At 42.3% G+C, this 144,179-nt stretch overlaps 2 protein-coding genes across 2 annotated transcripts; both read right to left on the reverse strand.

Moving 5' to 3' along the window:
* Positions 1 to 12,317: 12,317 nt before the first annotated feature.
* Positions 12,318 to 75,784, reverse strand: Prelid2 (PRELI domain containing 2). Its single transcript, XM_051201177.1, has 7 exons — positions 75,499 to 75,784; positions 64,033 to 64,090; positions 62,686 to 62,759; positions 59,986 to 60,146; positions 43,031 to 43,136; positions 18,339 to 18,408; positions 12,318 to 12,572 (listed from the first exon to the last, which is right to left on the reverse strand). Exons 1-6 carry the CDS (start codon positions 75,571 to 75,573, stop codon positions 18,349 to 18,351), a joined length of 534 nt encoding a protein of 177 aa, XP_051057134.1. The 5' UTR covers positions 75,574 to 75,784; the 3' UTR covers positions 12,318 to 12,572; positions 18,339 to 18,348.
* Positions 75,785 to 99,744: 23,960 nt separating this feature from the next.
* On the reverse strand, positions 99,745 to 111,829 carry Grxcr2 (glutaredoxin and cysteine rich domain containing 2). The gene is made up of 3 exons (XM_051201178.1): positions 111,343 to 111,829; positions 105,425 to 105,652; positions 99,745 to 100,024 (listed from the first exon to the last, which is right to left on the reverse strand). Exons 1-3 carry the CDS (start codon positions 111,676 to 111,678, stop codon positions 99,842 to 99,844), a joined length of 747 nt encoding a protein of 248 aa, XP_051057135.1. The 5' UTR covers positions 111,679 to 111,829; the 3' UTR covers positions 99,745 to 99,841.
* Between the last annotated feature and the right edge of the window lie 32,350 nt (positions 111,830 to 144,179).

Raw genomic sequence — 144,179 nt, forward strand, 5'->3', positions numbered from 1 at the left:
GACTGTTGTGAGGTGTCATGTGAGTGCTGGGAATTGAACCTGGGTCCTCTGGAAGATAAGTCAGTGCCCTTATCCACTGAGCCACCTTTCTAGCCGGACATTCATCTTTTCTATAGCAGGAATTTACTATACATTTACTTTTGATGTTTGATAGAAGTATGGCCATGCAGGCACTTAATAACCTCATTCTTGGATAAGGACATCTCTACTGTGAGTCTTCAGCTCCTGGTCTTTAAAACCCCTGCTACCATCTTCACAAAGTTCCCCCCAGGGACTAAAGAAAATGATACATACATATATATAATACTTAATAAATTCAAAGGCCCTGTCCAGATAAGTGACATTACCATCAGGAATGAAGCAAGCAAAACTCTGATTAGCACCCCCAGTGGCACTGTGAGAATAACCCTTCTCTTGAGTCCATCCAAAGTGAAGCTTGAGCTCATCAGAGAGTGCTAGGCTTTGTTGAAAGCCTTACTGGCTTCACAGGATTGTCACTCGTGACCTCTCATCGCTGCCTCTGAAGTCTGGGAAATGCAAGGCAAGCATCATTTTAAAGAAAACAAAATGACAACTTGACGTCCAGGAAGGTTCCTTTGCAATTGTAGCCTAACACACCAACTGGCTCCCTCTGAAATGGTTTCATTCAACCATGAAGGCACTCTTACAGTGCTTGATTCTGAATGTTCAGTGGCACTATACATTTATTATCAAATAATAAGTCAAAAATCATAGGTACTTTTATTTTTCTGTTGTTTGTTCATTCATTTTTGAGATTGTATTTTAATTACATTTCTTCTCTTTTTCCCCCTCCAAAATTCCCCCATTTAGCCTCCCCATTGTCCTTCAAATTTCAGCATTTTTCCCACAATTATTATTGTATGCATATATGTATAAACATATGTATTCCCAAATATAACCTGTCAAGTCCATATAATGATACTAGGTGACACAACTTCACAGCAAAGTTTCTGATCCTTTGACGTTTTCCATCTTTCCACCCTCCTTTCACAATGTTTCCTGAGGCTTGGGTGGAGGAGTGTTTTGTAGACATATCCACTGGGACTGGTCTCTATTGCAGAGAGAAATTTCCTTGATGACGGATGAAGACAGCACTTACACTTTTGTTTTTTTAGAAAAATTAAAATGTGTCTTTGCTGTTTAAAGTTGTCTGGTGTGGGATATGTGTACACTGTGAAAATGTATTGTTGTGATTGGTGTAATAACAAGCTGAATGGCCAATAGCTAGGCAGAAGGCATAGGCAGGACGTCAGAGCAGAGAACTCTGGGAATAAGAAAGCAGATTCACTAGCTGAACACAGAGAAGCAGGACTTGCAGGGGGAGAGGTAAAGGCCACAAGCCATGTGGCAGTGCATAGACTAATAAAAATGGGTTAATTTAAATTATAAGATCTAGTTAGAAAATAAAATAAAAAGATCTAGTTATAAACAAGGCTAAACTAAGGATAAGCTTTCATAACTAATAAGTCTCTCTGTGTTATTATTTGGGAGCTAGTTGGCAGGACAGAGAAAGACTCATTACAGTTGTCTACTTTATTTCAAGATAGTAAATCCAGTATTTATAATGGATAAGTGACTTAGCCAAGAATAAATATACCACTCAATTAAATGAAGTAAGCACTGGCCTCACATATCTGCTACTACTACTATTACTACATAGACACACACGCGCGCGCGCGCACACACACACACACACACACACACGTTAAGATTTATAAAATAAGTGAAAGTGATCCAGACCCATCTTCTTAGGAAGATATTTCCATTTGAGTAGATTAAGTGGTGAGGCAAAACACATGCTAAGTGAATAATGGAAAGGATTATCTTAATTTTACATCTTCTTATAAATCTCTTAGGTGGGTAGGGGAAATGAAAATAAAATGGGAAAAAAAAAAAGGAAAAGAGAAGCAAAGAAGAGAGAAAAAGGAAACAAAAGACAGCATAGAAGGACAGACTAAATTCACCAACTCTGACTCTTTCATTTACAACTGGGATGGCCACTTGCTTGAGATGGGATTAGTCTCACATTCAGAGAACTTGCCATCAAGTTCAGAGACTGACAAAGGTGAACTTGGAACCCAGTCCCTTACAAAGGCTTAGAGTGTCCCAGAGGAAGCAGCTCCATACCAAGACCTTGAAAGGTGGAATTTAACCAGAGGAAGAGGCTGGAGGATGCTGAATTAGAAAAAGTCACTGGCAGAGCTGATGAAATGGTCCAGTGGGGAAAGTGCTTGCTGTACATGAGTGAGAGCCTAAGTTTGGATCCCTAGCATCCACATACAAGTCAGGCATGGTAGCATGTGTCTGCAAATATGACATGGCAGGAAGACGGATGGAAGTAGAGCTAGGCTCTCTGGAACACTCTACCTAGACAATCTTATTAAAAGGAGAACTCTACTAAAAAATAAAGAATGATGAAGGAAGACATTAGACATTGACCTCTGGACTCTACACACCTGTGGGTAAATACACACACACACACACACACACACACACACACACACACACACCAGTGGTGTAACAACTGCAACCCATGAACAGTATTTATAAAACAAACATGAAGTCGACAAAAAAAGGCAATAGGAAAAAATGAGGCAGACCTGGTGCCATGGAAAATCAATGAAAAATGAAATTAAGCATATCTACCAAGACACACACTAGGAATAAAGGGGACTATGGCTAAGGACCAACAAAGCATCAGACCAGCACCCCAGGAAATATCAAGAAAATGCAGATGACGTGGGCCCATCCATCTTGAAAATGGCCACAACTCACTCGAAGTTCAATAAAACCCTGGAATTGCCCTGAAGCCATGAAGGAAATGAAACTGATAATTTAAAATCTTCTCAAACAGAAATACCCAAGTCTAAATGACTTCTATGGCCCAATCTGCTTTCTGTTTAAATCAGGTACATCAGCTACCCACAATAGCTTTTAGAGATTGCTGCATGTTGAATGGGATCCAAGCAGGCATTTCTGTTTCTGCAATTATGTCTTAATTCACGTAATCCTCTCAACAGCCCAACAAAGCAAACCTACCAGCATGCCTTGTTCTCCAAGGAGATGAGCCCCCAAGAACGCCAACAACACAGCCAACACATGGCACTTCCAGGATTCTAGTGTAGCTCCCAGTCCTGGGCCTTCAGTTCCATCCACAGCGTGCAGAGTTAACTGCAGAATTTGCTCCATAGCCACTTCTTAAGGGATATTTGAATTCAACCAGATGCAAAGATTCCTAATCTGTTACAAAATTTACTTCCAAATGACTTTTAAAAATGGAAATTCAAAACTCAACAGGAGACAGTGTTCCAACAAAGAGGCTTGGGCACTACTTGAGTTTTCATCCTTCCCAGAAATGTATGCGATGTTCAAATAAACAGGGAGGTTGGTTATTCCTGCTAGCAACTTCCATGTGGTTCACTCAGAAGACAGGTAAAATGAACTTGGGAGAACACAACAGAAGGAAGGTTTGTTACCTGCAAAGTTAAAAGCTTCACAGAGGCAGAACCAGCCCCATCACTGTAATTACAAGAGCCAGGAATCAAAACACTGTCTCATTACATTTCCCTTTTCTCTGATTTTTTTTATACCTTTGAGACTAATTACATCCTGTGGTGGTTTGAATGAGAATGATCCTCAGATGTTTGAATGCCTGGTCCCCAGTTGAGGGAATAAATTGGGAGGGCTTAGGAAGTGTGACCTCATTGGAGGATGTGTCACTGGGGGTGGGGTGGGGGTGGGTTTATCATTCCCAGTTAACTCTCTCTTCTTTGGGATTGTGACTCAGATGTAAGATCTCACTATTGCTCTAGCACCACACCTACCTGCCTGCTGTCATGGTCCCTACCATGATGGTTGTGGACTCCAACCCTCTGTAGTCATGAGCCATCAAATTAAATGTGTTCTTTCATAAGTTGCCTTGGTCATGGTGTTTTACCATAGCAATAGAAAGGTAACTAAGATATACCACTTTCCATTGATTTTAAGTACATCAGATTTAACACTGTAGTGTAGATCAGTTGTTAGAGATTGTTGTGGGACACAGATGTAACTGATTGCCTCCATTTGGAAACACCAGTATGCAGTAAAGGGGGAGTAGCTATGCCAGCATACATGCACATGCATACATACCACAAAGAAAACAAAGATACAATACAGTGTTCAATGCTTGCATGCTTTCTTCTTAACTAAGAGCTTTGGCAAATAAGTATTCAAAATAATCCATGATGGCAAGATCTGGATGAGTTTATTTTTTTCAATTTCTTTTAGAAGATATTGTTGGCAAAAGGTATGCTTCTGGGATGTAAGGCTCACACTGAAAAACTGGTTATTTTCATGATTGGCAATGGCTTTAATTAATAATTCTCCAGGGTATCCAGAGAAAGACATCAGATCCCACCAACAGACCCGAGCCCAGCTGTGTTCTGGGAAGTGACTAACTCCATCACCTCTACTGTCCTAAACCATAGTTAATTGCCAGTATTTGTCTTTCCCATTATATGCAATCTCCCTTCACACTTGCTCCAGGGTGGAAAACATCATATACATATCAAATGCCCTAAACAAAACTTTCTTCAAATTCTGGGGATGGGGTGGGGGTGTCTGTTTGCTTTCTTTTAAAATCTGTAATTTGTTTCAGCTTCATGTTCTACAAAGTGAGGGCTTTGCTTTAATATTGTCATTTTGAGAAAAGCAGATGCCTCAAAGGGCTTCTCCATATACATCTCAGAAATGGTGCTAGCTCTCCACAGGAACAGGTGCCCTATTCTGAGAATCACAGGCCATGGGCCAAAGAGTTATCAGAGGTAAATCAGAAGAAAAGAGTAACAGTCCACCTGCCTCTGCTTTCCCCTAATTTGTCTCCACAGACCCTGTCCCTTGACTAAGGCCTAAAAACATTGTTAGCATTCATTTCTCCCAGGAAGTCATTCTTATACCCTTTGACAGAACAATTAACACCGTAGAAAATGGGCTGCGGTGCTAGTTTCTGATTTCACACATAAAGACTATTATCTATGCTACGCTGGCTCCAGTTGTACTCTAACCATGTTTAATCTAATTTAAAGCTGTAATTAAAAATTGTAGTAAGATGGCACCTATCACGTGACCACAAGTTTTCCAGAGCCAGATAGCCAGTCTGCAAAAACCAGGGAGGAAACTGACTTGAACTCTTTTCTGCTATGTCTAAGGATATGTTGCATGGGAGGGGGAGTGGAGGTGAACCAAAAGGAAAGACATGATTGAACATTCTAAACCTTCCCACCAGAGCCTGAGCCTCTGAAATGCTATTTGCAAAGGAAAACAACAGACAATAGGGTTCCCTCATAGCAGGCCAAATCTAATCTGCCTCGGGTATGGCCTCTGTGGGACATCCCTCACTATTTCCAACATCTTATTTCCATTGTAATAAACTGTACTCTGGGGTCATTCATTCACCAAATTCTTCTCTTTCTAGCATTAGAGTGGCTTTTAATCTTGAAAAACTACCCATTTACAACCACATATTAAGAATAGTTTCAGTTTCTCTTATAGCTTCTATAAGACTCACACCTGTGTGTTTTATATCTTGAATTTCTAGCTACCCCCCCCCCAACACACACACAAAAAGCTCCTACCTTAAAGACCAGGAAGATTTCCTTCTTTGGCTGGCTGATAAGGGCAACTTTAGTTTCAAAAGATCAGACTAATAATCATATCCTTAAACAAACACAAATAACAGTGGGGGCTTCCATACAATAAGTAATTGCCCCTAGACCTCTAAGAAACAAACAAACAAAAAAAACAGCAATGTGTCATTTTGAAGGTCTGAACAACTGATCAACTTTCAAATTCAAGGAGACACTTAAACTCCAAACAGGAAAACAAAAACATGCAAGCAAATAGCATTTTCTCCTCTGTCATCGGATCTAAAAGTTCATCTTGGCACCAACACAAAGAAGTAATGATTCCATCAGCAGCTACCAGATGGCAGGCACGAAATGGCTGTAACCTTCTCAGAGAATGGCTCCGTGGAGTTTAATTTCATGGTGGCTGCCATTTTCTCCCTGTACTTCTTGCACAGCATGTCTGTCCATAGTTGATAGGTCTGGCTATGCAGTGACTGAGGGCAACACTATGAGATGCACAAGAAGACTCCAGAGTCATTTGAGACCTTTATTTTATTTATTTATTTATTTATTTATTCATTTATTTATTTATTTTCCTTTACGTAGGCCCTGTTTTCTGAAAACTAAGTAGAATTTCTGCTCATTTGGGTTAGTTATTCTTGGAACGTCCTTTTCCCACTCTCTCTCCAAGGCTTTGTTAAAGCCCTGAGGTTTGGAGATCAGCCTGCAATAATTAACATGTCACCCTTTCCCCTCACCCCGAAAGCATCAAGGAGTCACTGTACTGGCACTGCAGCTCTGACCTAGAAGGCATGAGACCAGGCTGCTACTAAGAGGCTGAAGGTAAAAGAGGCTAATGCCTGAGTGCCCCCCCCCCCTTTAATCCCTGTGCACTGCAAAGCTCCTGGCTATCTTAAGATGGTTGTGAGGGCTGCTCCACCCTTCTCTGTGGTTGGACCTTTCTATGAGGTTGGACCTATAAGAAGTTATTCTAAGATGCCACATGACCCTCCCTAACTCAGGCACTATTTGCAACTGTGCATCTAATGTTAAGCTTTGGAACTACCAACCTATATGTCTCTGTGATGATCTCTGTATGGTACATCTTACACTGACATTTCTTTTCTGTATCCCTTAAATTAATAATCATAATTTGCTTTACCTAAAAAGTACTGACATTAGGTCTATTGTCAGTTGATCTCTAAAACTGCCATGTCAATATAAAAGTGGTTCAAGCCTTCTAGTAACCTATTAGCTCAAGTCAAAAGAGGTGATAACCCCAGTCTTTATCTTACACACAGCAAGTGCTGGATAAATGCTGGATGAACCAGAGTCTACTCCTAAAAGCAAGGTCATCACCTAAACCTGGCTCTAGCAAAGGAAAACATCAATAGTGTCTAAATGGGAACTTTAGTAACAAGGCACTACTCAAATACATCCAAATGAAAACACACACACAGGGAGAGAGAGAGAGAGAGAGAGAGAGAGAGAGAGAGAGAGAGAGAGAGAGAGAGAAGGAAGTCTCAGAAGCAATGTGTAGGAGGCCAAGCAGAAGCAGCTCTGCCCCGCCCCCTTCCTCATTTATGCCACCCAGCCCCCCCCCCATGGTCAGTGTGCTTCCTTTCTTCTCCCTAAAGACTCGCCCCAGTCCTTTGCACTTGACCCAATTGGGTCAACCAATAATAGTGGCCTCTCTTTATACACCAGAGAAATTGTACTTGCTCCCCTTGAGGGAGACAGGAATGAACATCCTGCCACCTTCATCTGAAGCACAAGGCAAAACCAGAATTGCTACCACAACCACTAAACACGGATTGTGCTGGGAGATGTGACATCCCCATGAAAGTAGTGAGTTGTGGGATATTTTGATGGCAGCCCCACACTCCCGAGACTGCCCATAAAGTTAAATCTTGAATCTGGAGGCAGAGCCAGTGACTAGCTGATGGGAATCAACCATAGAGAAGCCAGGAATGTTGGTAAAGATGTACAGGAAGAAAGGGCAGGGCTACAGTTTGGCACAGTTTTTTGGTTTTCAGGGTGTCTCCAGCCAAAATTAAGGTCAGCTGGTTGCTTCTTGGTTTCTCTGATCTAGCAAGGTTTCACCCTCACATCTGACTTCTGAGTCTTTGTTGGGAAATAGAACACTAGAGGCTTAGTTTAAACCTACTTACTGCACCGAAGGCAGAGTCAAAGTTCGGGACAGGAAGGCCTTCTAAGCACAGCTGTGGGGCTGTACGGCTATGAGACCTCAGATTGTAATTAAAATATTGGTAGATTCATTTGCAGCTGCTAAGCTGACAGAAAAACTACAGTAGTGTTTACCCATAAATACCCACTGGGGGGAAAAATGACTTTATTTCTACAGGATAGTATTTCATAGCCCTAATTCACAGTAGCACTGACTTTAAAACTCTTTATCCTGTACAAAATCCTAGTTGGAGACATTTCCATTTGGATTTAAATCCAAGTTGTCTCCCATTATAGAGCAGAGCACATACGGAAATACAAACACAGCTAGGGAAACATGGGTTTTTACAGCAAGAGAAATGAGTTTGAGCCACATCTCGCCTGTCTTGAGGTCACAGTCTGACAACTATGGCTGCAGGCAGGAAAACCACTGACATAATGTCCCGAACCATGGCAGCCATGTTCATTCATTTTAATATGAGCAAGGCAGCTTTCAGAGCCTCGTCAGATACTGTTCGCTGCTACTCGACACAAACTGTGTTGTCACATGAGTTCCCAAACCCCTGGAAAATGAGAGGAAGGCTGCTACAGGCCAACATAGAAACCGTGACAGGGAATGGTGAGGGAAAGGAAAACTCACAAGGCACCCTAAAATCCAAAGAGCAAATACTCATCAGACAGGGGCTTTCACAAACTTGAGTGGAACCCAAAAGAGTTAAAAAGAAAATAAAGGAGTCTTCCTCGACAAATTTCATTTACAAAAGCAAGAAATATGTCCAGAACTGGAGAGGGGGGCGATGTAAATGATCTTTGAGAAAGATGTGGAGTTTACAAGAATGGCCTCCAGTTGTGTATACTATATGCCCCCCACAATGTCTGGGAAATATGATATTCATTCATACATGGGCACTGCCTATAAAATGGGCAAAGTAATTCATATGAAAAGAACACAATGTCTTTCCCAGTAACTGAAAACTTAAGAGCCCTCCTGGTGAAAGCTACTCAAGCTAGCTTCCTTCTTTATAGAAACACTGCATTCCGAGTGGTCGGTCATATGCACTGATCAGTGGACCCAGATGATGCAAACCCTTCTCAAATAGCGGGAGACATGAAGACCAAAACACTCCCCATCCTGCATACACACCTGTTTTTTTCAAAGTGTGGACTGTGCTACAGGACCACAAATGTCACAGAGAATTTGCTGCAAAATGTAAATCCAGAATCCCAACTGAATGTTACCAGAATCAGAGTCTGTGGGAGAGGGGGTGAGCCTGCACTGTACTGTGACAGCTCTGGGGGTGTCTGACACAGTACAATGTCACCCTGAAGGGCAGGCTCAGTGATGCAGGCAGGAAGCTAGCCAGGTCTGTGAATGAACCTTCCCCATTCTTGTGCCCAATGTGTCCAACGAGGCCATACTACTGACTGACTTTGACATGTCTCATCCAACTCAGTAGATGACCAAGTACATACACACTTTGATAATACATACGTAAATTTTAAAAAGGTAAAAAGAAATCCTAATTCTAAAGAGATAATGACTTTTAAGGATTTGTTTTTATTATTTTTCCTTTGTGTATATATGTGTTTGTGTGAGTGGATGTCATATGTATGTTGGTAACTCTCAGAGTCCAGAAAAGAGCATCAGATCCCTTGAAGCTGGAATTGCAGCAGGTTGGGAGCCTCCTGATGTAGTTGCTAGGAACTGAACTTGGGTTCTCTAGAACAGCAGAAAGAACTCTTAACCACTAAGCCATCTCTCCAGCCCCAGCTCTGTAATATTATTATTATTATTATTATTATTATTATTATTATTATTATTATAAATATTTTATTTTTAGTTAAGTTTTTTTTTTTCAACTCTGTGTTGAAGAGGTATGCACATGGGTGCCAAGTGCCCTCAGAGTCCACAAAGGAGCACCGGACCACCTAGAATTGGAGTTAGACATGGTTGTGAGCCACCCCAAGTAGTTGCTAGAGTGGTTCTCAACCTGTGAGTTGAGACCTCCAAGACCATCAGAAAACATAGATACTTACATTACTATTCGTAACAGTAGCAAAATGACAAGTTATGAAGTAACAAGGAAAATAATTGTAAGGTTGGGGGTCACCACAACATAAGGAAACTTATTAAAGGGTGGCAGCATTAGGAAGGTTGAGAACCACTGATCTAGAGGCGTGGGCTCAAGAGTACTGGCTGGCAAGCATGCATGGCAAACAAAAGAGTCTGAGAAGTTCGGGATTTGTTGTTGACACATAAAAGTTAAAAGGTTTCTCCTCCTCCCCATCCTCGTCCTCCTCTGTCCTTTCCTGGAAAGGCGAACATTGCCAAGAACTACACAAAGCAGCCATGTGGCCAGCCACAGTAGCTGGGGCTTAGCGGCAGCCCTCCCTGACCTCAAGTCAGGCATGCGCAGTGGCCTCAGCCTGTTGCACTCACCACAACAGTTGTCAGGACCCGCACATTTTTGCACCAGCCATCCCAGCTTCAAGGAATCTGGCACAAATTCAGCCTCACTCTCTTAGTGAAAATTCCTGTCACAAAGACTCTTTCCTGCCTAGTACGGTTAGGAAGAAATCAAGAACTGGCTGAGACAGGACAACGGCTACAAGCTGGAGGTCAGCCTGGTGTACACAGAAAGTATTGGATCAGTCTGGGGTGCGATGGTGAGATCCTAGCTAAAATAAATGAGTAAGAAATAAATAAGAAGGAAGAAATCAGATAATGTATGCAAATGGCTCAGATGTTGGGCACGCCTCAGGAACTTTACAGGTAGTGCTAGGATTCCACAGTGAGAGACTCAGACTTCTTGGACACCTTGCACCCTACACTGTGAGGTGGAATGCAGTCTCCCAAGCAACCCTAACCGGTAGTTAAGGACAAGAACTATGGCTCTGTGAGCTTTGCAGTGCAGACAGCTGTTTTTACTCCAACGTCAACCTTCCCCAAGTAAAAATTTCTTGCTGCCCTCATCCATAATAATGCACTTACTTTTGGAAAAGGAAAATTGTTCCAGTGCCATTTACTAACTGGAAAACAAGGTCAAAATACACTCTGACTTCTACCATTCAGCTTCCCTCCAACACAGCGGAAGAGTAAAATGCTAAGGAAATGAAGGGAAATTATCCCAAGAGACAAAACTCAAACAGCACAAATAGCTTCAACACAATAAGAGGAGGCTCACGGTGGCAGGCTTGTATGAAAAAATACAATTGCTTTGAAATTCATCAATGTACTAAGCAGAAAAAAATTTTTCAAATAGTAGAAGAGGAAAAAAAAAAGAACAATTGCCTTAAGTCTTTTCAATAATGGCCTAATTTTTATCTTAAGATGCATTTCAAATTATTACTTCCTTTCAAGCTCTCTGTTAAATGGCATGCATTTACGGTTTGGCTTTCTCATCACGGAAAATGCAAAGTAATGTCATCTAAGTTTCTAACACTAATCCCATCTACATCACAGCTGAAGAGCAGATGCTAAGGCTGGGTGTTGAGCTCCATCGGTACAGTGTTTGTAGCATGCACAGACCTTGAGTTCAACTCTCAGAACCCACCTGTCACCCCAGCACTCTGGAGACAGAGGCAGAAGGATCAGGAGTTCAAGATCAGTTTGGGAGACATAGAATTTGAGATTGGAGGCAAGCCTACGCTACACCAAATCCTGTCTCAAAAAAAAAAAAAAAAAAGTTGGAGGGGGGGATATAAAAAGAAAGAATACAGAAGAAAAGCATATGCTCAAAAATCATCACACATAATAATGGATCCTATGTAATAGTTTTATAAACCATCTTAGGTCAGTCCAATAGCATCATTTAGAGCCATTACCTCATTGCACATGTTTTTATTTAAATTAGCTTTGGAAATGCTAAAAATGGTATGAACACCCACTAAATAATCGTTGGCAGAAACTGGATTTAATCCACACCAATCTGACTGGCCCTAAATCTGTGCTCTTCAAGCTAAACTGACAGACAGAAAGAACCATGCCTGATTACTTCCACTTTACTAGTCAAAAACAGATTTGTATAGTTTGTGCCACATTACAGAACATGTTATTGGGAGCCACAGCCAGACCCTGCCTTATATTCTTCACTCCATGTTCTTGCAGAGAAACAAGCCAGAGTTGACAGGTTACCTCCTAAAAGTTGTAGTCACTTCTGAGAATCTCAAACATTCATACACGTGGCTTAGCTGACCATGTAACCATCCATGTGGCTTAGCTGACCACGTATCTATTTGGTGTGCTGACCATGGTATACATGTGGCTTATCTTCACCACAGTTCTGGCACATTGCCTTTCTATTCCATCTCTCTGGAAATAGGTACCAGGATGGACCTCTTTATGTGTTCCAGAATCCTCTCCTAGATCCCATGAACACTGATGCTGACAGCCAATGAGCAAAAGATGCCCCCACCCCCCAGGCCTTCATTCTGCCCTTGGCTGCCCTGGCACCATCACAGAAAATCAGCAAAACACCTTGAGGAAGCATAGATATTGTCTGCTATATCCTTTCCCTTTATTCATAAGACTGTAAAGAGATCATGTCATAAAATTCCAGCTGAAAAGATCTCATCTCCTTGAGTCCCATGATTTCAAGCAGGCTCCAAAGTGGGTGTCAATGCTGTGCACCAAGCAGGAAGGGCTCCTCTTCTCTAACCCACCGATTCTGTCACCTGAAATTTGGATCCAGTAATTGTGCCTATGATGCCGTGGTCAAGAAGTGATTCTCAAAAAGAGTAGACACAGCAGCAGCTTCCCTGCAAGAGAAAGAAATAGGTTTTATCACCTAATAAACACGTCTCACCAATCAATACGTATTTGCCTGCTTTTCTGAAGCAGCTCCCAAGAGTCACTTGGATTCTCTCACTATGGATAATTCTTGAAGAAATTGCATTCCTACCTCCTAATGATCTTTGAACGAAGCAAGCACCTCATTTTATTAAGTCCAGCTACCTAGAGGAGCTGGTTCAGAGTGGAGCTAAACATAGAGTTACAAGTGAGCTCTTAATCATTCCGACGAGATAGACTCTACTATGTTATCCAACCTCACCGGGCCAGTCTCCCCAATGCCAGTGGCAAGAACAAACAGATGTCAGGGCTATTTGTTTTGTTCAAAAGTGACAGGAAATCAAAAATCCATCAAATAGATGTGTCAGCAGCAACGCCACAAGCATACTGGTTAGTGAGATTTATGTTCCTCCATTTTGATCCATGAGAAAATTACCTTCTAAGGTTTCTCCATTTTCAAATGCCCACTTGGACACATAGGTCAGGGAGTTCACAGATGTTTCTTTGATGCTAGGTACCATGGAAAAATGTAGGCAGATGTTACATGAATTTAAATCTTTTTTTTTTTTGTTGTTGTTTTGTTTTGTTTTGTGGGTTTGGGGGGGAAGAGTTAGCCCTGACTGGCCTGGAACTCACAGAAATCTGTACCTTAAATTCTGCGACTAAAGGCATGTGACAATCATGAGGTCCTGCGTCCAAATATCCAGAAACCACATGAAGTTAAACACAATAGCACGTGCATCTATTATTCCAGCACTCACACCTCATACAAGATTGGAAAGGGACACAAGAAACTCCCCAGATGCTCCCAGGCCTGGCATACACAGCAGAAATAAAGCAAGAGACCCTGTCTTGAATAAGGTACAAGAATCAATACTTCATTATCACCCCTCCCTCCCTCCCTTTCATCTCTCTCTTACACACACATACCTGCAGTTATGCATATAAATGCATACATACATATATGCACACATGCAAAACACAAAAGAAAATGGCAAGTTGCAAAATTCCAAAGTTGGTATATCAATTAAATTATAAACAGTGCCCATACTATTACCATGATACAGTGACATTGTCCATGTTAACAGAATGCCTGTATTTCTCTTATATGGACACTGGATCTATCTGGTGACATCAGTGACCACTGTTGATGGTACTATTAATTTCAACATTTAATTGTCAGCATTTAAATGTCTCCTCATGCCTTAAGATAGCATCATTCAAGTCTTCAAAAGAAGGTTGTAGCACAAATGCAGAGGAGATAAACTGTCAAATAAGACAGAGCAGAGGCATGATGTGACCCATGTCACAGTTTTAATAGGCCACACAATCACCACCACAATCCTTGATGTTAATTTATGAAACTAACTCAGGAGACAATAAACTTTGCCCTTCTTGTTTCCAACAAACAACAAAAAGAGAATAAAGTAAATAATTTAAGCTCTAAAGGCTACAAGATTTCTGTCAAAGATATTTGAGTCTGCTGTTGCAGCTTTGAATATAGCCAAGAGCACAGCAGTGTTCCAATAAATCTTTATTTATATAAAAAGCAGAGGCATGGATGCAGCTTATGGCCAGAGATTTCCGAACCCTATTCTCTGTGTGGTCCCTCTGACCCATTATTATTATATTTTTATTTATTTTTTATTTTATTTGCCTGTGTGTGTATGTGTGTGTGTGTGTGTGTGTGTGTGTATGTCTGTGTGTGTATGTGTGTGTATGTCTGTGTGTGTATGTGTGTGTGTGTGTGTCTGCATGTCTGTGTGTGTCTGTGTGTATAAACAACACATGTGTGGAGGTCATAGGAGTTAGTATCTTCCTTCTACTACCTGAGTCCACAAGACTAAATTCATTCTACCAGGCTTGAGAGAAAGCACCTTCTCCCAATAAGCCATCTTTTAAGACGCTATTTTTTGTTTTGAAACAAGTCTCACTCCATAGCCCAGGCTGCTGCTAAACTCTCAGCAATCCTGCCCCAGCCTTCCTAATGCTGGCCCCTTTCCATTTAAATTTATCATCTTACTATTCAAGAACAGTATAGTCCCCACCTACAACTTATTTTTCATAAAGCTATTTTTGAGAAAGGAAAAAGGTTCCATCAAGACAGAAGCACTTCAAACCACAAAAACTTCATAAAAATTGTCAAGAAGATGGGAAAGGTAGAGAATAAGATTGTAGCTGGGCTACAACATCAAAGCCTCAAATTTTTTTCGATTCTGATTTGTAGTGATGACTACAGAACTATTTATTTATACTCCACAAAATCATATACTACAAAATCAACAAGACTAATCAGAAATTTAGTTGCATATAAATAATAACTCAATGGGGTTGATTGGAACAGCTTAAATAGTAGTCTTTAATTTATAGTAATAGTAATTGTAGATGCATATGAAGACTATATATCCTTTCCTTTTACATTTACTCCATTGAGAAAATGGGTTATGAATTATGACAGCTTGCTCTATGCATAGAACACAGGAATTCTGTGGCACCGAATGCTACTGTTTTACTCTGAAGGTCTGGCACTATGCAGACCTCCACCACTTAACCACTTGAGATGGAGTAAGCTGCTTTTCATACACCGGAAAAGCCCAAGTCATAGGTTAGTGTCACATGGTAAAAAGAAACAGGCATCCAAGTGTCCCACCTCTTGATACTGCAAAAACATTTTCATCTACAAAATTCATACTGGAGAACTGTGTGATCAACATATACTCAGGCCAAAATAATAATAATAATAATAATAATAATAATAATAATAGTAACAACAACAACAACAACAATAATCTCCAAAGTACTTTAAATCAGTTTATTATTTTGTGCTGATCTGTACTCATAGCTATTCTGGGCCACATGGGCCACACCTGAACATGGATGAAAGACAACAGGCCACACCGTAAACTTTTTAAATTTACTCATCTTTACTAACAATACTTTAAACCCAAACTGTCTTTATCCCTGTTTTCAGTTGAGTTTGCTCTAACCTGGAGCTTAGATACATTCAGATGATACTGGGTGGGTGGATGGATGGATGGATGGATGGATGGATGGATGGATGGATAGATAGATAGATAGATAGATAGATAGATAGATAGATAGATAGATAATGCAAGAAGAGGCTTTGGTGAACAATTCTGTGGAAAATATAGATGAAACCATTCTGATAACTGATATACAGATAGACATATACACAAAAAATGCTGAGAGCCCAGCTATCTGCCTTCTTGATGTCCTAGCACTGACCACCTCCATCATCTCTACCCAAAGATGAGCTCAGGAGACTCCCCACACCCCCAAGACTTAGTCAACCAGAACTCCAGGAGTAGGCCCAATAATCTACACTTTAAATCCTCTAGATGTTCTGATGTTCATTCACTAAAATTTCAAGACCACATATGGAAACTAGCAGCAGGCATATGCCTTTCCTCATATAACTTAGAGCTGCCTTCAGATCTCATTCCCTGGGTGAGTCGGGATCAGTGCCCAAGTGCACAAGCACATTAGTACTTAGTCAGAGTGTGCTCTATTAAGATTGAAGCAGCCAAATAGAAGCCATTAGAGATGCCTCTACCTGGGACTACAGCAAAGCAAAGCCATTATTGAATCCCTGGAGAGATTGTGAAGATGAGAGCCACCATCAAGGCCACAGGGGTGGTGGCTCCAACCATATCTCCATTTCAGTCTATTAGGCCTGTGCAGAAAATAGGTGGGTACTGGAGAATTATTGTGACCAACTGGGGACTCTAATCATACCTGTTGTACAAGCTGCCGTTGCCTTGCTTGAATAGATGGATACATTTCTTGGTATCTACTATGTGGTTATTATTTTCCTTGTTATCTGTCAATAAGACCCATCAGGAGCTACTTTTTCTTTTGGTTAGCATCTTTTATTACATTATGAGATGTGTTTAGAAGATATTATTATTATTATTATTATTATTATTATTATTATTATTATGAGATGGCCATGAGGTCTTCAGGACAAAGGGTAGAATGTTCAAGGTGTCTGGGTGTCAGGTTGACAGAGGATAGATGTCTTCATTTTCAACTGACTGTATTCAGAGGGGATTGGAGGGATATAATTCTAGGTGAATCTGTGAGAATATTTCCAGAGAAATGTATCCAAGAAGGGAAGACATGTTCAGCATGTCATGGGTTGGGATTCTGAATTCAACATAAATGGAAAAAGAAGAAAACTGAACGAGCACCAACATTCACATCTCTCTGCTCCCCATTGTGAAGGCAATATGGCTAGGCACCTTACAATCCTGCCGCCGCCATACTGTATTCCATCCCTTCCTAAAACTAAACCAGTCTTCCTTAAAGTTGCTTCTTTCTTTGAGGTATTTTATCACATAGTGAGCAGAGTAACTAATAGAGTGAACCTCACAAATATGCCAGCCTAGAAAAATAGGGGGATGTAGCCAGGTTCCTTATAATTTGTTTAAGGAACAGGGTGGCTAAAGGAGCAAACCATCTTTATATTCAATTCTAGCATTTATGAGCACCTACCATGTGCCATGCCTGTTCTAAATGAAATTATCTTGTTTAGCCCTCCAGGAACATTGAAATTTACTATATGTCAAGTGTATACAGCTAAGTACTCAAAATGGAGGGAGTTCAACTTGCAAATAAACAGAAATGCAACTCTCCAACTAGTGTACATTCAGAGGCATGGCTGGCATGCTTTGAAACTCAAGGTACTTGTATGTGAATGGTCCTATCATTTCTTCTTTGGTTAACTGCTCTCACAGTTCATTGTATACCACAATTAAAACATCAGATTGTTTATAGAAAACCATGTGTAGAGTGTCCTTTTAAGCTGGCCATAAGTAATTTTGAATTGCTAGTCTGTGCCCATGATGAACACTCCTAATTGCTTAAGGCACTCAAGCCAGAGCTCAGGAATTATTACAAAAACTGGGATTCTTTCAGAACAGCATTTCAGGAGGTGTAAAGTGTACGTTTTTTGCATATCTCTTATCCAAACTGCCTGGATAAGAAGTATTTTGGATTAGGAAATTTCTCATATTTTTGCAATATTTGCACATACATGATGAGATTTCCTGGGATATCAGAGCCCAAGTGTAAACACTAAATTCATTTCCTTTTCATATATGCTGTATACTCATAATCTGAAGTTAATCTACATAAAATACTTTCAGTTAACCTTGTTTGGACTGCCACCCAACACATAAGGTCAGGCATAAAGTTTGTCACACATCACTTCAGGTCAGCATTCAGGAAGTTGCATACTTGGGAGAATTTCCTATTTTGGTCTTGGGGATTAGTTTCTAGACTAGTAAGACGTATTTGTTTTAATGACCAATCCAACACATTCCTTTCTCGTGATCCTTCCTGCCCCAATTACAGCTTTAAGTCTCCCTTCTTACTGTTCTGAGAACAATAACTAAGCTTCAGTTAATCCTGAGAACAGCCTTTACAAATCTGCCACCTCAAGGGCCTCAATCAGTGTAGATTATACTGAACAGTTTTAGCAATTTGAAAGCAGTTGTAACTCAGCGCACAGTACAAAACTGCTTTGAAAATCAGAGAGCTAAGCAAATAAAGCTGCTGAGCAGATAACAAAATGCCTGTGAAATAGTATTCTATGGGTATCACTGGGAAACGTACAGCATGAATAGCCCAGGGAGGTTGATTCATAATGTCAGGTTTATAAGCATGAAAACATGGCTCGAGCAAATAATTCTGATTTTGCTTTTGATACTCACTGATGATTCTTTATTCCACTAAGGGGGAACCACACTGTTCCTTTAGCAGCATCTCCATTATTCTAATTCCCTATGGAGAAAAGAAAGAAAAATCAAAATGCCATCTTTCATAGACAAGCACCATTACATTTATCATAACCTTTTTCCCTACAGGAAATCGGGTCCCAACCATATATTCATTCAAGAAAAGTGGGCTCAGTCATCCCTGACATTTTTGTAATATTTCACTCCCTCCTTCTGCTTTCTCCACATGTTCTCAAAGCTGTTTCAGAGGTAGGCAGAGCAGAGTTTGGAATCTGCTTGCAACATGAGAAAGCAGTCCAAGCCAAGGTAAGCAATGTCTCACAAGTGGCAAAGCTTGCCAGAGTTGGGATAATGGTAACTGTAAATGTTTGCTGAATGCTGACTATGGTGCTGGTTTCACTGCCAAGGTTCATGCATGCTCGTGCAGGCAGCAGGTGCTGCCTTCCCCCATTGAGATGCTCTCCAAGAGGAAGGCACTCTTCCCCCATCCACAAGAACCTATTATGGACTGCTGCACACACAAGGCCATCTCAGCCAAGGCAGATCCTCACCTGAGGTCATGCCCTCTCTCAGGTGCTAGGGCTTATCCTGTCATTGGTGGGTGTAAAGATAGAAAGACTCTGTTCCCTCACTTGCCCACATGGGATAACTGAGACCTCTGCTGCAGCTGTATCTCAGCCAGCTTCCCCTGCTTCCTCCTCTTCACTGAGAAGCTCCCCAGAGTCCTCTCCAATACATTCCATATGCAAATCTCCACCTCTGACACCTTGTTTGATAACACACAACACTGCTTTCCTAGTTACAACACAGATGCTCAAAGAGGTTTAAGTACGTGCCCCAAACTCTAATGCCCTGATGCCAGGGAGAGCACACAGGCACTCCACCCTGCTTTCAGCCCCACACATCAGTATTCTGCACCACTTACTGCCTGACTTCCCATATCACCCTGCGTACCACCTGCTCTTGGAGGAAAGAAGATGGCAGATACTCCTCTCCAACTTTGGAGTTTTGCAGGCTAGAGAATAGCTTGCAGGTAGAAAGATGGGGTTGAGGTATAATTATGAGGTCTTAAAGACCGCAAAGGTAGATCCAGAAGGAAAGGGGACCGCTGTTCACAGAGACTGGAAATGTTGAGAATAACAACAACAAAAAGAACTTTAAAACGGTTCCCCAGGCCACTCCCAGAAACACGGATTTAATGGGACTCTGGTGGGGCTGCTGAGTTCTGCATCTTTGAGAGCCTTTCATGTGATTCCCTTAAGACCAAGCAGGGATGGGCAATGCTGAGTGGACCTACAAAAGAAGGACTTGTGTGATTGTGTGCTTGTGTGACCCAGGAGATGGGGATTGGAAGGGATCAAAGGCATCACTCATGAACACAGTAAAATAGGGGCTGGGGAAGTGGCCGAATGGGTAACGTGCTTGACGTGCAAAGATGGGGACCTGAGTTCAATACCCAACACATCTCTTAAAAAGTCAACCACACATCTGCATTTCCAGCACTGAGAGGCAAGAGAGCAGAGACAGGTAGATGGATATATGGAATTTGTCATCTAGCCATTCTAGCCAAATCCATCGGCTCCAGGTTAAATGAGAGACCCATCTCAAAAGATATGGTGGTAAACAATCAAGGAAGATGCCTAATAGCAACCTCTGGCCCCTACAAGCATGCATACACATGTGAACCTTGTGTGCCCATATGATACCCACATGAACACACCACACACACACACACACACACACACACACACACACACACACATCTTTCGCACCACAGCAAAACAAATGAGATATGAATCTGAAGGTCCTTCTAGTTCTGCCAGGGTCCTCACCCCAATAATGCTGCAGTATTAAGGGATCGTGACAGAAGATAAAAAGCATGGCTTGTCAGATCAACTGAGAGAGCAAACCACAGGACCAGCAACATAGTCATCTGAGCCTGGAGACTTGGACCCTATTTATAGCTCACAGCCTTTCCAAAGCTGGGTTCCTTAGGATGGTCACTTTTATCAAGAAGTGAGTCCAACTATTTCCAGCACACCAAACAAACTAAGACAATCCACAAGAGATTAAAGACTCTTCAGCCCCAACAGTGACTTCCATGAAAAATTACAGTGCCAAGACCTGAAACTTTGCATTGATAATACACTTCATGAGATTTTGAAGTGCAATGTACAAGGATTTGTAAATAGTAGCTTTGTAACATTTCTAAAGATCCCCCCACCCACCCAGCTTTGCCCGTCTGGGCATGATGAAGCAAGCTCTCCATGATCATACCTGGAGATGTTCTCTCAAACTGTACTTTTAAAAATAGTCTCATGTTGGAGGGGACCTGGGTTCAATGCCCAGCACTCACATCAAGCAGCTCACAACCTCCTGCAACTCTGGCTCCAAGGGATCTTACACGCTGTTCTGGCCTCCTCAGACACCTGCACTCACACGCATATACACTCACATACACATATAATTAAAAATAAATCTTAAAAAAAAACTAGTCTCCTAAAACACTGGGGAAGAAGTGGGAACCAGGGATACAACAGTGTATCTGACTAATATTTCACATGCCTACTATGAGCACTGGATATTAAATAATGAACAGTTAAGGAAATGTCCCTGACCTGTGAGAATTTACAAGGAATTTTTTTTTTCTTGTTTCAATTTTCTCTTCTTCCAACACCCCCCCCCCATAATTAAATATCCTCCTGTTTCCAGGAAGAACAAAATCTGCCACATAAATCCTTTTCTCTTTTTTCAAACTTTTATTTTTTTCAGAGTAGCTGCCCACATCCAGACAGTATGTCTTTAAAACAAGGAAAGCATATTCTTCCTTGGGAAGAGAGAACTAACCAGTAATCTGTCTCATCCATCTAAATTGAGACCTCCACCAGGTATCAGGCCACTAATTGACGTAAATAAAGATTCCAAGGCTTGCCCTGGGAATTGTTATTTATTGGATCAATTACGTTCACAATGTGACAGTTGGTTTTTTTCCCCCTTTCCTCCTCTCATACCACTTTACTCTTAAGGAGAATGGTTAGCTATAGAGAGGGGAGGGTGAGGGCAGGAAAATGGCTTATAAAGTAAATTAAGAAAAAGAAAATCTGAACAGTGAGCCAGCCATCATTTGGCACCTCTCTTGGTAAGGAGGGGCCAAATCAAAGCCCAGTTGAAAGTGCTTTCAAATAAAGTTCATTCCAACACTCAAATCTCGCCCCCTAGAGAAGAGACTTAAAGAGGCTAAATTTATACCCCTTATCACACAATGAGGCCTGCATGCAGAGTAAACATTAAGTGCATCCACCTTTTAGACATGCTTTAAAAGCTTTTTGGACTGACAACCCATAAACCAGCTTGATTTTATTATCTCTCTGCTCTCAGAATGTTTTTTCCTCTATTACTAGGCCATCTTTCCCCATTTTCAATGCACAGGCAAGTGAGTCACCTAAGGCCTCATGTTCCTAATGTCAGGACAGCAATACCTAAAGGCCTTCCCATTCAGGTTTGATGTCCTTCACAAAGGCCCTTTTCTGCTTCTGAGAAATCACTGATTATGACTGCAAGACCAGAGTGTGTCTTCAGAAGAGGTAAATCAAAGATGGCTAGGTCCAGACAGTATGTTTATTTTATAATTAAGTTGACGCTCCCCTAAGAAACACCTGAGTTACCTGGCCAGGGGGTGGGGGGGTGGGGGGGTGCTTCAAAGGAAACCTTATAAAAAATTATAGACATTTGAGCAGTTCCCCAAAGGCATACCCATGCAGAGCTCTTAATAAGAGAGCAGCTCACTTAATTACCACAGCAATAAAAAAATAAAAAATAAAAAATGGTGTCGAAGACCCCCACTAGAAAGAACTCCCTTCTTGTGGTTCATGGCTTTCGAGCAAATACTGCCTGTACTAGCAGATCTTTTGTCAACTAGATGCAAGCCAGAGTCATCTGAGAAGAGGGAGCCTCTCTTGAGAAAATGCTTCAATAAGACTGGCTTATAGGCAAATCTATGGGGCATTTTCTTGACTGATAACTGATTGGTGGCAAAGGGTCCAGCCCATTGTGGGTGGTGCTATTCCTGGACGGGTAGTATGGAGATGTACAAAAATAAACATAACAAGCCAAATGGAGCAAGCCAGTCAGCAGCATTCTTCCAGTCTTTGTTTCTGTTCCTGCCTTGAGTTCCTGCCCTGATTTCCTTCCATGAAGGACTGTGGCGTGAAAGTGGAAGCAAAATATAGCCTTCCCTCCCTCCCCAAGTTGCTCCAAGTATTTTATCACAATAGAAAACCTAATGAAGACACTGTCCATGGTACCAGCTGCCACTTTGTGTATGAGACTTCAGCCAGCATCACAGCGATCCAACAGGACACGATGTCCCCACTCAGAGGTCATGGTCTCATGGAAGAATGAAAAGCAACTGAAAGGCAAGACAATCTCTGAAAAGGGTTGTAGCCTATAGAAGAAAGAACAGCATGAAAGAAAAAGGGAAGGAAAAAAAGGAAAAAGAAAAAGAGAAGGAGAGGTCAGTCACTGAAGAAGAGACAAGTGGGAAGAATAACCAGTGGGGGAGAGATGTGAGGAAATTACAATGTCACTTTGGAGTCACAGACACCAGAGAAGGTAAAGAGGGAACCCAAGAAGATTAGCGAAAGGCACTGGAGCAGGGAGCTGCTTGCAGCACTCTCGCTGCTAAGCAATTACCACGGGAAACTGGACAGAATAGAGAAGGAAACGAGATGATTATAGATCCCTTCTTTCAAGCTCCTGGTTCCCCACCCACACCCACACACTCTCTCCTCCTTAGCTCCAGAAGGGACAATAGCACATAAAACCTCCTATGTAGCCACAAACAACACTGTAATTGGCTAATGACTCCATTGGAAATATCTGGGTCATATCCAAGCTTGCTGTGAAGCTTTGTGCAAAATTTAAAATTCTTTGTACCTCAACTGCCTCCTCTTTGAATAGAGATAGCTGCACTGGCTTGTTCTAAAATTTGGGTAAAACCCTATCTAACCTGATTATCATAATTCCCAGTGTTAAAATGCTAGTTTATGGCACACACTCTGCAATTAAATAGCTGTGCTTTCCCTAAATCCTCCTGTAATCCTGTGAGGCTGGAGACACCGCTTCAATGGTTCCCAGCATGCAAAAACCCCATCCCTAGCACTGCTTAAACCAAGTGTGGGGCCATATGCCTGTAATCCCAGCATTCAGGAGGCAGCAGTAGGGGAGATCAGAAATTCAGAGTCATCTTTGGCTACATAGCAAGTTCGAGATCAGCCTGAGATACAAGGGACCCTGTTTGTGGGGGGAGGGGCATGGCTGAGGAAGTGGATTAGCAGGTAAAAGCACTTGCCATGAAGTCTTGACCACCCTAGTTTGAGCACTAGAACAAAGGTAAAAGGTGAAGGAACTACTTCACAAAATTGTCCTGACCCCCACATACACAGCATGGCATGTGATTCCCCAACTCCTGCCAACTTCCACTCCAAAAGACACAGAATAAAAATAAACAGGCAAAAAGGGAAAAAGAAAGGAAGAAAAAAGAGAGAATGGCATAGAAATAGCCAGGAGCACACACTAGGTCTGGAGAAATCTGTATCAGTACTTTCCAATGAGGAAGTTTGCATTGTAAAATCACTGGCCACTTAACAAAAAGATTTGCATCAAATTTATTTCAAAAACTTTATTACCCTTCAACTCCTATTTTCCATTAAGATGACTTCTATAGAACTTGTTGTTTAGCAGCTGGACAAAGCAGCCTTACAGACTACAGCCAGGATTTCTGCATCTTCTTAGAATCCCCCATGACAGCGCCCCTTACCAGCAGGAAGTAGTTTGGAAAGAACGACGCCCAAATTCCCAAATATTGTCTATAAATGTTTGTTTTCATTTAAATGGACTTGGTTATATAGAAGAAAGAAAGAAAGAAAGAAAGAAAGGAAGGAAGGAAGGAAGAAAGAAAGAAAGAAAGAAAGAAAGAAAGAAAGAAAGAAAGAACTTGTTTAGAATCATCTTGTTAACTAACAAGGCAGAATTCTGAAGACATGAGTAAGATAAAGTAATAACACTTGGCTGCCTCAACTCCCAACATGTCCTGTGGCCCCAGTCATACTCATCAGGCTCTGTCTGGTGTTTCCTTCCTAATCTTCCAGCCACTGCCCTCTGCATTCTCTTCTGACCATGTACATGACTCGCATGCCTGCTTCCTACTCAGAAACACATCTGTGCCTTCTTCCTCACCTGCTGTTCTCTCTGAGCAACATCCCCGGGTCCGCATATGGCAGCCCTCCTCACTCTCTGCAGCATCCACAGCTCAATTGGTCTAGGCCGTCCTCAGAGAACTACTACTCCTGTGGCCACCCCTGTTCATACAGCCTAGCCACACCCCACTGTCTTTATAGCATCCAAATAGCAAATCTCAAGCTCCTAAAATCTGTCACCCCCATGAAAAGATATATTCTGTAAGATCAAAGAAAGATCCCATGAGTGTCCAGTGCTGAATCCCACCTGCTCTAGATCTCAATAGGAGAGTCATCATTTGTGAAGGAAAGGGGGGGGGGAGAAATGGAGGAAGGGAGGGATGAAAAAGAGGAAGCTAACTGCATCCAGTGTTCTCAAAGCTTTCCAGAAAGAGATATTTTATCACAATAAAGCACCTTTTAATCTGATGGCCAATTCTTTTCATTTTAGAGCTACCTTCATCTACAAAACTGAAATAGCATCAAATAACAATAATAAAAATTTATTAGCGCATGCAGTGTGCCAAACACCGTATGAGAACCTTCCCAGAGCGAAGCTCCTCTATGTTCCATCTGCACTAAAGGATTGTTATTTGTGTTTGGGGATAACACGGAGACACAGAGACATCACACATCCTATCCGAAACCACACGGTAACTAAGAAACAGAGCCTCCATTTGACTCACGGCAATCAAGCAGAAGAGCCTAGAACTCAGCTAGACTGGAAGTTCTAATGAGAGTGTGAAACCCCCATTACAATGCTGAATGAGTACCAACAGATTTTTCTCCCTTCCCTGTTGACTATGGCTCAAAAATTCTGATAAACAAATCAGATATTTTAGTCCTGTTCCCAAAGAAAATGTCATGAATTTTAATATATGACTCAATATCTAATCACATCTACAAATTACCTCAAATTATTCAAGTAGGAATACTCAGATACAATATACCACTTTAATACAATTTTCCCAATAGCAGTAGTTGATCCATCCTTAAGATTCATTTTGATTTTCATTAATCACCCCAAATCTTTAGGTGTAACTGCATAACATTAACTGCTACAATGATTCGGATAACTCGGCTTCACATTATTAATATCTCCCCTCCTCCCTCTCTCCCCCCCCAAAGGAGAATATTTAATTCTCACAACTTGTAACAGGAAATAATATGTCCCCAAATTAAAAAAAAAAAATATCTAAAACTCGGGAAAGACCTTATATTTCTAAACCAGAAAGAAAATCTGCAACAGGTTAAAAGTGACCCATTTGATTTAGAGAAATCTACAGCCAATCTGACAAGCATTAAGTCTCTGGTATGCCTTTTGTATTAGGTTCTTCCTCCATCGTCCAGCATGACGCAATCTGTCTTAATTATGACTGTCTAGAAATGTGACCTGTACCCAGTTTTATTTCTCCTGACTTGAATCTCATGTGAAATACCGCTTCCTTTGCCCATTAATCAAGGGCAGCCTCTCACACAGAACCAACCCCGCCTGAGACCATCCCGCTACTGAACACTCCGTATCTGCTTAGAAGTCTCCATCCAAGGGACACATTCACTACCCCCCATGCCATCTGTGTCAGTCCTAATGACAAGGCACCAGTGGGCTGCAGTACCTACTCTTGTTGTGAGAAACTAAAAAAGAAAAGACTTTTATCAATTCTGTTTTAGCAGAGGCCTTTTTATTCCTGTTCATTAAACTTAAGTATAACTTCTGAATTTTCCTTCCCTACTCTGAGATAAAATGGAGAGCCAAAGCATCTGTACATTTTATCAATGAGTTGTCTCTAACAGAATATATAACAATCTAACTTTTGCCCAGGAAATAAACAAATCGAACAGATTCCTAGATAATTCTCCTTTTGTTTATTTCCACCCCTCCCCATAGTCATGTTTCTGTGTAAGTCAATAATATCTGCATACATGTCTTCAAATCCGGTGTTTCCTTTGAACCAAGAATCATTTCCTAAACCCACACATCACTAAAAAACCCATCTCATGAAATCAGCATCCACATTACTGCTGATGTGTTATAGGCTGACTACAAGCCTCTGTCTCACCCACCCATTTTTAAGGTTCTCAACAGTCTTTCCTACTTTCACTCACATCATTTCCAAGGAAGGAAAGTCTCAGAAGAGTGAGAATGCAAAGCCACATGGGTATGGAGTGGCAGGCTTAGAATTTCAACTTGGATTTCTCCAGCTCTTTGCACAATGAGCATTTAACCTCAATGACTTTGTTTGCTTGCCTGGATAGAGAGAACAGAGGAAGCATTTTGCTTTGCAATGTTGCCTTTATGAATTAAGTGAGACAGGGCTGAAGAGATGGCTCGGCAGTTAAGAGCACTGTTTCTCTTCTAGAGGACATGGGTTCAATTCTCAGCACCTACATGGCAGCTCACTACTGTATGTAACTCCAGTTCCCAGGGGATCTGACACCTTCACACCAATGCACATAAAATAAATTTAAATAAATTATTTTTAAAAAAGAATTTAAGGACATCTAAAGCCACTTGCAAAGAGCATGCCTGTGTTAACAATGCTTAACCTCCCAATCTCCCTGTGGCCTAAAGACAAGCACTGACTCTGACCTCTGCAGACAGGGGTGGAGGGTGGGGGTGGAGGGTGTCTCTCACTCTTCCGTCAGTGGCCCACAAGAAATGTCCCCAGAGACCCACCTCGAGCATCTTCACATTCACAAAGTGTATTTCCTTGCTCATTACATCACCTCAGAGACACTGGTTGCTGACACACCAGATGCAGAACCCGCCTTCCACAGGTCACAACCCTGGTCAACAACAGGAACACAGATGCAATCTGGGTCCAAGGGAGAACAGGTCCCCAGCAGACAGGCAAAGCCTTCTTGCTGTGTCATGCCTGCTGAGTACACAGTACTCCTGGACTCATCAAATCTTCAGGCCCAGTCTGAGCTAGTTATACTGGAAAGTTAGTCAGTGGTGTACCTGGCTACAAAGTAGCAGAGTGACTCTCTTAGTATCCTGAGGCCTTTAATAATAAGTGTATTCATGGCCTAGCGTGGTGGTACACTGCTATAATCCCAGCATTTGGGAATTAGAGGTTGTGAGATTAGTAGTTCAAGTCCAGCCTCCACTTTACACCAAGCAAGTTCAAGACCATCTTGGGTTCCCTAAGATGCTATGGAAGGGAAATGGGATGGTACAGGGAAGGAAGACATATTTGAAGCTTTCACATTACATCATGTCACTTATGTCCTATGTGTATGTGGTCCTGATTTTTCTAAATTTAAGAGAAGCAGAACAAAACAAACCACACACAGTGTTTGCAATATCCTCAGAGCAAAACATCTCACCACACCTCCAACAACTTTTCTGTCAGAGTCTCACTTCTGGGCTCTAGAGAAGCCAGGCATACCCACAGGAAGTTATTTCTGCTCCAATAAGTTATCAATGTATATAACATCTTGGGTCAGCTGTCCAACCAACATTTTATTTCACACTTGCATCAGTGACATTTTGTTGCTGTGACAAAACACCATAACCAAAAGCAACTTAAGGAAGAACAATGGCTGACAGTTTTGAGAAGTCACTCCACCAAGTCAGCTAATTAAGCAGGCAATATTTTAACTGGTTAATTCATAGGGTCATGTCCTCTGCTTAGTCTCAGATATTATCTCCATGGATTAATAACTCCCATGTGGATGAAGCTCTAAACCTGTCTTTGATGTAGAAAATATTATGAAATTCTTTTCTTTGATAATAAGTGTTTAAAATTCTTTCTTTTGATAAAAGGGTATTTAAAGGAATTACCTTTAAAACCAAGTACTGAAAGCAACCCCAGCTCTTGTGGAGAAACTCATGTGAAATCCTCAAGGATAACCCTTCTGTTTTTCTTTTGATGCAACTAATGCCTATAAAACACAAACACGAGACTCAGTGCCCACGTGGAGTTTATTGAGAGAGGGGAGAGAAAGAGGGGGTAGCTGGTGGCCAACCGAAAGCAGGACAGAGAGAGAGAGGGAAGGAGGGAGGGAGGGAGGGAGGGAGGGAGGGAGGGAGGGAGGGAGGGAACAGAGAGGGACCAGAGAGAGAGCAGAGAGAGCAGAGAGGTGTGGGGCACTTGCTTTTAAAAGAGGCTTTCGCATGTAACTGAGTCCTCTGGCCGCCAGGTAAAGCTGATGTAGGGATGACATGGCCATGAGCATCCCGCCCATCGTCGGGGCGGGGGGGGGGGGGTCAACTGGCTGCTAGTTCCTAACACCTTCCATCCATTTGCCTCATTTGGCATTCAACAGGCCAATTCAGGTTCTCTGGGAAGTATCTGTTAGTGGCAGACACAAAGGTATGGGCTGCTGGGAGAGCAAAATGGGGAAATGGGGTGGCTCTCTTCTTAAAGCCACTTAGTCTAGGGCTGGGCGTATAGCTCAGTGTCAGAGGCTTGCCTGGCAGGAGGCCCTGGGATTAATCTCCAGCACTGTGATGACCAAGACCATAAGTTTTTAATCACAGAATCACAGTAATAATGAGTTTTTCCTATTTAAAATCAGACATGTATGTAGCCTGCTCTTCAGTGCTAGGACAGAAATCTAACCTAACTAAAAGTCTATTGATAATAATAATGGTAAGAAGTAAAAATATTGGGGTAAAATGTATTACCTGTGACATCCCATTGTTTCTGTATTTGTAAAGAAATTACTTTGCTTTAATATTAACTCAAAATAAAATAGAATCATAAAATTATCATCATTTGTATGTTTGCTTTTTTTGTTTTGTTTTTGTTTGTTTTGTGTTTCTGTAAGCCACAGTGTTGCTATACAGTACAGACATGATTTTCCTGCCTCAGCACCCTGAGTGCTAGGATTACAAGCATACACCACCAAGCCTGATTCCCCATTATGCTTTAACACAAAGATGACAATGATCCTTTATGGTGTGTTTCCTGTATCCCAAGGTATTTTACATGCTTCACTACACTTGCCTGTAATTCTCATGCTCACAAGGCAAACAACAGCATTATTCAAATGTCACCCAGAGAAAGGTTGAGCTACAAGATAAGGAAGGACTCAGATTTAAATCCAGGTCAGGCTGACTTAAAAGGCAAGCTCATTATAACTACTAAACATTGTCTGCAATGCTATAATGAGGAAAATAAGTTTTTGCTTTTAACTTCCTTGCACTTTGCTTTTTAAATAATGACAACACAACAACCAATCATTTGCTTTGTGCCAAGTCCTGACCTGTGTAGTTTTACATAACTCATTTACTCCTTCCAAGGACTCCATGAAATAGGAACCAATACTGTCCTCATTCTACAGATGAGGGAAATGAGACGCATGGATTTTAATGGCTTGTCCAAGGCCACACAGCAATTCTGGGCAGGGTATTATTACAAATAGCTCTACAAACAATCCAAGTTAAAAGATGTACTAGTTATTCAGTTAATATTCCAGCTAATCATAAACATAAAACAAGCCTCAAAATTATGTAAAAGATTTTAAAAGTCTTTCAGAGGAGACTGTCATAATTTCTTTGTATTTTTAGCCATTTCAGATATATCTAGAAAACTAGAGACTAGTTTAAAAAAAAAAAGTCAAGTTTTTTTTTTTTGTTGTTTTTGGGTTTTTTTTTTGTTTTTGTTTTTGTTTTTTTGTTGTTGTTGTTGCTTTTGCTTTTTGAGGCAGGATTTCTCTGTGTAGTACTGATCACTCTGTAGATCAGACTGGCCTCAAACTCACCTCCCTCTGCCTCCAGAGTGCTGGAATTAAAGTCATCCACCACCACTGGCAATAGTCAAGTTTTTAACAAATGTAAGTATATTTTAAAAAGAAATAAAACTATACCCACTAAAGGTCACTGATCAAGAAAAAATTTAATTATAGCCTTTAAATTCTACTTAACGCAGGAATCAATATGAAAGAAGTTAATTGACTACAAAAGATACCATATTCTTTTGCTCAGGAAATTTGGAAAAAAAAACAGCTGAGGACCAGGTGTGATGGCTCATGCCTGTAATCCTAGCATCTGGGAAGCTGAGGTGGGAGACTCAATGTGAGTTTAAGGCCATCCTAAATTCCATGCCAGCCTAGGGTACACAGTCACTGTCTCAACAAAGCAACAATAACAACAAAATGCTAGAAAGAGCAGGGGAGAGAAACAAAGACTAAGAGGAAGCGAGGATACTAGGCAGAAAGGGAGGGAAGGAATAAAAAAAGTTATCACCAAAGAAAAAAGACAGCTAAGGACTATGGTGCATCAAATAACAAATCTCAGACAGCAAGTAGAACTAAAACCAAACAACTTGAAAGTCAAAAAGACATCACTCCAACAAACTCAGGGTCTCTAAATACAATGCTCCTTTTCCCCTTAACAGGAAGACACCAAAGCCTCTTCAGTCACCATCACTGAGGTCCTCCTAGGGGAAGCACAACAGGATTCCAGTAGAAGATTAACTCCTACCACAGAGTCTAGATAAGAACTCACCCCTCAAAAGAGGCACTGAACCCAAAAGGAACAACTCCCCACATCAGGGAGCTTTTCATTAGCATGTCACAGGGCGCAGGCGCATAATTGCAGGTGGACTACTAGACCTACCAGTAAGAAGTGAAGTCACCTTTCCAACCCAAGTAGCCATTCTAATAACTCCCAAGCTGAGAGGACTGATGGGACTTTCTGGTCTTTGGGTCAAACTGGGAGCCTTAATTTAGTACAAAGAGCCCAGGTGAGTGGTCCTTTTGACCCTCAGCAAATCTGCACCACAAAAGCTCTCAGTCCACACAACATGCATGCACAAACCCTCTTCTCTTTCATTCCTCCTCTTGTTTCTAAATTTATTTATTTGTTATTGTTGTTGTTGCCTCTTGGTGCAGCCTGTTTCAGCTTTAAGTTCTACACCTGCCTCGGGTTTATATCAAGTCAGTAAGGATTTATGATGGCCACAAATTCCTGCTTCCATTTCCTTTATATATTTGGATCTTCTAGTACAAAGATGAGAGAACAAAATCAGAAAACTAACATATTGGTAGGAGATTGGATCCAGGAAAAAATGGCAAGAACTCAGCTCCCAAATGTCCCAGTGCCCCATTGAGTGGAACAAAGGAGCACTAGGGAAAAAAAAAGAAGTGTCACAGTAAGAGCTGAGAAGGCAAGGACACTTCCTCTACTGCTGCCCAAATGTCTACTTCATAGGTACACCTGATGCTGCTGGACTTGGGCCAGCCTTGTCTTATCTCCTCACCTAGACTTCTGTCTTCACACTGGCAGCTAAGAGAGTGGACTCCCAAATCACACAGCCTGGATTCAAGTTCCTGTATTGTATGCAGCCATGTCCACGTCTGTAAGAGGGGAAGGTAGAAGTAACTGCAGCCCCTTTTACAGGATACTGGGAGGACGAATGTTTGAGAAACTACGAAGTGTTTGGATCACAGTGTGCTGATTACAGCTACTATCATTATTTTATCTGATCTCCCCTAAAGCTTCTAAACTGTATTTATGGGAGATGTAGATCAAAATAAGTCATCTTGCTCTATTACTGGGACCAGCATTTCAAAGGCCTACAAATATTTATAATATGCAGTTTGACTCATATGAACAGGATTGTGATACAAAAATATAGAAACCCTACTTCATGCTCATTGCCTCTTCTGCTAACCAGTGTTTTATCAGCATGTTTCTTATTTATTAATTTTATTGTCTCTGCTACACTTAACCATACCTACTTTTTAAATGAATTACTACCTGTTTTTTAATCCCTGCATAGCTAAAACTATTTAATTCTTATGCATGTGTAATGACTAGCAGACAGAAAATGTTGTTTAGAGATAAGGGGAACTATGAAAGAATGAAAAGTGAATATAATTTTAGAATTTAAAATGACTTAATTAATTCAATATGATTTTATAGGAAATGATAATTCAGATCAGGGTTAGTCAGATCAGAATGAACAATGTGGCTGGGCTGAGTATGACCCTGGGCTTCCTTCCTAACTCACAGCCAGATCAGCAGCTCATTGTCATACCATGCAGACATGGTTTCTTCTGTCATCGCACAAACAATGACCCCACACACACCTGAAACTCAGAATACCACTTCCTAGCCTTTCAGACAAGACTTGAAGCCCCAGATTTCACCTTATTTCAGAGAAAATATATCCTGAATTTCATCTGACCAACATAAGAGATTCCCAAAAGTTACCACAATGAGCAAAGTCTATTACAAACAGAGGAATTCAATGAGCCATCCAGGAATTTGGGATTCCTAGGCTCCACAGTCAAGAACAAACAAACAATTATGACTCACAGATCTCTGACTCTAAGATGTTCTCCCCAGGAAGACTATGTCTCAGTAGACTAAGACTCTAGTGACAACAGAATGAGTGGAAGGGATAGGGAGAGATCATTCAAGAAGACAGACCTATCTGAAAGTAAGCTGTTAAGAAGTAGCATCCTTGGTATTCTCATGGCATCAAATGACTGAACTATGACCTGAATTGATCTAGATGAGCACTCAAGAGTGGGATTCAAAAGCATTGTCACTGGACATAAATAAGAGCTGGGAAGGGGACTTCTGGAACTGAAGAGAGCATATTTCATCTGGTCTTTCAAGTAACATAAAGAATCTTAAAAGAACGAATATGAACAAGCAGAAAATGGAAGTCCTCAGTCCTTAGTCTACAGGCTAGCACACAGATGTCTTCCTGTTTGCCCATAACTTTAACTTAGGCTGTTGAAGGACAGACACCATTTCTTGCTCTGTTCCTCTCTTTTGGGATTACTAATTTTAAAACATCCACATCTACTTTTTTAGAGTTGTGGATACCTATGCAAGTGTATACATGGGACACACAGTTCTTAGTTAAGGAACTCAGCATTCACACAACACCCACACCAATGTCACACAACATAAAATCGGGAGGGGGGGGTCACTGAGGACAAACGATGTGACAATGGCAGAATCAGTAACTGGTATCATTTCCAGAGTAGATAATCAGAGGGTTGGAACTGGCAATTTTGCTTCTGCTTCACAATTCTACAAGCTAAAAATAATCAACCCGACAGTTCTAAGACAGCAAATCATTCAGCCAAGCCCAGTACTGAACTGGTAGAAGAAGTTATAAGCTGGCAGAATTGTTCTGGAAAGGAACTTGTAATACACACAAAAGATCTTAATCCAAGAAGCAATCAGAAATGTACAGAAGTATTTATACTCAGGGATTTGACTCAACACTATTTCCAATAGTCAAACTTTCAAGGAATATGTACTGTCTCGATGTAGCTATGCACACCTGTAATCCAATGCTTGGAGGCAATGGCAGGGGACCTAATGTTCAACTCCAGCATGAATTATGTAAAGTTTGAGGCAGTTGGGCTATTTTCAATAAGTATCTTTAAAAAATTAAAGAACAAAAAGTACAGAAATATGTAATGACAAAGAAAAATGTTGACAGTATATCCATAAATGAAAACATTGGGCTGAATAATTATAACTTTTTTAAAAAATGAAAACCATTCATTTATACGTATGTAAATAAATAGAGACACATGGAGTTATATCAACACGCTAAAGGGGAATACATTATCAGAATTATAGTTTATATTTCACTGTACTTTAATAAGATATTTGAGATTTAAGAAGATAATTAAAATGTTTTGAGACAATACTAACTTTTCCTTTACTATTGTGGATCTCAAATCTTATTTGAGGCTAAGACCATAGCTCATTGAAAGAATGTTTAACTGAGCATGTATGAGGCCAAAAGTTTGATCTCTAAGAGTGTGCATGTGTGCACATGCACGTGTGTACACACACACAAAGAGAGAGAGAGAGAGAGAGAGAGAGAGGGAGAGGGAGGGAGAGGGAGAGAGAGAGAGAAGAAAGGACATAGGGAGTCTGAGTAACAAGCAGTGTTTGACATGGGCACAGCCATAACAAAGATTACAGTGCTTCAGACCAAAGGGAATGGCAAAGCCTTCCCTGGGTGATGCTCAGAGATGGCAAAGCCTTCCTTTCCTCAGAAAACGCTGAGAATGCGTGCAAAAAATGTCCACCATAGTATTCTCCTGAATGTTTAAGGCCTGAAGACTGTTCCCCTACAGAAACTGCTCCTATGAGATTAACTAGTTCTGCTGAGTATAATAAACCTTGTCTCCTTGTTTACCAGTATGTAATAGCCCTGCCTTCCTGTTCAATTGTGCTGTGGCCTCTTCATTAGAGAGCACAGACCACCTGACCCCAGCTTTTCCACATCCATTTGTTAGTGATTTCTTCATTCCCTCATTGCTCTTAGTCAGGATCCTGGGACTCTAGCCAAAAATTAAGCAAAAGGAGGAAACAATAATACCTATAGCCAAGCTCAGTTAACTGAGCTTTCCATAGGCAGCTAAAATCTCGTCTAGTGGACGGTGGTGACCCACACCTGTAACCTGCACTTGGAAGCTAAGGCAAGAAGATTGTGAATGCTACATTGCACTTTCCAGTCAGCCAATGATACTACATTAGAGAGATTCTTGTCAAAACAAAAATAACAACCAAAATCTTACTCAAGTAAGTACTTAAAAGGCTATTTACAGGGCTGGAGAGTTAATTCAGCTGGTAAAGTACTTGTCTTGCCAGCACAAGGACCAGAGTTCAATCTCAGAACAAAAGTACAAAGCCAGGCATGGTGGTATGCACTGGTAATTCCAGTGCTGGGGAGGCAAAGACAATTGGTTAGCCCTGCCAATCACTGGCTTAACAGCCTAATCTGGCCAGCGAGCCCCACATCCCAGTGACAGACAGCAAGCAAGGTGAATGGCATCTGAGGTGTAACAACACCAGAGGTTGTCCTCCACATTCATGCATATACATGTTGTGAGATATTTGTACACTGTGTGAAGGTGTAATAAAAAGTTGAACAGCCAATTCCAAGGCAGGAGGTGGAGATGGAATTTTTGGGAAGAGAGAGGAAGTAGGAGGAGGAATCAAGGTCCACAGGGGAGCTACTAGGAGAGACAGAGAGGAAACAGGAGGTACATTCGCATACACACACACACACACACACACACACACACACACACACACACACACACACACACACAGTTATTTACCTGTAACTACACTTCTTGTCAGGAAACATCTTTTAATACCAGTAACCACTGGAGTTTATACATGCCAAGCATGCTCAAAGGCTTACTAAATCCTTTCAAATCCCTGTGTAATAAAACTGATCACCCCATTTTTAGAAGAGAAGCTAGGGGTGTGGGTTGTGAGGCTTAACAGCTAGAATATCAGACCAGTGGCCAATGAGCCTTTCTGCAAATCTTCACATCCACTGGCTACATTGATCACAGGCCCAGAACCCCAGTTCATACTAGTCTTTGATAAACATAGAACACTCCTTTAGCTCAGGAGCTGATGCTTGTATACGGTTACTAAGGTGTCTGCAAAGCACTTCAGCATGCATGCACAAGGTAGTACGGTGTCATGTATCTGTTACACTCTGTCCTAAGCTAAGGACAGCCAGTGCCCTCGTGTGGGCTTCACACTCCAGTAGTTGTCGTGACTATTTTAAATCAGCAATCTCACTCTAGAAATTTCAATTATCTTTATCACCGAAAGGAAATTAGCACAAGGAATATTAAAACTGAGTTTTCACTGGTGAAATTGGTGTCTTATTAACTACCATAATGCACATTAGAAATAGACCCTCATTAATGCAATGAATGGGACTTAAGATACAGGAGTCAGTTCAAAATTCTGGAGATTTTCCCATCCATGCTTGACTATGGAGGCTATATATCTCCATTAAGACCACTAGGGGCCAGCTAGTCCTACGGCAGACCACTGGTTCAGAAGACACTGGCTGCTTAACTCTACCTCCTAACTGCTCTCCTTATTACAAAAGGGATGCGACAAACTGAGGATCTGTGTGCTACTCTATTATGACTCTAATTTACATACAGAGAATGCATTTCAGCTTCCAGGCCCCACTTTTTCCTTTTGTTGACACCACTCCATTGAGAAAGGGCACCTTATACCACCGTGAACACGATCCTGAGGGGCTTTGCCTCCGACTTTGCAAAGTGACCGCCAATTCCCACACCCCACCCCTACCACCAAAACAGCACACAGTAAAAAGGCAAACCCAAGTCACAACTACGGGTAAGCTGCTCCCACTTGGTTTCTGTTGAGGCCAGAACCCACTTTTCACTGCTCCTCCCAGGCTTGGAAGATAATATGGGTGATAACAATCTTGCCACGCAGAGTTCTTTTTTTAGCCAGTTTGTCTCTGTGGTTAAGGATGAGTGCAAATGCTGAGGAATGCAGAGTTCTCATTATACAATCACACAGACGTGCTCTTTCTTTAAGTTTGGGAAATACATTTTCAATGTGTGATAAAACGATTTGTTAGCCCAACCACTCTTGTAGAAGGTCCCGTTATTAGTGCCATCGCTATTCTCATCACGCCGATCGCCAGCCTGAAGCCGAGGTGGAATTCAACAGCGTGTGAAATATTTGTCACAGAGACAACTGTGGGCAAGTCAAACCACTTGAACATGACTTTAAAGGTCTGGCTTGGGCAGGCTATATCTAAAAAGTCTGAACACGTCAGTTTAAGATGTGGGGTTGTTCCTTTGGATTTTTTTTTAAATCCAGTTTTACAATGGATAATAATTCCCTTATCAAAGAAAATGTGGTGTAATACATGTGATCCTAAAGGACATATGAAAAGCCCCAGCTAGGCTGGGTGTGGTGCTGTACACCTTTAATCCCAGCACTCAGGAGGCAGAGACAGGTGGATCTCTTTAAGTTTGAGCTCAGCCTGGTGTGCAGAGTGAATTCCAAGACAGCCAGGGCTATGTAGGAAAGAAAAAAAAAGCCTGGCTATATATGGCTGCATGTTTTTTGTTTTTTTTTTTTTTCCAAACCCACTTTACTGGTTATTTATTGTTGTGTAACAAATTACCCCAACTTCGCAGATTAAAACAACATGTGCCTATCTTTCTGGTTCTGTGTGCCAATGGGCTGCACTCAGATCCCATTACACATCTATGTGATGCCTCTCAATGAAGAAAATGCCACATGACACACTCTGTAGTACTGAGAACTTAGTGTATCTGGACTCCCCCTTCAGCACAAGCCAGAAAAAGACACCCAGTAGTGGACAATGTACAGCTCTTATGCATAAAGTTGTGTAAGAAAAAATGGACTATCCTCACCACTTCATTTAACATATTACCAACATCGAGCAATTAGACAAAGAGGAAGCAATAATGGTCATTCAAATAGGAAAGGAAGGAAAGAAGTGTGTGTTTGTTGACCACATGATCTTACCATAAAAAATAACAAATTCAATGAAGTTTCAGGATACAAAGTTAATATACAAAATGATTTTATATATATATATAATTTACAATAAGTACAAAGAGTCACAAAACAAATCTAACCAAAAAGCTCAAAGATCATGTGTGTGTCTGCCTGCCTGCCTGCTTATGTGTATGTATATTTGTCTATTTGTCTGTAACCTGTGTGTGTATTTCTATGTGTGTGTAGGTATGTGTCCGAATGTGTAAGTTTGTGTTTGTATATATCCGTGTGTGTGTGTGTGTCTGTCTGTCTGTCTGTCTGTCTGTTCATATGTGTCTATGTGGGTAGGATGTTTGTACAAGTGTGTGTGCAGGTGGAATAAGAAGTAAACTCCCAGTGTTGTTCCTCAAGAGCTCTCCATCTTACTTCATGAGATGAAGTCTCTCACTGGACTGAAGCTTACTGGGTAAGCTGGGCTGGCTGGCCCTCGAGTTCCAAGGACTGACCTTTTACTGCCTCCTCAGCACTGGGAATTAAAGCCCAGCTTTTTTTTTTTTTTTTTTTTTTTTAATGAGTTCTAGGGGTTGAAGTCCTGTCCTCACACTTTTTTGGCAAGCCCTTCATTGACTGAACAAAGACTACCTGCTCCTAAAACTGTAAAAATGATCACCCCCGTCCTTCTGCTCTGTTCCGTGTTCTTCCATCATCTAGGGGAACCCTCTTTTTGCATTCTTTTATCCTCACTGTACACATATGACTTTGGGTTTCATTGTCCTAAGCACACACACCTACCCCTCAACTTGTACACAGTTTAAGTGCAGAGAATATAGATGGGACCATAAAAGTTAGAAACCAAGAGCACACTCTGGGGTCAGACAAGCTTTGGGTCACATTCCAGTTGTCCCACTTTCTAAATTAGTAACCTTGAGAAAACTGTTCTGTCACTTGGGACCTTGGCTTCCTTGTGCAAATAAAAGGACAGCAATTCCCATATCACAGAGTTGCTCAGAGAAGCAGACAAGGCAAGATGCGAGGCACAGGCTTGTCATCTTCAACTGTCATACTCACCAGCTGCCTTGTTAATACCTTCCCCAGACTCAGAGTCCAAGCACCGAGCCAGGCTTCATCCATTCCCAGCATCAGCAAATGTTCCATCACTGCCTAGCGTGCTTTCCACCCTCAGCAACAAGCCCCCAAATTAAAGCTGCACAAGGTATGCTCCATCCTAGGAATTATGTATTATTTATTTTCTTATAGTTAATAGAAAATTTATTATGCAAATAAGTTCAATGCACTAGGAAGCTGTTTTGAGAATAAGTCCAAGAAAGAACAATGAGTTACATGGTCTCTGAAGCCTTTTCCCCACTAGAAAACCACAAGTGCTTTGACTGTGTAACTACCTAATAATTTCTTATATTCTTTTTGGAACATCTGATAAGTATGTTTTAAAATTTATATTATTCAACAATTGTATCTTTAAAATAGTTATAGTTATAGAACTGTATAAAACATACACATATAATTTAAGAGCTGCTTTTTAATCACACAAAAGAAAGATAATTTATGTCTCATTTCTGCCTCCAGCACTCTACCCAGTGCCCAGCACACAGTTAATGAGAAGATGCTGATGGAGTTGAATAAAGTTTAAAATGTAGTTATGTGCTCCTACCCATGTTCACATGCTTGGGGGGGGAGGAGTAACGATAAGAAAGCCTGACAGAGAAGCATGGGATTGTGGTGTTTTTAACTCTTAAAAAAGCAAAGAGAGCCTGTATTTACATGTGACCTGAGTGTTGCAACTTTAAAACCCTCATAGTTTTCTTTCTCTAGGACTGCATAAAAATCCCTCTTTGATGAAGGAGCAAACTTGCTGCCAAGTCACAAAAGTGATGGAAGGGTACACAGCGGCCCACCCATGTACAACCTGTCCCACTACAGGGCCATGCCTGGAGCCATGCCAGGGGAAACAAACCAGCGGATGAAAATCCAAGAGGAGGGCAGCCTCTGACTGGTGCGTGAAAGCCAGCACACGTGTCAAAAAGGGCTTCAATTGCACCCTGCACTGAAATAGCAAAGGGAAAAGGAAAAATGCAATTGAACAAGCAACCTCACCTACAGCCCTGCATCGACAGCCTGGCTTCAATTTACAAACATAGATAGAAAGTTTGAGTGTCTAGTTTTGCTTTTACTAGGGGAAAAAAAAATAGCTATCAGATCCTACCTTTGACACCACTAAACAGCCTCAAGGATGAAGTCCAAAAGTGAAAATATAGCCATCTAAATCCCCAGCATGAGCACTTGGGCAGAAGTGTGAGGTCTAGCAGGCAGGCAGGCTGGCCCTACAAAAATGGCATCACGTGTGGGTAAGAGGTGAAAGGCACTTAAGCATGGATGCCTTCTAAAACAGGAAGGCTAATTAAACTTAGCCTTTTCAGAAAGCAATGTTAGAAAAGCTAGCAGGAAAAATGCATTCTCTTCCTTCCAAACATAATCAAAAAGAATAAAGGGTTCGTCAGGTTAAAACATTAGTCACCTGGTTTTGTTGGCTTTGTTACCATGAATATTCATAAGCCAACAACACACCCCTCTGCATTCTACCTACTGCTATTCATTTCCACATACACATACGAGGCACTGCAGAGTATCACAGCTTAGGGAGGAATTAGGACCAAGACTAAGAAAGCTGGGGCTCAATGGCTCAATGAGTACTCGTGCAAGCATGAGAACCAGAGTTCAGATTCCGGCATCCACATAAAAAGCTGGCCACGCACTCATGTGCTCGCATGCACACGCACACACACACACACCTGTGACCTAAAGTTGGTAACTTGGTAGCAGGGTGGAAGGCAGCAGGATAGCTAGGTCTTGCTGATCAGCAGTCTAGCTTCAGGTTCAGAGAGAGACAGACTAAGATACCTAACATCCTCTTCTGGCACAGTGTACAGCAGGGGGTGAGGGAAAAGAAGGAAAGAGAGAGAGAAAGGGAGGCGAGGACAGAGTGTGCTCTCTCTCTCTCTCCTCTCTCTCTCTCTCATCAGGGTACAGAGTCTACTGTGAGAACATGGTAGAAACAAAAATGGCTTGGGAATACCCCACATACACAGGCCCTTTCTCTAAGGAGTGACCTCAGCCCTGATCCCCGTGGTCATGACAGAAAAGGTGGGCATGTTTGTACAGCTGCCATTCAACCCCCCCCCCAGCCTTGTTTGACCTGTTTGCGAACAAGGGCCTCTTCTTCTAGAAACATTAGGAAAAAAAAAAGAAGAAGAAATAGTCATTTTGCTGTCAGAAAGAGAGAGAGATGCAGTCAGTCTTTTCATTGGCTAGAATTCTATTCGCCACCCACACAGAGAGAACCAGACTGAAGGAAAGAGAACCATGAAGCACACAGGTCTCCACAGAGCAGGTGTGCCGGACTGGAGAATGGAGCCTGCACAGGTGCTCCGAAGCTCCCACCTCAGTGCAGCTCTTCCTGAAGCCAGCAGCCAGCCTCTGCACCCTGGCACCATTCCAATGACCAACCTAAAGTGCTTTTTGTCACTGGCACCCAAAGAATCCTAATATATACACGGAGTATATGGTATAACACAAGTCTGTCCCAGCACAGCCATTTGTGTGAAGGTCACTGTGTTGAGAAGGCAAGGGCTTTACCACATCTACTTGGGGCCTTGAAGGAAGAGTGAATAGTTGCCAATGGAAGATGGATGTGAGTCTAGAGCCTACATGTCACTATTTCTATGTTCATGTAAGTACATTTGGCCCCCTGTCTTAGATAGGGTTTTTATTGCTATGAAGAACACTATGACTGCAGCAATTATTATAAAGGAAGACATTTAACTGTGGCTGGCTTATAGCTTCAGAGATATAGTCCATTATCACCATGGTGGGAAGCAAGGCAGCAGGCAGATAGACATGGTGCAAGGGAAGGAGATAAAGAGTTCTACATCTGCATGTAATAGGAAATGAACTCAGTCCCACACTGGGCATAGCTTGAGCATATGAGACCTCAAAGCCTGCCCCCACCACTGTGCCCCCACAGTGACACACTTCCTCCAACAAAGTCACACCTACTCCAACAAGGCCACGTTCCTAAAAATGTCACTCCCTATAAGCCAAGCATTCAAACACACACGTCTGTGGGGGCATACCTATTTCAAACCTCCACACCCGCATTAACACAGTGCCTAGCACAAGGCAGGTACTTTCCTGTAAGAAGATAGGCAAGATGATAAGCGTATGCTAGGTATACATACTTAATCATCTTTCAACAATAAAATGGGAATGCAAACCACTTCATATATTTTACAGGATCAAGATCAATTATTAAAAGGTTCAGATTGATGACAGCTAAAATACAAAGTCACTTGTGTGAATGGACAACATGTATTTATCTAAAGTGAGGCAAGCCATAACCTCCAGGGTTAATACAGCTTGCTATCTGTTTTTATAGGGACCACGGGATACAGTTTTATTTTATTTTACAAATGAGTATGTGTAGCCAACTTAATAGTAAGAAATCTCAACTTCTAAATATTATCTCTCCCAAAAGGGTTTCCATCCTTTTGATGAATAGGCTTGTGTGCAAAACAATTATACTTAATTATTATTATTACAGCTTTTCTAATATGGGATTTAATAGATGAACAAGGAGTCAACTCAGTCAGAGACACAGTGATAAAATTAATTTTCTCACCAGGGGTATTACTTTGAGATTGCAATTTTGCAGATAGGAGTATGGTGGTGGTATTTTTCATTTTGGTTTTTTTTTTTTTTTTTCTTAAAAAAAAATGTACATATTGTAGCCTAGCAGAAAACAAGCACAATAATGTTTCAGTGAGTAAAAGCAATATTAGACCTTCTAGGAATTCAACAACTCCCTTCCAGCCTGGGATAAACCAATCTGGACACATGACAGAAATCCCCTCAACTAGGCCAAAAACACATCATTAATCACAACAACTCAGTTCATGGCTCATTAGAACGTATTCAGACTGGTTTATCTTGGTCATAACAATTATTAAGAGAAATTTTGAGGCTATGTTTATTCATTAACTCCCTTTTTAAAAAAATAATATATCTGTTCATGACGTTCTTCTATGTCATATTCAACAACCCAACTGATTCCTCCATATTTTCTTAAAATTACTGTTAGTTCAAAGTACAAGCAAGCTTACCTTCTGGGCTCCCTGTCTTAAGAATGCACTAGCAAAAGTTTCCAAAATACAGTTGAGAAATCCAGCCCCTGTGATTGAGATTCTGCCTCTTTGAATGAACTCTGTCCTGAAAAAAAAAAAAAAAAATCTATATACACAATACACAAAATTCATCCCCCTGGCTATCTGCATAAAATTAAATAAAGCAAGCCATGAGGGTAGGAGGACACTGATTGGGAAGAAGATCCCACTAGCGTGAGAGAGGGAAAAGGAAGGGTATTGGGGCATCAATACGACCACAATACATCTTTTACATGCAACTGTCAAAAACTCTCATCTTTTGTGTCACTTTGCACTTTGATATATAACATTATAGACACTTTCAGCAGCATAATTACCTTTTATAATTAACACTTAATAATATCTATAATAACTGAGTAATTACCTATTAAAACAAAAGATTCCATTTAAGGTTGTCCTAACTATGTACAGTTTAAGGAATATTCATTTCGCAATGCAAAAGGCCTCTTCAAGAAGCTACCACCTCCATTCTGCCAAATCTTATGTCTTTAGGTTAGCGCAGCTCTCAGCCCTCAGTTTTTGCAGCAGATGGAAGCTATTGCAAAGAACCACACCTGGGCAAGGTTTGGAGAACCAGAGACTGTGGAGTCCCCATCCATACATGGAACATCTGTAACACAAGTCCTGACCCACGGTTTGAGAAACATCTAAGAACAGGGGCAGAAAGACTATAAGAGTCCGAGCACAGGAAAGATGGCTGTCCTCAGGAGATGGCAAAGATGTTTCACCTGTGAACCCTCAACAGCTATGGCTGCCTACACAAAACCTACATCAGACCACACCAGTCAACATTCAAGCATGGGCGGGGAAAGGGCTCACGAGGTTCCACCCCTAGTAGACAAGCTGGTGACAAACCACACCTTCTGACAGAGTCGGTGTTCTTCAGAGACAAGCCCCCTGATAAGTTTTCCATGCCTAAGTGGTCAGCCATACACCCATGTGCATATGGCCAACACTAAATGGATTCAGTAGGGTGTGTGTGTGTGTGTGTGTGTACACAATTATAGATGAGAATGTGATGTCAAAAGGGAAGGAGGGACATGTCAGGAGTTGGGAGCAATGTAGATAAAAGTGCACTGTATTTGTATATAAAATTCAAAGATTAAAACAATTATAAAGAAATTATCACTCTGGAGGATGGATGCTGTTTCTCTCACAACAGAGTAGCACTATGTAGCTCTGGCTATCCTGGAATTCTGTAGTCTAGGCTGCCCTTTAAAGAGATCCACCTGCCTCTACCTCCCAAATGCTGGTACTAAAGCCGTGCACCACCATGCCCAGCTAGAAACTATCACTCATAATTTGCAATTGAGGAGACTACAGTTAACACCTAAACACATTTACTTTCGTGGCAATCAGGACCAAGAGCCCCTTTCACTATGTGACCCTGAACTTTCTCCATGACAATAAGTGCAGTTAGTTCCTCTGCTTAAAAGTGAAATGTCTCTTAAAAATTGAATCTGAAATCAGTTTAAGCTTCCTGACCTTAAATAAGTTGTTTACCTTCTATTAGCAATTTTCTCATATGTAAATGTGATCACAGTATCACCTATTTACAACTGCTATAATAAAGGAGCTTATACATATAACAAGGATGTGAAGAATGACTGGTACATGCTCAGCATTTGCTAAAATGCTAGCAACGGTTGCTAAAGAGAGGCAGGCAATCACAGAGACTGCAAAGCCAGAAGTCTGAAGTAGGTACTGAATCCCTGACAGGGGCCAGAGGTGACAGGGAGCAGGTGTGTTGCCACTTTTATCATTTTAACTACCAAAGGCCTACTAATATTAATTATCCCCATCTCATAAAACAGAGATTCCGGTTACCCTTGAAAACGATGTAAGATGGCTGAACAGGAAGTCTTTGGCTCTCACCTCCCCCCATAAAGACAATGATTTAACAAAAATATACAAACAAAAGTGCCTTTGTGAGGCCTCCTGAAACCAGTTAAGAGGTGGAGTACACCCAGGTGAGGGAAGAGCCACCTCAAAGCAAGTGCAGTGTGCTGCTTTCCCTGGCTGTAGGAGTGAAACTTTTCTGATGCTGCAACACAATTCTTGCCACAAGTCACTGAAGGAAGGTTCCTACTGCAAATTTGTGTTGGTGTTTGTTGTGACACTGGGTGTCATGTAACCCATTCTGACCTCAAACTCTGTGTGGTAGGAACTGGCCTTGAGGTTCTGATATGCAGTTTCCAGCTCTCAAGTGCTGAGGTATAGGCACACACCACTGTGCCTCACTGCAAGACAAGCGTGCTTTAGGTCCTGGTTCGTGTCATGCTAGGAAAGGTCTGGCTGCATGGCCAGCTCGGGTCAGTGCCATCGGGAGGCTACTTGTTCACTTCTCAGTGGATTCACAAACCGAGAGAGGAAAATTCAATCATTCAGCTAGCTTTCTTCTTTTCCTCCCTTTTCTCCAGTCCAGGACCTTAACTCAGGGGGTACTGCCACCCACATTCAGTACAGATTTCCTCCAGATTAGCTTAATACAGTCTGGAAAATCTCTTACAGACACACTCAAACCTGTACCTACTATTGCCCTAAGTGTTCCTTAATCCATCTAAATCAGCCGTCACACTCCAGATAGCTCCCTCCCAGCTAGTACAGTTAGGTAGAATGGGGCACAGAAGAGAAAGAAAGGAGACAAATGTACATTGATACTGTGGCTTTAGCAGGCCTTGCCTGAAGACATGACTCTGGGAAGGGAAACCGTATACTTGGATGCTTGCTAGTCACTGAGAAGGAAGGTTGACATAGCCCTAAGAATCCGCAGGACCACAAACAAATCACCAGCCAAAACGAGAGACAATGGCCTCAGTTCGATGACAAAGCATCTGGGAAATCACACACATGGTCCTAGAGAGACTCAAAGATTGAGAGGCCTGCACACTCTCAGGCTGGGAGCTGCCTAGCAGAAGTGGGCATTGTTTCGTGGAGCTGAGGGGGGGGGGAGGAAGAGGGAGGGGGAGGAGGAGGGGAGGAGGAGGAGGAGGAGGAGGAGGAGGAGGAGGAAGAAGAAGAAGAAGAAGAAGAAGAAGAAGAAGAAGAAGAAGAAGAAAACAGCCAATCATAGAACAAAATAAATTTCTAGAAACTCACACTAAAGAAACAGGTATATGAATTACCTGACAATGAATTGGAAATAATTATTTTTTAAATGTCCAACTAACAACAACAAAACAACTAAAAGAATTCAGGAAACTGAAGTGTGAACAAGGCAAAGACAAACTACTACTCAACAGCAGAAAGCAACAGTAGCAAGGAACCGGAGGGCAAATGAACGAGGGAAGTGGTGCGAGCTCTGGAGACACGCGGAGTTGTCAGGTAGCCCCTCTCACCCACTGCGCAGGAACCAACGAGAATGGAGGAGGGGTTATCTAAAGCAACAGCCGCCCAAACTTCCTAACCCTAAAAGAAAAGGAAATGTGCACACAAATTCAAAATCTCAACAAACTCCAACCAGGAGATACCTAAAGAGATCTACACCAGACACATTATACAGTATCAAACCCACAGGGGCAATACTGAAAGCACCAAGAGAAAAGTAACCTGATACATCCAAGAGGCTTCTGGGATGTCTGCAGTGGGTTTTGGTTTTTTAATCAGAAACTTTACAGGCCAGGGGGAATGGGGTTAATATATTCAGCACACCAAAAGAAACAAAAAAAAAAAAAAAAAAAAAATTAAACCAACGACTCAGCAAAACTGCCTTCCAGGAATGAAAAGGTAATTAAGATTTCTAGCTATATAAAAGCTGGATGTATGCATCTGTACTAGAGACTTGGGCTATAGTTAACACAGCCTAATTCATTTGTTGAAACCACTGACAGTGTGGTTGGTATGTGCTATATATTCCTATCACATATAAATATATATATATATATATATATATATATATATATATAAATTATGTATTTCAAATTCACGGTCAGCTCCTGGTTCAGTGAGAGATCCTATATCAAGGAACTAGGGCAGAGAGTAATTGAGCAGGACCCCTCTGGATGCACACACACACACACACAAATGCACTCTCACACACACAAATATATGCATACACATCACACATGTGCACCATACATGTATATACTACACTCACGAGCACACACACACACACACACACACACACACACACACACACACAAATGGCATCCGTAAATATCAGCTTTATAAAACTAAAACATTCCTTTTTAAAACATCAGTAGTTTCAATTAAGGCTCCTGCTAACTTTGGGCTTGCTAACTTTGGGCTTGCAATTCACTTCAGATCTCGTATAAGTCGCCGCTTAGTTTTCTTTTCCCCACACCAGACTGAGACTGAGAGGCTCTTCCCGGACCTCACCGTTAAACAGGGCATGCCCTCCCACATCAATCATTAATCAAAAAGATGCCTTGCACACTTGCTTACAGTCTAATCTGATGGAGGCATTTTCTCAATTGTGGCACCTTCTTCTCAGATGACTCTTTCTTGTACCAACGTGGCAAAACAAAAACAAAAACAAAAAACAAAATTAACAGCACACACACACATTAGCACAAGTTTCATCAATCCCATGATAGTCTCAGGAATTGGGAGACAATGATATGGGAGACAAAAATGGCAAGGAATGTGAACTCAAGATTGAAAGGAGTCTCAGGCTTTGGAGTCAGATTTTATCCCAAAGACACTTTTCCCAGCACAGATTAATGGCAGCTTGCACACCAGTGACTGCTAGCCTTGATGCCACCACCATGCCTATACACAATACCTTATAGCCCATTTGCAATACAGTTCTACACTTAGTGAGTACAACCACACTTGTTAGGTGAACTAGTCACCTTTGCAATCAAATTACTCAGCACAGAAAATATTTTCTCAATTCTCCCTACCTTCTTACATCTTAAGAAGTCCAAATCTCTTGTGTGTATGTTCCTGTGTACACATGTATATATACATGAACTCATACACACACAAATATTCTGAGAAACACTGCACTCAAAGAGATGTGATTTTAGTCAATCTAGCCATTATGACCTTGTCTTTTCTGTTTTTCCCCCCAGTGCTGAGTATTAACACAAGCCAGGCAAGATCTGTCATTTAGAATCATCTCCTTTGAATCTAACAGCAGTACCTACATTTAGATCAAGTCACAGCAAAAAATCTAAACCTTCAGGCCTCCTCTCTCTCCCTCCCACCTCCCACTTTCTTCTTCCTGATCCTACACGCTACACACACACACACACGTGCGCGCGCGCGCCCGCGCACACACACACACACACACACAGACACAGAGTTACCCCCATCCAACCTGACACGTACACCTCTGCCTAGCCTGCTTCTTAGATTTAAACTCATTTAAAATGCTTTATTCATGTAAAACTACATTCTGGTGACACTAATCTTTCCCGTCTTTATTCTGGATTGGTCAGAGCAAACTTTTACAATGATTTTAATATTTAAGACCGAGAAGTTGAAGGGTCTCCCACCCTTTGGGAGAGATGAGCTTTTCAGTGTAGGTGAGGGATTAATCAAAGTCTCTTTAATATCATATCTAAGCAATACCTATTTCTGCCAATCTGAGGAGTCCTCAGAAAAGCATGTGCAGGTCTGTGCACATGGCAGAGACCAGCAGGGCAATAAGAGGGTCACGTCCTTGCCACCCAGAAAATAGAGTTCATCTTAACACTGTCAGAGAAGGAAACACTACACTCTCAGTAACTCAGAGCACCATAGCATTTTCTTCCTGGAACCCAAGACTATCCCAAATGTCTCTTGTCAGGATGAGCTTCAGTTTCAATATCCCTGAAACGCACAGCTGCTTAAGCAGCATAGTTTAACAATTAGCTGTCAATACAGAACAGGAAAGAATTAGGCCTGAGCAGATAGATAGCTCAATGGGCAAACTGCTTGTTGCACAAGGGCAAGGACCCAGCACCTATGTAGAGCTGGATATAGTAGATCATATTTGTAATGTGTAATCAGATGGCTCGTCTGTGATGAGATGGGGAAGGAGACAGCAGAAGCCCAGCAAACTCCCAGAAGCTCATGAGCCAGCTACCCAGTGTATGAAGAGGCAAACAAGAAATCCTCAACCAAGACGGAAAAAGGCCCAACAACCAAGGACATCTTCTAACCTTACTGAGTCAGCCCCTAACACACACATACACACACAGAGCCATGCTCACAGAGCACTCACTGTCTGCTCTTCATGGGGACCTGGGTCCCACTCCCAACAATTACATGGCAGCTCACACCATCTGTGACTCCAGTCCCAGGCTCCCTCCGGGCCTCCACAGTCATACATGAAGGCAAAATACCCACACACCATATATAAATTTTAAAAGAACAAAAAAAATAAATAAAAAAGGATGGACAGACTGAGATATATATAATGTTAACTAATGGAATCTGGGAGCATTAGTAAAGCCATGACTATCATTTCTATAGAAATAAAACATTCTTAGTTGTTTGTTTGTTTGGTTGATTTGGTTTGGGTGTTTTGTTTGTTTTGGTTTGGATTTGTTTGTTTTGTTTTTCAAAACAGGGTTTCTCTGTAGCTTTGGAGTCAGTGCTGGCACTTGCTCAGTAGACCAGACTGGCCTTGAACTCAGAGATTCATCCACCTGCCTCTGCCACCTAAGACCTGGGATTAAAGGCGTATGCCACCACTGCCCGGCACATTCTGAGGTATTATTTCTGTGCAACCAAGAACCATTTTCAGCAAGGGTGCAGATAGCATAGGCTAACCCTTCATTTAGTCAGCTTGTAGCTCTCCTTATCCTACACTCTGAAAGGGTGGTCCTTCCTCCCTGCCCTGCATGTGAACTGGGTGGTGTTTACGTCAAGAAGCAAGCAGGGAGATTCAGGTTTTCCTCCTGCCTTCCTCTGTGTTAAGCCTACAGAAGATTGTATCACACTCATCTTACACACGTTTTTTACAGTCTGGGTCACACCCAAAACTCTCTATGGCAACAGTATTCACACTCCAGACAACACATCCTCGGAGGCTGATGTGCTTTGAAAATTAGTCCTTCTACAAAAATAGGAAGAAACTGTAGTAAAGAGATGTTGAATAACTTACACAAAGGCAGAAGGGTTGACCCCATGCAGATCTGTCACCCATAACCTCAAAACCTTCCCCTCTCTCTGCCCCCACTCACTGATACTTACTGGTCCAGGAGACGGGTCAGCCACAAGTGTTACAGGTCCAGCTATCATGTCAGTCTCTGATTACGTTCAGTTTATGTAAGTGACTCCCAGGCAGCCATGCTTTCCTCTCCCTTACTACCACTTCCTAATTTTCTCACATCCCTTTCTCTTTTTGCATCCAAGGCAACCATCTCCCCCAGGGGTCCTTGTCTCTAGAATGGAAACCCTCTACTCCACCCTGCCCAAAATCAGCGACCACATCCCTGCCTGCTTCCTGGTGGAAGAGATAAAGCTAAAATGCTCACACACTGGCTTACACATCATTAGCAGTCAAATATCTGACTAGAGAATACCAAAAAAGTTTTCTAAGAAGGAGCATCTTTTTTTTTTCTCCATTACAGTCTCAATTTCAATTGTAATAACTAGTATGTGACAAGAAATCACTAAAGTACATTAGGAAGGGAGAGAAAGAGGGAGGGCGGGAAGAAAGGTGGGAAAGGAAACACTTTTTTTTTTTTTTTTTTTTAAAGAACACTATCCACCTGCTAAGGTCAGTAGAGGGCAGACTTCACCAGCTGAGGCACAAGCCAACAGCAGCATTTGGGAAGGAGACTGGCTCACTTAGGTAGGACCAGAATCTGAGTTATTTCTTGTTCATGCACAGACATCCTTCAACATACCACACACCAGAATCACAAAAAAGAACACACACCCCTGATGGGAGATGTCAATTCTGTAAATATGTTTCTCTTATTGGTTAATGAATAAAGCACTGTTGGCAAATAGGAAAGCCAGATAGGCAGGACTAGGAGATAAGGAGGATTCAGGGAGAGGTAGGAGGAGATTCAAGATATAGAGACTTGAGAAAACATCAGTCCAGACCCTCTCCCCGGTAAGCCAAGACCACGTGGAAACACTTAGCTTAATAGAAATGGGTTAATATTTAAAATAGAGCTAGCCAATAAGAAATGCTAGTAACAGGCCAACAGCTTTATATCTAATACAGTGTCTCTGTGTGTTATTTGTGGCTGATGCGGCTCTCGAACCAGGCTGGAGAGAAAACTGCTCGTAACACACTCCAGATCAAGGCACTCTGAAAATTAACAGCAGTTTAATCAACCAAGACTCCTATTTTGACTGAGCTGTTTTTTCTTCTAAATTTGGGGAAACAAAAACCCAGGGGAAACATGGATGAAACCTACTCCCCAAAGCACAGGGCCACTAACTTGGAAAGCTCAAAAGGGAAGTTTCCAAAAAAGCAAAGTTTCCCAATGAGATCCTGGCCTAGAATACTGGCTGGCTAGGTAGGTATGGCAAATCTTGTCTAATCATCTTCATGATGGAAATTTTTTTTTTCTGCTTTTGGGGGTTTGTTTGTTGTTTTGTTTGGTTGCTTGGTTTTGGTTTTTCAAGACAGGGTTTTTCTCTGTATTGCTTTGGAGCCTGTCCTGGAACTAGCTCTGTAGACCAGGATGGCCTTGAACTCACAGAGATCCGCCTGACTCTGCCTCCCAAGCGCTGGGATTAAAAGCGTGTGCCAGTAATGCCCGGCAATGGATGGAAATTTAATTAAAGTGCCTTTGAGAGGGTTGGGAATGTCCCACTGGTATCATGATGTGGTGCCATCTCAGTTCCAGTCACAGAGTAAGAGGGATGACCGATATCCCGCCCCCCCCCCACCCTTTCCCCTGTCTCCTTCCTTCCTCCCTCCCCCTCTGCTTCTCCTTCCTGGCTGCTGTGAGGCAACAGGTTTTTCTCTACCATGCCCTTCCTCCATGACGCCCACACCCTGAGCTTCACTGAAAGCAACAGAACCAGATGGTCATGCACTGGAATCTCTGAAATGGTGCGACAAAATAAATGGTGCCTCCATTTACCATTTTCCTCTGGTACACTGTCACAGTGACAAAACACAGCCCAGCTTCGATGATGATCAAGCTTCCAGGTTGATAAACCTCCCTACAGCAGAGGCACGTCTCAGTCACCACGCTCCTCTTGACTGTCTTGGGATCTGCACTCCATCACTGCTTGGCTGATAAAACACTATCATTTTAATATTCTAAGTATTTAACTGATTACAGATGAGTAACTACCACAAAGAAAGGAATGTCCCCATGATGTGTGCTCCCAAGCAGCAGCAATGTCATACATTGTCTATTGCATCAGACTCACTGGAACCTCACTTCATCCATCATTCCTCTCACACGCATTCAAGGGGCTGCTAAGAGTTTCCTATGCTCTTTAGCAGAATGTTTTCACTGGGTAATGTTTGCTGTTTTCTGGGGGAAGAAGTTTATCAAACTTGCCATGCTTTACGAGATTAACGAGAACTTTGCAAAAGGAGGATCAGAGTTCCAAAGGGGTGCCGGCTCTGTATCTGCTTATCGGTAGCGCCACAGGACACCAGTTGGTTATCAAAGTTTCCAGAGCTACTGGGCAGATTCACCTGGAGCCGCTATGAAGCTAGACTCACTGCACCACATCTGTACTTTTTAATTCCCCTCTGAACCTTGGAATAAGACAACTCTACACCAATGGAGGATTAAAACAATCAATAGATGTCCACTAAGATATTTCAAAAGCTTTCACTTGCGAGTGCCACAGAATGCTCTCTTGGCTAAAACTCACTGTTTCCATCTCAGTTACCACCTCTCTTTTCAATAAAACAGCTTACTCCACTTTTCAAACACAGTGTCTTTTAAGAGCCACCCAACATCAGAAACATTCACTCACCATTATTGACAATAACTTCCACTTCCTCCATGTTTATACCCTCCAAGTGCAGAGCAGTCCTACCTAGGATGTTACTAAATCTCCCTATCACTGTGTGAGGGAGCTCAGGCCAACTTGACCCCGAGCAAAAAGCACACAGGTGTCCAAGAGCATCAATGACAGCTTCCCATATCAGTGCAGAAGACTCCTTCTACCCAACCCCACCAGATCCTCCCAAGTTCTACTTGCCCTCTGTCTAGTTCATCTCTTTCCCCTCCCTTCCTCCACTCCTAGTTTTGACTAGATGTACTACCTGAATCCCATGAACATTAATCATTCATTTGTCAAAGGGCCAGGAGCATCTTCTGTGTGTCACACTGTGCTTGACTCTGGGTTACAGAGAACCATGACATCTGGGCAAAACCCCACAAGACATGAAGTACAGGTAAGGAAACCAGAACAGACCCTGACAATGTGAACACAGCATCTGAAGGCAAATGGGGACCTTTATGAGGGCAGTCATTCTGAGCCCAAATGAGGCTCCAGCCAGATGTTGAGTTTGAGCATAAGGGATCTTGTGGCTCAGCATGTCATGATGTACTCTGCTAATGGTTAGATCACCCTCTGGTGTCCTGGAAATCAAGGTCAATAGGAGCAGAGGGAGTTGTGTCTGCAGCTGAGTATAGGAGTCCTCATTCAGGTTTACTCGGTAACAACACCCTCAAGCCCTGCAGCACCAGGACTGAGTGTTAGAAATAATTGCCAAGCACAGTGAATAGAGCCAGAAGATGCTAATACTTAGGCAACCATGAGCCTGGAAATTGGTCAAAAGAGGGCAGTGCCAGCCTTAAAACCTCACTAAAGTCACCCAACTGCTACATCTGCTGCTGCTGAAACAAATATAAAAAGACTCCAGAAACAGAAAGTCACAGATATACAAACTGCCCAACAAGAATCTCTTGAAAGATATGAATCATATACTATTTGTGATTTGTTGGATAATTACTTGAAACTTGGCACTTTTAGCCAAGAAATTTAAACTGGAAACTTCAAAGGTTACATACCTACTTATTAGAATGAGTGATGTTCACCTGGGAGTCTCTCCAAAACTATGAAACTAGATTTTTCATGCATGCTTTCAATGTCTTTTGTACTCTGTTCTAGGAGTGGTTTCACTGACATTTTTATTTAAAAAAAAAAAAATGAAACTTCAACACTCTTGGCATATATTCAGCTGAACATTTTAAAGTCAGATGTGAGGTCTTATAAATCAGATCTCACAGATGGAGTGTTGGACATGGAGTGTAGAAGAATCATCGCCTCACTCAAAAGCAAACGCTCCACCAAGGAGAACCTGAAGATACAGTTTAACTTGCCACAAAAATTCATACAGTTGTAGGGTGAGGAGCAGAAGGCAAAACTCCTCAAGAAGATGATTGTGATCTAGAACTGCATTACTTGGGTAAAGTGTCACTTACTAAAACCAAAGCAATCCTACATCTATTATGGTCTACACAGTATAGTAACAGTCTCTTATAGAGGAAAAAAGAAAAGTAGGATTATTCAAAATTAAGTGGGTGTACTCAGGAACTCACAGAAGCTATGGTTCTTCACATTCTATCATGGACAGGTGATGGGTCCATGAGATACCACCCCTCCCTGAGGATCCACTGACAGAAAATGGTTACCAGACAAAGAAGACACATTCCTCAGTGTTACAGTCACTGATTGCCCATCCTATGCTCATGCAAACAATCCCAATCTAATTTGGTAGCACACACACACATGCACGCACACACGTACACACACACACACACACACACACACACACACACACACGTGCACACATACACGCACACACGTTTCAGCAAGAAAGAAGGAGATGGCAAGAATGGGTGAAGATGAACAAAATCCATTATTATATATGCATGAAATTGTAAATGTATTAATTTTTTTAAGAGACAGAGAGATGCCTCAGCAGGTAAAATAACTCTGCCAGACCTGGCAATCTAAATTCAATCCCAGGACCCATAGAGTGGAAGGTGAGAACTAATTCCCACAAGTTGTCCTCTGACCTCTACATATATGAATGGCACATGAACACATGTACTCAAGAACACATACACACAAAATGGAAACATCAAAAAATTTTAGTTGCTGGGCAGTGGTGGCTCATACCTTTAATCCTGGCACTTGGGGGGCAGAGGCAGGAGGATATCTGTGAGTCCAAGGCCAGCCTGGATAGCCAGAACTGTTACACAGAGAAACCATGTCTTGGGAGAAAAAACAAAAAAAAAAAAAAAAAAAAAAAAATTTTTTTTTTTTTTTAGTTACAAAATAAGAACTCAAAACTAATAAATGTATTTAGAGGACACATGCATCAGTGGTTAGAATGCAAAAGCATCATTGCCAAGCTGCTCTGGTTGTGAGGTCCCAAAGGCAAGGGCAAGAGATGGCACACTTACTCTATCTTCTTAGTCAAAATGTAGCATGCAAGTAGCAGACACCAGCCACACATGGGTGCTAGGCCCTCAACACAGTAATGGCATACCTAAATAATAGATGTTAGTGGCTTCTTAAAAAGTTCTGTAAAATATCCTTTAGCAATTTTATATATATGATAATATTTTGGACATATTGGATTAAATCAAATCAAATATATTACCAAACTTAAAGACGGAACCGTTCAAACACAAAACGAAGAGATTAATAAGCCTTTCTCAGAATGGAGATTTTCAAAAAGCAGAAATTATCCATCTTTTCTTCTTCTAAAAACTTTAAAACAGGACACCACCACTTTCCATTTTGCAAGTAAAAGCTCATTCACACAGGAGATAATTTTACTTTTGCTCTGGTATTGTTCTGTTCACTTTTCTATTTTCTGGCTTGTCCAGAGGGGTCCTAAGGGCAAGGAGAACACCAGCCCAGGGTCTCTGAGTCCAGAGAATCTGACATTGGCCAAAACACACTGACCCACAGCATTCTGGACCTACAAACAACAAAGACGACAACCATGTGGGGGACTGTCCAGACCAAATACACAAAGCCCTGAATACACATCTTTCCTGGACTTAAATCTAGCTCTGAAAGTAAAACAGCAGGTTCTTAGCCCAGGACTCTTAAACGGGGAGGTAAGCATTTCTGGGGAAGGTGTACTGAGATAACAAAAAACATAAACATAGAGCCGAGTCTTACAAGATTGGTAAATAGTAATAAACATTACTTCTATTTCCATATTTTGAACTATGCATACTGAGACTATATATAGCCCAGTGGTAGAGCATCTGCCTGGCTTGGTCAAGTCCTCAATAACACACATTCATATTTATTCATCCTCTCTTTTTCCATATATACACATAGCCATACTACAAATTAGAATTGAGTCACAAAAACTTCTTAGAGCATAGAGACATCAGGCTAGGGGTTTAGTTCAGTGGTAGAGTGTTGGCCTAGCATACACCAAGTCCTGGGTTCCATCCCCAGAACCACATACACCAGGTATAGTAGCATAAGCCTGTAATCCTAGTACTTGGAAGGCAGAGGCAAAAGAATTAGAAGTTCAGGGTCATGCTTGACTGCATAATGAATTCAAGACTAGCCTTGATAACCCAAAAAAAGTAATTAAATATGTGATAAACACATAATTTGCAGAGATCGTTTCATTATTACACTATAATAGCTAAAAGTTCAGAAGTTCAAGTAAAAATGGACCAAGAATAGAGGTATGTAAATAATACATGAACAGTATTAAATAAGCACAATATCTAGTTAATGTGATTTGTTTCCCAGAATTGATTAATATTAGTTACCAAAGTCAGAGTTATATACCTTTTCCCCACAATCAGAATTATTCTTTCATATGATTAAAAAAAAAAAAGTGAAAAGTTTCCTGGATTATCCAGGAAAATCATTATTTAACTGACAGAGACAGCTTTTAAGGTTATCCAATAGCCCAGATGTATTATTACTAAACAACACTAACAAAAACTAGTACTAAAACACAGAGGATGAAAAGAAAGACTCGCTTTGTGTGCAATCAAACAAGGCCATCCTTTTACTACATCTGCAGACCAACAACAGAGCTCTGTTCTCTGGCCCCAGCTTTTAGTCCCAGCTCTGGGCATCAGCAAAATAAAAACTGTGCTCTGTGAGTCTCCCTCTGATGTGAACGAGACATGCTTCCTTACTCATCCAGGACATCCTAGTCACTGATGTGTTGGCCAGGGCTGTGCAAGAGGGAATGATGTGGAGAAAGGCTGGGCCCTAAGAATGGCTTTTACATTGGGACCATTAGTTATCTGAAGGTTTTATTATTTTCATTAAAACTGTAGCTAAACAATAAAAATGTTCAACCCACACAGAACAGTAATAATAAAACACAGTAAACTACCTTCTGAAATCACATTATTCACTGTAATGGTTACCATTAATATTCAGTGCTTGTGATGCTTTACTTTTGTCTTAAAGTCTATCTTTGGGTGCCAAAAAAGATGACAGACACCATAGAAGCTGGGGCAGGAGAATGGAGGGAAGCCAGAAGTAAAGAGTGAGACACTTGTCTCAAAGAAACAAGAAGAGTGGTGGGAGGGCTCGGCAGCTAAGAATACTTGCTGCTCCTGCAGAGGAGCTGGGTTTGGTTCCCATGACCCACACTGGAGCTCACACACACCTGAACTCCACTTCCAGGGAATCCAATGCCTTCTTCTGGCCTCTGCAGGCACAAGGCACACATATATGCACATATATTCATACAGGCAAAACGCCATACACGTAAAGATATGTAAATCTTTTTTTTTTAATCTGTTTTCAAGGAAGTGATTGCTTCTCGCCCATTATAACCAAAAATTAAAATATGTGTTAATTAGGGAAATGAACTCTGCCGAGTGCTGTTACAGAATGTAAACTTGTGTATTAACACACTGGCGACAAGGCGCCAGAATCTGTGTTACAAAAGTTTTATGTTGCCATTTTTATTTTGTTGAATTGCAATGCATTGTACTTTTGGTGCTACAGATGGAAAACCGCATTGGAGACAAGCTAGGTACCATCCAGATGCCTCCAGCCTGTGTGTTGGAACCTTAACCCACAATGGGAAGGAGTTATGACCCTGGGTCTTTGGGAAGTAGCAACTCAATGAGAAACTCAGCCATGGAATTTGTTCCACGGGGGAGGAGAACAGATCACATGTTCTCCATCATATGGTTTAATAGAAGACAGATATCTGCAAAGCTAGATGCAGGTCCCTCACAGGCACGGGATCTGCCGATGCCCACAGACTAGACTGCCCAGCCTCCAGAGCCATGAGAAAGTCACAGGTGTTGCTTGAACCACAAAGACTGGTATGTGATTAAAGCATCTGAAACTAAGATTTCCTAGAACTCAAAATGTACATGTACTGAAAACCAGCCCACAGTGATTTAAAAATTAGCATGTGAGACATGCAACTGCTATGGGAATCCTTGTAGGCGTCTTGGACACAGGAAAACATGAGCAAGGTAAAGAGGGAGGGAAACTTGGTTCAGCCTGACACTAATTCAACTTTCTGGAGCCTGACACGAGGCCCTTTATTTTAGACATATTAAGTCAAGTACAGTTTTGGAAAAAAGTTTCCTGGTAACAATTATCCCAATCCTATGTGGACAATAAATCTTAAGGTGTAATGACATAGAAACTCTTTTGCAAAATATGCATGACCTCTACCATGAAGATAGGTTCTCTTGCTTAAGGGCCTAAGACCTGATATAGTATCTGACCAAGATAGCGTAGAGGTTAGCAGGCTATAAACTATGTGTGACATCTCCCCTGAGGATGAGTTTTATTGGCTGAGAAGCAAAGATAAAGATAAAGGTCTAGGGAGGGAAAGTCTGAGATAAACATTCTGGGGGATTTGGGTGAGGTCTGGCCCTACAGGTAGGTCACCAAGGTCACCAGGTTTTAACAAGTTCCACTCCCAGCCTTCTGGATGGAAACAGGTATTCATTTACTTCATTGAGGAGAAAATCCTGCATGAGTAGCACTCGTGGTTTCCCCATCGCTTATCTGTGACCCCCTACACACCATAGAATTCACTTACTTAAAGTCACACATTTCAGGAGGATTCAGTATGCCTGCAGGGTTAAGCAGTGGCTGTGGCAGTAGAGACACATATTTATCATATGTACAGTTCTGTCACTCCTCAGAACTGTATGCTAGGAAAGGTAAATTTGATTGTTTATACTTAGTCTTGAAACAAATATAACACTTAAAATTTTCACTGAGTGAAACATATCACATAAGAGTCATATTCAGAGGACATACAACTCATGGAGGTTATATTCTCCTTTACAGCAAAGAGAAATTAGACATCAGAGTATCTACTGTAGTAGCAGTAACTAAATAAAATGTTAAATCGCATGCAGGGGAATAACCTAGCTCTACAAGTATCAGATAGGTAAAACTAAGAAGCAGTCTAGCAAACAAACTTAGATAACATGCCGTGCATGCATTTAATCCCAGCACTCAGAGACAGAGGCAGGCAGAACTCTGTGAGTTTGAGACCAGCCTGGTCTACAAGAGCTAGTTCCAGGACAGCCTCCAAAGCCACAGAGAAACTCTGCCTAAATCATGTGTGTAAAAAAGATATACAAACCAGTCACGCTAATATTTGAGGAAGCATCCTCTTAAGGCTGCTTGACTTGATAGGGGCTAGGCAGGCCCACTGACAGGGTCACATGAATGATAACATCAGCCAAATATTTTCCTTACTTAAACTCTGTTGAATACCTAGATTGCCTTTAAAGGTCCAAAAGAATATTCACCAAATTAGTAACATTCATTGTCTTTTGAGATAGTAAGCAAATACCAGAATTTGGAGGGTACTTGGACAAGAATTGAGTTCTGTCATATTTTCTCCAAAAAGAAATATATTCACGTACATGACTAAAAATAACATAAAATACGTGTGTAATAAACAGAGACCATAAGTATGAAATCGTGTGCTGTGTATGGATCCCCATACCCAACACACACACAAACACACACACACACACACACACACACACACACAGAGGTGACCTTACCAATTTGGATTTTCCACACTTTCCCGGAAGACAGACTCTTCCCTCATGGATGCATACTGTGTCCACGTGAGGCAGTGACTCCGTATAGCCATGTTCCTTTTCTGAAGACTGAGCCACGATTCCTCTTCTAGTTGGATATCAGGTACCTTTAAAATACTCACCTGTCCAACAGAGAAAGGACAGTATTCTCAACTTAGAAAAAGCAAGCTACATTAAGACTGCCTAGAGTTGATCTCAGTCTTGGATAACAAAGAGGACAAGTGGTCCCGATATACAGATGGCACTTCAGGAACATCCCTCAGTCTCTGATAATCATACACACTGTGGCCTCTCTAGTTGCTGCCCAGAACTTGAAAACGGCCTGGGATTGATGTAGGCCACTAAAAAAGTTATCAGCTGCTTCATGTCTCCTCTGAGGCAGGCCTTCTTGTGTTGATGGATTCTTATCAGGCCCACCTACATGCTCCCATGCAGGGAAGTATCAAGAGAAATATTTTCCTCGTTGTAATCTCTGTTCAGTCCCTAGAAATCGATGCTTTCCCAGGTGGAGAGGACAAGGAAAGCTACAAAGGCAGAACTGTACAAGTTAGAGTTTTAAATTATTTAAGAATTGAGATACAAGACGAACTTGAATGCCTTTTTAAATAATAGATTCAAAATGGGTATATAGGGCAAAGGCAGCTATGAACTCTGGAAAAGCCAGTGATAATTTGATGTTGAAGTACCACACAGCTTCCTATTTGCAAGTCAAAAGAAGTTCATTTTCTTTGTGGTTCTAGCTTTTTTTCCACCAAGGGAATAACAGTGTTTTAACCTACGATGAGGAATGGAAGGAAGCTGCCATTTTTCCTAGTATAAGCACAGCAATTTAATTTGCAAGCTAATCCTCAGTACCCAGATTCATTCTGTATCACACAGGGAATCTCCTCTGAGGCATTTTTAAGTGCCTGTCAAGATGCTCTCCTCTTACATATTAGAAGTCCACCATCAAAAATCCTACATTGTGGATGAAGAGCTTCGTAACTGTTTATAATACTGAGAATAAATAGCAGTGAGCATTCAGCCATAGAAGAGAGAGCTAAACTGAACACCTCAAGGTTCAGAGAACATGGTGAAAGAGAAGAAAGAAAGACTGGAAAGGAGGAATTGTAGGCCCCTGCATGGACACCTGAGACACCTTGAGCCAAGCCTGAAGCTGTTGGCTGGAACTCCTTGCCCCAAAGCTGTTGTTGGTACTCTTCGAGTTTTGATAACACACACCTCGTGACAATACACACCTCCTCATAGGGAGGAGCAAAGCCTAAAATTCCTATAATTTTCCACTGTGCTGTGAGTCAGTATTTAAGCCCGTTCCATCCCCTCAATAAACAGCATTCGGCATTCCGACATTGCCATTATTGAACAAATGACCTGCTCCCTTGTCTCTTTATTTCAATCTCTAGGCCTTCACCCGATTCATGGAACAGATCGTAGCGCGGGCACTACAAGGAATGCTGTAAAAGACTATCTTAGGGACATGACATGGCTGTCATTAACTCACATGTATTGTCTCATAGGAATTCATAACAGCTGTGCTTACCTGTGTAAGTTCAAGCCAGTTAAAAATTCCAGCCTAGACAGCATATACAGGATGGGGGAGGTCTTAGCTGAGGAGTTATTGCAGTTGATGTTTGTTAAAGGAGGGAGAGCCACTTTTCTTTGGAGAGTACCCATGCCCCAGTAGATAACTACAAACCCAAGCAGATATGGGTAACACTAACTGGACTCAACAATGTAAAAGCCATAATACTAGAATAAAAATAGGAGAACATGAAGTTGGGAGGGAGATTCTGAAGGGAGATGGAGGGGAAAGGGGGTAGATAAGATCAAGACACACATATGTGTGTGTGTGTGTAAATATATATGTACACACATATGCATATGAAATTTTGAAATTTTCAGAATAAATAAAAACTATTTTTAATACTTTTATAGCTAGGCATGATGATGCACACCTGTTATCTCAGTAATTAGATGGTTAAAGCAGGAGGTTTATCCTGAGTTTGAGGCCAGCCTAGGCTATACCCTAAGTTCCAGGCCCACCTGCACTATGTAGTAAGTCCCACTTTCAAGAAGAAAAATCCATCTAAGGTTCAAGCCATGCAAATGACGTTTTCAACTTACCTCCGCCCAACACAGAATCATCAGAGTGCTTAAGGGTTTCAAAAAGAAAAAACAATTTTCTATCATGAAGATTACAGCACCGGTGACTTCACTCTACAGAAACACACAGGCTTGCGTAGGGCACTAAAAACATTCTGCTCTCAGAAACAGCCATTATTTCTGACAGTGCATTACAAACAGAAGTGTGGATGTCCCAACCAAACATGAGACTAATACAATCTTCTCACTTCTCATCCTTCTCGCCTATTGCTAACCATGGACAGACTAGAAAAGACAACACTTCATTCAAAAATGCCAAAAGTACCCACAGAATAATCATCAAATCTCCCCACATCCAGGAAGGACAGAGATGACACACTCCAGCAGCATCTGCCAAAACTGGGGTGGGCATGAGAAATAGTTCCCCTACAAAACTATGAGATGGAGGAAGTAGGAAATTCTGACACTCCTTTAGATCAGAAAATGCTGTCTTTTTCTATGACTATTAAAATTCCTCAATTTTGTCCCCACTGTGATTAAACTCTGAAATGAATTTACCTTTCTTAACATTTCAGGAACCACATTCTGACAGATAGCAATCCTCTTTCTATAGATGAGTCCTGTTGATTCATCTAGAAAAAGAAAATTTCATAGCCAAAAAATAATTAGGGAAAAACATATCCTTATCTAAAGGTCCATAGAGCTTTTTAGCTCAACTTCAATTTTCAATACGTAGAATTCTTATAGATAAGGCTTAACACAGATTAAGTTTCCAGGGGCTAGAGAGATGGGTTGGTGGTTCAGAATGCTTACTGCTTTTGTAAAAAGTAAATAAGTTTGGTTCCCAGCACCCACCTCAAGCAGCTCACAACTGCCTATAACTCTACTTCCAAGGGATCCAACACATCTGGTTTCCTCAGACACCTATATCCAGGCACACATATCCAACAGACATATGCATAAACATAATATTGAAATGAAATTAAAAATTTTCAAAACATTCTGTTTTTCTAATCAGTTTTCTAAGCCAAATAACAATTAAGTGATCAAGGTAAAACAACTCCAAACACATGTCACTAATGGGCCACCACTCTGGGTGATCAGTGCACGTCATCAGAGCTCCAGGCACTGCCCACTCAAGTCCCAACATTAACAGTCACAATGCTTCCCTAGAAGAAAGGACTACAAAGAGCACCAAAGACCCCCAAGCTGGCACACAGTCAATATTTTCGGAAAGGGGTCATGGGGTATATAATTTGTATTTGTGGGCTATATGGTCTCCTTTGCAAATACTCAGCTCTTGCTATAACAGATGAAGAAGCCTTGCTTACAAAAACACACAGTATGGGTCTAATTTGCCAAACTACAGTTATGGTTCCTCAATTTAAGCAATTTATAGCAACAACACATCTATCTGCTGTTTTTTTTAATAATCCAGGCTTAGCCTTGAAGTCCCAATCCTCCTGCCTCCACCATTCAATATCTAGGATTACAGACATGAGCCACACCACACCTGGTTTCATCTATGCACTATCTACAAATGTTTTGCCATCTATAAAATGTCATGTGTAAAGACACAGTCATGTGAGCTTGGTCAGGCTAGCCTTTCTGTGCTTTAGTTTCCTCCTGTATTAAATAGGAATTCATAATTCCTACCTCAAACATCATTCTAAAAGCTGAATGAGCTCATGAAAGTAAGATGTTGGCACAAGTTAAGTACTTCAACATGTTACCTGCACAATTATGTCCAGCCTCAGTGACAAGAGTCACTGCCTAAGATATAACAGACATGCACGTACAGAGAGAGAGAGAGAGAGAGAGAGAGAGAGAGAGAGAGAGAGAGAGAGAAATACATCCTTCACAAAGGATGTATACTCTAAAGCAGGCCATATTCAGAGAACTTACCCTTCTTTTCTTCCACAATTTTTACAGAGATGACATTCTTATCCATGGGGTTGGGATACTAAATGAAAACACATAAAGAAAAGTTAGCATTCTCTTTTGTCAACATGAATTAGCTGATAGAAATGACAGGAACCTGCAGGACCACTAAATATCTTCCAAGAAACCTCTAAGTAAAACCCAGTTTTCAATCAAGGATCTTGGTTTTACCACTTGAACTCAAACAAGTGAGGTGGGCTTTCATGAAATCCAGGGGCAATTTATTTAATTTGGGGGGGGTGGGGCGGGGTCTTGCCTGCATATGTATGTGTTCCATGTGAGTGCTTGATGCCAAAGAGAAGATCAGAGTGAGACAGATCCCCCAGAACTGGAGTCACAGATGATTATGAGACACCATATCTGTACTGAGGACTGAACGCAGGTCCAACAAGAGCAAAAAGTGCTCTTAGCCATTGTGCCATCCCTCTGTCCCTAGGAAAGCCTTCTTTAGAATAAATAATGATGATGACGATGACGATGATGATAATAATAATAATAATAATAATAATAATAATAATAATAATAATGAACCAGGCTAACATAAACCAAGAATGTTCTCAATGCCAGACCTGTGCTAAATGCCTTAATTATACCACCCTGTCTAATTCTAACAGCCAGCCATTCCATTGTGAAAGAGTTTCATAATATTATTATCCCTGATCTCCAAAAGGAACTGGTTGAAGATTAGATTGTTTCAGGAATTAAACAAGTCAGTCCAAAACAGAACGAACTCCTTTACTACTGCCCTGGACCATGGCCTGGTGACTGTGTTAGCACCTCAGGCAAATAATCATAAAAGGTTAGGATGTCAGGCACATAGGAGATATTCCACAATTTATTTCTTTTACTAAATTGACCTAAAAGACAATTTAGATGCACCAATGTTGATAATGGATACCATTTTTAACCTACCCAATTTACATACATAGTCAGTTAATTCTCAAAAGCATACCATGGAGTTATAGGAGTTTTCTCTGTTTCCTATATGGGAGATAAAGCTTGGAAAAGCTAAATACCCTGTTAAAAATACTTAATGATTACTGCACCTGGGATAATGTAACGTATCCCAGATACTGTCTGGCTGCCTCCACATCCACTGTGAAGTCACCTCTGTGTTACTCTAACCTTCCCATTACTCAGATGTATGGAGCGAGAAGAGCAAGAGAGGGAATATGAATCTCTCAGAGACACAGGATAAAGTGGCTTCTAACTGAGACTAATGCTCTTGGGCCATCCCCTGCCCTCTCCCCAACCCCCTAGCTTCATCGTGTGATCAGTGTCTTAACACACTGAGCAGAAGCCAAGTGCACTGTCCGGGCTGCAGTGGGGAAAGAGGTCCTTTGCCTGAAGAATGTGAGCTTCAGGTCTTCTGAATCCTTAGAAATGCATTATAAAACTCTCTCAGTATGGGTCCTATTACAATGATTACCTCCATAAAGCTTAGCCCTCCAGAGATCCATGCTGGTAAGAGAAGATGGACCAAGGAGTCTGTTCCTCTACAAAGGATACTTCCTGGACAGATATCCAAGACATATGCAGCTCCCTAGACCATGAGGACAGCTGTGTGAATTAGCCTTTTTACACTAACATAAAATGAAATTGTTTCCTTTACAGCATTCCAGCTTGTTCATTACATATCCATAAATGCATTCCAAGTAAATGTTATAGTCACGCTGTATGTTGTAGGAAGATAACGAAACTAAATTATGAAGGAAAATAGAATGCATCGCCAGACAGGCACAGCAATAAAACTTTCTCAGTTCTGATTACATCGCTAAATTGTCAGTGAAATTCTTACAGGTTCAACTGTACTACTTCACACTTCCACTTAATTTTAATATTTAACTACTAAGAAAAAGGATATCCATTTAAATAATAAAGACCCTCTTCATCTTTTTGTGATTAGGCAGGTAGGAAGATGATAAGATTGAGTCTTAGTTTGGGTTTTATTGCCATAAAGAGACACCTTGACCACACAACTCTTAAGATGGAAAACATTTAATTGGAGCTGGCTTACAGGTCAGAGGTTTAGTCCATTATCATCATAATAGGACTTGATCCTACAGGCAGCAGGAAGAGAGGGTGCCTGGCTTCAGCCTCTGAAACCTCAAAGCCCACCCCCAGTGACACATCTCCTCCAATAAAGCCACACCTACTCCAACAAAGCCATACCTCTTAATATTACCACTCCCTATGAGCCTTGGGGGCCATTTTCTTTCAAATTACCACAAATTGATAAATGCATACATAGATGATAGATAGGTAGGTAGGGAGGGAGGGAGGGAGATAGATAGATAGATAGATAGATAGATAGATAGATAGATAGATAGGCAGGCAAATACTGTGAAATTAAAACCATGTAGCCTTTATAAAATTAATATATGACTTGAAGAAACAAAAAAAAGCAGTAAACAATACATCAGATCTGCCTAAGAGAAAATATGAGAGGATGATAGATGGAAAAGCATGGAAGACATAGTAGAAAACACTTAAGGTTGCTCATTTTACAATCCTTGCAAACAGCTATAGGAAAATGAAACTTTTAATAGCTAAACATGAGAACATGAACTATTCACTCTAACAAATGTCATTTGCAAAATCTAGGTTGTTTTCCTCCATGAGTTAACAGACATAAAACTCAAGTTTCCACAAAGAATAGCAAAGGAAATTAGAGGTTTGTGTGAAACAGTTAAATACTGTGACATGGATGGCACACATTTTAACGCTTTTCAGAAATTAAAAATGAATTGAACCAAGGCTCTCTCTACCTGGCATTACTTGAAATAATAGAATGCCATCTTGTGGTAACCTACATATTCATGTTTAATCCTTACACATGAGATATATGAAAACCCTGATCCTAAGGGATTAAGAGAAGAGGGGCTGCTCGGAGCTCATTAGGAGCCCTTCCCACCAGCCTGGGAAGACCTCAGGTAGGTACTCATGCTTTCTGGGCATCTGTTCAAATACCACATGACTATGGAACTGACCGAGCCATATCCAGATCTATGTTGTGCCCACCCTGAGTGTGTTACACAGCAGCTGCTCCACACGATCTTTTACTTCTCTTCCAAATAAGGAAACCTACTAATGAGTACTATGAACTCTTCTTGTTAAAAAGTCTCATGTGTAAATCCTGCGCATGAATAGAGATGGGTCTGCCCATCCCCACTCCATACCAGACACTCCTGGGAGCAATAGGGTCTGCTGACCCAGTTTCTGCAACAAAAAAAAAAAAAAAAAAAAAAAAAAACTGTCTTTGTTGAGCCTGGTTTATGGCTGTGTACACACATTAGGTGTGCTGCATTTTATCTGTGAGTCTGAAGATTTCTCAAGGTACATTGAGCTTCATGTTTTAATCTTATTTATGATTTTATTTTCTTCATAGAATAAGTGAGCTAACTAACTCCTTCCACTTATATAAGATATAAGTCTCCTGCAACACTAACAAAGGTAAAATGCATACTTTTAAGGTTACTACCCACCCCTTTTCATTTTCCTTTTAATATTAAAAGAGACCAGAAATCATTTGAATGAAGTTTTCTTGAATGGGTTTTTAAATGAAAGTCCCATTTCCAGGGATGAGCTACCTCCCTACAATATCCCTCGGGGGTCTCCAAAAGAATACAGCTGATTGCCACTGCTGTTGGCTACCCACTAGAATTAGATGGTAAGATCCTCTTGATGAAGACAACACATACTCTGGTCTAAAGACATTGAGAAATTAAGCTAGAGGTAAGCTGAATGCTCTCTCCCTGCTGGCTTGCCCTCACAGTCAGCAGTGCTAAGCAGACAGGTGTGGGGAAACTGTCCTCAGTTGTCTTACTCAGCTTTGGACCCTGTGGGCTATCTTCCTGAATTGCCAGACAAGATATGCCACTAGTGCAACAGTAGCTAGTCCATTATGGGGTAGCCAACCACTTTCTAATTGCCTGCTTCACAGGAGAGAACCAGTGCTCAGTACTGTAAGACTGGTCACAGCCCTGTGGCTGGAGAGGTCATGGGTCTAGTGGGAAAGCTTCTTCCATTGTTTTGCTAAATGGATATGCTGTGTCCATCAAATTAGCTTCTAAATAATTGTGTTTATTCCCATAGATAAATGTTGCTGTCACCTCTGGGCAGAGACCCTTCTTTTTGCAGGAAGTAGTGGTTACTGAGGAGAGATAACTACTGGTCAAAGTGCTAAGAGTAAGTGACTGTTGAACACTCAGCCTTAATAGAACACCTATATCACACCCTACAAGGCTCAAGGAACACTGTCTAAGAGGAGATTTGAAGAAAGGAAGAGCAGGAGAAAGGAGTGGAATGTTGGAGGACAAGGTCTCCAAAGTGTGGCGCAGCTGCACAAGACTGGACCAATCAACAACGTTCCATGAAGGGGGGGGGCACTTACAATGGCTCACCTTTCCCTGGGGAATTCTAAACAGTTAACTGTTGCTAGTGGGGTGAAGTTTACCCTTCCCTCTCTGAAGATCTATAGACAGTTGATGGTTGTTGGGGGGGGGGGGAGGGAGGTATACTTTCTTCAGTATTGAGATACCTGTGCTCCTCTATGCTCCTGAAGAAAGGTCCTATCCATGTTCCTGTAAGCACCCAAATGAAACTCATTAATCCCCCATCTCTCTCTCTCACACGCACACACACACACACACACACACACACACACACACACATCATGAAAGAGAGGGAACTAGTTGGGAAGAAAAAGGGTAGCAGCTGGTATGGGAGGGAGACAACAGAGGATAATGAGTTTAAATATGATAAAAATAAATTATGTATGTACAAAACATCATAATGCAACCCATCATTGCATATAACTCATATATGCTAATAAAAAGTTGTTTAAAAGAGAGGCCCAAAAACCACATAATGCCAAGTCTTGAGAGCACATTAAAGCAAACACATAATTATTAAAGTGAGAGACCAAGAAATTGAATCTATCTATTATAGGGATAATATTTAGTGCACCTGTGGGTGGAGCTTTATGAAGCTACAGCCTCTACTTTTGTTTGCTAAGTGAAAGTTCATTCAGAAAGTATTCTCTTAAGAGCAAGCAGGAAGTTATTAAAATATCAGCCATCTGAAAAGTTCAGAAAGTCAATACCTGCCTTCCTCATGGTCAATGTCTTCATAGGAATCACTGTAGACATGCTGGTGAATACGGTTGTCTGAGAAAGTATAAAGATAAGGACCTGTAGTATGCCTGGCCCATTGACATACACATATCTGCTCAATCCACTACAAAGGGATCTGCTACCCAGCTGCTTCCAAACATGTACAAAGGGCCTTACTGTGTGTTAAGCTATACAGAGACATCACCATATATTGTCCAACCTTTTCATGGTCTCCATAAAGTAGTTCACTTGGGAAGAGAAGCGAAGTTGACTTATTACCAGAATCAAATGAGTCATGAGTTAATCAACACTTCATTGATCTGCCTAGTGTGGTAAGTCATGCCTGTGAATTGCAGTACTAGGGAGCCTGGGGAAAAGCGCCAAGTGCCCAAGGCCAACCTGGGCTACAAAGGAAGACGCAATTTAACAAATGCACTTTGCCCCACATTATATGTCTGTATATACCCCTAAGAAAGCTTGGCATGATAATAAATAGGTTCCTCTCTGTTCCCCATGACAGGAAGCACCTTCAGGACAAGGTCATGTTTTATTTATTGTCAAAGGGTGCACAGACTTACCATGAATAACAATTAATAGGCATATAATGAATATGTAACTATTAGCACCTTGATAAAGAAAAAAAATCTTTCACACACTAAGCCACAGCGTCCACTGGATGAGCTACTAAGCATGCTTTAAAATTTAAATTGCACTTAAAAAATAATTTATCATGCAGATGTGCCCCATTACTCATGCTCACCTTCTCCCTTATTGTTCTAAGCTGGAAAAGATTTCTGCAGACTGCTTCCCACAGCTTTTCAGTTTCACATTCCTGAACAAACATAAAGACCCCCAGAATTTAGCAAGTGCTTTGAAAGTACTTGCCATGCCCTAGCATTAAATTGGGTGCTTGCATGGAAGTGCATGAATTGATTAACTCTTCCCCAGCAACCTTAGAAGATGGCTATTATCTGTAGATAAGGAACCTAAGGCACAGAAACATGAATTGACCTGTCCACACCCCACAACTGTTGACACTACAGCCTGACTTGAGAGCCACACTCCTGGCCCCCACCTTCTCCTTTATGCCACACCTCAGCTTGCAGGAGAGGCTAGGAATGGAAGATGAAAAGCGCCACCCAGCACAGGACATAAAAATCACCTCTAGGCCCTGCTTAACACTGAGACCTAACATCTAACCAAACCACTGGTTTGGGGAATGCAGATCCTCCGAAATACTATGGCGCTCCTCGGGGACAGATGTTCCACACATGTAAGTGTCAAGTCTGAAAGGGGGTGAAGATGGGATCAGAAGTTAACATTATTAATTACCCAATCAACTTTCCACTCTAAATGGAAATAGCCATTCATAAATCCCCTTTATGAGCTTTAGGGTAAACACTGATGCATTCCACACAGCATGCAGCTGGAATAAATAAAGCCTTAGGTCACGGATGGAAGTAAAAATTTATTTTACTCTATTTTCTCACAGTATTCCAGTATTGTTTCTGGACCCTGTGTTGACTTTGATCAGCATGTTGCAGTTTTGGTTTATTTTATTTTGTGAAATCAGCAGATGGTGTTTCACTGTGTTGCCTGAGCTGACCTCAACTTTCTGAGCCCAAGCAATCCTCCTGCCTCAGCTTCCCAAGTACCGATGTTAGTGTAAAACTGTACACTCTGAACCATAGGAGGGTGAGCTTTCTTCATGGAACAAGGGTTTGTTCAATGTCCCCAATTCTAGAACCTCTCTGGGTGCTTGGGATACAACAGAAATGGCTGACACAAATCTCCATGGAGCTCGCCCACATTCTCAAGGAGCAATGTCAACCTGAACAAGTCTACAGTGAGAGACCTCAAGCTCTGTAGGACCATCTGCATCTGTAGTAATGACTCTAAATTCCAGGCAGACACCTAAGGAATTTTCTGAGAGGCATTCCCATTATGAAGAGGCCTTTGTGAGCCTCCACAAAGAAGTATCTTCTATGCACCACCACACTTGTCTACACAACTTTGTAGTCAAACAGAAGGAAAACACTCTAAATGAAGAGTGCTGGAAAGGTAAGAACTACACGGTGTGGCAGTGGTGGTACATGCCTTTAATCCTGCACCTATGAGGCAGAGAAAGGTGGATCTCTATTTAAAGGCCAGCCTGGTCTACAGAGCAAGTTCCAGGACAGCCAGGGATACACAGAGAAACCCTGTCTCAGGGGGGAAAAATACTGTACAAAGAGGGGAACCAGCGAACCCAATGACACAGTGAAGCCACTGATGCTGCAGTAGTCACAGAAAGCACAGCCTAGCATCTGATGAAGGAGCCATGCTGAGTCTCAGAGCACTCTTCCAAGAGTGCTGAGAACACTGCACTCCACCAACAGAGCCCTGTATCCTTTGTTTTCTAGGTATCACTCATCTTTGAAAGCATGCAGCTAATGTTTGTCTGCACCAGCCAATAGACAGGTGTAAGGAGATCAGATCATCTTCAGGTTTTAAAAATAGTAGTGAATTAGAACTTGGAAGGCGAATCTGAACATACCGAAAGCCACAGATCAGTAGACTCTATTTAAAACACTATGCCCTCAGTTCTAGAGCAGCTTCACCACCATTGTGCAAAATCAGATTAAATGTCCCTAGAGCATCTCACGTGACTGTCCCTTCTGCCTACTGCTAAACGACTAAAAAAAAGTAAAAGCATATTTTGTCCAAAATATAACTCTTTCTACCCAAGGCTTTATAAAAAGAACATGCCTGTCAAGCTGTTACATTTTTGATCCTTACAATCAGCCTATACAGCAGTGGCATCATCATGAGAAAGGAAGACTATGTATACAGCTGAGCATGCTGCTCATTGCATAAGGGCTCCAGATCAAGTGAGTCAGTGGACCATACTCACCCCTGAGGAAGGAACCCCCTTTTTGTAATTCTTTGAGACCAAGTGTACTTTGATCATTTCCACCTCCAACTCCGCCCTTTAACTTCTCCCAAACCTACTACCATCTTCCTACTCCCCAACTTCATGTCTTCTTATTATTATTATAATTATTATTATTATTAAATAACCCATAGACTCTAAATTATGCCATCCATATAGCTCTACTTGTGGGACCATCCACTGGAGTCTGGTAGACTTCCAGAAACTACACCCTTGAGGAGGAAAACTAACTCTCCCTGAGACTGTCCACAGTCAGTCAGTTAGGGAGACTCCTGAAACCCCTTTCCACTCCATGCTTGAATGCTGAGTGTCTAACATCTGTCTGACTGCATCAGGAAAGTGTTTTCCAGAAGTAGATAATGGTAAACACAGAAACTCACAACTAGTCAAAATACAGAGCATAAGGGACACACACACACACACACACACACACACACACACGCACACACACACCAAGGCTCAGAGAGACTATTAAGTAGAAATTAAGTAGAAAGACTGTAAGACCCAGAGGTCAGGAAGACCAGAAGCAACAGTGCCTTCTGGACACGACAGGAAGTTTCTTTCACTCTTAAGTCACACAGCTGTGGCTGCCTACAGGAATTCCTTTTTGTTGATATTGTTTGGTTTGAGATTTTCTGGGACAGGGTCCTGCTAGGTAGCCCAGTGGTCACAAGTATGTGATGAGCATCCTGCTTCAGACTCACCACTGCTTGGGTTACAGGCACAAGTCACCACACCTGGGTCCCTCCATAGTTCTTAAAGGTGCCAAACACTTAGCTACTATCCTATAACAAGTGCATCAGACGCTGGTTGAATGTACTTATCTAAGTGACCTCAGCCATACCACATGACACACTAAATCCAACCACATGAGCTCAGTCTACCCACAGAATCACCAGAATGAAAAGTCTGTCACTAGGCAAGGCCACCACGGTCTGGCGTGATTTGTTGCACAGAAATGGCTAACAGCTGCCGTCTCACTGCCGCACATCTAAGCTAAGCTTCCTATTAGACACAAGGGTCCACCCAGAAGAGCAGACCCTGAGAAGCAAAAGCTGAGCCTTGAGCATTGTCCTCCTCACATCATCTCCTGAGAGGCCACTGTGTCAGGGCTGGAAGCACGGGTTGCTGGTGAGACATGGGCTTCACATCCAGGTGGGCTGGGATCCTGGCTCTCCCACCTGCTGACTGGGGGTACTGGAACAGTTACTTAGACTTCTCAAAACCTCAGCTTCCCCACAGTGTGAATGAGTCAGTCATGATGACTTCTTAGGTTGCTTAGAGGAGTAGAGAGGATACTTACATTACTTATTCAGAGTAAATGCTCACATGTATACACACACATACATGCATACATACATACATACACAAATACATACATGCATGTGCATACAGAGACACACAGTGAGAGAAAGGAAGGGGGAAGAGGGAGGGAGGGAGGAAGAGAGGAAGGGATGGCTTGCCTAGAAAACTCTCCAAGTTTCAGCAAACCTTTTATAGATGTCACTTTTCTGAGAATGCCTACCCAAAGACCTCCATATGGGCCTACTGCAAGCCTCCGCACCACCCTGTATGTTCCTTGTGTGAAGTTTGCATCACCCGTTGAAATTTTGCCAACTTCACCATCATTTATTAATGTGGGTCTCACTCTCTAAAGCTATCACCTGTACCTGAAACCGACATGTGGGACAGAACAGTGGAATACTGCTGTGGCGGAGCTGACCATGTTGTTTTGGGGGAGAACCATGGAAGGATTTTGGAGTTTGGAGCTGGAGAAAGAAGGTGAAGTGTTCAGAGTTTCCTGAGCTGTTACAGGAGGCTGGGAGAAAGTTAGCTGAGTGAGCCAGGCAAAGCAGGACAGTAAGCACCATTCCTCCACGGTCTCTGCTTCAGTTTCAGCATTGTGTTCCTGCCGGGACTTCATGCAATGATGAAATACAGCCTGTAAGCTGCGATAAACCCTTTCCTCCCCAAGCTGCCTTTAGCCAATGTTTTATTGCAACAAAAATCAAACTAGAACAGGTAATTATGGACCGGAGACTTCATAACGGTGAACCCATACAGATGTTTCCCCCTTGCAAGTTCTTACCTCGGGTATTTCATCACAGTGGAAAAGCGACCCACACAAAATGCACTGGAAACCCACTCCAAACTGCCAGGCTGAACAAAACATGGAGAGTCAGCTGTTCCTTTTATGTGCCTGGAGGCCTGACCTAAGACAAAGTCTAGATTCACTCACTCGTTCCTTCCTTCATTCATTTCATCTGACTTTTGCTCAGGATCTGGCAAGTGCAAGGCACTTTCTAGCTCCCAAAGTTCAATGAGCTATCCCTCAAAAAAAAAAAAAAAAAAAAAAAAAAAAAAAGAAAGAAAAAAAAGGAAAGAAAGGTCTCCATAGCAACACTGTACTGAGTACCCTACTCAGCCCTCAGGCACTTGGGCCCCCAGCTGTGTCTCCCTCAATCACTGAGGCCCTTCCTGTAATGGAGGTTCTAACCATCTTCCCAGCAACCCCTGAGTCTAACTTCCTAGCCTTACAGATTCCATGCTGCAGTTCCCTGCCTGAAGGCAGCTGCAATCATCCCAAATCTTGGTCAACACCGTGGAAGCTGAAGTGACTTTGAAAACAATAGATGCAACTCCTAATCTTACAAACACTGTATCTTAGAGAAGACCTCTGACCTGGGTCACCCAAAGACCTAACTGAACCAGAAACATAGTAGTTCAGGGTCCCACCTCCCAGGCCTGGGTGACAACCAGTTTTCAAGGATGTTTTTCACTTTATTGTTAGCCTGAGGCACAGTCCTAGGAGGAGCCCTCATCGTGAAGGCCATGGTATCCAAAACTGCAATATTATAAATAGTATTTCCTTATAATCATCAATCCTTTGATAATCACTCTAACACACTAGGAATGTGCACTGTTTTTCTCTGCGGATTAGCAAACTAAGGTCCAGAGAAAGTGCGCTCTGCAGGGAGTCCTCCACTGCTATTTAGTAACCGAGAAAGTCTTGAAACAGTAGAGTAACGCTGACTCTACCAAGATCACAGCTTAAAGGGCGTGCATTAGAGTTTAAGAGTGGGTGAGGAAGTGGAAGGCCGAACTGGACAGCCCACCCAGAGCCAGCCGACTCCCTCTACCTGAGGCGGGCACGATGTGGACGTGATACCCTGCACGACACCCTCCCCTCACCCCGAGAGCAACCTTCGAGGAACTCCGCCTCCACCCTCCCCTGTGCATCCCGAGAGCAGCAGGCGCGCTGGAGGAGACCCGAAGAGTGGGCTTGGACCCCCTGAACTTTGAGTCCTGACACTGCGCGATAAGGCGGGGGCCGTTTCAGACTCTTGGCAGCAGACGCACCGCCCAGGTCAGAGGGACTGGTACCTTTCGGAGGAAGCAAGCGACCACCTGTTCGAAGGGGTACTGGAACACCTGGTGAACGTCCACGGTGACCCCCATGTCGTGCCACCGCCTCTAGGCGCCTCGCCGAGCTACGGCCACACCCCGTGGCCAAAGGGGGCGTGCACTTTCTTTCCTTTTCAAACTTCTCAAACTTTATTGTCCTCCTCGGAGACAGGCTATAGGTCACACTCACATTCCCTTTCATCTGTGCCCTATAAAGATATCACCGGAGACGCCCCAGACCCCAGTGACCGGGAAGCCAGTCTCAGTCCACGTCCCCTATCTGGCCACGCCTGCAGATTGTGTCCTGCCTCTGAGCCACCCGGTTACACCTTGCAACCCTGAGCTTTGCAGCCAGAATTTTAAATCATCACTGCCGGAGGTCACAAAATTATCCTCTGTTGACAGAACCAAATAGAAATATGGTGTAATAAATAGGTAACTCTCCGCCCTGAAACTGGGTGTGTATGGTGTTACAGCCGAGCTCAGCTAAATCCGGCAAGACAAAGGCCAGCGACTGCATGCCTCGCTAATCTGGAAGGCTGCCTGGGGCGTGCGGAGCGGCCTCGGGCAGGAGGAAACTTTTTTTCTCCCGGAACAGTCTAGGAAATGAATCTGTCTAGGTATCTAACCCTAGGAACTAACTTGGCTAAGGTTAAACACCAGCCAACCAGAAATGGGATGCGGAAGAAATGTTTTCTTTCCTCCAAACAGCAGTTGTTACTAAAAAAGAAGCAAATGTTACATTCATTCTCTAAGTTATTCACCTGTTTTTGCACACGTGTTGCGTGCCAGACACTGCAGACTCAGCAGCAAATTCAACCGAATTCAACCGGTCCCTGCTGTTGGGTAAAATTAATGAGGCGTGGGATTTGACACACGTGGCCTAAGACATGTTGGTGCTAGGTTGAACAGGAACATTTCCTGAGATGTTGACTCTGCAGCTGCCTGGGCTATTCCGAGTCAGCCTGGGAGACAAATGCTTTCTGAACCATCAACCTCAAGGAGCCTTCTTTTTTCTTCCATTCCCCCCTTTCTTGGGTTTTGGTTTTTGTTTTGAGGTGTGCGTGTGTTGTTGTTGTTGGGTTTTTCTCCCCACCCCAGCTTTAATTTAAAAAAAAAAAAAAAAAAGCGGGGGATCACATATATAACCTTGCTATGTGAGTGGATTGATTACCTTGAATTCTTGAATTTCTGCTGCTTCTGCCTCCACCTCCAGAGGAACTGAAGGCTGTGTTTACAGGTATACACAAGCATACTCAGCTGGTGGTGCTGGGCATTGGGCTCAGGGATCTCTTCCAACTAAATTATACTCCCTCAGCCCCTTCAAGGGGCCTTTGAATGGTGTCTGTCAACATACAGAATACCTCCAATTACTTGCTCTCTCACCCTCTCCTTACCTCAGGATATCATCACCTCCTTTCCTGCCGGGTTCCCGGGCCATAACCTGGATGTCCTTCTCACTCAGTAATAAGAAACATTTCACCTCTGTCCTACTGTGTTAAAAGCTAATCTCACTATGGAGCTGGGAATAGAGCACAAGACCAGCAGTATGTTTTCACCATCCACATAGGGGTAGTAAAATATAACCTCAATATAGTTAATGGGTAAAGGGACATCAGGAATGCCAGGGTTACACAGACAAACTGTCTCAAAAACAAACTAAATTGTGTATGTGTGTGTTTATACATATAATTTCTTAATTATAACTGTATAACACTTGATATTTATAATGGCAATGTAGCCAGACCCACCACATCCTGAGGGGAGGGCATCCCTGTAGCAATGGCCCTCCTTTTTACTGTATCATCAGCATCCATACCTACAAGATAAGTACAGGCAGCACACAAGGACACCCTAAAATAAAACAAAAAAAGCACATTAACTCCCTGCATCCCTCTAGGCAGCTCCACTCGAATTTTACTTCTTGGGAGACAGGGCTATAATGTCCTGAACCACTGCCATTGCTCTGTCCCCCACCTTTTCACTCAAACTACACTAGTCAAATTCCCAGCGACAAAGTTGCTAAGTTCTGTAATTAAGTCTTTGTGATCTACGTTAAAATTCAAAACAATTCCTCCATATTCCAATTGAATATCTTGTGTAACAAGAATATAATTGTTTTGCTTCTTTTACTTTTTCATTATATATGTTCATTATGCACAGTATTGTACTACAGAAGGCCATTTTCATACATTGAGCAGACCTGCTATACTCCCTGACCTCCCTATTTTCCCCCTTACCCTCTTTTATTAGTCCTCTGTATTCTCCTAGCCTATTTCATTTCTATTTTCTTGTTTGTTTTCTTTTTATTTACCTATTTTTATTTTGTGTGCATTGGTGTTTTGCCTGCAAGTACATCTATGTGAGGACATCAGATCCTGCAGTTAGACAGTTGTGAGCTGTCATGTGGGTGCTGGGAATTGAACTCTGGTCCTCTGAAAGAGCAGTCAGTGCTCTTAACCACTGACTCATGTCTCCAACCCCTGTTTGTTTATTTTCAAGACAGGAGTTCTGTGTGTAGCCTTGGCTGTCCTGGAACTCAATTTGAAGACTAGGCTGTCTCTTGTGATGATATATTATTTATGATTTATTAAAGTTTACCTGAGGATTCAGAAAGCAAAATAAGCCTCAACCTATAGAGATCAGGCAGTGGTGGTATACACCTTTAATCCCAGGACTCAAGATTAAGAGGAAGACAGGATCTCATGGCATACATCAGAGTGGTAACAGAGCTCATGCCTTTGATCCTAGCAACTGGGATCACATATCTGATGAGGAATGGTCTTCTGTGTATATGTTTGTCTTATTGGTTGAGGAATAAAACACTGTTGGCCAACAGGGCAGCAAGATAGGTGGAACTAGGATATGAGCAGGATTCTGGAAAGTGTAGGCAGAGAGGAGTTATCATGAGATCCCAGGAAGTGGCATAGCTGAGTAGAAAGAGAATATAAGCAGAGACAAACAGGAAATCGCTCTCTTCTCTTCGGACACAGTGAGTCAGTCACCATGTAGGACACCAGAGGAGTAACAGACCCCCGAACCTTTCTCCAGTAAGAGAAGATCACAAGGGAATGCTTAGATTGATAGAAATGAGCTAATATTTAAGAGAGAGCTAGCCAAATAAGAAGCACTAGTCACATGCCAACAGCTTTATAACTATATAGCATCTGTGTGTGCTTCTTTGGAACAGAGAAGAGCAATGGGGCCTGCCAAGCCAGAAGACTCACCCTATACATACCTTTGACCAGTTATGAGTCTTTCTGCATTAACTGTCACCCACTGCAAACAAAAGCTTCTACCAAAGCTGAAATCAGCACTAATTTATGATTATAAACAAATATTTAGGAGGCAGCTTGACACCAGGTTCATTTAGCAAAACAACAGCAGAACCTCACTGGGGCCATGACTTCTCCAATCATAGCTTTTGAATTCCCTCCTCAGTTACAATCTGAAAACAGTTGGTTATGCCCATAATAGTCATGCCATTATTGCACCAGTGGGCACACCTTGCCTGGCAGATACATATTGTACCTTGTGAAGTGCACAGCTGGGTAAAATGGTTGATGATTTTTCACCACCAGTAGCTTACATGACACCTTGCAACACTACAAAAGCTAGTCAACAGAGAAGACGCTTCAAACTTAGATCAATCTTGATTTCTCTATATTCTACAATCACTATACTTTCATGATATATATACATACACACTAGTTTATATGTCTATATAAAATCTAGGCCCCACATGAGAGAAGATATATGTATCTTTCTAATACTGGCTCAATTCACTTCTCACAGTTATCTTCTGGTGCATCCATTTTCCTACAAACAACATAACTCCATTCTTCATTATAGCTAGAAAAACTTTCATCATCTATATACACCAAATTTTCCTTATCTGGTCCTCTCTTGATGGTCACCTAGGTCAGTTCCATAGCTTAGCTATTGTGCTACAATAGACATTAGCGTGTAAATAGCTTTGTGGTACATTGACTTGAAGTCTTGCAGTAAATCCCAGTAGTGGTAGGTCTATTTTTTAGTTTTTGAGGAACCTCCATTCTGATTTTCATTGTGGCTGGACTGATTCACACGCACACACGCACGCACACATCAACAATGGTTAATTTTTAATCCCTATGTTACATAACTTTTTCCTGGGGATGCATAAACAAACATCTGTTCACTTCATGTAGTGCACCCACAGAAGGCCAAGTGCCAGAGGGAGTAAACAGTTCCACCAAGACCAGCCTGGTGAACCAAATGGTGTATTGCAGCATCAATTATGGCTCAAACATCTGCATTGCTAAAAAGCCCACTTGTACTTTGTGACACTCACAGAAGCTCCATCCCTGGCCCTCTTGCTGCAGGCATCAGGCAGCTCCACTGAGGACTCTTCTTTCCCTTTGCCAAGCCTTCTGCCCATGTGACCTGGAGGCAGAGCCTGTGAGTCATACTTTCTGAGATTTTTGTTTGTTTGTTTGTTTGTTTTTCGAGACGTGGTTTCTCTGTGGCTTTGGAGCCTGTCCTGGAATTCCCTCAGTAGACCAGGCTGACCTCAAACTCACAGAGATCCACCTGCCTCTGCCTCCCAAGTGCTGGGATTAAAGGCGTGTACCACCACCACTGCCAAGCTTGACCCTCCCTCTAAAGCAGAAGGTTTCATTTCAGAGGAAATAGCTACAGAAGGCCCACCTTACTAAACCTATAAGCAGCATTTCAAAGAAATGAGTGATGAGGGGGCTAGGTGTCACAGCTCCTGCTTGTGATGAGTTTCTGTGGGAGAAGTTCACGATATCAACAACCCTTCCTTACCCAAATTCCCAGAATTTGGGAAGTGAAAGCAGGAAGATAAAGTGTTCAAGACCAGCCTGATAATACTCTGTCTCAAAAAAAAAAAAAAAAAAAAAAAGGAAGGAAGAATGATAGAAAGAAAGAAAGAAAGAAAGAAAGAAAGAAAGAAAGAAAGAAAGGAAGGAAGGAAGAAAGGAAGGAAGAAAGGGAGCCTGCACAGAGCCACAAAGCAGAAATCATTTGCTTGAAGGAGTGTATGGTATTGTTGAGAATGATATTCCCAAAACATAGTAGGTTTTGGCGTGGTGAGCAATTTAACTGAAGGAAAGGAAAAGACCTTACCAGTAGGCTCAGAATCTCATTTGCCTCTTCCCAGCAGGGCAGGGAAAGGCTTTCTGTTTAGTTCCCTTGTCAGCAAAAGCTTGGAGCCACTGAGGATAAAGTGGTTACCTCTACCTCTGGTCTCTGCCCTGAGCTTTCATTAACTGAACTCATAGAGCAAGAAAAAAAAAAAAAAAAATACTGATCTAAAAACACAATCGGACAGACCTTTTCTTCACACACCATTGTCTTCTATTTCAGTCTCACATAATATCCAAAAAAGAATTGTTTTTAATCTATTGTCTGTTCTGTAGGCATGGTGACATTTGACTCTGGCCATGTGTGTTCCTCTAGGCTCCTTCAGTTCTCTTTGTCAACCATTACTGATCCTAAAATCCCTGTCTGCCTTACCCATTGCTTCCTTCCCCACCCTGTGGGATAGAAGTACATGAGCTTCTGAATCCTGCTGGGATGGGGTTATTTCCACTCCTGTGATTTTTCTCCTTTTTCATGTTAGTATATTTGTGTGCCTTTTCTTCTTTTTATCTTCCTGTATGAGTTCATTTTGAGAAATCTTCAAAGGATAGAGGGTAAAGTTCCCTTAGCCCTTGTGTAAAACTCCTGTCTGCTTCTGTTACTACAGAATGGGGGCCTTGGGTCCCCACTCTCCTCTACAAGTTTCTCCCAGAATGTGTCCTTAGGCAGCTGCTCACCAAGCTCTTATTCAGGGATCACTAAAGGACAAAAGTGTGTCCTGAAAGGTTAAAGCATCCAGCTCTTGTTGACAGTGTGTGAGGTTGACTGGCTGAATGGTCTAAAAACAAATGCCACCTGCCAATTTCAAGGACACTGAAACAGTCTAAAGGGAAAATGCCAGCCAAGCTAAATAGCATAAAGCCTGTGACCACGTGACTTAGAGTTACTGCCAGCTGAGTATGTGTCCCAAGGAAGAATAAAGGACTATAAAAGAAATTTATTTCTTAACTTAAAAACTTATGGGTGTCTTAGTTACTTTTCTATTGCCATGACAAAATACCACAACCAAGGCAACTTACAAAAGAAAGCATCTAATTTAGAGACTCACAGTTTCAGAGGGTTAGAGACCATGATCATCATGGTGGAGAACATGGTCGCAGGCAGGCATGGGGCTGAAGCTAAAAGCTAATATCTACAAATACCAAGTATGTGCAGAGAGAGAACTGACTTGGAATGGCATGGAGTTTTGAAACTTCAAAACCTGCCCTCAGTGAAATGTCTCTTCCAATGAAGTCATACCTCCTAATCCTTCCCAAACAGTTCCACAAACTGACAACCAAGCAAACATGAGAACCTACAAGGCTTCTGTCATCCAAACCACCATAGTTGGTCAACCTTATGTGGTCTTTGTGATATCGAATAGCTCATGTAGGAGCTTTTGTGAGGTACTAAACTCACTCTCTCTTCCCCATGGTTCACCTTTCTCAAATTTTAATTGAGATCTCCAGGAAGAAGGTTTAACAATTACATTTGGGTCTGCCCCAGACATATAAGTGAGACTTCAAGAGAAACAGGAAAAAGTTAGGAAGTCCTTAATTCTTCAGAAGTTTGGAGTACCTGGTCCTAGGCAGTTTCCAAGGTCTTCTAACTTCTTTTTTCCTGGTGTTAGGGATTAAACTCGGGGCCTTAAGTGTGTGCAAAGCTGCTACTTCTGAGATACACCTTCTGTCCATCCCATTTCTTTTATTACAAAAATGCTCAGAAGCTGAGTGGTGTGGTTCACACCTGTAATCTTAGCAACCATGACAGATGAGATGAGAAAATGTAACTTGCGCTACACCATACAAATTGTCTCAATAAATAATAAATAAATTCACAGCATGCCACAGCACCATAGTTTGAAGTGCAGTTTTCTAAACCTCAACAGTATTCACTGCCTTCTAGCAAAATCATGCTGACTGCTTTCTTTGTGGAGAGGTAAGAGAGGTCACCCAAGGGGTAACTGTTGTACCTCAGAAAAGAGATAATGATATTTGAGACCATGGTGGAGTACAGAGATGAGCAATGGTGGGATTCTAGCTCTATTTTGAAGGTAGAGATAGCCTGATGGGTGAAAGGTTGGAAGTCAGATGAAAGAAGGAAAAGCGATCTTGACCATCACCTTGAAAATGATCACCAATGAATAGTAGGAATCAGTACCTGTATCAATATTCTGGGGATACTATAAATACCATAGTGGCTTCAACATCATAAATGTGTTATGTGTTTTCTTATACCTAAGGCATCCAGGAGTTATATAAAAAAAAAAGTATCATCAGCACAGTGGACTGTCCCATGCCTCCCCTGGTTCCCAGAAGTTCCACACAGTCCTCTCCAATGGATGGTGTTCTCCTTATGGCTTCACATACCTTCCCTCTATACATCTACTTTTGTGTCTACATTTTCATAAGGATGCCACTTATATTAAGTTAAAACTAGCCTGATTCTTGACATACCACATTCAGAAGGCTCTGTATTCAATCCTTAGGACCACACAATTCTCTGGAGAAGGGCTACCATAATGACTTGGTGATTTCAACTGTTACAGACTACACTCTATTGCCTGTGTGAAGTCCTAACCCTTCTATAACTGCATTTGTCTACCTGTCCATTTACTTAGGGTACTAGGCTTAAAACCCAGGATCTCGCACATACTATGGACACACTCTACCACTGAGTTATAACCCTAGTGATGTAACTATACTTTGAGATAGGGACTTTTGAAAGATGTTTAAATTAAAATAACATTGTAATTCAATCCCTAATCCGATATGACTGTGGCATTAGAAGAGGAAGAGACATGTGGAAACATGGAGAAGAGTCATACAAGGCATAGAGAAATCAGTCTGCTGACAGCTCCAACTCAGACTCCAGAGCACTCGAGAAACACACTTCTGTGGTTCAATCCTTTCACCATACTTTGTTATGAATCCTAGCAAACCAACTTAGCTGCTGAGACCTTGCTTCCAAACGAGATCAAATTCAGAGGTACTGCAGTTGAAATGTCAACGCATTTTTAGAGAACATCCTTAATGCCATAATGCCAGGTGTGAGCTAGCAGAGATGGAAGACAGAAGAGACCCTGGTGGTGCTGAACTCCATCTCCAGTTGTCCATCCTTTTGTGTAGTGTCTCCTTGGAATCTCTGTGCATCAATAAGATCCTTCCATTAAATCTCTCCTTTAGTATTTAATCTGAGAACTAAGACTCCTACCCAATAGGATGCAGGAGGACCAAATAAGCCACCATGAGTTTATGTGCTAAAAGAAAGAGCAGACACTTTATTGTCCAGTCTATTTTCCATTCCAAGATCAGTCCAGCTCCTGAGACCTTGAAAAGTCAAATTGCCATTCACACTTACCTTGATTTCACCTTGATTGCTGGAAAATCCAAAAAGAAATGTATTCATTTTGTTTGGTAAAATTGCATTCTTAAAAGGCCAACCATCTCACACCATTATGGCATTTTTAAAAACTTCTTGTCTGAGAAGATGGATTTTAAAAGACTGATCTCACACACCAGACTGAAGGCCAGAAATTACCGAAGTATATCTGCAGTCATACATCATAAAATAATAATGACTAAAATCCGAAGGCAGAGCTGGGGAGGTGAATCAGTGGGTCAAGTCCTAGCAGTGCAAGCAAAGGGACCTCAGTTTGAATCCCCAGGACACATACAAAGCCAGGTGCAGTATCACTCCTCTGTAATCCCAACATTGCTGTGACAAGATGGGAGGCAGAGACAGGAGAACCTCTGGAAGCTTGAGGGCCAGCTATCCCAGTGTACAGAGCACAGTGACAAACAGCAGAGAGACCCTGAAGTGGAAGGTGAGAACTTACATCTGTCCTCTGACCCCCACATGCTCACCATAGCACATGCCCATGCTCACACAAAGCCATGCATGTGCACACATATGCACACATTCCCTCTCTCTCTCTCTCTCTCTCTCTCTCTCTCTCTCTCTCTCTCTCTCTCTCTCTCTCTCTCATGCACACACACAGGCAGAAAGAGAAAGAAAGAGAGAACTTCAAATGAAATGATGCTTGCCCAGCCTACAAGAGGCCCAGGGTTGGGCTATGAATTTAAAACAAAAGAAACAATAAAAAAGACAACTACATATAGTAAGACATATGAACACTATAGTAAACCTCATGTGATTTTTATTCTTGGTGCTGGGGATTGATCCAAAACTCTCAGACACGCTAAGACAATGGCTAACCCATGAGTTCCCACCGTAACAGCCCTTTAATGTGAGTAACCTCAAGAAATCTTTTGTTGGGGCTGGCAAGATGGTTCAGTAATTAAAAGCATTTGCCACATAAATGTGTGACAGGAGGTCCATCCCCAGGACCCACCTCAGGGTGGAAGGTGACAAGTGACTCTACAAAGCTATCCTCTGATCTCCACATTTGTACATGGCACACATGCACACATACACACACATCATGCACACACACAACAACAACAACAATAATAATAAAGCTTAAAAAAAGTCTTCCTAGGTCTATGTGTATATATTTGCAGTGCTGCATATCAATTTTTTTTTTTTTGGATCCTGTCCTGGAACTCGCTCTGTAGACCAGGCTGGCCTCGAACTCACAGAGATCTACCTGCCTCTGCCTCCCGATTGCTGGGATTAAAAGTGTATGCTGAAAGGATGAAAATACAGCCTAACTCTCTAATGGCCACTAAAAGTTAGAAATTTAAAAAAAGTCCATCAGTATGTATTTAAAAATCACCGTAGCTGCATGCAAAGCTCAGGAAAAAAGAAAAACACATGAAATAGCTTGGTCACGATTATCGGTTTCTAGAAATTATTATTATTATTCATAACCACCTAGTTTCTGAAGAATGTTGTTATCCACAACAACAGTCTGGGAATTGTTATGGGTCATCTTTTCTATAAAGAAAATTAATAACTGAAAGAGACGGGACTCATGGCAAGAAGGGAAAACTAGAAAGAACAAGTGCCTCTGCAAATAGATATTGATAACTCCCTGACTGGAGAGTACATTCTCCCAGCTGCTTAAGGACAAGGCCACTGAGCCCACTGGTCCTAGAGAAAGAAAACCCCCTAACCTTGCAGGTACGCTAAACAATCCCACCTTGTAAAAACTGTGTACTCTATGAAATCTCTGTAACCTAGGAAACCTTATTAACCATCCAAGTTTTGAACTGTCCCACAACCTTGCTTACCTTGCTTTTAGGCCTAGTGAAAATAACAGGCTAGCTTTGAAACTGGCCTTGTTAGCTTTGATGTAAATCCTATGAAAGCTATCTCTATTCTGCCCTCAAGGTCCTCAGTCCTCTACCCCTGCGTGGTGTATGACTGTGGACCCCAGAGCACTTGAATAAAAATTCCTCATGCTATTTGCATCGAGACCACTTCTCATGAGTGATTTGGGATGTCGCCTTTCCTGAGTGGGAGCATAAAGGACCACGCTCTGCAGATCTTTCAGTGCCACCAATGCCCAGTGCTGCATATCAAAACTTAAGACAGCATGCATACTACCGTTTAACTGTACCCCTAGGTCCCAACTTATTTTTGAAGGGAAGTGGGATATGATAAACAGAAAGGGCCCTGAAGGGTGGAATGGGTAGAAGAGGAGAGAATAGAAGAGACACAGTGACCAACCGCAAGGCGACCTAGAGCAAAGGAAAGTAAATGGAGCTATTTTAAAACAGTAGCTTTAGCTCATCATTTTTTTTTCTAAAAGGACTGTTTGATGAGATTGACTGGAATGGTAATGTTATGAGCTGATGAAGTACCTACCACCCAAGAAAAATGACAGCTAGCAAATGATGTCTGTTCCCAAGCCCCAGTGCTACCCAAAAGCTTTCACATATACAGTTCATCTGCAACAGCTGAGGGGATATGTGTTTATCTTTAGACTGGTTTCCCTGGCAACAGATTACCAGATGAGTATTTGCATGCATGGATATTAAGAGGTGCTTTGAGGAAGTTAAAGAATGCAGGATGAGTCAGGGGGTCAATGTGGACCCAGAGTTGGTTCCATTTGAGGGCATTTCAATTCTTCAGGAAGCTCTATTGACAGGACAACTAGATAAACAAGTCCCCCATAGCAAAAGACAAGTGTGAGTAAGGAAGGCCCTGAGGAGGTGAGAGTCTGGGCCACAAGAACAGGTGGAGGGAGAGTGCTGCCATGTCACTAGTGTGATTATTCATGGAATAGGATGGAAAGTGTGAAGAGAGTCATCCATCCAGAGCAACTGGGATCGAACTTCCCCCCAAATTCTGGTCTGCAAAGACAAGATGGAGTCTTCTGTGTGCAGAAAACTGGGGGAAGAAGAAAACTGGGATTCTCTGAAGCCTTCATCACAGAGGTACAGATTAAAGACACTGATGTTTTCCAAAGGAAAAAAACACTCTGCAAAAGAAAGAGTTAGGGAATCTTGCGGAAAGAACTCAAGAGGGAAACAACAACAACAACCATAATATATGCTTCTCATCAGGTTTGATGACACACACCTACAATCCCATCATTTGGAAGGGTGAGGCTAGATTACAAATTCAAGGCCAGCCTCATCTGTAAAGCAAATTCCAAGCCAGTAGGAGCTACAAAACCAAGCCCTGCCACAACAAAAGCAAAGAAAAAATGATAATAAAATGACTTATTCTAGAGGGGCGTGATAGTCCATGCCTATAAGCCCCGCACTTGAGAAAGTGAGGCAAGAAGACTGATGAGATACATAGTAAGTTCTAGGCAAGCCCAGGCTAGAGAGAGAGAGAGCCTTTCCAAAAGGGGCAGTGGTGGGCAGTAACGATTCTTCTGGATCAATTCAATGAGCATGATGACTTAAATCAGATGAGCATATTTTTTTTGTTTTGTTTGTTTTTTGTTTTTGAGACAGTGTCTCACTGTCTTAGCCTAGACAGGCCTCAAACCCATGATCTTCGTGTACGGCCTTTCAAATTACAAATATGTAATTGAGATTACAGATATATACATCAGACCAAGCCTTTTCTTTTTCTAACTTTTTCTTCTTTGGGGTTCTTGTAGAAAATAGGAGAGATGTAATGAGGGTCAAATCCAGGGCCTTCTATAGGCCTTTACCACTGAGCTACATCCCTACTCCCCAGAAGAGCATGTCTGATCAGTGTTATTTCCACGCAGAATAGAATGATTCTTTGGCACCCTTATTTTGTTCAGAAGTCATAACTCCTTTCTTGGGCACAGGTAATACCAAACATTCAAAGTGTGAGAGGTAAAGGGTGAGTTCCAGGAATGCAGAGGATTTGTCACATGCATCCCAATGTTCTTTCATACTCCCATGTTCTTTACAATGATTGCTCCCTTTGAGATAGATGCACACAGAAACCAGGATGTCAAGTCAACCTGTATTTTCTACATGAAATAGCAGTCTAGTGATGATGTCAGAATCTCTTGAGAAGACAGAGTAAGCAATTGTCAAAGGATGGGGAGCACATTCTGTACCCCAATATATTAATCAACCCATCAGCAGCCGTTTCCCTAACCTCAGAGCAATAATAAAAAGGATGGCTAAATGACAACTTTTCTGGGCATAAATCTCACAAGATTAACTCATCTAACATAACAGATATTGCCAAACAGCCAAAAAGTACCCCCGATCTTGGAATAAATGACAAATACGGTAGTTAATGATTCAACAGCAAAGGGTCTCCAGAGGAAAGGGACAATCTATACCTCATCCGGAAGTCTGAAAGTGGATGGAGTTGCCAAGAGAAAGAAATCAAGCAAGAGAAGGTCATGGTGCTGGTTCCTGGTTCAAGCGCTTCTGAGATTCAGACAGTGGCATAGGTGAATGAATAACTCTTGGTCCACCCTGACAGTGGACAGTGAAAGGATGGAAAAATCCAGCCTAACTCTCCAATGACCCCAGGAAGCTAGAAGTTTAGAAATACTTTCTAAAAAGCCCTAAACAGCTCAAATTCCAGACCCTGTCCTCTGCCAGTAAATAAGCCAGGTCACACTCCTTGCTGTTTATGACAGTCAGGCCCTTGAGTACGTAATCCTGATAACAGAAAATGAGCTGGCTAACCGCTTATCTGACTTTGTAAACTGCTTGTGAAACCCCCACCCCAGTGACCTATGTGTGGGCTTTGTTGTAAACCCTATAAAAACTGTCTCAATTTTGCCCTCAAGGTCCTCAGTCCACTACCCCTGTGTGGTGTATGACTGTGGACCCCAGTGCACTTGAAATAAAAATTCTTCATGTTATTTGCATTGAGACTGCTTCTCGTGAGTGATTTGGGGTCTTGCCTTTCCTGAGTGGGAGCGTGAAGGTCCACGCTTTGAGGGTCTTTCAACAGCACACTCTTTCCACTGGTATTTGTTAAGTATCATCTGTGCACCTGTCAAAGAATAATATAAAGGAAAGGCAAGTGTAGCTCCTCCTTCTAAGGATAGACTGTGGGTTGTCTGTTGTCTATCAGAACTTGTTACACCTTTCCATCTTCAGATAGAATCCTGCTCTCCTGCAGACTCTTGCCTCACCCCTAATCACCAGTCCCCAAGACAGAAGCTCCAGCCCCGTCCTGATGGGTCTGAGGATCACCTCTACTGCCAGACGAGAAATGCAGTGGACCCAGGACCCAGTATGGACCAATGAGACATCAAGAAAGGCTTGTAGAGCTTCTGGACATTAGCTCTGCCTGCTCTGGATACAAACAAGGAAGTGATCCCAACCAAGGCTAGCAAACATCCCACCAGTAGGCAGCCTCTGTTTGGTACCTGATGAGTCTCCTTTACACCCCCTCAGATAAATACACTGTCAAGACCATCAGCAACTCAAAAAGAGAAATTTTATATTGGCCATTGGTTTCAGAAGTTTGCACGCATGGTCAATTGGCTCCATGGCCTTTGGGCCTATGGCAAGGCAGTACATTATGGTGAAAAAGATGCTTGCCTTGTGTTGCCTAGGAGAGGAAGAGTGGAACCCTAACTTCCCCTTAGGGATTTATCACACATGCTCTAACTTTATTCTAAAAGATTCCTGCTCCTAAAAGTCCCACTGTCTTGTCAGTATTTAACACTTGGCTTTTGGGAAACAGTTAAGATCCAAACAATCACTTCAATGAAGTGGTAACAATTTGGAGAAAGCAACAATTTGGTTTCAGCAAACCCTTGACCAACTATCTGAAATGCCTTACAATTTTTATAGCAATGTACTAGCAAGCCCACCTTTTAGTTAAGCCACTATGCATCTTAGGCTGTGACTTGTAGATTAAAAAATAAATAAATTCTGGGGTTGGAGGAACAGCTCAGTGTTTAAGTGCATGAATTGCTCTTGCAGAAGACCCGAATTCAGTTCTCAGCATCCATGTCAGAAGGCTCATATGCCATAATTCCAGCTCCAGGTGGTCCAAAGCTCTCTCCCTGCCTTCACTGACACCTGCACTCATGCACATATGTACACAGACATGCAGACACACTTAAAATTAACTTAAAAAAACTCAACTAGGAAAAAGGCTAACAATCTAGGCTTAGCTCTCCTGGAGAGACTGTTTTTCCTACTTTCATAGTTTTTCCTACTATGGATAAAATATTGAAACTGGCTGAATTTCTCAAAGATGCAGCTATTTTTAACAACTGTATCTAGAGCACCCAAGGAACTCTAAATGCTAAATCATGGTGCCATGCAGATAAGACAAAGTATAAACAAGTCCTCTGGCAATGGAACTGCTATTCAACAAAACATATTATAATTATTTCACAATGGTGGCTAGCATTTACTGGGTACTGAATACATGTGCCAGTCACTCTTTGTGTAGCTACTTATAGTACCTTGCATATATTAAGTTATTTAACCACCTCAGTCTGACACTGTACACTTGAAAAACTGAGGAGAAAATTCTGTTATTCAGAAAAATATATTACAGAAAACTCACTTAAAATGAAAATTCTCAATAGCCAAATAACTGATGAGTAATACATTTAAAATCTTAACCAGATATGATAGTAAATACCTACAGTCCCAATTCTCTCTGAGGCAGGGTACTCATGAGTTCCAGGCTAACTTGGGATACCTATCATTGATGAATCAGAATAGTAATAAAATAATACTAGAAGATTGGACAACATTACACCAAAGAGGACAGCATAGTAGAAGTTAGGTCTTGATTCCCCTTAGCTGCTTCATCACACAAAAACAGAAAAAGTAATTGTCAGTTTAAGAGAAAGGTTTGGAAGTTGATAAAACCTATGTAACACAGGAACAGTAGAGAACGGCAACTTTGTCAGTTAAATTGGAAATATCAGTGGGAAATATTGACCTCTACAAGTCTTTTTTCAGCTCTGAGTAAGCCATCAGCAACATCAATAGCACCTACTCCAGCGTTCCAGTGCATCCTCAGAGCCTAGCACAAGGCCTTTCACGTGGTTTTCTTCTGAAGAAAGGCACGGTCCATCAGAGGGTACCTAAGTCCATGACTGAGAACCAAAGGGAAAAAAAAAATAGGACATTTCCCCACCATCCTTTTGTTACCAAAAGATAAAAACGTTTTCAAAGATGTCACCATCAGTGTCTAAAGAGCAAGGAGCCACCTGAAGCCTCCTCTGATTATACAGTGACAGTGTTTGAGATAAAAAGTGTAGACTTATGCATTGATGACTTGAAAGTCGAAGTGAGGCTGTCTAGGCAAGTAAGGGGCTGATGGGAGAGGTGTAGGGAAAAAAAGAAATGAAAATTATGCTCAAAGGATCTTAAATACCTGCATGAAAATGGCCTTATGTAACTCCATTTAATAAAAAATAAATAACTTTTATTGTAGAAATAAGGCACAGGTAACAAAAATGAAACAAATTAAATTTATTTCCAGGTCAACAAAATTGAACAGTGCTACCCAGCCTATTAAGTCCTTCTTCCCAGGAACCTTGCTATTTCCAGACACACTGGTTTCCATTCCTGCAGGGTAGTCACACTGTGAGAACAGTCTTCTGTTTTCCTAAACCTTTGCACCCAACTGTTCTATTGTGTCCTGGCATGGTCTTGTTTTGTTTTGTCTTGTCTTGTTTTGTTTTGTTTTGTTTTGTTTGTTTGTCTTTTAAGATGAGAAGGAAGGGGGCTTTTAATGTGATATTACAATTTGAACATCAAAATCATCATTGTTGCCATCATATCTTCCAGGAACAAGGTAAGTCTCCTGAAAGAGTAGGGATTTGAAATGACTCCTCAAAACAGAAAGGTTACTGAGACATCTGCCCCAAAGGTCATTGTTGTAGAAAATGAAGAACATAACTCTTGTTAATTTTAACATTAAGAAGGGATTGGTGTTTCTTCTACTAGTTTTGTGTGTACGAGCCATAGTCTCTGTCTTTCTCTCGCTGCTTAAGGAGAATGAACATGGAAACTGCAAACCAAAATCAGGCAGAGCTAGCTATTCAGTCTGCATGAACCCTTACATGAACCAGAGGAAAAGGTTCTGCAGTTGGTTATTTTGGTTTCCAAACTAACAAACTTATCAGGTGCAAAGCTGACAGCCGAAAACTTTGTCCCTCAACTCAAAAGATTAAGTCTCCATGATAATAAGAAATACCTCAGTCTGTAATGCTAGAGAACAAATCAATATTTGATTCTGACAAAGCAATCAGTTATACAACAATTGCCAAGAGATAATTTTTTTTTAAATTCAAGAGTAGACAGTAGTTTGCAAAATTAAGCCCTAGGCATAAGATATGGCCTGAAATAGTCTTTGTGACATGACAGATGTCAATGAACTATAGAAAAACTGTGATGGAAAAGGTGATTTGGATTAAAATCACTTCAGGAGAAACAAGCCTGGCTCAGGATTAATCCATCCATGTACCATGTCCCAGTCTCAGGGCCCTGATAAGATAATCTTTTCTTTGAGTCTGCTACGAATTGTATGACCCCAGAAAGCAAAAGTAATAATAAGACTGAAGCCCCAAGCGTTTGTCCAAATGAGCATAGAAAACCAGACACAGAAATTAAAAATAAAAGAATGAAAGAGAGAGAGCGGGGGGGGGGGGGAGGAAGGAAGGAAGGACGGAAGGAAGGGAAAAAGAAAGAAAGCAAGCCCCCTCCCCCCAACTGTGGTGTCAGCACCACACAGTAGACTGGCGCAGACCCAGCATCAGGGTCTGCCATGGTTTTGTCTTCACAAACTGGGTTTTAGAGTGTCTAAAAGGATTAGCCATCCTAAATATAAAAATTTTTAAGTTTACTTGTAAAATTTTAATCAGTGTTTAAATGCTGCACAAAAACTTGGTTTGGGGAGCTTAATAAATTGGTCTGTGAGCTTAATAAATTGAGCATTAATCATAGAAGTGATCATGAGTGTCCCTTAGCCTGCAAAAAGACAATAACAAAAAAAGAAAAAATCTGGGGACATAAAAAGGCCCAGACAAGAGGCTAGTCAGAAGGGGGTCTTATTCTGTATTAGTTTCCTATAGGACAAGTCAGCGGAGGCTTGTGTGTTTATTTTGGTTTGTCTGTCTGTCTGTACAGATAAGGTCTCACGTGCCTCAGGTTGGCCTATAATTTACTATTTAGCAAAGGATGACATTAGGCTTTTGATCCTCCTGCCTCCATCTCCCTCCCTAGTGCTGAGATTGGGGGTATGCATCACCACATCCATTTGTCTGGTGCAGTGCTTAGGATTGCACCAGGATTTCATGCACACTAGGCAAGCAGTCTAGTAACGGGCTAAATCCCCAGCCCTTTATATGCTATCTTGAGACACTTACTACTTCAAGTCAGAGCCACGAGCCTGAATTAGCTGAGTGGTTTGGGCTCCAGGGCAGTCATGCTGGTGCCAGCCAGGGCTGCAGTCATGTTAGGTTGCCCTGGGAAAGGCAAGCTCCCTCCTGTGCCCACTGACAGGTTACTGAGGCCTTAAGAGGCCACATAGCACTCCTTGTCATGTGGAGTTATTATTTTGTTTTGTTTTGTTTGCATGGTTTCATTATGAACCCCAGGCTGGACTGGAACTGAGAAACCTCCTGCATTGGCTTTCCAAGCTCATGGGGATTGGGATGTGTGTCACAGTCACTTTTAAAGCTACCTATAAGCTTTTATAAGGTATTGGCACATAAGATAACAAACTTTACACTAAAGGCCAAGCGGTGAAGCAGGATGTGTCTCACCAAATAAGAAATGGCCAACTCAAAGCCCTTTCGTGCACCAAGGATACATCCTGGTTCCACTGTCAGAGGTCCCTTAGACTGCCCAGGCCTTCTTATTCATGTGGTCTGAGTGGGTCCAATGCTGGTTTCCCAGAGGCAGGAGGGAAGGCCTAGTACCTACTCCAAATGACTTGACAGATTTTGTTGATCCCTCCTAGAAGGCATCACCTTCCCTGTGGAGTGGAGAGGGATGGGAGGGGAGACATGGGAGGGAGGGAGGGAGAGGGAACTGGGACAGATATGTAAAATAAGAAAAAATAATTTGAAAGAAGGAAGGAAGGAAGGAAGGAAGGAAAGAAGGAAGAAAGGAAGGAAGGAAGAATCAACTCTTCCTTGAGCCCATGTGGACTGGGCACAATGGGAAGGCATGGTGCCTTCCAGAAAGGAACTCCAGCAGAATGAATGACTTAACTGCTTTCTTCTTTTCCTTCTCTGACACCTGCCACTCGGTTTTTCGAATATCTATTTAAATCTCTGGTTTCCTGTGGGAGTACAGTTAACCCTGAAGGAAAACATCCCCCTTTCATGTCTGTGCACGCTGGTGTCTTTCACATTACCTGACATATAGGAATCCTCAAGAAATACACTTTGAATTTATAAAGGCAGATGTGGGTGGTTGTCAGCCATATGTATTTTTGCATAAATTAGTGGTCCCAGTCTTCTGAGAAACAACCGCCAGAAGGAGAGAAGGTGCTTAGGAGCTGGCCAGCAATGATGCTGGAGGAACGATGCAGAGTGGAAGGAAGCACTGGGAAGCAGGTAAACTCTGACCTAGTGTTATCAGGACCAGTTGCCCCTTCCTCCTTCCCTTCCCCAGCTCAGTGAGGAGGCTCTGCTGAGGTGTCTCCAGGTCGTCTTTTCTCAGGGTTTTGCATGTTCTCTGAAACAGTCCTGGATTCTGTGCCGAAATTTTGACACAGACATAACTCCATTTCTCTCTCCAATAATTGTATGACTATGACCTGTCATTAATTACTGTGTTTAATTAGAAAATGAGGAGATCCAGCTAATGAGGACAGGTGATAAAAACAACTTTGAACATCTCTTTCAGATTTGCTTTTTTGCATAAACTTCACTCCAATTAAGCTCCAGTGAGCCACAGTAATTTTTTTTAAAACTGTGACCAGCGCTCATCTACAGGAATATATTGCTAAAATAATTCATATCTGTGAATGTATTTATTTAGAGCCAGTTTATGATAGAAAAGTAAATTTGGGGTCACAAACAACTTAATGTTGGATGAAGCTTCCAATTTTTTTTTACATGTGTAACTTGATGGGGATCTTTTCTGGAAGCAAAAAATTATTATTATTATTATTATTATTATTCCTTAAAGTTCAGAGGCTGGAGTTTGTAGCTCAGCTGATAGTGTCTGCACCACAGATGCAAGGTCCTGAGGCAGATCCCAGTATTGTATAAAGTTGGAGGTGGTGGCACACACCCATATTCACAGGTAGAGACAGGAGGATCAGAAGCTCAAGGTCATCCTTGGTTGCATAGTGAGTTTGAGGCCAACCTGACCTCAAAAACAAGGCATAAATGAGGCCTTGTTTTTAAAACAAAAAAATTTCTCTAGAAACAAAGGTTTAAGAAGGATGGGTACTGCCCTTCTTCACTCTGCAGACTCCACCAGACAGGCAAGGAGGGGATACGCTGCCATTCCAGTCAACAAGTATCATCCCAACAGGGCAGAACTGAGGAAGGAGGCTCCTGGATGCTAAAGACCCTGTGTGTGAAGCCTAGGTATGTTGTGATGAACAGCACAAAGGGAAGAGCCATTACACTCACAGCATGAGGACCAGGGTGGGGTGGGGGGAGAACAAAGGAGGGAAGGCAGAGAACCCTCAGAGTCCACCCGCAGTGACTTACATCTTCCAGCAAGGACCAGGCATTCAAATGCCAGAGCCTACAGGGAGCATTTTCACTCAAACTACCAAGAAGATGGGGGTGGGGACAGAGGACAATAGTAAATACACTCTGTCATGAAGATGGTTGAAGGAACTGGGAAGAGAAAGGATCTTAGAATAAGGTCTTGTGCCTTAGAGCTGATACGCATTTGTTATGAGTGTGTATGCACTCATCAAGCCAGGCCCAGGTAACCTGGCCAGGCAGAGAAAGTGAAAGACACCGAAGTGAATAGCAAGAGAAAGCAGCAGTGCTGTTCCCAGATTGTAAAGTTACGTCCATTTATTTCTTTAGAGGCCCAACCTGTGATTAGCAATAAACATCAATTCTACTTCCACATTTATTCCCTAAGAGGTACTGCACATTCCTGGAACATAATGGAAACCCAACGTAAAAACCACTCAGTGTTACTTCTGGATTTTTTAGTTTGGTTTGGTTTGTCTTTTTGTTTGTTTGGTTGGTTGGTGTGTGTGTGTGTGTGTGTGTGTGTGTGTGTGTGTGTGTGTGTGTGTTGGTTTGTTTGAAGAACAGGGTCTCTGTATAATCCAAGCTGATTGCAAACTCGGCATTCTCCAGCCTCCACCTCCCCACTGCTGGGCTTACAGTCACTTGCCAGCATACTCTGTGAAATGTACTTTTAAATACCTTGTTCGTTTAAAAACTTTCCTGCATTCTCTGGGAACATGGCATCATTGTAATCTCAGCACTGTCCAGATGATGTTTGGGAATCTTCACACTTGCTTTCAACTCTAGTGATTCTTAAGAGTCCTGAAATGCCAGTCTACCTTGTCCTAAACCTCAGTCATGTCCGACCTGCCGGGTTCGGGGTTCACAAATAAGGAAGTGGATATTCTGGTGCAGATATCTGTGTAAGGAGACAAAGAATCCGGAACCAGATTTTCAAACACAAGGGCAGTAAACAAACTTCATGGTTCTACCTTCATAGCTGGACCACTTGGTACCATGCGCCACCACCAGGATGGTCGTCTCCTGCCAGCCTCCCACTTCTTCCCAACAGAGAGCAGCCAAGCGGCTAAAACACCGCGCCACGATCCTCCTCTGCTCAGTCTGCTCAAATATTTATGCCGGTCGTCACCCAACCAGGAAGAGAACCCATTCTAGGTATCTCAAACAGGGAACGCATTGCAGGCTTTGGTTACTAAGATTCCTAATTGCTATAGCAAAACTTGCCAGGAGCCTGCTTGAAGAAGGGCGGGGGGGGGGGGGGAGATGGGGGAGATGGGGGTGGGATTGGGTGTCTTCTTCCCATGCACAGCCTCCTGCCAGTACTTCTTATTGGCAGAATTTGCTAGGATGCCATCAGGCTAAGAAGTCTGGGAAGTGTAGTTTTCAGGGCTCAGTCCCCAGCGTCAGGGGGAAAGTATAGAAGAGGAGCACGTGACACCGAACCGAGGCCCAGCTTCAGCAGCTTGTCACAGTAATCCAAGTTTTTACTTACCACGAATTCTGAGAAAGGCTCCCGCCGCCACCCAACACACAAGCGCACACACCTCACATGCTAGTGAGCATATGCACACCATACATGGTGCACATACCTTCTCTTCTGCCCCCTCCCCCCCCACACACACACCATACCGCATCTGTCCCATAGTGTACTGCCCGCAACCACACTGGCTTCTTGGCCCCTCCCCTTTGTGATTATTTCCTCTACAAGGTCTCCTCTTACCACCAGACTTCTGCAGGGCTCAGTTCTGCTAGGCCTTTACTGAAGACACTTTTCAACATCACTCATCTACAACTGCTTCCAGCTCTCGGTACCTTGCAGTGCTTTATTTTAGCATAGATTTATCCCTTTCCAACACGCTATGCATTCTGTATATAGTTGTATTGTATAAATGTATAATTGTAGTATATTTTATATAGCTATCACATATGAATATTACATAAATATATGTATTTAGGCATCTATACTCTCTTACCAAAATATATGGAACCAGAATTTTGTCCTTTTGCCTTCTTCTATATCCATGCTCAGTGGGTATTTGCTTTGTTTGTTGTTGTTTTAAAATTAAAGAAAATTTGGTTTGGGCTTAGGGTTTCAGAAGTTTATAGTGACCCAGAAGTAAGGTTTCATATACTTAATACCTTATTAAGAGGTGAGAAGTTATGTTTCCATCACAATAAAAACTACCCTAGTTAATGAACACAATCAGTGTAGCCGTTAATTGACATATTTATTGTATACTTATTTAAAAAGCTAGTCACCCTGAAGAGCATTCGGGACAGGTGAGGGAATAACAACCGTGTGTGTGTGTGTGTGTGTGTGTGTGTGTGTGTGTGTAGGGAGTGGGAAGGTAGCTGAAACCATGCTTTGTGGCAGAATGTGATATTTTCTTTATGATATAATAAAGATCAGAGTACAAAGCTAGCCACTGCTAGCCATGGAGGCCAGGCAGTGGCAGTATACACCTTTAATCCCGGCACTCAGGGGACAGAGGTAGATGGATCTCTGTTAGTTCAAGACCACCCTAAGCTACACGAAATCCATCCGGTCTAGAAGAGAAACAAAGCTCACACAAAGGTGATCTTAGCAATAAGGATCCCACTACTTTAGTCCCAGCATTAGGGAGGAGCAGGGCAGTCAGAAGCAGCCTGAGATTTGGTGGATCGCCCCACCCGTCTGAGCATTGGTAGAGGTGAGAACTCTCTAGTGGCTGGCTGCTTTGCTTCTCTGATCTTCAGCTTTAACCCCAATATCCATCTCTAGATTTTTACTATCCTTGCTACAGCAGAATGCTCCCATCAAAGAGTAAAGTACTTGAAGGTCTCTTGACATCACTCCTTCTTCTGCTACGCTGGGGAGCAGAGAGGTGAACATCCATAAGAAGCAGGCACAGAGGCAGAAAGCAACCACACAGTGACACAAAGGCGTCGGGTGAGCAGCAAGAAAGCAGACAAGAGCATGGGGGCTTCAAAGCGTGTTTGCATCTTTTTATCAGGTGTATTCACATTGCCCACACACACCTCACTGTTGATTTAACAGAGTGTAAGAGAATAACAAACCTTGAAGAATCACTAAGCCAGAAGTCAGAACTATTGTCAGAGATAAGCGTGGAGTCTAGATAGACACCGAATCATGGTGTCATTCTCACTGAGTGTCGAGAGTGGGTGTTCAAGCTACAAAAGTTCATTAACAAACGTGGTTTTAAAACTTAATAACCGTCTGTAAGAGGAGTCACCCTTTGCATGCACACTCGTGGGCGGTAGAAACACAATGTCTAACTATCAGCCCTCTTGATTTTTCTTTTAGTTTCCTTAGATCAGCACGGACACCTGCTGTCTTTTCTAAAGAGATGCTAGCTAGATCGTGGTCCTAAAATAGACCTGTGTATTTGGTAATTTACTCAGGAGCAGGCGAAATGCTAACCACAAATTTGTGCTTGAGCACCAAATGTATCATAAATAGGATTGGCGTGGCTTATAACCTCACCAGCTAGAGGCACACAGAAATAACGTATATCATCCTCACCCGAGTGGGAGTGCTCCCTGCCAGCCTCACTAGTGCCAGAGCACTCCACCACATAGGAGCAGCTACAGAAGGAGGGCCTCCTCAGCTCACAGGTCTTTGGAATGAGCACACTGTTTTGCTTCCAGAGGCCTGCCAGGACCACCCGCCTTGGCTGTACCTTCCTTCTCTCTTCTACTTCATTAGAAATTCAATGTGACCAATGACAATTTCAGGTGCATTGTAAGCAGCAGGAATTTGGTTCATTGGAAATCCACTTATTTTATTCCTTTCTCACCACATAATTTTGCAAAATAACTCCCAGCCCAGAAAATGACTTCAGCCTACTGCCTGAAGTGTACATTTATTTATTTGTTCACCGGTGCAAGGGGAAGACTGAGCTAAATCAAGGAAGATGCATGCACGTGGTCCTGGAGGGATAATTTTAGAGCCAGTTTCAAAGCAGACTCTGATTCAAAAATGCCCCTGTTACTTAGACCCATGTAGAGATGTCACCAGCTTCACAAAAATGTCATCAAATAATTTGAGATTTGCTAGTGGTAGGAATGATTGCAGCTGCAGTAGCTCGATTTCTGAGAGAAGCAGGAGGAAGAGGGTTGCTTTATTAGGAGTAGCCTGTGAGAGGGCAATAAAAGCAACGTGAAAAACAGGGCTACAGACTATGGGCTGCAAATTCGGCAAGGTTGCAGGCCATTCTCATTGCAGGCCGGGCACCTGAGGGCTCGATAGGACTCCTTGAATCTGTTAGCCAGCATTGAAAACTTGCTGCCATGGCACAGAGAACAGGTGGCGATGCCAGACCCCTGGCAGTGGAGACAGTTGTCCTCAGGGACCAACCCATCCTGCAAGAGACAAGCCAGGCTTCAGTTAGACCAGTGGTTTAAACCCACCGCTTTCACAGAGATGGGAGCAGTGCTAGGTCTCAGCAAAGAGGCAGAATTGGAGAAAATGTTTCCCATAAATTCGAATGAGGGAAACGGCCAGGACACAGAGCAGCAGTTTTATCAGAGAGGATTTCTCAGATGAGCATCACGAGTGCCACGTCTCCTGCCACCCTTGATCACCCCTGTCCCCATCTGCTATAAGTTCCGTAAAGGCAAGACATGACATTTTCCCTGCCAGAGTATCTAACCCATGTGACAAACCTCAATAGGCCCTCAAAGAAACCAGGTACTCCCTTTCCTAAGAGTTTCCTGTGTCTCATCCATGGTACCCTTACAACGGTCCAGTGCATACCATCACCCAGTGCAGTAGGAAAATGCCACATTGAGAAGCTACCTGGCAATGTCAGACACATGGCCTGGAAGACAAGGAGGCAGATTTCCATCACTTGGTTCTGAACACCAGCTCCACGCTCCTCTGACTGTTCATGTAGCCTCCCATTGTGTCTATACAATATCAGATGCTCAGGAGGGATGTTTTCTACCACTGGCAGGATGGGTGAGAGAATGAATTAGCTGAGTTCTAGTATTTTACTCTGAGAACTGTGTAAGGCCCAATGGTTAGAGGCCCTAGTCTATGATGGACAAGGTAAAGGCTCATGAAGTCCCACTCCTTTGTGAAAAGTTACAGGCAACTGATGGCTGCTGGGGATCTGGCCCTTGAAAGGTGACCTGTGTTCGGGTAGATGGTCCTACACCTGTGTAGTCACAGGTAGCACTAAATCGACTCATTGTTTTTTCTTTAAGATTGCAAAGGAGGGAGGGAAAGTTGTGTGAAAGGTAGTGAATGGGAAGTGGATTAGATCAAAACACTTGACATATGGATGGACATAATAACCTTTAGTTCCCAGCACTCAGGAGATAAAGGCAGGTACATCTGTATGTGTTCAAGGTCAGCCTGGTTTACATAGCATGTTCCAGGCCAGCCATAGCTACACAGTGAGACCCTGTCTCAAAAGAAAGAAGAAATATATTGTGAGTGTGCCTGAAATCCTCAATAAAAAAGACAAGCTCTGGCTGTGGAGCCAGTAGACTAGAAGGGAGGCTGATGTTTGGTGAGGGCAGCACTGTGGGACCCTCTGCTCAGCCTCTCCTACTCTGTCTCTCTGCCTATACAACAGGACTGGTAACACCACCCTCTGAGTCCTGGAATATTAAATGAGGCAGCACGTGCAAATGCAGGCTCTTCTCCTCTTATATATCCTAAGCCCCATAAGTCAGCTTCCTTCTGAGCCAACAGTCTTCTGTCTCCAGAAAAAATAAAAATAAAAATAAAAATAAAAAAAATTAGTGCCTCTTGGCTGTGTCTTGAGACAATATGTTTGAGGCATCTCCCAGAAATCATCAATTTCACACTCTGTAAACTGAATCTCCCCAGGAGCAGGCTGCAAACCAGACTGCTGCAGGTGAGCTTCCTAACAGCCCTGGCCCGTTCGTTCAGCTTCTATACACCCTTTCCCATCCATCTCAGGTTCTCCCACCCACAATCCTAGCCCGGGTGTACCAACTCTGGCACAGATTCACCCAATCTTGTGAGAAGCTTTCTCCATTCAAGCCAATCCAATGGGATTGCCTATTATCCTGATCATCTCAGGGAAAACAACTTGGAAGACCCTTTTAACAAACACTTGCCCTCCTGATACAGTGAGAGTGTTTTGTTTTTTTGGTTTTTTTGTTTTGTTTTTGTTTTTGTTTTTTTCTAAACCTCTCCTCTCTCACAGAACCTCAGTCTCTTGTCCTGAGTCATGTCTACACAGCCCTGTCCACTCCTACCGGTTTCCTGATGTCAGCTATTCAGTTCCTTCCAGACAGACTTGCACACCCACTCTTCCCTTTCAGGAGCTCCATACAGGGCTACCCCAGCCAGGAAGTCTCCACTGGGCCTTCCTGAGCCCTTGTCATCCCTTCCCAGACATCCACCGTCATGTTTAGAGGCAGTACTTGGTACTCGGCATAATTATTTGTTCACATGCCAGCTTCCAGGATAGAAATGTAACCATGTGTGAGGAACCCTCTTTTATTTTTTCCTTTTATTGAAAATAATTCTGCCCTCATACAATATATCCTGATTACAGTGTCCCCTCCCTCTACTACTTCTTGTTCCTCCTCCCTCCCCTCCAGATCCACCCCTTTTCAGTCTCTCAACAGAAAAGAACAGGTTTCTAAGACATGAAAAAATAAAATATAATGGGATAAAACAAAAACTATCACAGCGAGGCTGGACAAGGCAGCCCAACAGAAGGAGAAGAGCCCTAAGTGCAGGCACAAGAATCAGAGGATCTCTTCTTCTTAAAATTCTTCTCAAAATATTTAGCACTAGGAATAAAACACAGTTGCATAGCATATCTTAGGCTCAAGACCGTCATAGATCCTCTCAATCTCCTTCCTACTCTGGTCATTCTATGTCACATCACAACCAACAAAAAGGTGCTTCTATGCTCCCTGAAGACATGCAAGCTTGCACAGCTCTGAGGACAGTGACCAGGACAAAGCCTGAGTTGGTAGAGCAGAGTGGTTGTGGTCATGACATTGGTGCAGGGACCTAATTTGATTGCTTTCTCTAGTGAAATACTTGACCTCTCTGAGCCTCACTTTCCCTAGCTGCAGAGTAGGACTCTTGGTAATACGTGCCCAGGGGGGTTTCATGAGAATGAAATGAACTATTGCATGGTTAAACACTGAGAATGGTAGCTGGCTCTCATGGGCCTTCAGAAATCAGTAGCTATTACTATCTTACTATTATCTTATCTTACTGTCTCAAAGATAAGATCACTGCATGAAGCATTAAAGTGCACAGAGGTTTACAGATAGAATCCCACCAAGCCCAGAGCCAGAATCCTTCTCACTGAGGCTCGACTCCATTATTCTTCTCCTTTGCTTTTAGAGTTGCTAGAGGTTCAAGGCAGCCCAGCTTTCTGACTTGCCCTACTGTTTTATCTGTCTCTGTCTTTCCAGTTAGATATAGCAGAGCAAAATATCTCTTAGCCAGAAGGGTTTTCTTGCTGTTCTTTGACCCTTTCTTTTAGAATAAAACTTGTCTGGGCATTTATTGCACAAGGGAATGAACAGACAAATAGTAATTCAAAACCGAGTTTAAAGGACAGACAAGGGAAGTATAACCTTTCCCGACAACCTTCTGCCACACAACTCTGCCCTTGTTTACAGCACTACAGAGAAAGAAGATCTGGTTTCCTCCAAACTGAATTGAAAGGTAATTGTCACATGGAACCTGCCATCACTTTTTCTTTTAGGGCTATGGAGTGACCTGCACCTTCCTATTTCTTACTCTCTTCTATGTGTGTGTGTGGTGGGCGGGAAGGCATTCCTCCAAGTTATAACACAATAAGAGAAATAATGGAATTAAAGATTTATAAAGGGGAAAGATGATGTCCACAATGTCCAGGCTGTCACTTGCTGGCGTGCTAGGTTCTACATCTTGTAGAAAACAAGAGAAGCAATAGTTGGGTGTTTCTTAATAGCTGTTTCTTGGTTCCAAATTCTATTGTTTTCTACATACAGACAATACTGACTGAACATCAATTATATGCCATGTTTTTGGGGGTTTTTTTCTGTTGTTTTGTTTTGCATGGAAACTGCAATGTTGCATCTACCATGAACACAGCTCTGCCTTTGTGGAAATCAAATCCTGGTAGTTATAAGCAAAACCTAACCACATAATTACAAAAATGAAAGTAAAGTTGCAACTGTGAAGGAATGTACACAGTCCTGATGAGTTTGTTCTGAGTATGTCACCCTCATGAGAGCCCTCTGAGGGGTGAAACCTCCACTGAGATCTTGGGAGCTATGGGCAAGAGGATGGAAGGCCTTGGGGGCACAGCACAAAGATGGGATCTGCCTCTGGCAAGAGAGTGGAAAGAACCTATGAGAGATGGACAGGGAGGCAATGGAGGGAGGAGAGGAACAAGGGTGCAAGAAATATTTACCAGATAAAACCAGAGAGGCTAGCACAGGTCAGGCAACCTGGAGCTTTCTAAAATGCATAAAGAGATTTGGTCTTATGCCAAGCAACAAGACACCATTGAAAGCTCTGAGGGGTAGAAGGGCTCAGAAGGGAGTGACAGAAACAGAGATTCTCATTTCCAATGCTTCTCACTGGGTGTGCAATCAGCTCAAAGGGTGGCTGCAAACCAAATTTCAGGAGCCTTTTTCTGAAGTCCAAGAAGGAGGCTTATGTTCTGGTGGGGGGGGGGGTCAGGAGAGGCAGAGAGAAGGTAGGTTTTAAGAGGGAATGTAGATAGTTAGGCAGCCATGTAAGGTAGAGAAATGAGAGTAGAGAGACTTGGCATCTTGGCCTAAAGTCATTACTCAGAACTGACTATGACTTCCTTATTCTCTTTACCTCAGTCCTCCCAGAGCAGGGACATCATTCATGTCCCCAGGGCCCTTCTTCCATTTTCCAGTCCAACTCATGGGTGATTAGAGCAAGTCCCACAAACTTTGCATCCAAGGGATCCTGGAGTGTGATGGTCAGTGCTAACAACAACATGTGGCTCAATTGTTCACTTTCAGCATATTGCAAAAATTCAGTATATTGCTATCCACAGGTGCCTGGGCTTGTGCGATTACAAACAGCATCAGTTTCAACTCAACTAACCTTCAAATTACTCAACTCAACTCATTGGAGACTTTTACAGTATCTTCACTGATCATGGACTGGGATGTGCACCAATGATAGAGGTACAAGTGAACCCATAAGGGCAGAACTGGGGCTGAGGATTAGGTCAATTGGTAGGGTGCTTGCCTAGCATGCAGGAAGCCCTAGGTTCAATGCCCAGCACCACGTGAACCACCCTAGTGTTGGCACACATTTATCTGTAACAGCAGCACTCTGGAGGTAGAGGTAGAAGGTTCAGAAGTTCAAGGTCATCCTCAGCTGTGTACGGACTTTAAGACCAGCTTGCGCTGGAGACCCCATCTCAGAAGAATTAAATGAAGAAAATAGAACAGAACTGATTTTTTTTCCATCTCCAAAACCCAGTGTTCATAAGCCAAAACTCACAGGAAAAAACAATAGATTCCTAATCAGATGTGAAAAGAAGTCATCCAAAAAATTAAAAATTATATCTAAATGTGCATTTATAATCATGAATATAATATATAATATAATTTAATAAGTGTGAATTTATATTAACAATATGCCATTACAAGCCAATAAATGTTAAAATCCCCTCACACTTGAACAGATATTGCAAATGTTGTTATTCAAAAGTGTTTAGGGAGGCATTGCAGGATCGGAACGTTCCCAGGGCCAGCCTGGGAAGAAGAGCAGTGCTGACTCACCTGTATGTGCTCATTATGGAGAAACATGCCTTCCGTCTCTGGCAGGGGGCTGGCATTTTGCTCCCTATCTCCATCGCTTTCTCCTGTGCTCATCAGAGCCTCTTTCTCAGCAACCTCTTCCTTCTGGAGGATTTTCCTCATGAAGTCCCTTTTGTCCATCGGGGTTCGGATGATTTTCAGGTTGTTTGTGTAGATGATTATCTTCCCAAAGTCTATGATAGGTGGAGGCTAGAGAAACAGAGAATGAGCGTCAGCAGTCACCAAACTCAGGATTGCAGAACCTGCCCAAAGCCCGTCCCAAGAAACAGGAAATGTGGGCTTAGCACCCATCCAAACTGTGACTCATCCCACCCCACCCCCACAGTTCGTTTATTCTTTCTAAAAGTAAGAAGCATCACTTTCCTTCTTGCTGAGGATGGGAACTGAGGAAGATTGAGCTACTCAGAAGGCAGGACTGTAGAGGTCAGTGTCTAGAGCTTCTGTTCCCACTGTCCCCCAAGGACAGCCAGTGCAGGGCTTGGCACAAGCAAAGGGACCGTCACTCTCATGCAGATATTTACCCATTTGTCTATGCATATATAATATTAGCTCATACCACTTACCGATCACTATTTGTGTGTCAAGCATCATGCTAACATTTAACTGACATCACTCCTGTACCAAACATCCCCCATGAAGTAAATGCTATGATTTCCACACTCTACAAGTGAGGACTAACTCTCAAAGGGGTCAAGTACCTCACTAAGGTGACCAAGTGACCTTGGAAATTGTGGTTGGGATTCAAAACTAATATCTTTTTTTTTATTTTAGATTCATCCTTTTTACTTTTTGTGTGTGTTTTGCTTACACAACAATATGTGCATCTCATACATATTTGGTGTCTGCAGAGATCAGATCATGACATTGGCTCTCCTAGAACTGAAGTTACGGATGGTTGTGAGTACCATGAGGGCGCTGGGAACTGAACCTGGGTCTCTGCCCATGTTCTTTGTTACCTTTCTTCCTTCCTTTTTTCTTTAGACAGGGTCTCACTGTGTAGCCTTGGCACCTGAAACTCACTATATAAACCAGGCTGACCTCAAACGCGTAGAGATCCACTTACATCTGCTCTTAAGTGCTGAGATTAAAGGCGTGTACCCCCGTGCTTGTTTTCCAAACTCCCATATTCTTAACACCTCACAAGCATTCTTTTCTCCCCAAATATATCTCTATATATCATATATACATATATATATATAATATGAAATTATAGAACATATGTCAGTAAATAGACCCTGCAATAATCCATTTTTGTTATTCAAATAATAAGGAATATTTTATGTTAAGATATTTCTAAGTGATCATTGTTAATAGCTAATGTCTCCTTCTATGTGTTTACCATGTGTTACTTAATGCTTTGCTCACTGGGAAAAAGGGCAATTCTATAATGCACTAAAGAAGCTGGAGAGAGGACAGGGATGTAAGCCTGTAGCTCAGTGGCAGAGAGCTTGCCTAGGACATGTCAAGCCTTGGGTTCAGAAAGTCCAGGACACAGAGGAGGAAAGAGAAGGAGAAGAAAGGCAGGAGGCGGGGGGGGGGGGAGCAGGAGAGGGAAAGACAACCAAAGGAGTAAATGCTCAGGTACCACTTGACCAGGAACACACAGTTCTGTCCAGAGACACAGCTGAGAGGGAAACAGCCTTGGATTCCAGAGCTGATGTCTCCTAGTTACAAGATGCAGTGCAGGCATTGTCCTCTGATGCACTCCATTTTGGTCATCTGCATGTGTCTTGACACCCAGCTGGTAGGCACTCCCACAGACAAGCTAGTTTCTTAAACACAGACGTACTTCCCCACTGGTAGTTAGAACACAGATGTGCTGAAACTCCTGGGTTCTGTCACTTATTATCCAGTCTCACCACCAGGAGCTTCCAACACTGTCAAGCTCAGTAATACAAGGGTTAATGCTAGCCAGGCATGGTGGCACATACTTTTAATTCCAGTACTCAGGAGGCAGAGGCAGGCTGTTATCTGTGAGTTTAAGACCAGCCTGGTCTACAGAGCCAGTTCCAGGATAGCCAAGGCTACACAGAGAAATCCTGTCTCAAACCACTCCCTCCCCCAAAGGGTTAATGCATAAGCTACCAAGCTCCAGGGCCCTTCCCCAACTCTGGTTACATATTTTACTCTGCTGCCTAAGGATGATATCACTTTCTGAGGATGCAAGATGATGTAAAAGATACAGAAAAGTGGGGTTTGCAAAAGCTGTTGAGAATATGCAAGTGTGGGCGTCATCACTGCTGTTATTAAAAATTGTTTTTCAATAGTGTATGCACACTCGTGTTCTACAGCCAAACACCCCAGTATGGAATATTTCCCCTGACCCTAGAATTGTATAAACTCAGTCTACTGATATGATGCCACAGTTAAACACTCTCATATTTAGATATTGAGTTGGAATTCAGACTCCAATAAACAGCCATAGGAGTTCCATGATTATTTAAGCCACAGGCTTCCTGTCTGGCCCTCTTTTCTCCCTCTTCAAAGGATCCTGTAGCAGATTCCATTTCCTATTGTTTTATGCACACTGGATTCCCATTTCACACTTTGGACTATCAGTTTCTGACATCGGGAGATAAGGATGGTGGTACTTTTGGAAGGTTCTGTTTCTACTTCCTGTAATAGCCAAAAGGTTCAGTTACCAGGAAGTTTCTGCACATCTAGGGCTGTTTTCTTTCCATTTCTTCTCTTGAAGACTAAACTCTCAGCACACCCAAAGAAGTGGTGATCACCTGCTTCAACTCCCTGCCCCTGCACCAGTCAACATATAAGAGAGCAAATACTTTTCCTCCAAAGATGAAGGGTCCCAATCATTCTGAATGTGCTTTAATTTCAGTCCTCTTGCCAGCCAGATTCTCCCGAGTCTGAGCAAACTCCTGGGGTGTAACTGTAGTCTACAAGGTCTGGTTACATCCAGCTGCCTGTGAGGAAAATCCACTCTTGTAGTATAGAGGGCCAGATGGAGTCAAGAATCTCTCAGCTTCTTGCATGCAGCCTAGAATGGCTGCATATGTGGGAAAGTATCTGTAAATATTCTGGTTTCTATAGCCATGTGCCTAGAAACAGTTATCCAGACATGAATGAGTGCAGAAAAGCCTTGTTAGATACGAGGACTTCAGTCAGAGAAACCCAATTCAAATTTTATTCAAATGTTGTTTGACAACTATGTTAGTTGGACAGGTTATTTTAACCTATAAACCCTGTTTTCTCAATTTGAAGCTTTCTTTCTCATTAAAATATTGTAAATATGACAACACTTAATACATATGAATTGGTTGTTCAGTAAATGTTACCTCCCTTTCTTTCCCTGTCCACAGTTTCATGATCCCTACACATTACAGTGATTTTTGATTCCTTAACATATTTTTATTATTTATCACCACCTTTTCTACCCATCACAAAATATAAAAAGTAGACTTAACATTTCCATAAGAACTACTAAAACATATATAGGGTGCCAGGCACTTTGCAAAAATTATCTATTTTAATCATCTTAATGGGCCTTCTAAGAAGGTACTTCTCATTCTCAGGCCAAGATGATGACATTGGGGCTCAACAAAGTGAGTTTGTTCAAACTCACACCGGAAGTGGGTAGTCCTGGACTTTAATGGGCATCAGAGCCCATGTTTTGTTTTTATTATTACAATTAGTAAAGCATGTATAACATACAATTTACTATTTTAACCATTTATAAGTGTAGAGTTTCCTAGCATTCACATGTCTTACAACTTTTATCTCCAAGACTTTATCTTCCCAAACTGATATGCTGATTCCACAAACAGTAACATCTTCTCTTCTCTCTACCCCTAGCCTGACAAGCACCATTTACTTTTTGTCTCCATTGATTTGTACCATAAGTGCATCATGGAGCTGCAACAGTACAGGTTTGCCTGATTGTGCATGGCTTATTTCACTTAGCCTGATGTGCTCAGGCTTCACCCGTGTTGAAGCACATGAAAATGCCCTAAGGTGTTGTAATATTCCATTATGTGTATATACCACTTCTTGTGTAGCCATTCATCAACTTTCACTTTAATTTGCTTGTGAATTTCTGTGAATAGTGGTGTACAAATATCTATTTGTGTTCCAAACACTTGGGTGAATCACTGCACTTAACCGTAACCCATCACGATATCATAGGCAGCATTTAAGAGAGGTTAATTTACAGCTGTTGGGAAGTCATGAAGCTCAGCTTTTGTTTCCTTGTTTTTCATGAATACCACTCTGAACTGTTTCTATAGGTGAACTGCAAACGTCCATCATGGTCCCTAACACACTCAGAGCTTGATAACAGTGGGATGTGGCCATTGGTAGAACAACAGAGAAAATAAGGTATCCAACTTTCAACATGGCATCTGGAATGTTTGTGTTTCAATCTGGTTTTATAAGTCTATGTCAAAACATTCTTACATGTGCCAAAGTTGGCATATGAGTTATGAAACAGCTTAAATTAACTATCATGGTTTGTGTGAACTATGCCTTTATTAAATCTCAACTTCCAAATAAGATACAGTTACAAAGGACTATTGTAAGCACAAAACATAGCTAAGTACCTAGGACATGAGTAAATAGCAAATATCACTAACATCATTATCGTCATCATTACCATGTAATGATCTTGTTCATTAAAAAGGAACATGCCATAGAGATTAAAGTATGCAAAACCAGGGGATCTGGATTCCTAGTCTGACTCAGCACCTTAGGTCCCTATAATGATTTGTGGCGTTTAATCAACTTGGCACATAATTTTCCTTCTTCACAAAATAGAAATGACATACCTTGCTTTTTTTCCTTGAGAATGCAGTAAAGAAAAGAACATGATGGACATAGAAGACAATCCATACAGCACTTTATAATGCATAGAACTTTCTACTAAAATAAGGGATTTTCATTCTTAATCCCTTTATACAAAAATGATAATTTTGAGTGTTACAATTTTGCCAATATCACCAAGCCTGAAACATTTGCCTGCAATACTTATTTTCTCAGGAAATGAACAATAAAAGTGATTAAAAATAATTATCTGCAAATACCTCCAAGATGAGGACATATCATGGAATAGTTACCATTAATAACTTAGATACATTACATATATGTACACTTTAAGAGAAACAACATTCATATTTCTACTGCCATGAGCACAAACCCATCTCCTAAGATTCTGGAAATCATTGAGTATTTCCCATGTTGTTTTGGCTTATAATAGACTCCTGCAGGGATTTCTGATTATCCACTGTACCAGAAACACTAAGGAAACCCGTGCAAAGAGCTCTTAGTTCAAACTTCTCCAAGAAACACTTCCTTTGTTTGATTTACTTTTCACCATTTCTTCCCAGAATTCCATTTATCCAGTGTGCACATTAATGAGCGCTGGGAAGGCAAAACTAAACAAATAGACCAACAATTTTTAAAAGCAGGCAGTAGGAAAGTGATAAGGAGAAAAAAACAAGACACAGATAAAATGCAGCAGAGTAATTGGCTGGAGCAAAACGGGTGCCTTCAAATATTCAATTCTTTCAGGAAAGGAAATGACCTACTGCAGCATAACTCTCTAAAACGACAGGCTGGCAACCTGAAAACCACTGCACCTCTATTTAATTTACACACAGAGGAAACTCAGCCAAAAACCCAATTACAGCGTATTACCCTGGATGGAATTTGAATGCTGCGTGTGTTCGTCACACTTTCGAGTAGTCAACCTGCGTGTTATTTTTGTCCGGGAAATATTATTCTAATAACAGGTCCCATTTGATGCACCTACAGCTCTGGCCGGTAGCTGAACTTGAGCGAGGAATGTATCTGAATAAGCACTTTGGCATTTTGCTAGACGTATTTCAGGGAGCATACCCTAAAAGCCCATAACCTCACACAATACCAACCTTATGGTCGTTCACCTTGTAGTCATTGAACAGAGGCTGACTGCTCGCCAGTGTGTAGGCACCGCTATCTCGGAAAACACTGATCCTCTGAGCGGTCAGTTTAGGGGAGTACAGCTGGGGCTTGGGGGCTTCTCCTGACCCATAAACACCATCCATTGGTTCAAGGGCTTCCTGCAGAAAACTGTGAGGGTATTCCTCTTTGGGTGACTCTAATTCCTGCCCATCCTCAAAGACCTGCTTCAACACTCGGCCGCTGTAGGAAGAGGAGATTTTGAAGCGTACTTTCCTGGGTTTGTCGTCGCTCTTCTGATTCAGTTTCTTGTCGGGGTCCTCCATCAGCAGAGAGTTCTGCAGCGGTTTCCAGGCTTCCAAGTAGCCAGTGGAACCCAGCTCTGAAAAAGGGGCATTTTATTTTCTCTCCTCCTGCATATGATTAATTCAGGTTGGTTCTGGAGGACGCTCAATTACAGCAACTGACACCCACACATTAAATATTGATAGACCTCATGAAAAGGCAGGGGATCATGGCTGTGTGGAAAGGATGGAACAGAGGACAAAATGGGCCCTCTTCCTGGTGTTAAGCATACCTCTCACATCACCCAAACTCTGGCTTTTCTTGCTCTGGGTGTGAATACATTTATTACAGTGATCAAGTACCAACTCTGCAAAGATCAGACACTTGGTCAATTAGCAATTATCTTGTTATCGTTATCAAAACCAACAATACCCTAGTGAGGAGCTTCAAATACATGTCCATGTGACTCTCCAACCATGTCTGGCCCCCAGTTTTTCAAGCAGTGTCTTAGGAGGCTTGGGGTGCAAAGCAGTTTCTGGGGGTTTCTTCTTAGGGCCTAGAAGCAGAGTAGCTTACTCAGTGGTTAAGAGAACTCGCAGCTCTTCCAGAGTAGCGGGGGTTGGTTCCCAGCACCGAAGCAGTGGCTCACAACCATCTGTAAACTCCACTTCCAGGGATTCTGACACTCTGTTCTGGCCTCCACAGGCACCAGATACATACGTGCCACACAGATACATGTGCAGGCAAAACACTCAAACCTATAACACACACAAACACACACAAGTAAATAAGTCTTCATTTGTAACTACTGCACTAGCTCCTACACCCTAGTGGACTTAGCAAATACCCATCTCTGAGATAGAGAATGAGACGAATATCAGAGAAACCCATGATGTGGGTCCTGGGAACAGTCCTCCAAGCCTCTATAGAAAACAGACCTAACATGTGTGAAATGATAACCTTGTGCTTGAGAAGCAGTGTCTGCTGATGAATCCAATGACTGTTCTAGAAAGGGAATGTTCTCTAATGAGATGGGAATACAGAATTGAACAAGAAAAGGTCTCTGCGTTGAGTCTAAGGGGCCATTTTGGACCAGAGGAGCTGGAATGATGGGATAAATTTTTTTTTAATCTTTCGTGCTAGTAGCACAATGATATATTTACTTGCCCAAGCTGAGCTCTTATACTCCTCAGCCATTTTTATGGATTCTATGACTAATGAAGCCCCATTCTGTGTAACTCTCTATCTCCTACCCTCCTTCCAAAGCCTCCCATGTGTCCCTCCTTCAAATTCATGCTCGCTTTCTCTCTCTTTAATAATTGTTACTATATGTGTATATGTATACACACACACACATATATATATATATTATATTCCTAAATATAACCTGTTCAGTCCATATATGATACCTGTATGTATGTTCTCAGGCCTGACCAGCTGGCACTGGACCACCAATTGGAATGCTCACCCCTGAGAAAGACCTCTCCTCTTCCCACTTTTCCTCAGTTACCTATAGTTCTCTGTAGGGTTGAGACCTCATGGGCTTTTCCTCATTCAGTTTGATTTGTTCATTGGTATCATCCTTGTTCAGCTCACCCTTGAGGGTGAGACTTTATGAGTGTGGTTTCTGATACCATCTCACAGCAAATTCCCTGACCTCTGGCTCTGATCATTTTCTCATCACCTATTCCATAATATTTTCTGAGCTTTAGGTGCAGGGGTGTTTTGTATATGTAGCACTACAAAAAGCTACTGCATTCTGATCAGTTGTGGCTTTCTGTAGTGCTCTCTGTTGCAAAGAGGAGTTTCCTTGATGGGGGATGAAGACAGCATTATCTGTGGGTATAAGAGCAGATGCTTATAGATTGTTGTTAGGTAATATGCTGGTTTAGTAAATTAATGGTTGTAGATTTTCCTCCAATAACCAGTACTTCACTAGCACTGAGTAGTTATTTAGATTCCCAGTATGGGCATGGTTTCCCTCTTGTTGAGCTGTTGGTTACCTCCAAGTTAGTCATTCCATTACTGTACCCTTAGAGTTATTATGCCATGCTGGCTGTTGAAGTGGTTCATACGCATCGTAGATGGGTAGGACTGTACAGGCTCGTTGCCTCCTTCCTTATGAAGCTTGCATGAAACCTTCTGGCACCATGAAAGCTAGTCCCAGGGAGGGTGCTTTCAAGTCATTTCCAGCTCAGGGTTTCCTAGGCCCTGTTTCTGAAATGCATGGTGTCTTCAGCGTTCATTTATTCCATTTCTAGGAGTAACCAAGAACAACAGCAATTGGCTGTATATTTGGCAAGTCTCTTGGGCAGTTCTGGCCAACAACTCAGAAGAGTGTTTCTTATGTCTGGTGTTGGGTTTTGTTTGTTTGTTTGTTTTTTGAAGTCTTACCATTCTTTCCTAGGTGTTTCAAAGTTGCCATATTCAACCCAATCTCCTCCCATTTCCTACATTAGTACCATTACTATGGGAGTAGTTTCCCCAGCCCACAATGGTCTGCAGATGCCAGCTGCTACCAGAGATCCATTGTAAAACAAGTTCTAAGGTGACAGAGATCCTCAAAAATCTAGCCTTGGCTTCCTTCCTTCACATCCTCAACCTCTGTTATGTTTTCTGGTACTCTCATATTGGTGTTAAAGGCACACAATGAAATCTCATCCATTGCCTAAAAACTCCAGTTTCTATCTCTTATCCAGTAGGTTCTGGATTAGTGGATACAATTTCTAGTCCTCGTTCCTGTCCCATACTGCTTTTGGAAGCCTCCCCATTACATGGAATGTGGCTCCTTCTCTGATGAAATTCTTCCCATTTTCCCTTGTCATTCTTGTGCTTCCTTCCATACAGCTGTGAACATATGAGAGTCCTAAGCCAGTTTTCTATCCCCAGTGTTTACTAAAGTGCCTGGTCCATGCTAGAACTCAGTTAATAATTGTTGAATTGTTGAAAGACTTCTGATAGGAGAGGCCAAAGAAGAAAACTTTCTTAACAGGATTTGGATGTGTTTTATAGAGAATAGTTAACATGTAAGACTTGTAATAGCTAACATGAAAGGTTGTTATAAAAAAAGCATGTGCCTTCTACAAGGAAATATTGGGGTTCTGTGTGTATTAATTTCTTTCTAATTAGTTAACTGCAATTAATTAATTGCACTGAGCAAAGTAGGTGACAGAAGCAATTTGAGGTGGAAAGTTTTGTTTGAGGTTCATGTTTTCAGTTCATCCTGATATAGAAGCCATGATGGAAAAGCACAGTCCAGAGCAGCAAGGCTATGGTGTGTGACAGTAGCTGTTCATAAGGCAATGGACAGGAAGTAGTCAGTTGCCAGAACCAGAGGCCTTCTTCTAGTGACCTACTTCCACCAGCCATGCCTCATCTAAAAATTCTACCAACCTCCCAAAACAGCACTCTCAGTCAGGAAACAAGTGTACTTGGTGCACGAACTGGATGGGAGAACAAAACTAGGATGAGAGAGAGAAAAGTGTGTGTGTGTGTGTGTGTGTGTGTGCACTCTTCCTAGCATCAGAAGACATAAATGTAAAACTGGCTCGACTGATACAACAACCAATTGCAGGAGACTGAGATCTTGGTTTCTCATCCTCTAGAAAAGCCTGGTGGGGCCCAAGTCTACAGCAGTCTTGTTTGTATTCTCCAGCATACAGAAAGATGTTATTGTTCTCCATGTGCACCATATCCTGAAGAAGTTTGGAGAGCCCCTCCTTGAGGACCACTTCCTTCTATCTGTATTTGTAAGTGGCCAGTAGCCTGTCCTCATCAAGCTGATCCAGTGGGCTGATGTTTATAGCTATCTGTCACAAGCAAGCATGTCTAAATACCCCACAATGAACACATTTAACAAAGGCAGCCTTTCAGAAACATGGATTTCAATTAGATCCAAACCTGGAAATGAGTTTGCTGAGTCATATTTGTCTCACACTTTTTTTTCATGCCCTTCCTCGGCTCATCGACTTTCAGGGAGTCACAGCAAAGGTGCAGAAGGTTTGGAAATGATCAAGCTTACCTGACAGCTTCTAGACGCTGGTGTTTTCAGAGTGGTCACAACTCATACACTCCCAGAAGACTAAACTAAAAACTTGAAAGCAATCTTGGCAGTATTATCGAAAGCCTTAAAATTGTTTGTACCCTGGAGTCTTACTAAGAAAGAAAATAACTGCCTTTATCAGAAGAAATCATGTCAAACTGCTAATATCAGTTGCCTCCGGGCAGAGGATGAGGAACACTTTTTTCCTCTTCCAGTTTTATTATATTTTACATGCCAATGATAAACTCACCTTGCTGTGATAATCAGGCAGAAAATAAATTCCTTTCAACCCAGTAGTTTCTCCCGAGGAAATAATTTTCAAAGGGGAGAAATATTTATCTAGATAAAGATATTCTCCATAATATTACTTATACCCAGAAAAAAAAAAAAACACTTAAATTTCCAACAGCAAGAATGCAACAATATAAGAAACCATGTGGTCATTTCTTTCAAGATTCACAAATGTTTGAAATAATATGGGAAATGTTTTTGTTACAAATTTAGTAGGAAAGTATAGCTAAATTTTATGTTCACGAATGTAGAATTTGCTATAGAAAGCTATAGGAAAGAAGAAAGTGGATACATAAAAACATTAGTAGGTCAGCAATGATCTTTTCTCTCTCTCTCTTTTGGCACTTTACTGTACTTTTCTAAAATTTTTGTGATAAACAAGTACGAGCTTAATAGCAGAAGTGCTTCACATTTTAAACATATAGATGAATATATGCACTTGGCTGAAGGAAACCGTGTCCTCAGCAGTCAACATCCTCCCATTTTTCTTCTGCTTGAATTCAAACTAGACTGAGAGCTCGACCCCCCAATCATCCTAATCAGGGGTTCTGTTTGTCGATACCTGGGAACAGAATAAAGAGAAAGTACACCAAGCTATAGAGATAGCTCAGTGGACAAAATGCTCACTGTTCAAGCATGAAAATCAGTTTGATTCCCATAACCCAAATTGGAAACGTGGGGCATCATGGAACATGTTTGAATTCCCAGCACTGGAGAGGTAGAGTTGGAAAGATCCCTGGAATTCTCTGGGCAGTCAACCAAACCTTCTCATAGGCTCCAGGCCAATGAGAGACTGTCTCAAACAACAAAGTAGACTGTATCCTGAGGAATGACACCCAGAATTGGTCTCTGGCACACACACACGTGCGCGCGTGCGCGCACGCACGCACGCGCGCGCACACACACACACACACACACACGGGCAGGGGGAGAGAGGAAGAATAAATCCACCTCTGAGTTTAGTCTAGAGTAAAGTCCTCCACATGTGTCTAAGTAAGTCTAACTCTCAGCTTACAGGAATGACAGGCATACAAGAACCTGTTGAAAAACCCAAGAGGAAAGAGCACATAAAACAAAGCCACTCTGCAGGACACCTACAAAGCATTAGTTTCACGCAAGGATTATTAGATCAGGAAAGCGTTAGAGGTAGAAGAGCCATGTTCCAGCTTCACAAAGAATAAATTGTTATAATTAAGTGCAATATATGAGCTTTGAACTGTTTCCTCAGGAAATCTGACTGTGGAGTTGGCACCAGGTGCAACCACAGAATTATTGTGAATGTTCCTGGGCAAGAAAATGTCATGTGATCATATGGGACAATGTCCTTTATGTAAGAGATACATGCTTAAATATTTAAGGTGATGTGCTGTGATGTCTGCAACTTAATATGGAAAAACTAGCCCTGCAACATACATACGTGCATGTTTAAATATATTTGCATATAGGATGAAGAAATGACATTTCCAGGTGGCTGGTTTTTAAACTATTGCTCTAGAATTTTACACTTGAATTTTTTCTAGTAATTTTTCTTTAAACAAAAATAATTCAGAGCTAGCTAGGTTTTCTCTTTTGCATTTTGATTTAGACCCAAATCCTTGTAAGAACAGTATCTTTATCCTGTCCTGTCTGGTGTCATTTACTGAGACTTGTTTTATGTGTATTTGGAGATTTGGGAGATCAGATACATGTCTTGGTGAAAGAAATGTACAATTATTGCAAATTGAGTCTGAACATTATCCTTTAGTGATCTTCCCACATCTATCCTTTCTAATCAGGGTAGGGATTATAAATTAATTATGTCCTTTTAGTCTGCTCATAATCTATTGCTCTCTTTCTTTATGTGCGCATGCGAATGTGTGTAAGCAACAGTCTTCAGTTCCTTTTGAAATATTGTTTTGGCCAAAAGTTATTATAGCTGTTGATCATTTGTAGAGAGCTCTAAGAGTTCATGCAACTTTACAAGTACACAATGAACAAGATTTAAGTCACCTAAGGTGGAAAGACACTGCACAACCCTTCAAGAGACTGGGCTCATGTGACCTTTTAAAAAGGCTTCCAATGTTGTCTGGGCTCCTTCGGGAATGGATGTCAGTGGCATGTGACATCCTGTCCCACCTCTCCTCATCCACACCTGAGGAGAAATCCACCTAAAAGTGGGATTGAGTGGCTACTTATAGGGAGAGACTTTTCCTGGGTCATTTTTTAAAATTTATTTATTGGGTATTGTTTTGCCTGTGTAAGAGTGCCAGGTCCCCTGGAACTGTAGCCACAGACAGTTGTGAGTTGCCATGTAGGTGCTGGGAATTGAACCCAGACCCTCTGGAAGAACATCAGTGCTCTTAATCATTGGGCCACCTCTCCAAACCCTCTTGAACCAATTTTTACCAACCCATAGACTTGATTGGGGGATTATCCTGATGGGATAAATGTGGGAAACCCTGAGTGAAATCAAGTGAAGCTAATTTCTTTAGCCACAACTTCTCAGAAGGGTTGTTATTCTTTATCAGTTTCACTGGGGACACGGTGCCCACAAAACTCTTATTTTAAAGTTAGATTTCCTGGGACCAGGTGAAAGACATTGTCCTTAAAGGATTTTCTGCAGGGACGTTCTCTGCAGCTGCCACTGATGTCCTATAATGGATCTACTCCTCCAGGGCTGGCTGTCTGTGGAGATGCTCCGGATCAGAAACTGGAAACTGCAGCCCAGAGAGGTTAAGTTACCTAAGCTAGACCCCACAGCTGTGATGCAGCAGTAATTAGTCCAGCACAGGGCAGCCTCAAAGCTCATGCATCTCACCATTAAGGCATCTATTTCATGGCATGAAGTTGATCTCCCAGGGAGGTTCTTTAAAACTGGATCACAGATGATTTTACATGTGGCCTCTTCATGTTCTGAAATCCGTAACTGACTGTTGTAATACCTGATCAGGTGAGGCCACTCCCTGGCTAGGCTGTAATCTAGAGGGTGGTTGTCAGCACTGATATCCCAGAGTTTGCTTTGAAATAGAGCCATGGCCTTATCTGGGTATCTGTAGCAGGGACAAGCTGCCTTCCTGAGCTTTGAAATGCTTCTTCCTTCTCGTGTCTGAGCAGGGCTGGCACAGTTCCTTGTATAATGGGCAAAATTCCCACATCAGGAAGTAAAGCAAGGGATCTCAAAGACAAGAAGCAGGAATGTGTGGAAAACAATCTCCCCTCCCAGAGCCATAGGCCCAAATCTGAGACAACATCAAAAATTCATTACTGACTGGATGTAGCTCAGTTGGTAGAGTGCTTGCATAGCTAGCACAAAGTCCTGGATGCAATTCCCAGCACTTCATAAAACTGGATTGGGGGCACAGGAATGGGGGAGATGGCTCAGCAGTTAAGAGCACTGGCTACTTCCACAGGATCTGGGTTCTGTTCCCAGAACCCATGTGGCAGGTAGCAGTCCTTTTCTGGCTTCTGCAGGCACCAGACACACAAGTGATCCACAGCTGTACATGTGGGCAAAACACTTTCATAAGCATAAAATAAATTTTAAAAACCTGGGTAAAATAGGGCACACCTGTAATCCTAGCAATCAGGAGGTAGAGGCAGGAGGATAGGAAATTCAAGGTCTTGCTTGGCTACATAGAGTTTGAGGCCAACCTGAGATGCCCAAGAACCTGCTTTGAAAAATAAATAACAATAACAACAATAGTAATAATCACTTGAGAGGGTCTCCTGTCACTCAAAGGCTCTGTCCCAAAGGTGGTCTATGGAGTGTGATGGGGGAGGTCCTTCTGTATACATGTTTCTCTTATTGGTTGATGAATAAAACACTGTTTGGCCAATGAGGCAATAAGATAGGTAGGACAAGGAGATGAAGAGAATTCTGGGAAAGGTAGGCAGAGGGAGCCTGACAGAAGAGTTGTCATGTAGACCACAAAGGAGTAACAGGCCCAAGCATTCTCCAATAAGCCAAGATCACGTGGAGATACATAGATATATAGAAATAGATTAATAATTAAGACAGGGCTAGCCAGTAAGAAGCCATAGTCATCAGCCAACAGTTTTTATAAATAATATAGTGTCTATGTGTCTATTTGGGGCTGGCAGTAGGACCCGGTAGGACAAGAAAACCCACAACAAGAGTGAGTTTCAGAACAGCCAAGGCTACACAGAAAAACTCTATCTTGAAAAATCAAAATAAGTAAATAAATAAAACCATGTTCATTGTTCCTTCGATTCCAGCATGCTATGTATTCCTGTCAGAGAGAAAGCAAGAAGACATCGCAGAAGCCAAAAAACTGTCTCAGAGTTTTCTCTATTCCAGCATTCTCCAGCAGAAGTGAGGTACAAGATGTGGACACATGTTTAACTTTCCCTGAAGAAGCGTTTTAATAAGGAAAAGAAACATAAAATTACTCTTGGTGATGTCTATTCAACTCAACATAACTACCACTTTCTCATTTAGGCATATTATCTCAGGTAAAATGTGCCTCATGAGGCAGTGGCACCTTACAACCTTCTTGCTACAACTTCAAACTCTTGCGTCTGGTTACATTTAAAGAGTACATCATTACTTCAAAAACCCTTATTATAAATATTTGATCCATACCCAGATCTCCAAAAGTATATGGCCAGAAAGTGGATTTGCATGTCCAAATTGCTACCATTATTAGGTTGCTGTAATCCTAAATTAAGCATCTATTTTAAATTTTATATGTGTTAAATTAAGAGCCAGGTTTTATGGGAACTGGTTATACTGTGAGGCCAGCAGTGACACATGGCTTGTGACTATCCATTTACACAGCTTGTAACAGCCCCAGGACTCACAAGTTCTTAATGAGGTTGGTAGTGCCCCCTAGAGGGAATTCCTGAAATTTGTGGAAACATCTATTTTTAAATTTATTTTTAGTACTGCTTTTCCACAGGCATTGAGAAGTTGAGAGAAAAAGGACTCCAGACACCTTGCAATAGACAGTACTACATAACAAAAACATTGTCCTACATTCAGGGACAGTGTCATTTGAATCTAGCCATTTGTTAATCTACTTAATTTATTTCATATTTATTATATTTGTGGGAGTGGGTTTAGATATGTATTTGTGGAAATTGAAATGCACATGTTAGAGTAAATTTATTTTCAGTTTTGTTGAGAATGTTACTAAAACTTGTCCACCAAGTTGGAAAGCTATTTAACTGATCAACTAGGCAGGGTATGGTACATACCTGTAGCCCTAACACTTAAGAGGATTGTGACTCTTAAACCAGCCTAAAGTACATAGCAGGTTCCATCCATGCCAAGCTCAGCCTGTGATATATAGGAAGTCACCTCTCTCTCTCTCTCTCTCTCTCTCTCTCTCTCACACACACACACACACACACACACACACACACACACACACTTTATCAAACATCACCGGCACTGTTACAGTCTTAGCAGTCGTAACCATGAGCTTAGCTAGCATCTATTTCATCTCAATGTCCACATAAGTCGAAGCCAAGCGTTTGCTACTAAAAGGTGCACTGTTTTATTTCAAGTACTTTTCTTTCATTTCTCTTTATATTAAAGCAAAGCTGTATTGTCTCATTGAGCTAAGACTAGTAGACAGTTATTAAATTTGTGAACCGCACTCCAGAGTCGTAAGAGGTTGCTGGAATTACACCCTCCTGAGAGGCTGATTAAGGGCTAGAGGGTGAAGCCTGCCACCTGCTGGGAGGAGGGTGAACTGATGTTGAGTCTTCACAGAAGTTACTAAGACAACCTCTTCCAGTGCCCCTCTTGGAAGTCTGAGCTACAACCCTGATCCAAGCAGCCAGGGAGAGGGGGGGGGGGGGGGTGAGGGTGTCCTTTCCCCAAGCCAGTGTGAAGAAATGGGCAGAGTTAAGGTGGTAGGGAGCAGGCCAGAGATAATCCTAGTCTAGTCCAAACTTACCTGCCTAGGACTTGTCCAGGCAAGTTGGTCCAGGGAAATAGACCAAGATGCCAGTGTTTCAGAACACAGAAAGTTTAAGTTTTCCAAAATTTGCATCCATTTAGAAGTCCACTTAAAAGCACACAATTAAAACACAGATTCACAAAGCAGACACACAAGTTTTTTTAAGTCCCCTTCATGATCCCAAGGTGGGGAGGGGGAAATAATTGCTGCTGTAAATCTAGAGTATACCCCTCCCAGTGTTTCATGTGGGCACTCTAATTAAATTAGATAGTAGTGAATCAGGGACATCAACATTATTGAGGACTTGTGTCACATGACTTGAAGCATTGTCTCCCACATCACAATGCTGTGAAGTACATGTTAAAACCATGTCCACTAGACACGTAAGATGTAAGAAAAGACCTCGGGTGATGGAGGTATATCATCCCACGCTGTCCCAAGATCCCATGCTGTCAATTATGCACATTGTGCAAATTTGAGTTATAAACACAGTCCTACGTAGCCTAATCCTAATGTTTTTTCCCCCTGGAAACAAATGGGTATTGACTAGATAGTTCCAAATCCATTGCTAGGAATGGGTACACCTCTAAACACTGCTGCAAGCAAAAGGCAATGTAGGGATTAAAGCACAGCTCCTCTTCCTGTGCTTGTTACCCTTGGGCAAATTGCTTAACCTCTCTGAAGCACAGGAAAGTGGCTCAAGGTCCTGAGAAAATGAAACACAGCAGAGCTAAATTTGTATTGCAAGTGGAAAATGGTCTTGAAGATGTTAGATCCAAGTTTCCTGTGGGTGAAGCCCAGAGTCTCTGTTGGAGAGATCTACATTCATTGTCTTGTCCCTTCCTGACCCATCCCCTTCCACTGACACTCAAGTCCTTCTCCATCTCCCTCCCTCAAAACTGGTCTTCTGTCATACACCAGAGCTGCTTCTGAAGTCATCACGACTCTATGGGAAGAGGATTTGATTTGAAATCAAAGCTACTAAGAGCTGTAAACCCAACCTAACTGTAAAAGTTGCTATGTAACTGAAACAAGCCACCAGTCTCTCTGGACCGATTCCCCATCTCCAAAACTGTGGACTTAACATTCCCTCAAAGATCTGCTCCAGTCCACCTCTGGTAGGGATGGAGAAGAAAAGAGCTATGGATACAGTGGCGAGGGCCCTGTCTCCATTGATTTTCTAGAGGCCACAAAGGATTGTCCTTCTCCAGGACAGGCATGGAATGGCTGCTCCGGCAGCAAAAGCCATTGGGAAACATCTTAAAAATTGCTTTCAGTTTGTCTTAAGAGACACAAATTTACACCATGCTATAAAGTCTGAGTTCCAAGTATCTTTTCTCCATGGAAATTCTACAGTCCTCTGAGGTAAACCCTGGCTTGTCTTACCCTGTGTTGGAAGTGCCACAGCCCAGAGAAAGCAATGCACCTAAAGCTGTGAGGCAATGACCTGCCTCCACATCCAGGGCCCTCCACACAACCTCAACAGACATACATGCCATGCCTCTCCATCATCACTGAGGAAAACAGCAATAGTGTTAGAATAGCAGCCTTTGTACCTGGTTATGATTGACAGTGTGCAGGACCTCAGTTTGGGCAGTCTTGTAGTCATTGGGCAGATTTTTGATATTAATAAAAGGTAACACAATCCCCAGACTTCCCACTTTAGATAGCTTTCTGTAGTGTGCATCATGCTATCAGATTCCCATCTACCTGTCCTGTAGTCCCCATACTCTTTGGGGCTCTGTCCCTCAGCTCTATGTCACCTTGGAAGGTGATTGGTTTGAAGTTAGGCAGAGCAAAGCAAACACTCTCCTAGTGTTTCTGTTGACTACCAAGAAACCCAATGGTTTCCAGGGGCTGCCCTAGGATGGAGCATCGGGCTGCTCACACACATGATGCATAGAAGACTCAGTAGGAGCTTCCAGGGGAGAAAAGTCTTCAGGTATTCTCTCTGTGGCTTGGGCCTTAAAGGATATCACAGAAGTTTCAAGCTGGATTCCTCTAGGCAAGTCCCAGTTTGCCAGAAGCCTACCAGTCTTCTGCTCATGATACACTTGAAAACTTCGTACTGACCGGAGCAAAACACAAGTCCAAGGTGAAAGTTGGGAAAGAGAGACTGAATGGTATAGTGAATACCAAGAAGAATTGTTCTTGGGGGTCACAAATTAAGTAATAATTTCCTTTTTGTGTCTGTTGATTTGTGTCGATGCTACTTGCCACAGGTAAGTTACAGGTAGTTACATTTACCTGTAACTAATAGACTCAGTATTGGAGTTTCATTCAATTCTGCACTTGCCACTTTATTTTCATACAGCCAAAAAATTGGCTTATCATAGATATCACTTCTTTATTCCTAGAGTTAATGCCCAGCTCAGATTATCATAATGCAAAATCAATAACAAGTAAGACTTGAAAACATTTTACAAACCCAGTGTCCTATACAAAACACATGTCACAGGCTTGATAAAGGAGTGAGAGCCCATTTCCCAATCCCTTCAGTCTACTCATTTGTTCATTTGGCAAGCATTTATTAGATTTCTATGTGGGTAACATACGCTAACTGCCAGAATTTATAAGAAGTAATGCCCAGATGCTCAAAGAACAGAGATCCCAGTGGGGAAATCCATATGCACATCTGTAACATGAATCCAAGAACACTCAACCAGAGTGGTTCCAAGACAAGAAGTAAAATATTATGGAGTAAGACGGAGAGATTGCATTATTCTAAAGGGCTAGAGAGAAGACAAGTTGGGCCATAGAGAATATGTTGGCCTTCACAGAGAAAGAAGGCCCAGAGCCTTCAGGGGAAATGCCTCTAAATGAACAGAAGCATATAGTAAGTGCTTGTATGCAGATTCATGAATGAACAAGTGACAACCCCGGTACTGAACCTTGCCCCAACTGTTTCTGGGCAAAGAGAACACAGGAGGCAAAGATGGAAGGATCATCCCAGGCTTCATAAATCTGGTCCTCGGATGGATGCCAGAGGAAGGATTTAAACATTTGTACTGATAAGAAACCTGTTGCGGTTTGATTGTGAAATGTCACCCCACAGGTTCTTCTTGTGTTTGAATATTTGGTCCTCAGAAGTTGGCACTATTTGGGAGGTTGTGGAAACTTTGAGGTAGGAGATACAGCTGTCAGAAGTAGGTCCCTGAAGGCAGGCCTTTGAGGGCTATGGTACTCCCTTCCAGCCCCTGTGTCTTGGTCCTCCACGAAGCAGCAAGTTTTTAGCATAAACTTCTAACCAAGCCACTCCATCATGCCTTCCATACTACAATGGACTGGGAAGCCAAAATGGATGCTTTTTCCCTTAAGTCACTCCTGCCAGCTGTAAATGGTCACCAACCAGAACCATGTCCTGCAAAGATCACTGTAGTGTAATGAATGAGCAGTGAACATAGCCATGATACCTACATCTCTCTTTACAAAAGCACCCCACCACCACCTTCCTCTCAACCCACGGAGCCCTCGGAGCCCTCATAGACCTGATACCCTGACTTCCCCATTCTACTCCAAAGATAGCCAGCTGATCCATCATGGCCAATGGGAGCACTTCAACCCAATGGATCACAGTGATTGGTCCTGACACCTGACTTGCAGCAGGCCAGCAGGAAGACTCCTACGATGAGGCGGAAGTGTTAGAGCAGAAGTGCTTTCTCCACCCATAATGCATTGCAGTCCCACCTAACTAGAAGAAAGGCAGCCTGTTTGCTTCTAGATAGATGCCTTTTGCATTGAGTCCTGCCAGCAGTACATAGTGGCAATGAAAACCTGCCTGAGAATGAAGCCACCAGGGAGGATGCAGAGACAACAGGCATTCCAGCCAGGGGCTGATGGCTTTATTTACATTCCTGGATGGAGGTGCCCTTGGATTTCCAGGAGTCTTGGAAGTGATCCAGTCACTTTTCTCTTCCACTCAAATTGGTTTCCTGTCTTTTTGTAATGGAACGATTTCAGCTAAATATAGTCAGGCACTGTGTTGATGCCTTAGCATTCATTCCTCTAACAAATATATTTAAGTGGCAGGTGATGATCAAGGCACAGAAAACACATAGGAGAGCTGTCCTGTAGCTTACATTCTAGTGGGGAGTGGTGGCTTGGGGCAATGAACAGAACTACTAAGTGAACTGCATAACATATCAAAAGCTGATATATGTTCTCAGAAACTAAAACGGGATGGGTAGGGGCTGGGAGGAAAGGCTGGGGTGAGGGGAGGCTTGATTGAGGAGGAACTTGCTGTTGCTAACAGAGTGGTTGTGACTGAGACCAAAGCTTTCCTGGCAAAGGAACCTTCTTTCCCAAGACAGGAGCCCAAGAGACAGGTGGAGGAGCAGCAAGGAGACCAAAGTAGCTGAGGTTCAGCGAACAATGAGAAGAGGAACAGGGGGTTGAGGCAGGCACCCAGAAAACCACACTAAGAATTGACCTTTTGGGGCTGGAGAGACAACTCCGTGGTGAAGAGCACTTGCTGTTCTTGCAGAGTATCCAGGTGTAGTTCCCTGCACCCACACAGAGGCTCACAGACATCTGTAACTCCAGTTCCAGGGGATGTATTTTGCTCTTCTACTCTCACAGGAGGTTCAGGCAAGTACTCATACAATAAAATAAAGTAAACATAAATTTAAACTTAAAAAAATTGAACTTTCGGGCTGGAGGTGTAGTCCAGTTGCTAGAATATTTGTAAAAGATGCATGAATCACTAGGTCCAATTCTTATCCAACTGGGAGTGTTGGTGCACACCTGTAATCCCAGTACTATGAGAAGTGAAGGCAGGTGGAATTGGAAGTTCAAGGCCATCCTCAAAACACAGAGAATAGAAGGCCATTCTGTCTCAAAAGTACTCACCCCTCCCCCCAAAACAAAACAAAAAAAAAAAAAAACAAAAAACAACAACAACAAAAAAAAACATTAACCTTGCACCTTGAGAACCATGAAGCCATTGGAGAGCTTTGATAGAACAGGGATGTGTATCAATGCATTAGGATCACTCTTGACAGGAATGAAAGCCCAGGACACTTAGCAGACCTCAAAATGGGTTGGGACTAGCAACATTAACAGTGGTGAAAACCGCCTGCCTTAGGGTCTATTTAGAAGGTACTGACTGACAGGTAATGCCAATAAATGGAACATGGGATTTCATGGGGGAAGGGGAGTGCTAGGGAAGTCTCCATTTTTATGGGAGCATCTTCAAGGATTAAGTTGTCACTGTAAGGACAAGCAAGATGAGCTCATTTGGGAGTGAAGGTCAGGAGTCTGTTTTTATTGCATTGGATTTGAAACACCTGTTAGACTTGTGTAAGGGGGAGACACAGGGTAGGTGTTTGAACATCAGAACCTCCTGCCCACAAAGTAGATAGAAAGAATTCTAGTTCTTTTTCCTTTTCTTCTTTTTTCTTTTCCTTTTGAGATAGGGTTTCTCTGTGTGGCCCTGACTGTCTTGGAACTTGCTGGCTCTGTAGACCTGGCTGGCCTTGAACTCAACAGATATCTGCCTGTCTCTGCCTCCCAAGTGCTGGGATTAAAGGTGTGCACCACCAGCCAGCCAGCCGTAAGCCTGCATCAACTCAAGGGAAAGGTCAGATGTTCTTGTTGCTACCTCTTCCCTAGCATGGACTCCATTCTCCACCTGCATCAGTGATCACCTTGCAGGTGAGCCTTCTCTCCCTGCCTCGGAGACTGTCTCTCAATCCCAACAATCCCAGCCAAGAAAAGTTTGTTGTCTTTAAATTTTTTAATGTTAAAGTTCAACTTTGGGTACCCAATGGGGTGAGGATGGCCAAATGCAAGCCAACAAGCTCTCTAAGAAAAAAGATCCCTCCCCACTTCCAAAGTCTCCAGACAACCCAGAAATCCTGAAGATGCACACAAGGCACAAGACAGGTGCAGACAGTAAGCGGAGCTGACAGGTGGGGGGGGGGTGCAGATCCAGAACCCCGTGGGTTCCATCAGATGATGAATACTGAAATGCTCAGAGGATCTTTTGCTTAAAATAGGAACAATGAATATGGAAAAACCTTTTAAATGTTAATAGAAGCAGTATTAAAGCAGAAAATTGGACCTATTGTTTTGCAAACAGCTGGATGTACTGGAGCAAATTCATCGAGCACTTCTGAGGACTCCTTTCAAAATACGCCTAATTACAATAAGCAAAACTCCAGGAGGCACACCACACAAGGAAGACCTAAAATCAGGAAATGTGGCTTCTAGCTCCATCCAGCCCTCTGGCAGATTTCTGACCTCTGGGCACCATTCTAAATTATAGTTTCTTTAAAAAAAAAAAAAAATCACTCAAAATTGTGAAGTGAAAGAAAGGAAATAGGCCTAATAACGACAGATGCTGAAGCACTTGAGGGGATCACATGCAGGCAGTGGGTTAGAGCTGAGACAGGCACGGATCTGCAACTTCTCTGTCTGGGTGATGTGGGGGTTAAGATGAGGGCTTGTGGAAGAGTTTCTGGATTCAAATGCTGTCTCTACCACCCTGTACCCTAAAACAATGTGCCGTCCACTGAACATCTTCATCTGCTGTCCAAATGCTTCCTACCTCTTATAAAAGAGATTGAGACAGTCAGATTAACTAAAAACAATACAGTCCCCATGACACAATAAACACTCCATGGCAATTATTCAAATTTATTGCTAGCCGTATACTTTTCATAACAAGGCTTCAAGGCTGGGGTCATACATATTGCCATGTTACAGCTATCTGATCTGAATGCTAGTACATCCGGCTCAAAGAGCCACATTGCTAATAAATAATAAACATGATCAGTAAGTAGCAAGGAATATGGAGATGATTGTTTGTAGAGGATAAGGAGATGACTGAGAGATCTTAGAGGCTTCCTCTAATGCTGTCTTCATCTCAGGCAACCATCCTCTTCATTAGCTATTAATTCCTACTCTATGCAGCTGCCTCCATCCAAATATCTAGTCAGCCGCCAGCCAGCCAGCCAGCCAGCCACACTCCACCATCTTAGAAAAGTCCTTCCTGACTGGCAGCCTATGGTCAGTAGCATCCCTCTGTGACTGTGCTTTACTTTCTTTACGGATTTTACAGGAGGGCTTGCTCATTAGGTTACCACAAATCTCCCACCGGAACGTAAGCTTTTTACAAACAAGAAATGAGGCTTCACCTGTGTGCTGACTCCAGCTTACTACGTAAGTAGATGTTCAATTAATGAGTTCTCACAACACCAATCTGAGCCTCTGGACTGTGGCCCCACGTCATCTGTCCTATAAATCCCTTTCATTTGTATTTTAGCTCCATTGACAAACGACAAAAGAGTTGGGGAAATATCCCTGTTTACCCCATCCCCAAACCATTCCTCTCTGGAATGTACTTATTTGCAAGGTGTGGTGGCTCTTCTTGGTTGTCAACCTGATTACGGCTGAAATTAACTAAAACCCACGCAGTTGGGTACACCTGTGAATTTTTTTTCTTAATTAAATCATATGTAGTGGGAAGACCCACTTTTAACCCAATCTTTTGAGATGGAAAGATCCACATTTAACCTGGGCCATACCTCCTGCTGGTAGCCCACATAAAGGAAGAAGAAAGTCCTTGTTCTTTGCCTGCTGGCTCTTTCTCATTCTGGCAAGTCTATTCTTTCACCAGCGTTGGAGACTACTTCTTCGGGATTCTGGAGTATACTGAAAACCAGATGAGATATCCAGCCTCGTGGACTGAACAACTCCTAGATTCTTGGACCTTCCATTTGTAGACAGCCATGATTGGACTAGCTGGACCACAGCCCATAAGCCACTCTAATAAATCCCATATTTATATGCATTCTATCAGTTCTGTTCCTCTGGAGAACCCTGACTAATCCATAAGGCTAACACACAGTGTGATCGGCCAGGGTTTTCTCCTTTCCTAAAGGCTGGTGCTCATTGTGAGATAGCAGGGTACCTATTCAATCTTAAGGTCATGCTGTGGCTGAGCCAATATTGGGTCTCATATGATACATGGGAGTTCATTTTGTCCCAACAGTGCTGCACCTGCAACCAGTGTTCTCAGGCAAGTGTGTTTTAATAATGAAACACTAGTGGGGAATGCCAGATGAGTTCACTGCTGAAACTGGAACTGTTTGAGCAGGCTAGGGTGGAAGAGACGTCCCAGGAATAGTCTTTGCAAACTCAATGTTGATCACACACTGATAACCAATGAAACAGGTGCCTGGATCCCTCAGCCAGGATACCTACCCCCATCAAAGTTTGATCTCCTACCCTTTCCATTCAGGAAAGAGGACCCGGTCACCCTGATATTCTCCTTTCCCTTCTTTATTTTTTTTAATTTATTATTATTTATTTATTTATTTGGTTTGTCAACACAGGGCTTCTCTGTAGCTTTGGAGCCTGTCCTGGAACTAGCTCTTGGAGATCAGGGTGGCCTTGAACTCACAGAGATCTGCCTGCCTCTACCTCCTGAGTGCTGGGATTAAAGGCATGTGCCACCACCACCTGGCTTCTTTTCCTTCTTTATAATAATTTTCTCACTGTCAATAACCAGAAGTGATAATCATGGCAAAATTATTATTAAATATATGTCAGTTCTATATTGCCCACTTTGTTATACCTGGAATACAGCCAAGAGAGTTGGAAAGCTACTTGCAGCCTAATCACATGACAACACACACACACACACACACACACATACACCCCTACCTCAACAGAGCTATGGCCATTTTACCTGTTAGGTGACTCCAGTCTCCTCCCATCCCAAGTCATTAAGAGTCAGCCAATTGTGATATGTCAGCCACTGACTCCCAGGCTTTTTGTCAGCTGATGTTAGTTCGGCTAACAGTGAGTTTGGTTTTGTTTTAGTTTTAAGTGTGTGTGTGTGTGTGTGTGTGTGTGTGTGTGTGTGTGTGTGTGTGTGTGTGTTCACAGCAATCTGCAGAGGCCAGAAAAGGGCATGGTATTCCTTGGAGCTGGAGTTACATTCAGACAACTGTGGGTCACCTAACATGGAGCCTGGGAACCAAACTCCAGTCCTTGGCAAAAGCAGCAAGCACTCAAAGGTCAGGTGCATTCTGGTTAGCCACAGCTCACATTGGCAAGCTGAGCCTGTAGACCACTTCCTCCTGCCCTTCGTCCACTATCTATGTCTTTTGGCTGCTGCTCCTGTCTGTAAGTCCCAATAAATCCCACTTTGTGAGATCACGGGTCTGCCTGGCCCTTCTTTCAAATCTCTGCACCACCTTTTCCTCTTGGCAGAAAAGGATCAAGTCTTTCTGAAACAGAACAATCATGAGTTGTGATAAACAGCATGAAAAAAGCTTAATGTCAGCTTACCTATCGTGAGTAAGGGCCTGAACGCAGCACGGCTTCCATGAGAGGATGCTGATATGTCTTGGTCTTTCTTCTGAGAATGTTTTGTTTTTAATCTGGGGATAGGGCTCAGGGACCTTGAACATTGTAAGCAAGCACTCTGCCGCTACCATTGACTTAGTTACACCCTGCCCCCAGCCCAGTAACAACAGACGCCAATTATATCTTTAAAAGGCAACTCTGGTCACATTAAATATGGTTTTTGAACACATATATTGATGGTGTCTGTCTTTTTAAATATTAACCTTCATTTTGGAATAATTTACGATTAACAGGAAAGTGACAAAATAGTCCAGATACTCCCTATGATCTTCAGTCTATTTCAACTGTTGTTAACAACTTGTCACAGCCAGAACACTGGACTGGCTGGAATAGTGTGGCCACAGTGGCAAAACTGACTTTACCTGTTTTTGTAATGTCCTTTTCCCATTCCAGAACCTATGTAGGATGGCACAGTCATGCTCATGGATGTCAAGACTCTGGATACTAGAGGAAACACCATTTCAGTCAAAGTCCGATCCTTTCATCTAGGACAACTTGAAATAACCTGGAACACTCTAGAACAGTGTGGAAAAGAAGAGAGCAGGCTCAGGTGCAGATAAGGCAAACAGCATTTTCAGGAGTGACTTCTATCATCCAGGCTAGAGGTGAGGATCTATAGGACAGGTGGCATCTACCCAGACAACACAGACCTGTCAGTCGCTACCACCTCATATAATACAGGTTGTTTTTAATAGTCCCAAATACGAACAGTCTTAGACTTTCACATTGAGTGAATATGGCTTTGTGAATTTTTTTCATTTTATCTGAGAAGAGGGAAACAGTGCAGATACATAGTGGTCCAGCCTACAGACAATCATTTAGGGAGAATGACCTTTAAGACCAAAGATGGATTCATGGGACTACAATCAACAAACACTTCCTGGGCACCTTCTGCATATCAAGCACTAGGAAACCTACTTGTGAGAGAGTCATATGATGCCCTGGGAGAGGTCCTAGTCTGTTTGGATGTCAGAAGTTCTCTGGCTTCAGAAACCTTCTAAGGAAGGACCATAGAAAATCAAATAGCTAATTGCAAATCAGTGACATTTTAGGAATCAATGGAACTGGTTAGGTTCAAAGAAATTTGAGGTGTCTACGTGGTAGAAATATGAGCACACCCACCAGGGAAGGTTGCTAAGGAGATCTTATCGAAAAGGGTGGGGCAGCCACTCCCCTTGTTTCGAAGTAGGGACTTCCCACATGATTTATTCAGAGAAGATTGAATTTGGAGATGCTGCCTACACAAGCAGCTGTCTTTTTAACTTGCCCTTTGTGCAGTGTGTCTTCCTTCCTCCTTTCCCTTCCTGAGTTCACTTGGTCTTCTAAGGACCCCCGGTAAGAAGATCTTAGAGCAGATGATAAAAGCCTCCATCATCAATTGGAAATTAAAAATGAGAAGCAAACATTTTTTAACTTCTGCAATAAACACAACAGGGTAGGAAAGAAGGCTGCTTCCTCAGCCTTACTTATGGGAAGCATAGGACTAAAGCATGGTGATGGACATTAGGGTCACAGGTCTACCCACCATCTGTGACCATTTGAGCCAAAGTCAGCTCCTGACCAATTGTTTGTTTCCTTTTCCTGCTGCCACACTCTGAAGAGCAGTGGCCTAGGAACTTGTACTAGCATGACCAGAAATGTTTGGTAAGAATGAAAAATGCTGGGTTCCTGTCCTAGACAATTGAACTGAAATTTCTAGAAGTCTTTAGGATGGGGTCCTTAAGGAATACCAACCTTGGGAACAACTGTCTTCCAGGATCCCTATGTCTCAATGAAAAGCACATGACAAAGATGTGGCAGGAAGACACAATGACCTGGAAGGAATTCCTACAGGAGGTGGGCAGTGAAAACATACTGAGGATAATTTCAAGGGCAGATCATTCCTACCCACAAAGGGAAAGGTCATGTTTTGAAGTTTTCTTTGGTTTGGTTTTTGAGATAGACTCTCATTATTTTTCCCAGGCTGGTCTGGAACTTGTGATCTGCCTACTCTACCCTGCCTTCCAAGAAGCTGGTATCACTCAGAATTTTAGTAGACACCCCAGATGCCCAAGAAGCCTACTTGTTGTTATGATTACTTAGCTCAACCCCTTTTCAAATTATTATGTAGCTTGATTCTGTAGGGTTCTTTGAACTGAAAACTTCAGGAAACAAAATTACTCTCAACTTCCCCAACTTCATAGAGAAATTTCCATAAAGATCTAAAATATGCTAGTTAGGAAGATTAGCTGTGGGGGAGGGTATGCCTAGGAGTGACTGGAAGAAGGAAAGGGAATGGGGGTGATATAATATAAAATATTATATTATATTATTATTATTATCATTATTTTTTTCTAAGACACAGACTGACTGTGTAGCTTTGCTTGCCCTGAAACTCACTGTGTAGACCAGGTTGGCCTCAAACTCACAGAAATAAACCTGCCTTTGCCTCCCAAGTTCTGGTTTTAAAGGTGTGCACCACAACACCTCGTGTGTGTGTGTGTGTGTGTGTGTGTGTGTGTGTGTGTGTGTGTATTGAGAGAGAGAGAAAGAGAAAAGATCAGCTCTAGAAAACAGATACTAGATGACTGTGTAACATCTAGCATCCTTTTGTGCCTTAGTTTCCTCATTTGACAGTGGAGTTCCAACATGTTCCATCTCCATCCATTAGTAAATAGATTGTCTACTCCAAACCCTCCGTGTGTGCTTTGGACAGAATGAAAGCAAGATAAATATTTACACAAATATACAAGTTGTCAAAATTGCTTGGAAACACTCCCAGCACACTGACACAGAGGTCACCATGAAGAAGTTAGAGTTAAAAAAGACACTGTCGGTGTAAAAAGGGATAAGCTTATTCATGGGGAAGCAGGTGATTCTCTGTGGAGAACTCCAAAAGCAGTTTCAGGCTGTGGGGGATGTGGGATAGAGGTAGGACACTACTTAGAGCTGGCGTGTGTGTGTGTGTGTGTGTGCTGGAGTGGGAGTCCTGTGTGACAGAAAGAAAGAGAAAAGAAGGCAAGTGACAAACTCTCTGTGTATGCATCTGTCATGGATGAGCAAGAGACATAGCAAGAATCCTCAAGGCAAGGCCTTATCATTAGAGTAGGAATGAGAAAATCTCATTATCAGGGAAAATTGGTGCCGTGTGAAGCCAGAGCTTTTCTAGCAAAGAGCACCATCTGGACATTTTCCCTGGGCTGGAGAAGCTTGCTTGATGGTTGGTGATAGGCCTTGGGGTCTTGCTTTCTCTTATTTCATTGTTTATTGCTAAATTTTCTCTACCAGCCCCCAGGTGGAATCCTGAGGGCGTCTATGAAGGAATCCTTAGAGGCAGGGGAACAGGGACAGTTTCTTGTCACTGAAAGCACCCCTGCACCTTGAAGGGCTTGATTAGAGCTGCTTAGAAAACACTTCAGTACAATTCATTATAAGCCCACCTTATATTTTCAAAGAGCAGAAGATGTGGGGAGCAGAAAGGGATGCAGAGGTGGCTGCCAGACCTAGAGGTAAGCTGGGTTCAAGTTAAAGTGACCCTGGAGAAGTCCTTCAGCCCTTCTGAACATCTTTCTGTATCTATACAGTATTAGAAGATACACTAAAGTCATGTAGCCAGCCCTCAGGAAACTTGCTCAGGTGTTATCATAATTGTCATGGTCACTGTAGCCAGTGTTGTTAAACCTAAGACGTTATAGAAGCAACTTCAGATCAACCTGTCTGAATTTAGAACCATAGCAGCATCACATGACACTAGATTCCCTGTCATTTTTAGAAGAGGGGGAGGGAAGCAGTTATTTCCAGATTGAGTATCCCCAAGAGTCCACATCTCCTTTCAAGACACAGAATAGCATTGCTGTGTTGAGGCAGACAAATTCCCCCCAGGATTTGTCCGTTATTCTCACCCACCACCAGTCACTATTTCCAGGGTCTCCTTTCTGATCCCCGAGGCATGAACAGCTCAGGGGGGAAAAGCTATTCTGATTTTTCTGTCTCAGCTTTTCTCATGCTTCAGATCTAAACACTTGAACGTCTGTCTTCCATCTCCCCAGAACTATGGATCGCAATAAGGACATTTCAGAAATAATAGAGTTCTAAGAATGAGAGTGAATGTGCAAAACATCGACAAGAGCATAGCCCAGTACTCCCAATGCATCACTATGCCAGCCCTGAGGGTGCCTCTGTGGGTGTCTGGCCCCATGTTGGGAGGACAACATAGTCCTTGATGCAGAAGGTCACAGCCTATAAGGAAGCACTAGAGACCTTAGTGGTGTGGAGGGAAGGGAGGCTTTCTCAGGACCCGCCCAGTAATACTTTCTGATGAGCTCATGTCTGTGGGCACTCCTCAGGAGTGGGTTGTGAACACTCAATGTATCTCAAGACAGATGCATCCATTCCCACCATTCACTTTTCACCACAGTGAAAGTCATGGTAGGTTGAGAGCGACTGTCCCTCACCATCAAGCAAACCAAAGCCCCTGCCTCAGTTCCCTTAATAGAATGTTATAGCCTACAAAAGGATTCTGTTTAATATCCGAAGGTAAGGCTAGAGTTTTGCTCTTGTCTTTTAGATGAGGGAGTAAATGGTTGGCCAATGGCCTCAGAGCTCCAAAGTAAAAGAACTAAGGGTGAACGTATGTCTTCTGCCTGAGTAAAGCGATCAGCAAATTCACCCGAAGATCACAACTGTTCCCTGACCCTGGGGCACGCATGCTCTTTCCTTTCACATGAAAACCTGCATGGCCCTGATGGAAGAAATATGTTTGGATTGTCATTCATTCCCTATCTTGCATTCTTTGAAGAGCTCTGTGAAAGGAGAGCTGAGAGTTCTCACATCCTTCTTTACAGGTGGCAAAGGTCTCCTCTGTCCTAGGAGCTGACATCTGGAAGAGGAAAGAGAGTCTCAAACCCTGGAAACGGCTCTCTTCTGTTCTCTATGCACCACTGGGCACAGTGCTAACTACAAGCCCTTTCCATAGGTCTGCCTTATATTTGCTACCATGGGCTATATAAGCTACCACAGTCACATTACTTGAGGTGAATGGTTCCTCTAAGGCTCTAAGGCTTGCTTCCTAGGAACAAAGAATCTGTTCTTGAGCTAGGTTGAGAAGGTTCTTCATGGAACATCCACTTTCCATGTTTACCCAGCCCTATAAAATAAAAGGTTCTTCCCTTCGAGCCCAAAGCTGTATAAACAAGTCAGGGAGGGTAGAGGTTCTGGGCCCCTGAAGAACCTGAACATTATTGCATATGCTGAGCTTGTGCAGGAATAGATCCCAACAATGAATAAACTTGCCATGCAAATTGTTGTCCTTTTTAAAAAATTAGTTTTAAATTTTTGTGCACGTGTGTTCCTGTTCATGTGTGTACCACATGTGTGGTGTGTGTCAGGACCTGTAGAGCCTAGAATAGGGTATTAGATTTCTTGGAGCTGGAGTTATAGGCAGTTGTGTGCCATCAAACCCAGGAGCTGGAAACGGAACTTAGGTCCCTGAAAGAACAGGAAGTGGCTGTTAGCTGCTGAAACATCTCTTCAACCTATATTTGGTATTTTTATTTTTTGAATCCTAACATGTATCTAATGAACACATACAAGATCCTCTACTAACCTCAATGTAGATAAGAAGAACATAGCAGGCACTTACTGAGGACACATTCACTAAGCCAGGAAAGGAGAAGTTAGTCCATCTTCCTGATCTTAAGACCTAGACCCTTAACTTTCCCTCCCTGGCTGTGTTGAACTGGCTTGCAGATCCAGAGAGCATTTCTTGCTTCAGGATCCCTCTGAAAAACGGTGACAAAGGAAGATTTAGGTAATAAGTGGGTGGGTGGTGGGAGGGGGGAGGAGAAGCTGTTAAATTTGGATCTGTAATTCAGACTGCTCATTAAATGGCAGAGGTGTCACTGTGCTTCCATCTTTCCATTCACCTTCTGAACTAAAGACTCAGAACCTGGGATTTCCTAGATGGCAAGATCTTTCCTTGCCATGCTTATAAACCCTAGGAAAAGTCCTAGGTGGGACTCTGGCCTGTTAGCCTCCTGTCATTCACAGGAGTCTCCCCAAAACATCCTCAACATCTATAGAGGGTTTCATGAATAACAGAATTTTTTCACCCAGGTATTCTCTCAAGGGCTATGATGGTAGGATGTCACTGGTCCCTAATAATTCAGGTGCCTCATTTCTTATTTCCAAGTCACCCAGACATCCTTGACAGTGATGGATGGTAGTTCCTAGCCCCTTAAACACTAAATTCCTCTTCATCCATGTTTGTGTTAGTGCTACATAAATAGAAAATCAAGTGATTATCCACGCAGCCAAAAATAAAGACCCTAAAGTCAGTATTATCATTAGGTATTGTATCTACACCTATGAAAGACTGTCTCATTTTCTCATGCCAGGGGTAGTTAAGTGATCCTGGACCACCACATCAGAGTCACTTGACACTTGACAGTGGGTTAGCAATACTTATTCTCTGGCCATGCCCAGATACTTAACCAGAACCCCTGAACACAGGTCCATCCGTGGGGACCTTAAGGAAGCTTGTCAAGCTGGTGTATCTTACAAGTTTTGAGAGCCCATGTCTTACTGTTGGACATTGCTGCTTACATTTAAAAAGGACTCTGTAGTCTCAGGGACATGAAGTGAGCTGCCCGCAGTGAGTATGAATACCAACTGGGTGGGAGCACAGCCCAACCTTTTCCTATTGGTGAAAACTTGGCATGCCAGAGAACCAAGAAGACAAACAGCTGTTTCTATGGCAACAATAAGAGAGTCGCTTCAGCAAATTGGTACATGAGACCGCTTCCTGAACATAACTCCAGTAGCACAGACACGGAGATCGACAATTAATAAATGGGACCTCCTCAAACTGAGAAGCTTCTGTAAGGCAAAGGACACAGTTGACAAGACCAAACGGCAGCCCACAGACTGGGAAAAGATCTTCACCAATCCTACATCTGACAGAGGGCTGATCTCCAAAATATACAAAGAACTCACGAAACTAGTCCTCAAAACACCAAATAACCCTATTAAAAAATGGGGTACAGAACTGAGAATTCTCAATAGAGGAAATCAAAAAGGCTGAAAGACACTTAAAAACGTGCTCAGCATCCTTAGCTATCAGGAAAATGCAAATCAAAACTCTGAGACACCATCTTACTCCTGCCAGAATGGCTAAAATTAGGAACACCAATGACAACTTATGCTGGAGAGGATGTGGAGAAAGGGGAACATTCCTACACTGCTGGTGGGAGTGCAAACTTGTACAACCATTTTGGAGATCAGTATGGCAGTTCCTCAGGAAAATGGGAATCAGTCTACCACAGGACCCGGCAATCCTACTCTTCGGCATATACCCAAATGATCCACATCCATGCAACAAAGACATCTGTTCAACTATGTTCATAGCAGCATTATTTGTATTAGCAAGAACCTGAAAGCAACCTAGATGCCCCTCAACTGAAGAATGGATAAAGAAGATGTGGTACATTTACACAATGGAATACTACTCTGTGTAAAAAAACAATGCAATATTGAAAATCGCAGGCAAATGGATGGAACTTGAAGAAACCATTCTGAATGAGGTTACCCAGTTACAAAAAGAGGAACATGGTTTGTACTCACTCATATATGGATTTTAGACATAGAGCAAAGGACCTATAATTCCCACTGTCAGAGAACCTAGGATACAAGGAGGACTCTAAGAGATTCATATAATAGGTCCCTCACAGAAGGGGAAAGGGACAAGATCTCCAGAGCATATTGGGAATGGGGGGGGGGCGGTGAGTGGAAAGGGAACTAGGAGAAAGAGAAGGGGAGGAGAGGAAAGCAAGTGGGACTAGGAAGATTGAGTCATGGGAGGAATAGATGAAAGAAAGAGAGAGAGAGAGAGAGAGGGAGAGAGAGAGAGATACCATAAAAGAGGGAGCCATTATAGGTTTCTAGAGAAAATTGACTCTAGAGAAATGTCCAGAGACCTACAAGACTGACCCCAACTAACAACTTGAGCAACAGTGGAAAGGCTACCATAAATTCCCTTCCCTGATAATGAGATTGATGACTAACTTATCCACCATCATAGAGCCCTCATCTAGTAGCTGATGGAAACAGAAGCAGACACCCACAGCTAAACTGAGCCAAATTGGAATCCAAATGCAGAGAATGAGGACCAGGCCAAACTACAGAAACCCACAGAGGCAGCTGACTTGAACAAGGAGGAACTAATGAGCCCCCAGACTGACAGCTGGGAATCTAGCATTGGACGGACTCAGACCACCTGAACGTGGGTCTCAGTTAGAAGGCCTGGGCAGTCTAAGGGAACTCTGACAGTGAAACCAGGATGTATTCCTGGTGCGCAAAAGGACTCAGGGAACACATTCCCCATGGAGGGATACTCCCTTAACCTAGAGACAGGAGGGAGGGCCTAGTCCCTATGACTTGACAGATTTAGATGACCTCTCCAGGAAGGAATCACCCTACATGTGGAGTGGGGGAGGGATGGGATGAGAGGATGGTGGGGGGACATGGGAGGGTGGAAGAGAGAGATGGAGAGGGAACTGGGATTGATATGTAAAATAAGAAAAATAAATAACTAATAAAAAAGAGTCGCTTTTGTTATTCAAAAGGTAAAACACTCACCAAACTTCAGCTTTGCCCCAGTCACCATGAATCAAATGCCAGTGTCTCCTCAAATGCTTACATTGAAAATCACACCCCCCCCAAAGCTGTGGTATCAGGTAAAGGGGTGGTTGGGGCACCAGCCAGAGCCTTCATAAATGAGGAGAGGGCCTTTATTTTAAAAGATCCTGGAAAGACTCCTTACCCACTCCTTCCAAACTCCTGTAGACACCAATAAACATCATGGACAATCGATCAAAAAGCAGATGCTTTTTGTCCCGCACATGGGATCTGCCACTGCCTTGATACTGAACTCCCAGCCTCCAGAACAGCAGGCAATATATCTGTGTTGCTTATAAGCAACGAGTTTGGGAGATTTGTTATGTAGTCCCAGAGGACTAAAGCACTCAGCATAAACATGTCCTCTCACTTCCTGCTTATCACAGGCCTGTGCCAGGTCAGCAGTCTGAAATCAGAGCAGGTAGGATAAGCAGCTCTCAGGATCAGTAAGTCTCGGAGAAGAAACTGAACCCTGCTTACTCTTTCTCTAAAGCCCTCACAGCTTCCCCGGGGCACATATGCACAATCAGCAATTCTACGCTTCCTTGTGGCAGAAAGACCAGGAAACCAAGGGTGAATTCATACGCATCAGCAAATGAGGTCACTCTGCTTCAGGGCTGAGAGTCCTCCTCTACAGCTCACCCAACACCCCAGATTGCTCCTCCTTCTCCTCCCTCTCAAAAACCACCAACTTTCTCCTTTCTCCTTCGGAAACAGGGAAAACAAGTTCTTACCAAATTGGACATGTTGAATCTCCTTCTTTTAATACCTTTCCAGGGAAGCAAGGCCCTCAGTGGGTTGTGATGCCAGGGGCAAGATGAATTGCCAATTGGAAGCTTAGCAATATTCAATGAGGATTATCTTAATGCTATGGATGCCTTCAGCCTGCTCCCCACACAGAACATGTACACACCCTCGAAACTGGCCTGGGATTACCAGCAACTATCCAAATCGATGGCTGAGTTGATCTGCAGGCTCCAGGTGACACGTCATAGGATGTCTGTAAAGGCAAGCAGCAGAAGGCGAGACCTTAGATTATTGGTTTGCATGTTATCTACAGCTCTTCAGCTATCATTATGTACTTTGTATTTGTTAAATGTTTTTCTATTTCATTTCATTTAAGGGCATCTTTTTTACTACTTGATTTATAGATTCAAAGAAATATAAGGTAGAAACTCCAAGAATATTTATTGACACAAATATATAAATTGTCCTAAACCGAAAGGCAAGCTGTCACTCCCCAGTTTAAAACCTGTGATTGGTTCTCAGTTGATATTAGAATGGAGCCCAGAGGTCCCTGCCTGGTTTACAATGCACTCTGTGACTGAAAGGATGAAAAAAAAAAAAAAAAAAAAAAAAAAAAAACAGCCTAACTTTCCATTGACCACAGGAAGCTAGAAGTTTAAACCTTAAATTCCAGACCCTGCCCTCAGCCAGTAAATAGGCAAAAGGTCACATTCTTTGCGCTTTGCGCTTTATGGCAGGACCTGTAAGTACATGAACTTTGTCACCCTACCCAGGCCCCCCGCAAATGCAAACCTCCGAGGCTATAGGAAACTGATTGGTCTATAAAGCGCAGGCTTGGATGGTTTAAATTGATTGGTCTACAACACACGGGCTCTGGATGCTATGAGATGATGGGTTTATGATGTGCGGGCTTTGTTGTAATCCTATAAAAGCTATCTTACTTCTGCCCTTGTGGTCCTTAGGCCTCTGTCCCTGCATGGCACATGACTGTGGATCCCAGTGCACTTGGAATATAAAAGACCTCATGCTTTTACATCAAGACCGCTTTTTGTGAGTGATTTTTTTTTGGGGGGGGGCGCCTTTCCTGAGTGGGAGGGTGAACGCCTGCGCTCTTCAGGTCTTTCATGACAACTGTGGTCCAGTCTCAATGTTTGGTGCTCCTACACACCTCTGCCTAGGTTAGGCGGTACACAGGCAGTACCCAGAATCTCCCAGACCCTCCCACACTTCATCCCTCTGCAACTGTTAGGTTCTCAGCCTAAAACCTCCCCAGGATAACCAGCTTCCTCTCATCCTCCAGAGGCTTCCTCAGGGAAGTATCCCTTGACTTTCAATGAGTATTCTCAAAAGCTGACCTTTATAACCCAACTTTCACACTGGTTCATAATAGTCTACTTACTTCCATGTCACTTCTGAGGACAGGAAGTTCACAAGTGTCTTAAGGCCAACCACAGTGCTAGGCAAACAGTAAATATTCACAAAATCATGGTTAAATGCATGAACAACCTCAGAGTCTGTTTGTTTACTGTACTGCAGAGACTGAACCCAGGATCTAATGTGTTCTGGGAGAGAATAATACCCGTGAACTAACAGTTTCAGCCCTTTTAACTTCTTTCTTTTTTTTTTTTAACCTTAATTTGAAATAATCTCATTAGGTTGCCTACACTACACTGCCTCTGTTTATTCCAAGCAACTAAGATTATAAACATGGGTTATAATACATATACCCAATATGTATATTCCCTGCAGTCTCTGGATAGAACCATGGCGATGAAATACATGGCTGTTCTCATTCAATACCCTTGAAAAGCCAGTTCTACTCCCATGAACTCTTATGGCCCAACATGGTTAGAGCATCTCAAGGTTACCAAACCCTACTCCAAAACTTTATTTAGATGAGCCCATTTCTTTATCCAGATAAGCCCAGTAAATTCACCAACTTTGAGATTCTTGAGATTAGTAATGAGGTTAGATCAAACTCTGGGATTAGTTCTAGGCTGGAATTGTCTAAAAACTCAGTTTGATTCAGAGCTTTCTAATATAAGGCCATATGTTCTAGATATTTGGAGATAATTGCATGCATTACAGAAAACTCAAAGGCAAACATAAGCTGATGAAAGTAGGTAACTGTGATGGTTAGTGTTCATTTTCAGTGACAGCATATGGAATCTCTTTGGTGACAAGTGTTCAGGCACACCTATGGGGCATTATTAGAATTTGGTTAACCTCTGTGCAAGCCTTTGGGAAATTATCTGGATTGAAATAGATTCATACTAAAAGATGGCAACACCACTCCAAGGGTTAGGTCCTGAACTTAGGACCCCTAAGGTTTGGGAAACACCGCAGAAGAGGAGGTAGAAAGAATATAAAAGCTACCTCATAGGGAACAGTGCCATAAAGTGCTGTCCTCTAAACATAGCATGGCCATTATACTCACCAACTGGCTGCAGCTATGGTTACCAAAACCAAGTCAAGAAGAACAGTCAACATTGTAACAGAAAGCACTAATTGGACTCAGAGACAGAAGAGTGAAGGGGGAGGGGGAGGAAGAGAACATGAAGTTTTGAGGAGAGCATATTAGAGCTACCTAGGGGTGTTGAGGAAGGAAATGGGGGTAGATATGATCAATACACAATGTTTACATGTATTTTGCCAAAGATTAAAATAAGAGATATTTTTAGAAGACAGGAGGAGGCAAGCTGAGCCTGAGCATCCATCACTGTCTGCATCCTGACTGTGGATGCCGTATAACCAGATTCTGCCATCAGGGTTTTCCCACCATGATGGAATAGACCTTCACGCTGAGATTCCAAATGAACCCTTTCTCCCTTAGGTTGCTTGTGTTGGGATATTTTATCACAGCAGTGAAAAAATGACTAACACAGAAGTAGAATTTTGTCCCCTAACACTGCCCATCAATACAATTCTCCAGGACTATTGGTAAACCCATTTTAGAATCTAATATGAGAAGAACCTTCAAGGCGGAGCCGTTTTCAGTTGATCACATACAATGTATTACCTAACATATGTCTATTAGCTACCACTAAATACACACCAAAGGTTTTCACATAACTGAAGTATATTTTATGAGGCTCCCAACCCGAAAGGTGACAGAACTGAACTATTAAAAACCATTAAACAAAAAGTTCCACAGTTCCCAGATACTCTCAGAAAAATCTAAGGATCTACTACTCTATTCACAAGGATAGTCGAAATTGAGAGACACCAGTTGCTTGCCGTGAAGCATGCCTGTAAGGCTCTCATTAGCTCCAGCCTGGCCTACTTACCAAGCCAGTCTAGCCTCCATATGCTCTAGAATTTATACTCACTGTTGTGTCTCTTTACAAAACTCTTCTAAAGGGCTGAGAAGATAGCCCAGATGGCTCAGTCAGTAAGTGCCAGCCCTGAAAGCATCAGGACCTGAGTTTGGATCACCAGTAACCACATAAAAAGCTGGGCACAACAGCACATGCCTGGAACACCATCACTTGGAGGTAGAGACTGGAGGTTTCTGGTTAACCAATCTAGC

Source organism: Phodopus roborovskii, unplaced genomic scaffold (genome assembly GCF_943737965.1).
Source record: "Phodopus roborovskii unplaced genomic scaffold, PHOROB, whole genome shotgun sequence".
Lineage (NCBI taxonomy): Eukaryota > Metazoa > Chordata > Mammalia > Rodentia > Cricetidae > Phodopus > Phodopus roborovskii.

What these genes read in the sequence shown, in the direction of transcription:
- Prelid2 (XM_051201177.1), bottom strand. Translation starts at nt 75,573, where the DNA reads ATGGGGGTCACCGTGGACGTTCACCAGGTGTTCCAGTACCCCTTCGAA. An exon ending in TCGCTTGCTTCCTCCGAAAG is followed by an intron (nt 64,091 to 75,498) that starts GTACCAGTCCCT and finishes GTTTTCATTTAG; the next exon opens with TATCCCAACCCCATGGATAA. An exon ending in TAAGACAGGGAGCCCAGAAG is followed by an intron (nt 18,409 to 43,030) that starts GTAAGCTTGCTT and finishes TTTTCTCCATAG; the next exon opens with GGAATTAGAATAATGGAGAT.
- Grxcr2 (XM_051201178.1), bottom strand. Translation starts at nt 111,678, where the DNA reads ATGGAGGACCCCGACAAGAAACTGAATCAGAAGAGCGACGACAAACCC. An exon ending in ACAAGGTGAACGACCATAAG is followed by an intron (nt 105,653 to 111,342) that starts GTTGGTATTGTG and finishes CTGTTTCTCTAG; the next exon opens with CCTCCACCTATCATAGACTT. An exon ending in TCCATAATGAGCACATACAG is followed by an intron (nt 100,025 to 105,424) that starts GTGAGTCAGCAC and finishes TGTCTCTTGCAG; the next exon opens with GATGGGTTGGTCCCTGAGGA.